Source organism: Macaca nemestrina, chromosome 2, assembly GCF_043159975.1.
Source record: "Macaca nemestrina isolate mMacNem1 chromosome 2, mMacNem.hap1, whole genome shotgun sequence".
In the NCBI taxonomy this organism is placed as follows: Eukaryota; Metazoa; Chordata; class Mammalia; order Primates; family Cercopithecidae; genus Macaca; species Macaca nemestrina.
In genome coordinates, this window is record NC_092126.1 from 111,952,930 (window position 1) to 112,055,423 (window position 102,494).

Here is a 102,494-nt window from a genome sequence, read left to right on the forward strand (position 1 = left end):
ACGAGAGACTCTCCTGCCTTTGGGTAGGGGAACCACCCCCACATCCGCTCTCTGCTGAAAGCAGTTTCCTCACTCAATAAAACTCCCCGCCTTGCTCACTCTTCGACTGCCAGTGCATCCTCATTCTTCTTGGGCGCAGGATAAGAACTCAGGAACATGTGCACAGGGAACCAGTGCACAGAAAACCCGTGTGTAAGCCAGACTCGGTCTGGGGGTGCCGAGTGGGTGGGCTGTCTCCTGCAGCAGGTTGTGTGGCTGAGCCAGGCCTGAACGGGATGTCACTGGCAGAGGTCCCTGGCTTGCAAAGTGACCAGGAAGAAAATCCTGCGTCAGGAGTCCCCTCTATTTTAACCCTTATAAGAAAGTAACCTGAAGTAAACTGATGTTAATCAGCCATCTTTTCCCGTATTGTTTCCTTGTTCCCACCTTACAAAACCCACCATTCTGCTACTGCCCAGTGGGAAGTCTCATGTAGAATGGAGATTGCCCTATTCATGAATTGTGAACAAAAGCCAATTATTTCTATAACTAAATTCATTGTAATTTTCTCTTTTAACAAGCCAAATGAAGGTATGCACAGGGTAAGGTATGAGGGGAGGGGGCACAGAGCTTCCATGTCATCTCCGAGCACACCAATCTTCCCTGCACCTCAATGTGTTTGCCAACACAGAAGCTCTCAAACCCCACTATTTAATAGTTTTTATGGAGGTTTCATTACAAAGGCATGACTGATTAAATCATTGGCTATTGGTGATTGAACTCAATCTCTAGCCTCCCTCCCTTCCCCAGAGTTTGGGAGATGTGACTGAAAGTTCCAAAACTCTTATCCTTATTTGGTCTTTCTTTCCTTTCTTTTTTTTTTTTTTTTTTTGAGACAGAGTTTCACTCTTGTTGCCCAGGCTGGAGTGCAATGGTGCGATCTCGGCTCACCACAACCTCCGCCTCCCGGGTTCAGGCGATTCTCTTGCCTCAGCCTCCCGCGTAGCTGGGATTATAGGCACGTACCTCCACACCCAGCTAATTTTTTGTATTTTTTGTAGAGACAGGATTTCTCCATGTTGGTCAGGCTTGTCTCGAACTCCCAACCTCAGGTGATCCACCCGCCTCTGCCTCCCAAAGTACTGAGATTACAGACGTGAGCCACTGTGCCTGGAAACTTACTTGGTCTTTCAGGCCTATATCCTAAAGCTATCTAGTGGTGGTGCTCTGCTAGGAGTCATCTCATTTGCGTCAGAAGGACGGTAAATTCTAAGGAGTTAAAGCGCTCTGTGTGAGGAATGGAGAACTAAGACTAAATGTTTAGTTTTTTATCATGCAACGCCACCAGCAGTGACTTTACCGCCTCAGTCTCCTCTGCCTGCCACAAGTTGCCAGAGCCCTTTCCTTTCTCAGGGTTGGACTTCCACTGCTTTTAGCTCCAACCAGGCAGATGACCAGTTGGACACCCCCATTTCCCTGGGCATCTGCTACCATTCCTGGTGAGGACTAATTTTTAAAAACAATTATTAATTTTTTATTTCTCTCTCTCTCCTTTTTTTTTTTTTTTTTTTTTTTGACAGTCTTGCCCTGTTACACAGGCTGGTGTGCAGTGGCATGATCTTGGCTCACTGCAACCTCCGCCTCCCAGGTTCAGGCAATTCTCTTGACTCAGCCTCCCCAGTTGCTGGGATTACAGGCGCACACCACACCCAGCTAATTTTTGTGTTTTTAGTAGAGACGGGGTTTTGCCATGTTGGTCAGGATGGTCTGGAACTCCTGACCTCAAGTGATCTGTCCGTCTCAGCCTCCCAAAGTGCTGGGATTACAAGGGTGAGCCACAACGCCCAGCCTAGTTTTCTCTCTTTTTTTTTTTTTCTTTTGAGACACAGTCTCAAAGACCCCATGGGGTCCGTGCTAACTCCAGGAATTGGTATGTGAATTGAATTGCTGGACATCAGCTGGTGTCAGAATGAGCAAATGATTGTTGGTGTGGAAAACCCCACACAGTTTGGTATCAGAAAAAAAGACACCAAAGGAGTCCAGTCAGATGATGAGCTCACAGAAGACAAGGCCTTTTCGAATAGCATGAATGGCCTGAGAAATTCACTAAGGTGTCAGGTGGTTGCTTCTTTTTTTTTTTTTTTTTTTTTTTTTTTTGAGACGGAGTCTCGCTCTGTCACCCGGGCTGGAGTGCAGTGGCCGGATCTCAGCTCACTACAAGCTCCGCCTCCCGGGTTCACGCCATTCTCCGGCCTCAGCCTCCCAAGTAGCTGGGACTACAGGCGCCCGCCAACTCACCCGGCTAGTTTTTTGTATTTTTTAGTAGAGATGGGGTTTCACTGTGTTAGCCAGGATGGTCTCGATCTCCTGACCTCGTGATCCACCCGTCTCGGCCTCCCAAAGTGCTGGGATTACAGGCTTGAGAAGTGGTTGCTTCTAATGGCACCAAACAGCTTAAAGAAAGAGAACGGCAGGATGAGGTCAAGTTGTTAGCTACCTGTGTCAAGGCACAAACTGAAAACTTTTTCAACTCTGCTAAAATGAGCCTCTTGCAGCCATGGGGCTGAGATGGCCCAATATCAAACCCAAGGGCTGATTCTGTGTATTCCAGATTAAAATACTGGCTGAATCACAGCCTCACTCAGTCTTTTTCTTTCTTTCTTTCTTTGTTTTTTTTTTGAGATGGAGTCTCACTCCGTTGCCAGGCTGGAGTATAGTGGCGCAATCTCTGCTCACTGCAACCTCCGCCTCCTGGGTTCAAGCGATTCTTCTGCCTCAGCCTCCTGAGTAGCTGGGATTACAGGTGCGCACCACCACACCCGGCTAATTTTTGTATTTTTAGTAGAGATGGGGTTTCACCATGTTGGTCAGGCTGGTCTCGAACTCCTGACCTTGCGATCCGCCTGCCTCGGCCTCCCAAAGTGCTGGGAGTACAGGTGTGAGCCACCACATCCGGTCGTTATTTTCCTTTCATTGTTGACCAGGCTCACTCAGTCTTTCCTGTGAAAGTTAGGCACTGATCAAGACAAAGCATGCCCCTGGGAAACTAGAGTCCACACACATGTCTACATCCAGTGGTCAGTTCTCTGACTACCTTCCCTGACCCTCCAGCTTCAGTGACAGGGCGGGACACTCCCTCTTCCATCACACACTCCTTACACTGCTGCTTCTCAAGCCACACTTTTTTTTTTTTTTTTTTTTAAGACGGAGTCTCACTCTGCCGCCCAGGCTGGAGTGCAGTGGCGTGATCTGGGCTCACTGCAACCTCTGCCCCCTGGGTTCAACTGATTCTCCTGCCTCAGCCTCCCAAGTAGCTGGGGCTACAGGCACAGGCCATCATGCTCAATTAATTTTTGTATTTTTAGTAGTGATGGGGTTTCACCATGTTGATCAGGCTGGTCTCAAACTCCTGACCTCAGGTGATCCACCCGCCTCAGCCTCCCAAAATGCTGGGATTACAGACCTGAACCACTGTGCCGGGCTGGGCATTACATCTTGAACCCACCTTCAACTGCCAACCCCAATCCTCAGCTTGCTTCCCCCACGGGCTTCCACATGTCCATAAGTGGCAGCTCCAGACCTTGGGATTATCTCTCTCTCACATGCCTTCATCCAAATCATCAGCCAAACTTGGCTGTACCTGAAAAGTATATGTAGAATCCAACCACTTCTCCGCAGCTCCATCAGGAGCTCATTGTCTCACATTGCAGCAGCCTCCAGATAAGTGACCTGGCTTCCACTTAGCCCCATTTCAGATCAAGTCTTGATTCTGTAGCAGCCAGAGGAGTTCTTTTTTTTTTTTTTTTTTTGAGACAGAGTATGGCTCAGTTGCCCAGGCTGGGGTGTGCAGTGGTGTGATTTCCGCTCACTGCAAGCTCTGCCTCCAGGGTTCACGCCATTCTCCTGCCTTAGCCGCCCGAGTAGCTGGGACTACAGGCGCCCGCCACCACGCCCGGCTAATTTTTTTTTTTTGTATTTTTAGTAGAGACAGGGTTTCACCGTGTTAGTCAGGATGGTCTCGATCTCCTGACCTCGTGATCCACCCATCTTGACCTCCCAAAGTGCTGAGATTACAGGAGTGAGCCACCACGACCGGCCGAGGAGTTCTTTTTTTTTTTTTTTTTTGAGACAGAGTCTCGCTCTGTCGCCCAGGCTAGAGTGCAGTGGCGCGATCTCGGCTCACTGCAAGCTCCGCCTCCCGGGTTCACGCCATTCTCCTGCCTCAGCCTCCCGAGTAGCTGGGACTACAGGCGCCCACAACCGCGCCCGGCTAATTTTTTGTATTTTTTTTTTTTAGTAGAGACGGGGTTTCACCGTGGTCTCGATCTCCTGACCTTGTGATCCGCCCGCCTCGGCCTCCCAAAGTGCTGGGATTACAGGCTTGAGCCACCGCGCCCGGCCGAGGAGTTCTTTTTAAATGCTTATCAGATCAAGTCACTCTGCTCAAAACTCTTTCCCGGGCTCCCCATTTCCAAGGCCCCACATATTCTGTACCCCATGACCTCTCTGACCTGGTCTTCCTCCTCCTCCTCTCTCTTCTCCAGCTCCACCAGCCTCTTCTGTGTTTTTTGACTGGGCATAGCCACCCTCAGAGCCTTTGTATTGGCTATGGAATGCTCCATGGCCTCCTGTAGCCTTTAGTCACCTTCTCAGTGAGGCCTGCTTGCAATCCCCTCCCATGCCCGTTCCCTCCATTCCAGCACCCTCATATACTCTGTGTTTTACTTATTTGCCTACTGTATCTCCTACCAATAGAATATCATCTCTGTGACAGCAGGGTAGTGCTTACTCCTGTATCCCCACTGCCTGGCACATGGTGGGCACTTGATAAATGTGCTGAATTGGCTAGGCATTGTGGCTTATGCCTATATTCTGAGTACTTTGTGAGGCCAAGGTGGGAGGATCTCTTGAGGCCATGGGTTTGAGGCCAGCCTGGGCAACAAAGCGAGACCTCCATCGCAACAAAAAAAAATTTAAATAATAAAAAAACCAAAAACAGACAGGGTGCAGTGGTTTGCAACTGTAATCCCCACACTTCGGGAGGCTGAGGTGGGCAGATTGCTTCCATCCAGGAGTTTGAGACCAGCCTGGGCAACATGGCAAAACCCTATCTCTGCAAAAAGAAAAAACAATTAGCCGGTTGTGGTGGTGTGCACCTGTAGTTCAGCTACCAGGGAGGCTGAGGTGGGAGGATCACCTGAACCCAGGAGGTTGAGGCTACAGTAAGCTGAGATCACGTCACTGTACTCTGGCCTGGGGAAGAGAGTGAAACTCTCTCAAAAACAAACACAAAAACAGAAACAAAAAACACAAAAAACCCCCACAAGTATGAAATTAATGAATGAAGTGGAATGAAGATACATGAAAGAATTCAGAGGAGTAAGATCCCCACCAACCCTCAGCCTCTTCTGCACCTCCCTTGCTTGCTGAGGCAAGGTGTCCTCCACTGAAAGACACCATGGATATCATGAAGGAGTTACCTTGCAAGAGGAAGCCAACTCTTCTCATGGCCCCTCCCCCCAATTCCTTATGATTTCCAGAGCTTTTAACTGGAGACAGATCTCAGCATGTCTGGAGACCCTTTCACAAAGTCAAGCCCAGAGTGGGAGGCTCACATATCAAAAGAATTGCAAGACTGTTATTTTATGTTGCCAAAATATGGAGAATATGTGTGGGAAGAGACTGAAGTTCTAGACCAAGAATATAAGAACATAAGTGTATACTGGGCTGAATTTATCAATATGGGTGCACTTAGCAAGGATTTGGATCCCATGCACCAGCTCAAGCTGTCGGGGGTTGTTCCATACATCTATTTGGTTGGCTGAATAAAAACTGGATCCCACTCAATGCAGTTAAGGTGCCAAAAGCTCCCTGGTATAACACAGAGGAAAGAATCCAAAGCCTTAAGAAGATGTATTCAGGCCAGGCGCGGTGGCTCAAGTCTGTAATCCCAGCACTTTGAGAGGCCGAGACGGGCGGATCACGAGGTCAGGAGATCGAGACCATCCTGGCTAACACGGTGAAACCCCGTCTCTACTAAAAAATACAAAAAACTAGCCGGGCAAGGTGGTGGACACCTGTAGTCCCAGCTACTCGGGAGGCTGAGGCAGGAGAATGGCGTAAACCCGGGAGGCGGAGCTTGCAGTGAGCTGAGATCCAGCCACTGCACTCCAGCCTGGGCGACAGAGCGAGACTCCGTCTCAAAAAAAAAGAAAAAAAAAAAAAGAAGATGTATTTATTTTTATTCATTCAAAATAAATGTTGAGGCTGGGCGCGGTGGCCCACACCTGTAATCCCAGTATTTTGGGAGGCCAAGGCAGGCGGATCACCTGAGGTCAGGAGTTCAAGATCAGATTGGCCAACATGGTGAAACCCCACCCCTACAAAAATACAAAAAGTAGCTGGACATGATGGCAGGTGCCTGTAATCCCAGCTACTCAGGGGAGCAAGACTCCATCTCAAAAAATAAATACATACAGGCCGGGTGCAGTGGCTCATGCCTGTAATCCCAACACTTTGGGAGGCTGAAGCGGGTGGATCACCTGAGGTCAGGAGTTCAAGACCAGCCTGACCAATATGATGAAACCCCGTCTCTACTAAAAATGCAAAAATTAGCCAGGCATGGTGGCACCCGCCTGTAATCCCAGCTACTCAGAAGCCTGAGAGAGGAGAATAGCTTGAATCCAGGAGGCGGAGGTTGTGGTGAGCCAAGGGGAAACAAGAGTGAAACTCCGTCTCAAAAAATAATAATAATAATAAATACATACATAAATATATAAATGAATAAATATTGGACTGAATTTATCATGGACAACTCATCTTTTCCCTAACCAATCCCCTGGATTGAAGGGATTGGATTGAAGATTCAGAAGATATTCCTTTCTCAGCAATGAAAAGGGAAATTCATTGCTGAGGGGTGCATCTTTGAAAAGCTTTAGTTTTAGTTTGCTATGGCTACCATGACAAAGTCCCACAAATTGAGTGTCTAAAACAACAGAAAATGTATTGTCTCACAGTTCTAGGGGCTAGAAGTCAGATCAGGGTGTTCGCAGGGCCATGTTCTCTCCGAAGACACTAGGTTATATTAGATTAGGGGCCATCCTACCGCAGTCTAACTTGGTCTTAACTTATTACATCTGCAATGACCTTATTTCCACATAAGGTCACATTCTGAAATACTAGGGGTTAGAACTTCAACATATAAATTGGTGGGGGGTGCATAATAAGCACCATAGTCACTCTTCTCCATAGGTTAGGGATTCTAGTGGGAGACACTAGAGTTGAAATGGCTCCTTGATTGCTTTTTTTTTTGAGACGGAGTCTCGCTCTGTCGCCCAGGCTGCAGTGTGGCGCAATCTTGGCTCACTGCAACCTCCAGCTTCCGGGTTCAAGCAATTCTCCTGCCTCAGCCTCCACTAGTAGCTGGGATTATAGGCATGTGCCACCAGGCCCAGCTAATTTTTTTTGTATTTTTAGTAGAGACAGGGTTTCACCATGTTGGCCAGGCTGGTCTCAAACTCCTGACCTCAAATGATCCACCCACCTCGGCCTCCCGAAGTGCTGGGATTACAGGCGTGAGCCACCGCACCAAGCTGGCTCCTTGATTTCAATGCAGATACGAGGAGTCTGGGGTGCCAAGGGTCAAGCAGCAGTGTTGAGCTGCCAGAGGAGAGAGAGGAGCCGAGACTGGGAATGCAGGATTTACAGGTTATCGGAAAGGTCAGACCTGGAGGGATCTTTAGCAACCTGCAGGAATCTTTAGCAATAGGGGCCTGATCACCAGACCCCTAGCACCAAAATAGAGGGAGAGGCCAGAAAAGTCCCACTTATATAACAAGTCCAACTGACAGAGACTCGTCTGCAACAGAGAGGAGACCCTCACCAATTTTCTTTTTTTTTTTTTTTTTTTTTTTTTTTTTTTTTTTTTGAGACGGAGTCTCGCTTTGTCGCCCAGGCTGGAGTGCAGTGGCCGGATCTCAGCTCACTGCAAGCTCCGCCTCCCGAGTTTACGCCATTCTCCTGCCTCAGCCTCCCGAGTAGCTGGGACGACAGGCGCCCACCACCTCGCCCGGCTAGTTTTTTGTATTTTTAGTAGAGACGGGGTTTCACCATATTAGCCAGGATGGTCTCGATCTCCTGACCTTGTGATCCGCCCGTCTCGGCCTCCCAAAGTGCTGGGATTACAGGCTTGAGCCACCGCGCCCGGCCGACCCTCACCAATTTTCTAGATAAAAGTCAGTTTACAAACCCAGGGGCCCCTGAAGGAGGTGGGGCATGCACTCTTAAGGAGGGCCCTATAAAAACAGCACAGATTCATCCTGGCATTTTCCTCACAATCTCCCCAAAGAGACCTGTGGCCACAAGCCAGGTGTGGCAGATACTACTTGTGGTCTACGACAAAGCCATTTTTCACTTTTCTGGTTTTTGAGACAGAATCTCGCTCTGTCACTCACACTGGAGTGCAGTGGCACACTCATAGCTCACTGGAGCCTCAACTTACTGGGCTCAAGCAGTCCTCCCACCTCAGACTCCCGAGTAGCTGGGATTACAGGCACGAACCACCATGCCCAGCTAAGTTTTTGATTTTGTGTAGAGACAAGGTCTCATTACGCTGCCCAGGCTAATCTCAAATGATTACAGCTATGGGCCACTACACCCCACCTCATTTTTCACTTTTAATAAAATAGTTTTGCCGACACAGTGGTGCATGCTTGTAATCCCAGCTACTCAGGAGGCTGAGGCAACAGGATCACTTGAAGTCATGAGTTCATAACCAGCCAGGGCTACAGAGCAAAATCCTGTTTTTATTTTTGCTTTTGAGAGAGGGTCTTATTTTGTCGCCCAGGTTGCAGTGGCGTGACCCTGGCTCACTGCAACCTCTAACTTCTGGGCTTAAGCAATTCTCTCGTCTCAGCCTCCCAAGTAGCTAGGACTGTAGATATGTGCCACCACACTTAGTCATTCGAAAATTTTTTTTGTAGAGATAGGATCTCATTATGTTCCCCAGGCTGGTCTCAAACTTCTGGGCTCACTCAACTCTCCCACCTCGGCCTCTTAAAGCACTGGGATTACAGGTGTGAACTATTGTGTTCGGTGCAAGACCCTGTTTTTACAAAAATAAAATAAAATAGTTTTGTTTAAACAATAGCATCCCAGAAATGATCAGTCTAAATCAAATATGGCAACACTCTTCTCTGCAAGTAAAAAATATTATATATATTTATAGATATAAATCCAATATTGCTGAAACGTACCTATGTCTTTGCAACAATATTTGATTCTATCCAAATATTATCTGATCCTTTCAAGTTCATTCCTGTTGGTGTAAGAAAAAATGAAAACAGTAAGGCACAGTGGCTCATACCTATAATCACAGCATTTTGGGAGGCCGAGACAGGCAGATCACCTGAGGTTGGGAGTTCGAGTCAAGCCTGACCAACATGGAGAATCCCCGTCTCTACTAAAAATACAAAATTAGCCAGGCGTGGTGGCGCACACCTGTAATCCCAGCTACTTGGGAGGCTGAGGCAGGAGAATTGCTTGAACCCGGGATGGGGAGGTTGCAGTGAGCGGAGATGACGCCATTGCACTCCAGCCTCGGCAACAAGAGTGAAACTCTGTCTCAAAAAAATAAAATAAAATACAAAACAAATATCCTGTGACCTTATATGATGGCTATTATTTCCCGGTAACCCAAAATGCTACTCAACACAATAATATAATTGCCCTTTCTAGGTTATAGTACAACACTGGACCTGAAGAAAAACTCCGATATTGTTATATTTCATTCCTTTTGTTGTTTTCTACTAATATCTTCAAAACCTTCTTCCAAAAGTGCTGAGAAGCCTCAAAGAGAGTCAGGTGTCCACCCTAGGAACTCAGTGCCAAGACACAGGTGAGGACCCCGAAGCTGTCCTCCAAGCTCTCGTCAGGTGGAGCTTAGTCACCACCTGAATCCTGCAAAGCTGCCTCTCCCTCAGACCCCTTGGCATAGTTGGAGAAGGCAGAAACATAGCTGCTGGCCACCCAAACCACCCAGAAGCAGGCCAGCCACAGCCATCCTCTGCCCTGACACACTGGGAGGAGCACAGGTGGGCACCTGGCGATGCCCTGCCCCATCTTGTCCACAGAGGAGCCCCCTACAACCCACTTCCCGGAAAGCCAGCTGCAGGGCAGGAAGTATGGACAGCCCCATGACGTTCTGAGGTATGGGAAAAAGAACACCCTGCCCCTTGTCTCCACCTTCCCCACCCCAGACGCAGATGACAAAGAAAATACCAGAACAGGCTGGGCACAGTGGTTCACGCCTGTAATCCCAGCACTTTGGGAGGCGGAGGCGGGTGGATCACCTGAGGTCGGGAGTTCGAGACAAGCCTGACCAACATGGAAAAACCCTGTCTCCACTAAAAATGTAAAAATTAGCTGGGTGTGATGGCGCATGCCTGTAATCCCAGCTGCTCAGGGAGGCCGAGGCAGGAGAATCGCTCGAACCCGGGGCGGAGGTTGCAGTGAGGCGAGATTGTGCCATTGCACTCCAGCCTGGGCAACAAGAGAGAAACTCCGTCTCCAAAAATAAAAATAAAAATAAAAAAGAAGAAGAAAATACCAAAACAGTGGTCAGCATGCCCTCACCCACAGCCTCATGTAGCCACTACATCCTCGACCCAGCCCCCAGGGACCCTTCCCCAAGAATGCCGCATTTGGAGCCCACATTCCTAGGGACCTCAGAATCCTTCCCTTAACAGTGCTCCACTCCAGCTTCACCACCCCCTCCACATTTGCCTCTTGTTCAGGGACAACGGCCCCATACCCCAGGTCAGCCCAGGGAAGACTCAGGCCCCTGCCCATGTGTGCCAGGCCAGGGCTCACTCCAGGGCAGCACCATTCCTCTTCAGTGAGAGTGAACATGGGGGTGGAAGCGGAACCAAGGATCCCAACACAGACCTTCGAGGAAGACCACAGCACCAGGCATCGACAAAGCAGGCCAGAAAAAAAAACACTTCACAAATGGAGAACTGGCTATCAAATACAACCTGAGATTATATTTTAAAAAGTATTTATTGCAAAGAATGCTGGACACAGTGTTGCATGTGGCTGAGATTCGATACCATCCATTCTGGGGAACTCGGGAAAATACCTGCAACATGGGCACACCAGCCCACATGGCCGAAATGTGGCAGCCAATCAGCCATGCCACAGCCCATGTGGAGACCATGCCAGGGCAGAGGCCGGGGGGCTGCCCCCACTCATGCCCTGATCCCTGGATGTCCCTCTGCCGTGTCCCCAGTCCTTGTAATGCATCCAGTCCAGCAGCTCCTAACTCCCCTCTGTACACAGAGAGAAAAGGCCTCGGTGGTCTCACCTCAGGTGACATCCAGAGGTACATGCACTGTTGCTGACCAAGGGGACCCACTATGGCTAACAAGTGAGTGTGTCCAGGTGACAAAAGTCACCGAAACTCCAAAAGACACAGAAGCAAAGGCTGCAGTCCCCATGCCCCAAAGGGAGTGGCATGGTCCTTGGGCTGTGGGTCTAAAGGGTTTGGGGCTCTGACAAGATGAGTGTGGAAGGAGGATCCTGCCCCTGCTCCGCCTTGGACATCTCTTAGGAGAGCAGCACACAAGGATGAGAGACCACCAGCCAGGGCCAGGGATGCTAACTTCTCTCAGGGGCAGGTGGCATCTGCAGGCTGCAAAGCCCTGGGAGGCTGGAAAGATGTGCTACGTTCCAGGCACAGGCCAGGTAAGGCTCCAGACACAAAGGACTTGGGATCCAGGGGCCTGGCTTCCCCAGAGTCCACCTGTGGACAGCAGGGCACCCGATTACCAGTCCAGACACTTTCTGACCCAGCACCACAACTTGCCAGCCAGTGTTTGCCAGCTGTAAACAGACTGCTCAGGCTGCCTCTCTGGGACCACAAGAACTCAGGGGCATGACAGACACTGGACTACACAAGGCCATTTTCACCAGACTCACATGCACATGAATGGAAAGCTGTGCTGCAGCTGGGAAAATCCTCCCTTGCCCAGGGACTGCCTATGGGTCTGCCTTCTCCCTTCCTCAGGCCCACAGGCAGAAGTCAAAAAACACCAGAAAAGTTTTACAGGACCATACAAGTGTTTCTGAATCATTTATGGCAAATGCATGTCTCTGCCACCAGTGTACATTCCTGTGTGGACACGGGCAGCAACAGGTGAGAGGCCACCTCCCCATCGGCTGCCAGTGTTCACAGCCAGGGAAGGGGAGAGGGGGCGGCAGCCTCTCCCTCGAGCACTTCGGTGTGTGCACCAGGAAGGGAACTCGTATGCCTACCCTGTCTTGAGGTGGTTTTACTGTGAGAGCAGGCCTGAAGGGGCATCCCTGGCCACCAGCTCCCCTAAGCATACCTAAGTAGCCGGGTACATGCACAACAGGGGAGGGGCGACCACAACTGCCCCCCTGCCTGCACATTTCTGTGCATTGCAATGTGCCGAAGCAAGCGTATTGCTTCCATGAATGCCTGCAAATAAGGGTGACATGGATACAAGGGCCTGGCCAGTGGCTGCCTGGGAAGCATCTGCTGTGGTTGGGGCTCTAGTTCCTGGTGGGTAAGGATGGGAAGGGCTCTCCCTCTTACCAGAGGCAGCAGAAGCTCAGGGCCCCATGAACACCTGGCCTCTGGCTCAGGCAGTGGCCACAGAGAGGATGGTAGAGGCCCTGCGGAGAGTCACCAGGTCCACGCTGAGCAGCTGGGCCACAGTAGGAACATCACAGCAAGCACTTTCCTTTCACATTGTAGGGTTTCACACTTCACAAAGCCAACTGAGCTGGCGAGAGTGAACACCTAAGAGCTGCGCCGGAAGAACCCGGGGCTGGGCAACCTCCGCACAGCCCATGCAGATGCAGTCTGGTCAAGTGACTCTCAGCAGCAGGTCAGGAGCCATGCGCAACCTTGTTGCCGACGGTCAACAAAGAGCCAGGTGCGCTGGGGCGGGGGTTCTGGGTTCCGCCAGCCATGTGTGGCTTCAAGAATATCCCTGCATGGCATGGTGACTGTCACACACACTGGAGGGCCTGGAATGACCCCCTCTGCAGAGACCAGTGCCTGCCTAGTGGTCACAGTGGATGAACGTGGTCACTGGTGAGCAGGCACCGTGACAAGGGCTTCCTCTGGAGGTCTTGAGATGTCCACGTTCTGTACAATAAAAACACAGAGCGTTCACTCCATAGCAGGAATAGATGAGAGGCCTGCTGTCTACCTTCCTTATCACTGTGGCTCGTCAGGCTTCACATTCTCACTGTAGCAGCCTTGGCCGCAAGACTCTAGAACGCAAGCTTCCCTGAGAATGCATGGCCAAGAGCTTCGTGCCACACAGTGGGTGGACGGACAATAGAACAAAGGTGCGGTGGAGGATGCCACCACGTTTTCTGCTCCACTGCAGCCAGGTCAGGCAATACCCAAAGCAAGGCTGCTACCTCCTCCTATCTTAGGGCTGGGTCAATTGAGGAGGAATGCCTGGCTTGGGGATTTTATCCTCATTTTTGGGGCAGGGATGGGGTTCAGCTCCTGGGGGTGCCTCCATCCTGGTTTAAAGGGTGGGCACACAGGTGTCAGAGGTGCCCCAGAAGCCTAAGGGCATTTCCTGGTCTGCAGCCTGGTCTGTCCCCTCAGAACTGGGGCACAGGGCCTCCTGAAGCCCTCAGCTATAGACAGCCCCCACCAACTTGCAGAGCTCAGTCCCATCCTTGGCCTGTCGGGCTCAGGGTGTCTCAGGCCTGAGGAACAGGGAATCTGAAACTTCCCTTAGCTCTCTGAGGCTGTCTTATGTTCCCCCGAGCCTGGTGGCCCTCCTCCCAGCTGTGGGCCCTGGAACCATCACCTGCAGGAGCAGGTCACTGATGACCTGAGCTGCTGCCTTATGCAACATGACATGCCCAGATCTGCAGGGAGAGAGACATGGCCCCCATGGCCCATAGCCTGGGCTCATAGGACCGGCCCCTGGAATTATAGGGGCAGGTATAATTCTTATTGCTGGGCAGGCTTCCTGAGGCACCCCTTTTCCACCACAGCCTGCCCCAACGGATGGGCTGGAAGGGAGCCATCAAGGAACCTGGGGTTAGTAGCAGTTTGCCTCTGAGAAGCACCCACCCATAGTGGGCAGAGTGACCGTCAGTCACACTATGGTGATGGACTGGCAGGGTCAGCTCCCAAGGGCTGCCAGGCCCAGGGGCCTCTCTTACCATCACTCTGTCAGCACTGGGGGCCCAGTGCCATCTGGGCCTTCCTTGGCCCAAAGGATGCCAGTTGGGAGGTGCCTTCCCCTGTGACTTGTGGGTACTAAATTGGGCCTGGGCTGAACTTGGCCAAGACATGCACGGACTCTCAGAGCAATGGGAAGAGAGGCCTGCAGGGTAACTGGTCCTGCTTGGGGGCAGTGGTGTTGGGAAGGGACAGGACACATCTACACAGCTATGCTATGAGGTCCAAGGCCAGATGTCCTGGTCCAGTTCAAGGCCTGCACCCTCAGCAGGGACCCAGAGCCGAAGCAGGCCCCATCATGGATGGCAATAGGCATCACTGAGGCCCAGGAGCCTTCTCCGTGCAATGGACTCCAGGAACTGGGACCAGGGCTCCCAGAAGCGTAGGTCCGACCCTTGGCCCCAATGGGAGAGGGAGCCACCATTGTAGAGGGACCCCACATGGGACCAAGAGTGGTTCTGAGCTACACTCTGAGGAGCTTCTACTTTCCACAAGGCACTTGGGGAGCACAGGTGGTGACTGCTCTTCTGGACCAAGGTCTCCACCCCATGCGGAGGCCCCTTCAGCATCTGCACGGCCCTTTCCCCAAAAGGGCATGATCCCATTTTAATTTTTAAAGGTGCTGTGGTTAGAAAAGGGGCTCATGAGGCCTCGGCTGCAGGGATGGGGAGTGGGAAGAGTAAGCCTCATTCTTAGCCTCCAGCCTCTTTCTCACTGAGCCCAAGGGCCCCCTTGACTTAGACCTCCAAGGAGCTGCTGGGGAGCCCTGTGGCTCCTCAGGTCCTGGGGGTCCAACCACACCCAAGCTCAGGCACTCCTGAGCCTGGTGGCTCAGCATCAGGGATTTCCCCATCGCCAGGGCAGGTGCCTTGGGAAGGGCTGATGCAGGCCCCACCCTGCTGATAGGACAACAGTCTTGGCAGAAGATTCAAGCTCCCTCTGGCAGGTGCCCCAGCTGGGCCTGGCCCTGGAGGATGTGCAGTCTGGACACCCCCACATCAGGAACACCCCACTACCCCAGCAGTGACCCCATTGCTACCTGAGGCCTGTCCCGGTGCGTGTTCACAGCGGCCACATTCAGGAATATGGACTCCACTTTACAACCTGCCAAAGGGAAGATGCAAATCCATCCCCACTCCTGAAAGGCAGCTGAGCCGCAGAAGCTAGAAACTTCTCTTGGAGGGGGGTCTGGGTGTGTGGAATGGAGCAGCCATCTCAGCCTCACTCTAGTTCTTCCACTTTAGGCAGCTCTGGGGAGCCCCGGGAGGAAGGACGAGACACCCTGCCAGACCCATACTTATCCATATGTGGCGGCCCAGACAGGGCCACACAGAGGCCCCAGGCTCCCCAACCCCAGGGCAGAGAGGGATCGGGGGAGCAGCAGGCCTAAGGTGAGGTCACTGGCTCTCAAAGTCTTCAGGGCCCCCAAACCACCCACATCCCAACTCTACCATGCAAGTCCCAGTCAACCACGTGCCAGGTGCACAGTGCAATGGGTGATGAGGCCATTATCACACAGTGGAGGGACATCAGCTGCCACTGGGCTTCACAGCCATTCCCCCAAGAGCACCTGTGTTAAAGGTGAGGAGCTAAGACCTGAGAGATGAAGTTGCCTGAGGTCTCTGCTGGTATAGCAAGAGGCAGGGGTGGGACTCACACTGCCCTGCACCCAGAATAAAGTCCAGGCCCTGGGGACCATGGGGCCTTGTGGGGGTTTGGAAAAATCAGTAGAAAAGCCCCTCATGCAGGTAGGCAATGGGTAAGCAAAGTCACTGGGGAGGCCTTCTGTGTGGCCACATAAACTTTTTCACAACAAAGTTTTTTTTTTTTTGAGACGGAGCCTCACTCTGTCGACCAGGCTGGAGTGTAGTGGCGCGATATAGGCTCACTGCAAGCTCCGCCTCCCAGGTTCTTTTTTTTTTTTTTTTTTTTGAGACGGAGTCTTGCTCTGTCGCCCAGGCTGGAGTGCAGTGGCCGGATCTCAGCTCACTGCAAGCCCCGCCTCCCGGGTTCATGCCATTCTCCTGCCTCAGCCTCCCGAGTAGCTGGGACTACAGGCGCCCGCCACCTCGCCCGGCTAGTTTTTTGTATTTTTTAGTAGAGACGGGGTTTCACCGTGTTAGCCAGGATGGTCTCGATCTTCTGACCTCGTGATCCACCCGTCTCGGCCTCCCAAAGTGCTGGGATTACAGGCTTGAGCCACCGCGCCCGGCCAACCGCCTCCCAGGTTCACGCCATTCTCCTGTCTCAGCCTCCTGAGTAGCTGTGACTACAGGCACCCACCACCATGCCCGGCTAATTTTTTTGTATTTTTAGTAGAGACGGGGTTTTACCATGTTAGCCAGGATGGTCTCGATCTCCTGACCTTGTGATCCGCCCGCCTCGGCCTCCCAAAATGCTGGGATTACAGGCGTGAGCCACTGCGCCCGGCCCCACAACAAACTTTTTTTTTTTTTTTTTGAGACGGAGTCTCGCTCTGTCGCCCAGGCTGGAGTGCAGTGGCCGGATCTCAGCTCACTGCAAGCTCCGCCTCCCGGGTTCACGCCATTCTCCTGCCTCAGCCTCCTGAGTAGCTGGGACTACAGGCGCCCACCACCTCACCCGGCTAGTTTTTTTTTTTGTATTTTTTTAGTAGAGACGGGGTTTCACCGTGTTAGCCAGGATGGTCTCGATCTCCCGACCTCGTGATCCGCCCGTCTCGGCCTCCCAAAGTGCTGGGATTACAGGCTTGAGCCACCGCGCCCGGCCACAACAAACTTTTTAAAGGCAAATTAGGGCTGGGGATGGTAGCTCACGACGGTAGCTCATGCCTGTAATCCCAGCACTTTGGGAGGCCAAGGTAGGTAGATTACCTAAGGTCAGAAGTTCGAGACCAGCCTGACAACATGGTGAAACCCTGTCTCTATTAAAAATACAAAAATTAGCTGGGTATGGCGGCAGGCGCCTGTAATCCCAGCTACTCGGGAGGCTGAGGCAAGAGAATCACTTGAACCCAGGAGGTGGAGGTTGCAGTGAGCCGAGATCACGCCATTGCACTGCAGCCTGGGTGACAGAGCAAGACTCCGTCTGAAAGAAGAAAAACATATTGGGAAAGGTAGTGGGGTAGTGGGTGAAGGAATGGGTTCCTAACACAATTTTCCAGGAATTTGGAGAAAATCATGGAACTGTGCAGAGATCCAAGGTCATGGCTACCCATGGTCAATGCTCAGGAAGCTTCCTTACCGTATGCCACAGGGGTCAGCTTCAGGACTGTGTGCAGTGGACACTTGAGGTAGGGCAGCTGTTCTGTAGACACAGAGGGGGATGGCTAGCACACCAGAAATGCCTGGTGACAGTGCCTACCTTCTAACACAACCCTCCCACCTCCCCCAGGGCATGGCCCGCACCTGCTGCCTTGTCGAGGAAGTAGGCCAGCAGGCAGCGCATCACAGCCTGGTGGCAGATGACCAGCACATTCTCTTGCCTCTCCAGCTCCATGATGACAGGCTCTAGTCTCTGGACCAGGTCCTCGTAGGACTGCAAGGGCAAGCAGAGAGGTGTCCCTCAGGCCCAGCTCCGGGGGAGGGACAGACACATGCCGGACACTGGGCCACCTACCACTCCTGCAGCTGCTCACCATTCTGGGAAGCTGTGACTGGGTCTCCTCCAGCCTAGCCTTCTGAGGGCATGGGGGTGGGCAGCTGAGGAAAGGGGCCACCTTTCCCATCTCAGGGCCAGGTTCTGGTAGGATTGAGAGTGCAGAGCTAGGCCTCAGGCTCCATCCCAGGGTCCACCTCAGTGCTCACCCATGGAGCTCTGCACTGAATCCTCAGCTATGGAATTAATGTGACTGGAGAAGACTCTGCCTGCTTCCAGCCCACAGCAAAGAGAGTGTACCAACAAAAGTGCAGGGGAAGAGAGCAAAGACCAGGAACTTTCTGGAGTGTGACTCATCAGAAACAGTTGGGGTCCCCAGGAACTATCCTCAGTCTACCTGCCCAGTATCTTCCCCCTATGCCTGCCACGATGTACGGTTTGGGCCCCTGCTGGGCCTCTCGACCTCGCAGGTTTAGATTTTCATCAGTTTCATCCTTCTGCACACAATGAGTGGTCCTTCAAAAATGGCCTCCAGCAGTCGGAATTGAATGTACCCCGAGCTTTGATTAGGAAGCAAGAATGACACACTGATTTGTGCTAGCTCCTGGTAGTTCTGAGAAAATCCTAGATCAGTTCTTTTGGTAACATGAATTTCTCAACCAATTCTCCTCCCTGTATTCTCAAGTTTGAGCAGCCAGCTGCTTTGTTTCTCCTGACCGTTATCTGGGTTAGTTCTAAATCTGAACTTGGCCTCACAACATGATGTGGGGAATAATTAATGTTTCCAAGAGCTATACTATCCTGAGGATGGTACAGTATAGGGGCCTGTGAGTCTAGTTTCTGGGTGGAGGTGCTTCTACATGTGTACATATACGTGTACATATGTGTGTTGATGGGGGGTATTTTTATTTGGCCCCTGCCCCAGGCCACCTCCTGGAATTGGAAGGAAATGCCTCAGTCAAGGTGACCCTCAGTTTCTGACCTGGGGCTGGGGCTGACCTCTGTCAGAGAAGGTGACAAGTGCAGTGGCTTGTGGTAGCCAACTCATGTGTGGAAGGTCTCCCCGGGTCTGGTGCCAGGGCTGGGGGTGGTGCCTGGAGCCACAGGGAGGATGGGCTCAGCCTGTGACAAAAGGAAGCATCCAAAGGAAGGGTGAAGCCCGAGACAGGGACGCGAATGAGCTGAGACCCAAGTCCCAGGTCTGCCATGGTCTCCCCAACTCCCCAGCCATTTGAGCACCCTGGAAAGGGCCGACAACTCCCTGGGAAAGGAGCTGGCCTGGGAATTCCAGGGGACAGCTCACTGTCTATAGGGGTCCCAGGAAAGCCTAACCCCACAGACCCCCCACCTCAGGCCCTGCCCTTCCGAATTCTCCACCCCTGGGAAGGGGAAAGACAAGAATGGAGAGCAGGGAGCCAAAGGTCTCCGGGTTGAAGGTCTGCCCTACACGGTACTGCCCACCCCACACCTGAGGAAGGGACTAAGGCCTGGGCCGCACAGCTGGCAAGGGGTGGAAATGAACCACACACCCAGGCTGGCCTGCCTCTGAGACTAGGCCCCTTCTGCTACCCCCGCAGCCCCTGTAGAGCCCCACAGGCCCTCAGCCACAGGTGGTACTCCCAGGCGGGCGGTAGGTGGCTGGGACTAAGCCCCAAATCCCACGTACCTCCCCTTTAGGGTACCGGTACCGGTACTTGTCCTGGTCCCGCAGGGCGAACTCCAGTGGATAATTATCCTGAATTTCCTCATAGGTCATTTCCTCACAGACGCCCTAGGGAGATACCACAGTCATCACACCTCCTACAATGGCTAGAAGACAAGCCTTGGGGGTGTTTGGGGTGAGGCAGCATCAAGCAGAGGAGACCAAATTCATGGGCATTTCCTGGGCAAAGGGAACAGAAACCTGTCCAGGGAAGGGAGGCCCTCTAGGAACACTGATCATTGGTGGTTCCTTGTTTGTAAAAAGCTACCAGGACAGCCTTGTCCACCTATCCATCACCCATCCAATACATACAGAGATGCTATGTGTTTTTTCTTTTCTGTGCTGTGAAAATACTTCTCGTGAGTATAGGTTGTTATGCAAACTATGAAGGAAAACTTCACTTGTGTTATTTGGGATACACACACACACACACACATACACACACACAGAGCATAGATCATCTTCTACAAATGCCATTAAAAAAAAAAAACAAAAAAAAGCTGACCGGGCATGATGGCTCATGCCTGTAATCCCAGCACTTTGGGAGGCTGAGGAGGTCAGGAGTTCAAGATCAGCCTGGCCAACATGGTGGAGGAGGCAGTGGTTGCAGTGAGTTGAGATTGGGCCACTGCACTCCAGCCTGGGCAACAGAGAGACTCCCTCTCAAAAAAAAAAAAGAAAAGTTGGTTGGGCATGTAATCCCAGCACTTTGGGAGGCCGAAGCAGGTGGATCACCTGAGATCAGGAGTTCAAGGCCAGCATGGTCAACATGATGAATCCCCATCTCTACTAAAAATACAAAAACTAGTCAGGTGTGGTGGCGCACGCCTATAGGCAGGAGAATCACACGTACCCAGGAGGTGGAGATTGCAGTGAGCCGAGATCGCACCACTGCACTCCAGCCTGGGGCAGAGAGTGAGACTCTGTCTCAAAAAAAAAAAAAAGATGGGGATATATTGTATTAGAGTGGGTCCTAAATTCAATCATTGGTGTCCTTTTAAGAACGCCATGTAGGCCAGGTGCGGTGGCTCATGCCTGCAACCCCAGCACTCTGGGAGGCTGAGGCGGGTGGATCATAAGGTCAGGAGTCTGAGACCAGCCTGGCCAATATGATGAAACCCCGTCTCCACTAAAAAAATTCAAAAATTAGCTGGGTGTGGTGGCACACATCTATAGTCCCAGCTAGTTGGGAGGCTGAGACAGAAGAATCTCTTGAACCTGGGAGGCAGAGGTTGCAGTGAGCTGAGATCGTGCCACTGCACTCCAGCCTGGGCAACAGAGTGAGACTCCGTCTCAAAAAAAAAAAAAAAAAAAAAAAAAAAGAATGCCATGTGAAGGCACGGACAGACACACATAGGGAAGAAAGCCATGTGACGACAGCCAGCGGACAGAGGTGGGATTGGAATGATGAGGCTATGAGCCAAGAAATACCAAGGATTGCTGGCAACAACTGGAAACTAGGAAGAGGTGAGGAAGGTTCTTTATTAGCACCTTCAGAGGGAGCACAGCCCTGCTGAGGCCTTCATTTCAGACTTCCAGCCTCCAGAATTGTGAGAGAATCAATTCATGTCATTTTAAGCCACTCATCTGTAGTGCTTTGTTACAGCAGCCCTAGTAAACTAATACATACTTTTTATTATATTTAGTGGTTCTTTTGTTTTGTTTCATTTTGTTTTTTGAGACAGTCTTACTCCGTCACCCAGACTGGAGTCCAGTGGTGTGATCTTGGCTCACTGCAGCCTCAAACTTCCCAGGCTCAGGTGATCCTCTCACCTCAGCCTCCCAAGTAGCTGGGACTACAGGCGTGCACCACCACACTTGAATACTAACACGTATTTTGGTACCAGGAAGTGAAGTGCTGCTGGCTGCTGTAATAAAGAACTAAAAATATGGAAGTGGTTATGAAATTGGATAGTGGGTAGAGGCTGGAAGAATTTTGTGGTGCATGATAAAAAGCTTAGACTGTCTTAAAGAGACTGTTAGTAGAAATTTAGACATGAAAGATTATTCTGGTGAAGGCACAGAAGGAAGTGAAGAGGAAGACAGAGAAAGCTTCCATCTTATTTTTTTTTTTTGAGACAGGGTCTCGCTCTGTTGCCCAGGTTGGAGTGCAGTGGTGCAATCTCAGCTCACTGCAACCTCCGCCTCCTGGGTTCAAACAATTCTCCTGCCTCAGCCTCCTGAGTGCTGGGATTACAGGCAGAGGCCACCATGGCTGGCTAATTTTTTGTATTTTTAGAAGAGACGGGGTTTTGTCATGTTGACCAGGCTGGTCTCGAACTCCTGGCCTCAAGTGATCTGCCCGCCTCAGCCTCCCAAAGTGCTGGAATTGCAGGCATGAGCCACTGCGCCTGGCCTATGCTCTTTATTCTAAAGAAAATGATACAAAAATGTTAAAAATAAAAGGGAAAAAAATATAATAAAAAAATATGGACAGGTTGGGCATGGTGGTTCATGCCTGTAATCTCAGCACTTTGGGAGGCCAAGGAAGGAGGATCGCTTGAGCCCAGGAGTTCAAGACCACCCTGGGCAACATAGCAAGACAACATCTCTAAAAATTTTTTAAATTTAGGACAGGTGCAGTGGCTCACGCCTGTAATACTAGCAATTTGAGAGGCCAAGGTGGGATCACCTGAGGTCAGGAGTTTGAGACCAGCCTGACCAACATGGAGAAACCTCATCTCTGCTAAAAATATAAAATTAGCCAGGCTTGGTGGCTCATTCCTGTAATCCCAGCTACTCAGGAGGCTGAGGCAGGAGAATCACTTGAAACTGGGAGGCAGAAATTTTTTTTTTTTTTAATTTTGAGAGGGAGTTTTGCTCTTGTTGCCCAGGCTGGAGTGCAGTGGCAGGATCTTGGCTCACCACAACCTCCACCTCCTGGGTCTCGAACTCCCGAGCTCAGGTGATCTGCCCACCGTGGCCTCCCAAAGTGCTGGGATTACAGGCATAAGCCACCACACCTGGCCAAAAAAATTTTTTTTTCTTAATTTAGCTGGGCACAGTGATGTGCGCCTGTAGTCCTAGCTACTTGGGAGGCTGAGGTAGGAGGATTACTTGAACTTGGGAGGTCAAGGCTGCAGTGAACTGTGATGGTGCCATAGAGCTCCAGCCAGGACAACAGAGCAAGACTCTGTCGCTAAAAAAAAAAAAAAAGAAAAAGAAAAAATTATATGGACAGAAAGCAGGAATAACAAATCAAAACCACAATGCAATACCACACCCATTAGGATGGCTACTATTTAAAAAGAAAAGAAAAGAAAACAACAAGTGTTGACGAGGATGTGGAGAAATTGGAACCCGTGTGCACTTCTGGTAGAAATGTAAAATGATGCAGCTGCTATGGGAAACAGTACAGCAGTTCCTCAAAAAAATAAAAGCAGATGCCGGGCACGGTGGCTCATGCCTGTAATCCCAGCACTTTGGAAGGCTGAGGCAGGTGGATCGCCTGAGGTCAGGAATTCGAGACCAGTCTGACCAACATGTGAAACCCTGTTGCTACTAAAAATACAAAAAAATTAGCTAGGCGTGGTGGTGTGCGCCTACAATCCCAGCTACTCGGGAGGCTGAGGCAGGGGAATTGCCTGAACCAGGGAGGTGGAGGTTGCAGTGAGCTGAGATCGCGCCTTGCCCTCCAGCCTGGGCGACACAGCAAGACTCCGTTTCAAAAATAAATAAATAAATAAAATAAAAATAAAAACAGAATTACCATAGGATCTGGCAATTTTACTTCTAGGTCTATACCAAAAACAACTGAATTGAGAGCAGGGTCTCAAAGAGACATTTGTATCCATGTTCATAGCTGCATTATCCACAATAGCTAAAAAGTGGAAGCTGTCCAAGTGTCCATTGGCAGATGAATGGATACAGGAAATGTGGTATACAATAGAATCTTATTCTGCCTTAAAAAGGAAGAAAATTCTTCAGGTTGGGTGTGGTGATTCACACTTGTAATCTGAGCACTTTGGGAGGCCAAGGTGGTAGAATCGCTTGAGGCTAGGAGTTTGGGACCAGCCTGGGCAACATAGCGAGCCTCCCTTCTCTACAAAAAATAAAAGAATTAGCTAGGCATGGTGGTGTACACTTGCTAGTCCCAGCTACAAAGGAGGCTAAGACAAGAGAATCATTGAGTCTAGGAGTTTGAGGCTGCAGTGATTGCTGCATTGCACTGTAGCCTGGGTGACAGAGTGAGATGCTGTCTTGAAAAAAAAAGGGGGAAGGAAACTCTTGTGCAAGCTGCAACCTGGATGAACCTTGAGGATGTTACGCTAACTGAAGTAACCAGTTACAAAAAGACAAATACTATATGATTTCACTTACATGAGGTGTATAAAGTAGTCAAAGTCATAAAGACAAAGTGGTTGCCAGGGGCTGGGAGTAGCAAATAGAGTTATTGTTTTTCTTTTTTAAATTTTTTTAGAGATGGGGTCTCATATGTTGCCCAGGCTGGAGTGCAAGGGCCATTGGTGAATGCAATCATAGCACACTACAGCCTCAAACTCATGGGCTCAAGCAATCCTCCCACCTGAGCCTCCCAAGTACCTGGGACTACAGGTATGAACCAACACATCTGGCTTGAGTTATTGTTCAATGGGTACAGAGTTTCTGTTTTACAAGATTAAAAGAGTTCTGCAGATGCATGGTGGTGATGGTTGCATAACATTGTAAATATACTTCATAGCCCTGAAATGTACACTTCAAAACAGCTATGATGATAAATTTTATGTTATGTGTATTTTACTACAGTAAAAAAAAAAAAAAAAAAAATGGAAAAACAAAAGCAGGGGTGGTAATATTCAGATTAGTCAAAGTATATATCCACAGCAAAACTTTTCATATTGAAATGGGAACCACCCATAATACAGACCAAGCCACGATGGAGCAACTGGTACCAGATTTGCTCTGGCCCCAACAAAAACAACTATTATTTAAAAAAGGACAAAATGGCAGGGTGCCGTGGCTCACACCTGTAATCCCAGCACTTTGGGAGGTCGAGGCGGGTGGATCGCCTGAGGTCGGGAGTTCAAGACCAGCCTGGCCAATGTGGTGAAACCTTGTCTCTACTAAAAATACAAAATTTAGCTGGTGTGGTGGCGGGTGCCTGTAATCCCAGCTACTCTGGAGGCGGAGGCACGAGAATCACTTGAACCCGGGAGGCGAAGGTGGCAGTGAGCCGAGATCGTGCCATTGCACTCCAGCCTGGACAACAAGAGCAAACCTCCGTCTCAAATAAATAAATAAAAGGACAAATCAAACAACTGTTTTTAGACACAAGACTAGGCAGGGCTGTGATCCTTGAGAAAAGGGAAGCAAGTGGAGGGGAAGAGGCAGCAGCTTACTGCCCAGAGGCACTTCCTGGACTTCAGAGCCAAGCACCATGAAGAAATAATGAAAGATTCGAGGCCGGGCGCGGTGGCTCAAGCCTGTAATCCCAGCACTTTGGGAGGCCGAGACGGGCGGATCACGAGGTCAGGAGATCGAGACCATCCTGGCTAACACGGCGAAACCCCGTCTCTACTAAAAAATACAAAAAACTAGCCGGGCGAGGTGGCGGGTGCCTGTAGTCCCAGCTACTCGGGAGGCTGAGGCAGGAGAATGGCGTGAACCCGGGAGGCGGAGCTTGCAGTGAGCTGAGATCTGGCCACCGCACTCCAGCCTGGGTGACAGAGCGAGAGTCCGTCTCAAAAAAAAAAAAAAAAAAAAAAAAAAGAAATAATGAAAGATTCAAGAAAGGAAAAAAGTGGAATTCCCGGAGCTTTGAAACACCACATCTGATATGAAAAGTTCACTGGATGGGTTTAATAAAAATGCAGAAGTAGCCGGGCGCGGTGGCTCACGCCTGTAATCCCAGCACTTTGGGAGGCTGAGGAGGGCAGATCACAAGGTCAGGAGATCGAGACCACGGTGAAACCCCGTCTCTACTAAAAAATACAAAAAATTAGCCAGGCGCGGTTGTGGGTGCCTGTAGTCCCAGCTACTCAGGAGGCTGAGCCAGGAGAATGGTGGGAACCCGGGAGGCGGAGCTTGCAGTGAGCTGAGATCCGGCCACTGCACTCCAGCCTGGGCGACAGAGCGAGACTCCGTCTCAAAAAAAAAAAAAAATAAAATAAATAAATAAATAAATAAAAATGCAGAAGTAAAGATAAGTGAACTAAAGCTCGGAAGGAAAAAAAGACTGAGAAAAAATGAACAGAAGAAAGAAAAAAACCAGAAGTTCAGTGACCTATGGGATGATACTGGACAGTTGGCCAGGTTGGAGTCAAACTCCTGACTTCAGGTGATGAGCCCACCTCAGCTTCCCAAAGTGCTAGGATTGCAGGCGTGAGCCACCGCTCCGGGCCAGAACAGCATCTTTAAAGAGACAAAGGCCGTGCTGGTTCACCTCATTTGTGTCTCCAGATCCCTGGCAGGTTGGCTATGGCTGACTGCAGCTACCAAGCTCCCCTGGCCGCTGATTTCTTGTTGAGCTAGACCATGAGGAACCCTAGCAGGAGGCCACAGGGAGGGAGGAGAGTAAGGTTGAGGTGTCAATTCCCAGGCTCACTCCTGAGAATGGTCTAGGGCTCACCCAAGGTCCCATCCTGTTAGGCTGCCCTTTCCTCTCTGCTCCCAGCCCCTAGGTTCCTGTATCCTTTCTCTCTCCTCTCCTTTGCCCAAGGGGAGCAATGGTCACTGTTGTTACAATGCGATGCATCGGCCCTGCGGTGTCTGGGAAGCAGACAGGGAGGGAGGGACGGTAACTACCGCGTCAATCTCGTTGAGGACCTTCCACTGTTCATAGGGCACACCTAGCGCCTCAGCCGTCTGGATTGTCCTCTTCATCTGGCTTGTCCAGACCTTCAGATCCTTGATATTCTGGTCACTGATGAACTGGGCCAGACTCTTGGCAAACTGAAATACATCATAAGCAAACTCAGACCCACAGGTCCTGGGATGCCCTTAAAGCATCCCACAGCCGCAGGGTTCATGAGATCATCCTCACCTTGAACACTCACTACAGGTTTGGTAAAAAGCATGAACTAACTTGTCAATGACACACATGCTGACACACAAGAACACAGTGCTGTTCTTGTCCACCCTCCCAGACCCTGAGCACAGTAGCGCAGTTCCAGCTGTGACTCATCAGGGCCACTGCCTCCCCACAACCAGGTGCCCTGTGCTTCGTGACCACTGAGGTCTCACTATCTCCCCTGGACTGCGACACAGCCATCTGCTACACTGTATGGACTCAGGTCGCTCCAAGGGTGGCATGCCTCTGACAAAAGGGGCTCAGCGAGTGACAGTTCACACGGACACCAGAGATTTGCCTGTTGCTTGGTGACCTTCCTTACATGATGGGAAGATTCTAGGCTGAATGAAGGTCATTCACCTCGACTGCACATTAAAAGAATGGAAGCCCCACCCCCAAAAAATACAAATAAAAAATAAAGAAAAAAAAAAAGAATGGGAGCCCAGCCCCAGCACACACACACATGCATAAACCTAGCCATGCAGAGGTACAAATGCAGGCCCATGTGCACACGCAGGCACACATGCACTGACCTCCCTGCCCCGGGGGGACAGTCCTGGGTCCCCGCCAATCCGGCCCTTGAGGTTGAGCTCACTCTCCCCGTGCCGGCAGAGGTAGATGGAGCGGGGGGTCACATGGATGTTCATGAGGTAATATACGATGCGGCTCTGGATGTGGTCAGCTACACGGTTCACCACGTAGCTCTGACCCACATCCATGATCTTGATATAGGACAGGTCCCTGTCCACAGAGAAGGTAGAAAGAAGCCTGTGAGTGTGGCCAGGGTCCTCACAGAGCACGTCTGGCCAGCCACAGAGTCGCTGCGAGGCCTTGCACCTCTGACCACCAGAGATTACAACCCTCAGGACCGTCAGCTGGTGTGCAAGTGATGGGGGTGAGGCGGGAGCAACACAGTGAGTGTGACGCACAGGCAAACCCTGTGGGAGACAGGAGATGGGAGGTGCTCGTCACTCATCATGCTTCCCAAAGGTGACATCCAAAGTTGGGGGTCCACCATACTACATCATGACTTTCTCCGCTGCTCATGTGTCCCTGGGGCCCCTCTGGCCTACCTCCGAGTTCTCAACACACTGTCTGTAAGTTGAACCAAGAGACAGGTTTCCCCAGGGTTGTTGACTTGAGAGTAGCTGGCAAACGCTCCACGCCCCCACTCTTCCTGGCCAGCCATCCAAGGACCTGGCCTTTCCTTCCCGTGACCTCCTCCCACTACAGCCCAGTCCAGGTCATCCAAGTGTGCTGAGCAGCTGCCACACCCCACCCTGGGCAGCTGGTGGACGAGACAAGAAGCACAGGAGGATGGTGCCGGTGGTGGCAGCCGATAAGTCCAGCTCAGCCACTTTCCGTGCTCTGGATCCGTATGGCACTGCAGCTTGGACAGCACACTGATCAGTCTCTGTGGGGGTGCAGGGTGTGGGGGTGCATGGTGGGCTCTGGTTCAGGCCGAGAGTCCTCTGGATATTCTCAGTTGAGCTCTCACTGTCTGGACCTTGGGACCTTGGTTTGGGGGTGTCGTGATGACACCACCATAAAAGCAAGAGCAATGCTTACTGACAAACCACCACTCCAGACAAATGGATCACACCACAGAACCATGAAAAGAAATGTTGTGTGGGGGAACCATGAAAGCCACAGAGAGACCCAGGCGGCAGAGGCCATTCAGCTCAGGCCCGGCCTGGGCTGGCTCCAGAACCCAGCTGAGGACACTGCTCTATACACACCCCAGAAGCATTCATCTCAGAGTTGCTTATGTTTCTTGGTTTACGTGCATCCTTTTTTTGTTTTTGAGACAGGGTCTCACTCTGTCACCTAGGCTGGAGTGCAGTGGTGCAATCACAACTCACTGCAGCCTTGACCTCCCTGGGGTTAGGTGATTCTCCCACCTCAGCCTCCTGAGTAGCTGGGACAACAGGGGTGCGCCACCACGCCAGGCTAATTTTTTTTTTTTTAGACAGAGTCTCGCTCTGTCGCCCAGGCTGGAGTGCAGTGGCGTGATCTCGGCTCACTGCAAGCTCCACCTCCCGGGTTCACGCCATTCTTCTGCCTCAGCCTCCCGAGTAGCTGGGACTACAGGTGCCCGCCACCACGCCCAGCTAATTTGTTTGTATTTTTAGTAGAGACGGGGTTTCACTGTGTTAGCCAGGATGGTCTCAACCTCCTGACCTTGTGATCCACCCACCTCGGCCTCCCAAAGTGCTGGGATTACAGGCGTGAGCCACCGCGCCCGGCCGCCAGGCTAATTTTTGTATTTTTTGTAGAGATAGGGTTTCACCATGTTGCCCAGGCTGGTATCAAAATCCTGGGATTAAGGAATCCTCCCGCCTCATCCTCCCAAAGTGCTAGGATTATAGGCATGAGCCACTCTGCCCGGCCTGTATTACAGATGCTTATAGAATTATAGAACCCAAGCACAAGTTTGTATTCCAGCCTTTTCACTGAATGCAGTGTTATATTTTCCCATGTCTCTCCACAATGACGAGTTATAATGATGACTGTAATACTTCACCAAGTATTACATTCTGTGATGTAATACTTCACATTATTATTTACCCAGCCCACTGCCCCATGTGTTCTGTAAGACAGGATTTGGTAAACTATGGCCAGACAGTCAAATTCAGCTGCGGGCTGTTTTTATCAAGTTTTACTGGTACACAGCTATACCCATTGATTTACATATCATCTATGTTTCATTTGTACTGTGACAGCAGAGCAAGTGCCTGCAACAGAGGCTGTACATCCTCCAAGGTCTAAATACAATATTTACTTTCTGATCTTTGACAGAAAATATTTGCCAACCCCTGCTTTAAGACCCCCTGCATAGAAATTCGGCTTGATTTCATGATGGAATAGTATAAAATCCTGACTCGCAGAGTTTCGGATGAGGTAGCAGGTGTTCTGCAAGTCACCTCTGGCCAAAAATTTCTGCCCCAAGGAAATAAACAAGAAAATCAGACCATCTCTGCTTTTTGGTCCCCCAGCCACCACCATGGGGAGCCACAGGAGGCAACCAAGTATGACCCCTGCTGCCCGCCATGGCAGCTGCAGGGCCCGGCACTGCCCTGACTCACCTATCCAGGTCCTCATCTAGCGACTCGTAGGAGTTCTCATAGCACTCAATGCGCCTCATGAAGTCCTCGGTAGCCTCGTCACTGTCGCGGTTAACATAGTCAGGGCTGCCCAGTTTCACTTGCTGCCGGAGCCAGGCACAGAGCAAGGACATACCAGGGTCAGAAGCCAGGCGGGGCCAGAGACCAAGGAGACTGCGGTGCAGGGGGCTGGAGGAGGTTGGGCCAGAGACCAGGGCGGGGACCTGAGGCTGGAAGCTGAGGTTGGGGGCTGGTCCAGCAGCTCCCTGGTCTGAGTTCTCATATGAGTGCAGAGAGGATATCACTAAGGGTCCAGGGATTGAAGTCCCTCATCCTTGTGGGTACGGGGGAGGCCTAGAGGCCTTTCCCCACCCTGAACTCTCATTTCCCCAGACCCAGATGGCCATTCCTGAGATAAACTGGGGGAGGAGAAGGGAAGAATGAGTCTTTCTTTCTCTGAAATATAAAACCTGCCCCTCACCCACCCTCCCACCCCTGCTGAAGGTGCTCTCCTAGTGTCCAGGTGGTTACGATGGGGAGGAGGGGTGAGTGAATGTCCACCAGCCACCCAGCCTTCCACACAGTGGTCCACAGAGTGCAAGGCTCACCTGACCCAGCATTTGATGTTACACTGCCTCCCTACCCCCCGCAAGGTTCAAGATCAAATTAAGATTAGCCAAAACCTGAAAAGGGATGTCCCTGTCACACACGACCTTCTGACAAGGTCAGATGCACCACTCACCACGATGTTGGCAGCTATGACCTCAGGATCCACACAGATGGACTCGACAAAAAAGGTCTGCGGCAGGACCAGAAGCGCCGGGATGGTGGGAGGGAGGAACACGGACATGTTCAGGGCCTCCTGCCTTGCTCGGAGCTCTCCATCCCCCGAGGCCCATGCTGACCAGCAGCCAGGCCCTGAAACCCTGCTTCAGGGGGCTGGAGGCAGGGTCAAGGAGTCCGGAGCTAAAGCAGGTGCTGCCCTATCCTAGACTCTCCCACCAAAACCCCCTTCCCTCTGGAAAGCAAACCCCAGGTGGAGACAGCCCTTCTCATCCCAAATTACACTCAGGAGCCATGCCAGCCCCATGCCCCTTATGCACCAGCAGGCGGTGAAAGGAGCCCTGGAGGGCAGGGGGCATGCCACAGTTCCACCAAGGAGAGGAGCCAAGGAGGCCTCACCTTGTAGCCATTCTGTTCTCCAAAATTAAAGATGGTCGCTCTCCGTTCTCGGGTGGTGTTTGTGGCATCAAAAACCTAGGACCAAACTAGGGTTAACTCAGCCTCTGGCCCTGGGGAAGGTAGGAGTCACCTGAGGGCCGCAGCACAGGCTCTCTGGGGACTGGTTTTTTACAAGGACCAGCTGCTGCCAGGGCCACCTGCCTGGCCGGTCTCCTTCAGACTTGCAAGGGCTGGGCTGGCCCTCCCCTTCCTTGGAGAGAATGACCCAAGGAAGATGGAAGGAGAGGATGCCTATGCTCCCAGCAGGGGAGCAGATCTTTAGCACAGAAGAACCTACTCAGTGCTGCTCTGCACACAATGGGCACTCAGTTTGTGTTTGACCAACAGGAATTTCAGTGAAACCAGTTAAACCTGGTGAACTGAACCTACTTTTATTTCTACTCCATCTTGACACCCCAGTAAAATGGGGACGGAAAGATAAAGAGAAAAAGAGAGGACAGGAGATGGAGGCATCTACAACATTCTGTCAGATAGATCCATGGTGACGGACTCAAAGTCATGGAGGAAACCAAACACAGGTGCTCGCCAACCAGTTCACACCACCTGCGCAGGACCAGAGAACTCAGGAGGGTGTGCTGGCATTGCTAGGAAAAGGGACAAAGGTGGGGAGGAAATGGGAAGACTGGCTGGCTGATAAAGAAGAGCTGGAGGCCCAGGCCCCCTTCCCAACCCCATCCAGCTGGGCACTGACCCATCTGGAGCTCTTTGAGAAGCATCCTTTGATGCGGCCCACCCACCAGCATGTCTAAGCCGTTTTTTTGTTTTTTTTTTTTTTTTGAGACGGAGTCTCGCTCTGTCGCCCAGGCTGGAGTGCAGTGGCTGGATCTTGGCTCACTGCAAGCTCCGCCTCCCGGGTTTACGCCATTCTCCTGCCTCAGCCTCCCGTGTAGCTGGGACTACAGGCGCCCGCTACCTCGCCCGGCTAGTTTTTTTTTGTATTTTTTAGTAGAGACGGGGTTTCACTGTGTTAGCCAGGATGGTCTTGATCTCCTGACCTCGTGATCCGCCCGTCTCGGCCTCCCAAAGTGCTGGGATTACAGGCTTGAGCCACCGCGCCCGGCCTAAGCTGTTTTTTTAACAGCATCATTTTTTTATTTTTTAAGTTTTTGTTTTCTTTTCAGAGATGGAGTCTCGTTGTGTTGCCTGGGCTGGAGTGCAATGGCTATTCACAGGCAAGATCATATGCACTGCAGCCTCAAGCCTCTGGGCTCAAGAGATCCCCTAAACTTAGCCTCCTGAGTAGCTGGGACTACAATTGTGCACCACCACACCTGGGTTACAGCATCATTTTTTGTTTTTGTTTAAAAAAAATTTTTTTTGAGACAGGGTCTCCCTTTGTCGCCCAGGCTGGAATATAGTGGAGCAATCATAGCTCACTGCAGCCTCAACCTCCTGGGCTTAAGTGATTCTTTCACCTCAGCTTCCCAAGTAGCTGGGATTACAGGCATGTACCACCATACCTGGCTAATTTTTTTTTTTTTTTTTTTTTTTTTTGAGACAGAGTCTTGCTCTGTCGTCCAGGCTGGAGTGCAGTGGCGTGATCTCGGCTTACTGCAAGAATTTGGAGGTGGAGGTGGAGAATTGCTCCACCTCCCTGGTTCAAGCAATTCTCCTGCCTCAGCCTCCTGAGTAGCTGGGACTACAGGCATGTGCTACCACACCTGGTTAATTTTTGTATTTTTAGTAGAGATGAGGTTTCACCATGTTGGCCAGGCTGGTCTGGAACTCCTGACCTCATGATCTGCCCACCTTGGCCTCCCAAAGTGCTGGGATTACAGGAGTGAGCCACTGCGCCCAGCCACACCTGGCTAATTTTTTTTTTTTTTTTTTTTTTTTTTGAGATGGAGTCTTGCTCTGTTACACAGGCTGAAGTGCAGTGGCATGATTTCAGCTCACTGCAAGCTCCGCCTCCCAGGTTCACGCCATTCTCCTGCCTCAGCCTACTGAGTAGCTGGGACTACAGGCACCCGCCACCATGCCTGGATAATTTTTTGTATTTTTTTAGTAGAGACGAAGTTTCACTGTGTTAGCCAGGATAGTCTCAATCTTCTGACCTCATAATCTGCCTGCCTCGGCCTCCCAAAGTGCTGGGATTACAGGCGTGAGCCTCCGTGCCTGGCCCACAGCTGGCTAATTTAAAAAATTTTCTGTAGACACAGAGTCTCGCTATGTTGCCCAGGCTGGTCTCAAACTCTTGGGCTCAAGCAATCCTCCTGCCTTGGCCTCCCGAAGTGCTGCGATTACAGGCACGAGCTACCATGTCAGCCCAGCATCATTTTTTTAAAAAGGGCATCCAGCCAGGGCTCACTGGACACTCCAGCAAAACCTTTAACAAGAAAAACAGAGGCCGGGCGCGGTGGCTCAAGCCTGTAATCCCAGCACTTTGGGAGGCCGAGACGGGCGGATCACGAGGTCAGGAGATCGAGACCATCCTGGCTAACACAATGAAACCCCGTCTCCACTAAAAATACAAAAAAAATTAGCCGGGCGTGGTGGCGGCGCCTGTAGTCCCAGCTACTCGGGAGGCTGAGGCAGGAGAATGGCGGGAACCCAGGAGGCGGAGCTTGCAGTGAGCCGAGATCGCGCCACTGCACTCCAGCCTGGGCGACAAAGCGAGACTCCGCCTCAAAAAAAAAAAAAAAAAAAAAAGAAAAACAGAAAGTAAATCAAACAAACAAACAAAAAAAAGGAATTTGGGCCAGGTGCAGTGGCTCATGCCTATAATCCCAGCACATTCAGAGGCTGGGGCAGGCAAATTGTTGAGACCAGGAACTTGAGACCAGCCTGGGCAACAAGGTGAAACCCTGTCTCTATGAAAAATACAAAATTAGCCAAGCATGGTGGCACATGCCTGTAGTCCCAGCTACTCGGAGGCTGAGGCAGGAGAATGGCGTAAACCCGGGAGGTGGAGCTTGCAGTGAGCTGAGATCCGGCCACTGCACCCCAGCCTGGGCGACAGAGCGAGACTCCGTCTCAAAAAAAAAAAAAAAAAAAAAAAAAAAAGAATCAAGCTAGCATGCAGCCACCAGTTCTAGAAAAAGCAGCTCAGAAAATGAGAGTAGGGATGGAGTGAGTTGCCAGAAAGAGGCAGAGGTGATTTGTCACAGAAATAATACATGACAATTTCCATAACCTGGACAACAAGAGTGTTATGATGAAAAGGGGCCCCCTAGGACCATGTGTGGTGGAGGAGAGAAGACCCACCACAAACCACATCACCTTGAAGACCCTAAAGGCCTCCCAAGAGGAAGGGGCATGAGAAATTCTCAGCTCCCTCTCAGAGATGAAGCTTTTAGGAAGATCAGCAAATCAGAATGACGTGAGACTTCTCCACAGCCACACTAGAAGCCGTAAGACATCAGAGTGATGTTGTAGAAGTTCTAAGGGAAAAGCACTTTCCACCTAGAATTCTATACCCAACCATCAAATGTGAGGATTAAAAAAAGACACTTCAGACATGCAAGGTCTCACACAATTTACCTCCCCAAACACCTTTCTCAGGAAGTTACTGGTGAATGTGCTTCAACGAAACAAATCAGTAAGTCTAGGAGAAGATGATGTGGGATCCATAGGCAGAACATTCAACCCAGGAGAGAGAAGGGCAATGGCTGTGCTACAGGCACAGATTGTAGCTGGGGACAGAGAACTCCGGAAGGCATGACTCCAAGAAGGAAAAGGAAGGGAAAGAACAGACCCTGTGTTTGACTATATAAGGTTGGGGTAGAGCCCTTTCCCACAGACACCCCAGCTCAACCCTGTTCCGCCCTTCCATCTGACTAGGGGGGCCAACACACAGGTGGAATCCCCTTAACCCAGGATTTGGTGGGTTCCTGCAACAACCAGTAATGCTGGGCAGGACTCTCTCCACACCAGGAAAAATCACATTTACTAAAGACTTAGGCAACCTGATGCCTGTAACTTCTGGGGTGGCCAACAATACAAGTATCCAGAGGGAAGTCCTGCAGGGTCAAGTGCGGCCACCACATGCCCAGAGGGAAACTCCTGGCCCACATCCAGTCTCTCGCTTCCTCCTGCATAGCTGTTGTAGACTTCCTCCCAAGGGCTGGCACCCAGGGCATCTGGGGCACACACACCCTGCCTTCCCCTCCAGATGCCTGATGAGCAAAGGCACAGATGTGGGTGGGCTCCCATGTGTCACTCCCAGCTGTCACCAGAGTGTCACACTCACCGCCACATGTCCCCCCTCCTCACTAAGGAATCGCCGGACGTCACGGAGAGCTGCCAGGGCACACTGCCTTCAGGAGAGAAAACACAGGGTCAGCTCAGCACCCGACCCTGGCTGCAGGAGGGTGGCCAGGGACACACGACAGGAGGAGACATGACAGGAGAAGGAACAGTCCCAAGATCTCTTGCTCTCTTTTCAAAATTTCTCTTGTCTTTCCTCCGCATAATGTTCAGTGTTTGGCTAACTCTGCTCCTGTGAGGTGGAAGGCTATATATTCTTGGCCATTAGCAACATTTTTTAAGCACTACGTTTCTGTATTTTCCCTCATCTTCTCATTGTATGCAAATCCATGTTGTCATTGTGCCATATTCATGATTTCTAATTGTCATATATTTTCCCTGATTATCAAAATAGGCCTCCTTTTTTTTTTGAGACTGAGTCTCGCTCTGTCACCCAGGCTGGAGGGCAGTGGCGCGATCTTGGCTCAGTGCAACTTCTGCCCAGTTTCAAGCCCTTTTCGTGCCTCAGTCTACTGAGTAGCTGGGATTACAGGCATGCACCACTACACCCAGCTAATTTTTGTATTTCAAAATAACCATTTTTAAAAGCAGCCGTTTTCTTGTGTGCATGTCAGGAGTTGGTGGTGGGGATGGGAGGAACGCTAGTGCTGGCCCTCAGCTTAATGCTCAACTTTCTTTCCTGAAAGAGAATTCCCCAAACCACCCCTTCTGGGGGAGGGTTCTGCATCTCTGCTTCTATCATATGCATACCCTCCAGAATGGGAATCCCCCACCTATGACGAACACTGACTATACAGTTTTCAGATCTTTTTTTTTTTTGAGATAAGGTCTCGCCCTGCCACCTAGGCTGGAGTGCAGTAGTGGGATCATGTCTCACTGCAACCCAAACTCCTGGGCTCAAGCAGTCTTCCTGCCTCAGCCTCCAGAGTAGCTGAAACTACAGGGGTATGCCACCACACCTGGCTAATCTTTAAATTTATTTTAGAGATGGGGTCTTGCTATGTTGCCCAGGTTTACACAATCTTTATAAGTTCTCAGCTTTTTCATTTATTGCTGCAAAATGGATTGACACATAAGGATTTTTTTTTTTTTTTTTTTTTTTTTAGACAGAGTATTACTCTCTGTTGCCCAGGTTGGAGTGCAGTGGTACAATCTCAGCTCACTGTAACCTCTGCCTCCCAGGTTCAAGCAATTCTTGTGCCTCAGCCATCCAAGTACCAGGGATTATGGGTGCTTGCCACCACATCTGGCTAACTGTTGTATTTTCAGTAGAGATAGGGTTTCGTCATGTTAGCCAGGCTGGTCTCAAACTCCTGACTTCAACTGATCTGCCCACTTTGGTCTCCCAAAGTGCTGGGATTACAGGCGCGAGCCACTGCGCCCAGCCAGGATTGTTCTCATCTTTTCTTTTTGAGACAGAGTCTCACTCTCTCTCCCAGTCTGGAGTGCAGTGGCGCGATCTCGGCTCACTGCAAGCTCCACCTCCCGGGTTCACACCATTCTCCTGCCTCAGCCTCCCGAGTAGCTAGGACTACAAGCGCCTGCCACCACGCCTGGCTAATTTTTTGTATTTTTAGTAGAGACGGGGTTTCACTGTGTTAGCCAGGATGGTCTTGATCTCCTGACCTCATGATCCACCTGCCTTAGCCTCCCAAAGCCCTGGGATTACAGGCATGAGCCACCGCGCCCGGCCTGTTCTTATCGTATCAATTTCTCCTATGAGGTCTGGAGACAGCTAAATTACCTTTTGATCTATTTTCTTTCTTTTTTTTTTTTTTTTTTTTGAGACGGAGTCTCGCTCTGCTGCCCAGGCTGGAGTGCAGTGGCCGGATCTCAGCTCACTGCAAGCTCCGCCTCCCGGGTTCATGCCATTCTCCTGCCTCAGCCTCCCGAGTAGTTGGGACTACAGGCACCCGCCACCATGCCCGGCTAGTTTTTTGTATTTTTTAGTAGAGACAGGGTTTCACCGTGTTAGCCAGGATGGTCTCGATCTCCTGACCTCGTGATCCGCCCGTCTCGGCCTCCCAAAGTGCTGGGATTACAGGCTTGAGCCACCGCACCCGGCCTTGATCTATTTTCTTTCCTTCTTCTATGTAAGGGTAAAGCTAGATCTCCTAGCCTTGTGTTTTCTGGTTTTGATTTTTGTTTTTTTGAGACAGAGTCTCACTTTGTTGCCCAGACTGGAGTACAGCGGCATGATCTCAGCTCACTACAACTTCCACCTCCTGGGTTCAAGCAATTATCCTGCCTCAGCCTCCTGAGTAGCTGGGATTACAGGCATGTGCCACCACACCCAGGTAATTTTTTGTATTTTTAGTAGAGATGGGATTTCACCATGTTCCCCATGTGGGTCTTAAACTCCTGACCTCAAGTGATCCACCCTCCTCAGCCTCCCAAGTCCTGGCATTACAAGCATGAGCCACAGTGCCCAGTCTTCCTGACTTTGTTGATCTTTGGATTTTGTGTTTAAACTCCCAGCATGTCAAAGTCAAAGAGCTCTCATCAGGACGATATGCCTGAAATACAGAGGCAGAAGCTGATCTGGAAACCACAGAGAAATCAGTGGTAGAGCTGAGTCCAGGGCACTGAAAGAAGCTCTCCTCTTATGGCTCCTTGTGACCTTTCTTTTCTTTCTTTCTTTCTTTCTTTTTTTTTAAGAGACAGGGTCTCACTATGCTCCCCAGGCTGGTCTTTAACTCCTGGCTTCCAGTGATCCTCCTGCCACAGCCTCCCCAAATATTGGGATTACACACGTGAGCTACTACGTCCAGCCCTTGTAACCATTTCTTTGCCCCAACGGTTCTTTCAGTTAGAGCCTCAAGGTGCTTTCTTCCTCATGCCAAAAACATCTGAATTCTGAGAGTCCAGGTAACTGGCATTTGTGGGGACATTTCTCACCACCTGCACTTAGAGCCCCATGTTCTGGGCTAAGATCTCTTTTGTGGGCTGCTCTGGCCATGACACCACCATGCAGAAGACACCTCAGGGCCCCGGTGGAGATGCTGAGGGAAGAGCCTGGGAGCCTGTGTGTGCGTGTGTGTGTGTGACAAAGTGCGAATAGGGTGAAGAGATGCATATGTGCATGAATCCACATGTGTGGGTGGATATGTATGAGTGTGTTGTGCCCAAATATGTACATGTAAATCTGTGAGTGTACCTGTGTGAGCATTCCCTGGGCCCATGTGTGAGCACAGATGCATACACACATAAGCGTGCACTATCCCTGTGTGCAGTGTGTGACTAAATGGGCATAGGTGTGAATGAGTGTGCCCGCATGTGTGCACATAGGATGTGTGTGCATGCACCCATGTGTATAAGTTTGTGTGTGTGTGTCCAAGCATATACAGAGTATGCATGTGGGGGTGCCCATGTGTGTACACATGGTGTGTGTATACATCTCTTCATGTGCTATGTGACTGAGCACAAATGTGATCATGCTTGGTGTGTACGTGTGCACAGATCCACATGTGCATACAGGTGAGCACAAGTGTGTATGTGCCCACACACATGCCTCTGAGGTATGCATGTGTGTGCACCACCTTCATGTGTAGTGGGTGACTGCACGTGTGTGGAAGAGTTAACACAGCAGGTGTGAGAATGGTCCCCTTCAAAAGGCCTGCTTGTGAGGTTGGCTGTTGGCCAGGATTGGGGAAATTTTTTTTCTTTTTTCTTTTTTTTTTTTTTTTTTTGAGACGGAGTCTCGCTATGTCTCCCAGGCTGGAGTGCAGTGGCGTGATCTCGGCTCACTGCAAGCTCCGCCTCCCGGGCTCACGCCATTCTCCTGCCTCAGCCTCCCAAGTAGCTGGGACTACAGGCGCCCGCCACCACGCCTGGCTAGTTTTTTGTATTTTTAGTAGAGATGGGGTTTCACCATGTTAGCCAGGATAGTCTCGATCTCCTGACCTCGTGATCCACCCGCCTCGGCCTCCCAAAGTGCTGGGATTACAGGCTTGAGCCACCGCGCCCGGCCAAGGATCGGGGAAATTGATGGTAAATGGTTCCCTCTAGTGATATAAAACTTTCCCTGAATTGGCCGGGCGCAGTGGCTCATGCCTGTAATCCCAGCACTTTGGGAGGCTGAGGCAGGTGGATCACGAGGTCAGGAGATCGAGGCCATCCTGGCTAACACTGTGAAACCCCATCTCTACTAAAAATACAAAACAAAATTAGCTGGGTGTGGTGGCGGGTGCCTGTAGTCCCAGCTACTTGGGAGGCTGAGGCAGGAGAATGGCATGAACCTGCGAGGCGGAGCTTGCAGTGAGCCGAGATCGCGCCACTGCACTCCAGCTTGGGCGACAGAGCAAGACTCCGTCTCAAAAAAAAAAAAAACAAAACCTTTCCCTGAATTATAAGAGGAGCTCACTGTGCATAGACTGTTTATACAAACAACATGGTTTATGTTGGATACCTGCTTTCCTTCTGGAGTCTGGAATTTTGGTACATGCTAGGCACAGGGTGCTTATGTGACCAGCCTCCAATAAAAACCTTGGTCATTGAGTCTCTGATGAAATTCCCTGGCAGACAACATTTCACACGTGTTGTCACAGTTCAATGCAGGAGGAATTAAGTGCATCCTGTGTGACTCCATGGGGACAGAATCTTGATGCTCAGTCCTGGTTTCCTCTGGACTTCACCCCAGGCCCCTTTTCTCTTTCTGATTTTGCTTTGTGTCATTTTGCCATACTAAGTCTTAGCTATGAGTCCAGCTATATGCCCAGTCCTGGGAGTCACCCTAGCAAATCACTGAACCTGAGGGCAGTCTTGGGGAATGCCAACACATCATGTATGAGCCTGCTCAGGTGTGTATGTATATACAGGGTGAGAACATGTGCGCCTGCATGTGTGTAATGGCCCTTGAATCATGTGTGGCTCACGTGAGCCCAAGTATTTATATGTGTAGGTGCCCACACATGTACATATACCCTGATGTATAATGTGACTGTGTACACAGGGGGTGTGCATGTGTATATACCCTGTACATATGGTATATGCATGTCCAGATGTGTGCCTATGAGGTATGCACATGTATGCACGTGCCCACGTGTGTGTGTGCATGGGGGCTTGTGTGTGGTATATGACTGTGTGCAGGAGTATGAGTGTGCCTGTTTAGAATATGTGTACTCATGCCCTTGCATACATTTTTTTTTTTGAGACACAGTCTTGCTCTATCAATCACCCAGGCCGGAGCACAGAGACGCGATCTTGGCTCGTTGCAACCTCCACCTCTCAGATTCAAGCAATTCTCATGCCTCAGCCTCCTGATGTAGCTGGGATTACAGGTGTGAACCACCACATGTGGCTAATTTTTGTGATTTTAGTAGAGACGGGGTTTTGCCATGTTGGTCAGGCTGGTCTCAAACTCCTGGTCTCAAGTGATCCACCCACCTCAGCCTCCCAAAGTGCTAGGATTACAGGCGTGAATCACTGCACCCGGCCTTGCATGCACTTTTCTTTTTTTTTTTTTTTTTTTGAGACAGAGTCTTGCTCTGTCGCCCAGGCTGGGGTGCAGTGGCCGGATCTCAGCTCACTGCAAGCTCCGCCTCCCGGGTTTAGACCATTCTCCTGCCTCAGCCTCCTGAGTAGCTGGGACTATAGGCGCCCGCCACCTCGCCTGGCTAGTTTTTTGTATTTTTTAGTAGAGACGGGGTTTCACCGTGTTAGCCAGGATGGTCTCGATCTCCTGACCTTGTGATCCGCCCGTCTCGGCCTCCCAAAGTGCTGGGATTACAGGCTTGAGCCACCGCGCCCGGCCATTGCATGCACTTTTCTAGATCTTCTGCTGTGTCCAGTGTCAGAGAAGGACTTCAACATTGTGTGAGTAACTGGGCCTCTGGGAAACACAGCTGTCTCTTCCCAGGTTTTCCACTTTAAAAACTCCGGTTCTTGGCCGGGCGCGGTGGCTCAAGCCTGTAATCCCAGCACTTTGGGAGGCCGAGACGGGCAGATCACGAGGTCAGGAGATCGAGACCATCCTGGCTGACACAGTGAAACCCCGTCTCTACTAAAAAAAAATACAAAAAAACTAGCCGGGCGAGGTGGCGGGCGCCTGTAGTCCCAGCTACTCGGGAGGCTGAGGCAGGAGAATGGCGGGAACCCGGGAGGCGGAGCTTGCAGTGAGCCAAAGATCACGCCACTGCACTCCAGCCTGGGCGGCAGAGCGAGACTCTGTCTCAAAAAAAAAAAAAAAAAACTCCGGTTCTTTTATTTTGCTAATTGGGAAATTTTGGGCTGATTAATAGGAAATGGCCCTGTGGCCCAGCCAGAGCCAGGATTCGGATACAGGAGAGAGGGTTTCTAGGGCAGCCACAGGGTGTGCCTGCAGAAAGGCAGCAATGAGCCTGTCCCCAGCTTCTGTCGCAGGGTGACACTGGATTAGCTTCCCAACCTCTATTGAGTCTAGGTCTCTTCATTTGAATTAATCCGAAATATCCCCACCTTAGGGGGACAGCCAGAGTGGAACAGCTGGCAGACTCTCCCCACTAACACTATGGATTCAGACAGGACAGACTTCAAATTCAAACCCTGAGTGACCCAAGGCACCCCCCTCACTTTCTGGCCTTGGTCTCAGCATCTGGAAAAGTGAGGCACCACCCACCACAGAAGCTGCTGGGAAGATGAGACAGGCTAGGCTATCAGCATCCACAGCTTGGGTTGTTTAAAATTTGCATCTGGTGGGGGTATTAAAAAATAAAATAGCCGGGCGCGGTGGCTCAAGCCTGTAATCCCAGCACTTTGGGAGGCCGAGACGGGTGGATCACGAGGTCAGGAGATCGAGACCATCCTGGCTAACACGGTGAAACCCCATCTCTACTAAAAAATACAAAAAACTAGCCGGGCGAGGTGGCGGGCGCCTGTAGTCCCAGCTACTCAGGAGGCTAAGGCAGGAGAATGGCGTAAACCCAGGAGGTGGAGCTTGCAGTGAGCTGAGATCCGGCCACTGCACCCCAGCCTGGGCGACAGAGCAAGACTCCGTCTCCAAAAAAAAATAAATAAATAAATAAATAAATAAAATAAAATAAAATAGGCCAGGCACGGTGGCTCACGCCTATAATCCCAGCACTTTGAGAGGCCAAGGTGGGAGGATCATTTGAGGTCAGGAGTTCAAGACCAGCCTGACCAACAAGGTGAAACTCCGTCTCTATTAAAAATACAAAAAAATTAGCCAGGCATGGTGGCATGTACCTGTAGTACCAGCTACTTGGGAGGCTGAGGCAGGAGAATTGCTTGAACCCAGGAGGTTGCAGTGAGCTAAGATTGCACCACTGCACTCCAGCCTGGGCAACAGAGTGAGACTCCATCATGAAAAAAATAATAATAATTTAAAAAATAAATAAAATTTGCATTTTATATGTTCCTTGACCTACCTATTGAGGAATATTGGAATGATGGACACTTTTTAGCAGTAGATGGGCTTAGATTCAAGTCTGGGTGCTGACGTAAACTTGCTATTTTGTGTGAGACTCCTGGCCTGTCCGAGCCTCAGTTTCCTCATCTGTAAAAGGGGGGGTGACAACAGGCATCAAGAACCCAGCACATGGTAGGTTCAGACATTAGTCCCCTACTTTTTTTTTTTGAGACGGAGTCTCACGCTGTTGCCCAGGCTGGAGTGCAGTGGCGCGATCTCGGCTCACTGCAAGCTCCGCCTCCTGGGTTCACGCCATTCTCCTGCCTCAGCCTCCTGAGTAGCTAGGACTACAGGCGCCCGCCACCGCGCCCGGCTAATTTTTTGTATTTTTAGTAGAGACGGGGTTTCACTGTGGTCTCGATCTCCTGACCTTGTGATCCGCCCACCTCGGCCTCCCAAAGTGCTGGGATTACAGGCTTGAGCCACCGCGCCCGGCCTTAGTCCCCTACTTTTTATCTGACTCAATATAACCAGAGGGTCCAGCCTTGATTTTTATCCACAATTTAGCCACAGAAACCTGAATGTCAGGCTCCCCTTCCCTTCTTGGTGCCACAGCCTTGCCAGGCCACACCGATGGAAGAACAAAGGCAGTCTCTGGTCTGAAGGTCCAAGACCCACAGCAGGGAGTTCCTGCCCCCTGGTGGCCAGAGAAAGAACAGGCAGCCTAGTGTGGACCCCAGTGGCAGCCTGGTAGCCTCTGGCCTGGGGCTAGGCTTAATTTGGGGAAGTCACTAGAGCTGGGTCAACCTCTGCTCACTGCCCTATCCTGATGGCTGGGCCAAGAGCAAGTCTCTGTCACCCTAAGTTGATAAGGTGCTTCTCAAGCCCCCAGCTAACACCTCCCGAGAAAAGCACAGCATGGCTGCTCAGACCACCAGCTGGTACTCAGTTCCTTGAAGAAAGGACTCAGTTCAAGTCTGAAAGTTGTTCGGGGTGGGGGTAGCATATACACATTTCTATCTCAGGAATAACAGCAGAAGTGTGAACGACTCACCCAGCAGCACCTAGGAGATGTCAATGCAAAGTCAATCACACCAGCAATCACACACCAAGAACATAGCAAGCACAGGGCAAACATGCTCCAAATACACAGGAGAGAGCTTATCCTGGGGCAAGGGAGGAAGTCCCCCGCCCCCTGCTCCATCCCTAAGGCCTGTATGCTTGTACTCACTCAGGTTCTCTTACCCAGCAGCAGGCATCCCCACGGGGGCGCTGGGGTGAGCGAGGATGACCTCCAGGCAGCAGCTCCTATGACCTGTGTGGGCTGAGCCCCTCTCACCTCCCTGAAGCTCTGTCCTCCCCTCCCACAGGCTGTTCTTCCCAAGGGCTCCTTAACCCCAGGGCAGGAATGGCCCAGCCACCAGGAGGCCACACAACACACCCTCTCTTCTCATCCCCAAACCCATTACCTCCCACCCCCACCACATCCTGAGAGATCCAGAGACCAGCCTTGTCACACGGCCCTGTCACACAGCCGTCAGGGCCGGGCAAGGCCAGGGCTCAGGAGTAGCTCAGTCATTCACCAGCAGCTCCACTCCAGGGGCTTCTCAGTAAATGGTCAGTAATGTGTTAGCTATCTCCACACTGGGTCCCCCAGCAACCTCTCCCCCAAAACCCAACACATATACTTACTTCCTGATTTTCAGGCCCTCTTCATTGTCGGGGAGAAAAAATTCAAAAGATTTGTAGGTCTTGACCATGTTCCGGCGATACTGGCCAACATTGAACTCTGGCGGAAAGGAGAGGCTCAGCTTTCACAGCAACAGCAACCCCTACCAACCCTGACCTTGATCCACCCCCAGGCCAAAGAATAGAGGACAGGCCTTCTCTCTTCTCTTCGCCATGCCCCACAAAGCTTCCCTCGGATAGCTGGGGCCAAGCCTCACCCCGAGTAGGCACACCAATCCAGTTCAGGTATCGAGTGAGCTTCTTGGAGATGTAGGTCTTGCCCCTGGCGGGCAGGCCCACCATGACAATGAGCGTTGGGCAGTTGGTCATGCACACTAAAAGGCAAGCAGCACAGTGTCAGATGAGGGCCGGGACCCTCCCAGCAAACCCCTCCCTCTCGGCCTGTGTTCTCTCAGCCTCAGGGCATGGGAATGGCACCAGATGTATCTTCTTGGCTTCCTAGCATCACACAGTTCCTGGAGTGGCCCCAGATGCCGGTTTCAAGCCACCATTGGCATGTCCCCCTTCCCCAGGCCCGCCTGGGCTCTGGCACACACAGTGGGATCTCTCCAGCCCTTTTCATCCTGATGTGCACCACTAGGTATAAAGTCAACCGACCTTGCTACTGGCTAAACACAGCTAGGAGGGTCCCCACATCATGAAGGACAGGACCAAAACCCAGCAGGGTAATCAACATCCTGCCTCTGTCATCCAGGAATCCATACCCTAACATTTTTATATCTCTCCCACCCCAGCCATCACTCAGTGCTCCCAGAACACACAGCCCCACTGCGTGCCCTCCCCGTGGTGAACTTCTTTTCATCACACAAAGCCCACCTCAAAAGTCACTTCCTCAACGAGTCCTTTCCCCAAGGCATCTCCATGGTCACCAGGAACACCCTCACCCTCAATCCTGGTCACCTCACTAATGACACTCTTCTCTCTAGACTGATCACTTACAGCAGAAGAAGCCCTGTGGTATCTGAGCCCTTCAGGGTCCTGGGGCCTGGCACAGCGCTGGTGCTCGGGAACTGTGGGCAGGATCAGGGAGGGAGGCATCTAGAAGTCTCTCAGGGTAAGGACAAGGGGTTGAGACCAGAGACCCAGACAGATGCCCACAAGAACAGTCCCTCTGATAGCCCACCCACCACCATCCATGTGCCACAGGTCAGTGTGCCAGCCAGAGAAGATGCCAGGCTAAAGGAATGAAGGGTCTGAATGCAGCCCCTATATCCCCAGCTAGCTAGAACAGATGCCAAGGCAGCAGAACTGCCAGCTCCATCTCGTGGCACCCAGCTCAGTTTTCTTTTTTTTTGGGACGGAGTCTCGCTCTGTCTCCCAGGCTGGAGGGCAGTGGTGTGATCTTGGCTCACTGCAACCTCCACCTCCCAGGTTCAAGAGATTCTCCTGCCTCAGCCTCCCAAGTGGCTGGGATTACAGGCACCCACCACCACGCCTGGCTAATTTTTGCATTTTTAGTAGAGACAGGGTTTTACCATGTTGGTCAGGCTGATCTCAAACTCCTGACCTCAGGTGATCCACCCGCCTGGGCCTCCCAAAGTGCTGGGATTACAGGTGTGAGCCATCACCCCCGGCCTTCTTTTTTTCTTTGAGACAGAGTCTCGCTCTGTTGCCCTTGCCCAGGCTGGAGTGCTGGAGTGCAGTGGCGCCCAGCTCACTGCAACCTCTGCCTCCCAGGTTCAAGCTATTCTTGTGCCTCAGCCTCTAAAGTAGCTGGGATTACAGGTGCACACCTGGCTAATTTTTGTATTTTCAGTAGACACAGGATTTCATTATGTTGGTCAGACTGGTCTTGAATTCCTGACCTCAGGTGATCTGCCCACCTTGTCCTCCCAAAGTGCTAGGATTACAGGCATGAGCCCAGCCCCCAGCTCAGTTTCCAGTGCCATCAAATGCGGTCTCACGTCAGAAGCCTCAGGAAGCTTCCTTTTCCTCATCCTTAGGACCTGGGTCAGGTAAAACCATAGCAGACAGGCAGATGGACAGATGTGGGGACCTGTCACTGCCCCTCTTCTGCCCACTTGGTTCTGCAAGTGCCTTCACCTGGTTGCCTAGACAGACTGTCCCCACCAACAAGTTGTCTCCCTCAGAGCACAGAGGCCCCAGGAGCACTTCCGCGGGGTTTCAGGAGTCAGGCCTGGGTTGCCATCTCGAGTCTGACACTCATTGGGAACTCTGAGCCTCGGCGTCCCCAGCTGTAAAACGGGGCAATCATCCCTCAGAGAAGCCTAGTGCTATCCCCATGGAAGAGCCTGGGCACTTCTGGGAAGCTGTGCCCTCTGTCCTATCCTGGCAGATACTGAGCTAAAGCCATAGGTATACCTCAGCACCGACTGCCCTTGGGACTCAGGGCGTGGAGGCGGTGGCCTGGCCCCAGGCAGGCCCTGCAGAGAAACAAAGGGCCTTGCTGGCCAGTGGGGGCTCCATCACTCCTGTGCATGCCCCTTGTTTAAAGGTGACCCAAACAGTGAGCCTCAGGGGCAGGAAGGAGGAGACCCCATGAAACAGGCTGACTGAGTGAGAGTGAAGAAACTTGCAGAGAAATATCAGCATTGGCTAAGGTGAGAGGAAAACAAGTCAGGCAAGGCCTTGCCTCCTCAGGGCCGGTGGACAGCTGAGGTCTGCATTGTTTGCATAGCTCCTGGCCAGGTGGCCGGGCTCTCAAGCAACCGAGGGTAGTGTGACAGCTGCTAAGCAGGAGGAAATCCTGCATCCACCCTGCTCCCGCTGACGGGGCCACCTCCCGACCGCTCCTTCAGGGGCTCCCACAACCTCAGGACTGGGGATCTGCACCCCCTCTCCACATCTCCTATTTTCCCAGAGACAGCTCCAGCCTCCTCCCTTGGCATTTGGTGACATTTCCCTTCCCCCCTCCCACCCACATGCGCAGCACAAGGTGCGCAGGCAGGGCAGCAAATCAGGCCTGGGTGCAAAACAAGGCAATAAATTACCTATCTCCTCTGCTCCCCAAGATAAGATCCCAAGGAAATGACCCAAAAGAAAACCAAAGTTCAAGTGTATCACAACAGCTCCGCTTACCATAGCAAAACACTGGGGAATTCCAGCCATGAGAAATTGCCAACTGAGGCACAACAAGGAGGGAACACATTGCATCCCTTGAAACAGAGCGCGTGAACTAAGCGGGCTGGGTGTGCAGCTGCACCTGCGGCTGTGAGCCCACAGGACCGTGACACTGAGCAAACAGGACAGCAGAACACACTGTTTATAGCTGGGCGTGATGGCCCATGCCTGTAATCCCAGCACTTTGGGAGGCTGAGGCAGGCGGATCACCTGAGGTCAGGAGTTCGAGACCAGCCTGGCCAATATGGCAAAACCCTGTCTCTACTAAAAATACAAAAATTAGCCGGGTGTGGTGGTACACGCCAGTAATCCCAGCTACTCAGGAGGCTGAGACAAGAGAATTGCTTTAACACAGGAGGCAGAGGTTACAGTGAGCCAAAATAGTGCCACTGCACTCCAGCCTGGGGGTACAAAGTGAGACTGTCTCCAAACAAAAAGAACACACTGTTTATAACATTGAGCATGTGCGGAAGGAAATGTGAAGACATGTCAGCCCAACTTCCCTCACGGGTTCCTTTCCTGTAAATTTGCTGCAGGCCCCATGAGCTCTAGGAGCCAAGCAGCCTGAGACATGCCTGGCAAGGGGCAGTGTTTATGTTCCGGCACTTCCACCCAAGGAGCAGCCACAAGTCCCTGGAGGGGGTGCCAGAATTGACTCCTGAACTGCAGCTGCTCTCACCTCCTTAGGCCAGGCTGGGGAAGGAAGAGCTCTTTAAAATAAAGCAATGTGCCATGGAGGCCCTGTTCAGAGGGGACAGAAAGTCATCTCTCCTGCTGCCCTGTGCACACACCAGTCATGTCCTTACCCAGGAATAGTCTTGCCACCTTTCAGCTGAGAAAAGCCATCAAACACCGTCCTTTCTGCAGTCCTTCCTGAGTTGGCTCTTGACCCACCTGCCCCCAGAGTTTCTCCAGGTCTGAGCTCAGAGGCCAATGATGGGAAAGGTAAAAGCCTCCCAGCCCTCAGGTGTGGCTTTAGGTTTTATCAAGTGGGGGTGTGTCTGTGGGAGTGGAGGAGGTGCAGTACATCCCTCAGTCCACTAGCCCCTAGTGCCCTGAGGAGCTGGGGACTAGACTCCAGAGAAAACCCAGTACAAAGCACAGACCAGCAGTGGGTCCTAGTTCCTCCTCCCCACAAAGCCCTGGGACCAAATCCGCTTCCAGCCCCACCCACGCCCTCTGGGTTCGGACTGTCCTTGCAGTCACTCAACATACAAGTCTACCGTGCAAAGGGTAAAATGTTGCCCAAATGCAGGCACTGGGAGCTGGAGGTGCTGCATAGGCAGGTTTCATTCATTCACTACCCACTCCCTGCTGTGAACCCTGGGACCTTGGCTGAGGCCCAAGTCCCCACACAACCTGCAGGTCTCATCTTTGGCCTCTCGGGTGCTACTTCCTCCTCCAGGAAAAAGTGTGGACCTAGAACCCAGTCTACCCCAACACCCTGAGACACTGTGATGGCATGAGCCCCTCAGCTCAGGCCAGAGCCACATTTCAGTCCCCCACTTAGAGCTTGGAGAAACAGAGGCCCTACCTCAGGAGCTATGAGACCTACCCATTGGGCCTCAGCTTCCTCTCACCTGTAAAGGGGGTTGGCTTGGAGCTGATGCATCAATCCCTGACTCAGACGTAGTGAGAAGCAAACAAAGAATGGTAGTGATGACAGAATACTCTGCCTCCACTTATTGAGGACCTACTCCTTAAAGGCTCACAGACTTGGCTGGGCACGGCAGCTTGTGCCTGTAATCCCAACACTTTGGGAGGCCGAGGGGGGGCAGATCATTAGAGGTAAGGAATTCAAGACCAGCCTGGCCAACATGGTGAAACTCCATCTCTACTAAAAATACAAAATTAGCCGGGCGTGGTGGTGCATGCCTGTAATCCCAGCAACTTGGAGGCTGAGGCAGGAGAATTGCTTGAACCCAGGAGGCAGAGGTTGCCAGTGAGCTGAGACAGGACCACTGCACTACAACCTGGGCAACAAGAGTAAAACTCCATCTCAAAAAAAAAAAAAAAAAAGGCCAGGTCCTCACTCCTTTCCTCTGTGTAGTAATAGCAGCCACCCCTCTAAGTCAGGACCACATAACACTAATAACACAGACTGGCTCTGCCTCCATGCCTCCAGAAGAGTCTCAAAGGAGGGCTGGCCATAGCCGTCAGGACTGAATGTGCATTGTAGACAGCCACAGACCCCAGGACCTACATCACAATCAGAGCCATGAGTTACCACGACTTGGTCTGGTCAGAAACATGGACTTCCCCTACCAGGACTCACAGTGGGGCCAGAAATACACACACCCTTCCCCCAGGATTCATATCATGATCAAAGCCGTGGCCCCAGGCTGCTGCAGCAGGATGAGCACAAAGAACTCTCCCCTTGCTTATCATACATAAGCAGAGGCAGGATCACAGGGAGACCCAGGCATGTCACACAATCTCCTGATCTCCATTTCACTGTGAGTTAAACTAGATGTTCTCTGAGGTCCTGGACAAGTTGCAAATTCATTACAATGTTTCAGTTACTCCTAAAACAAATCTTTCTTTTTCCTGGTAATAAAAAAGTTGCAGGCCAGGACCCATGCCTGTAATCCCAACACTTTGCAAGGCAGAGGCCAAAGGATCCACTTGAAGCTATGAGTTGGAGACCAGCCCAGACAATATAGCAAGACCCTGTTTCTACAAAAAAAAAAAAAAAAAAAAAAAAAAAAAAGTTGGGTGTGGTGGTGCACCTGTAGTCCCAGCTAATCGGGAGGTTGAGGTGGGAGGACTGCTTGAGCCCAGTAGGTTGTGACTGCAGTGAACTATGATCGAGCCACTGCACTTGCTCCAGCTTGGGCCACTGAGCGAAAAAAAAAAAAACAAAACTGCCAGCTCATTTAAGGACAGGCAGAAACTCAAGGAAGCGGTTTAAACACCTGGGACCCTAGGAGAGGTGAGCCCCTGAACAATTCCATGAATTTCAGCATTCTCCTAGCTGTTTCACCCTCCAGTTTTACTGTACACCCATGACCCCAGGTGGATACTTACATGTCCAGGGACACAGACACAGGCCCACATGGCATACTTTTCTGTCTCTATCCTGAGCACATCTGCGCTGAAGTTCCTACCCAAGCTCAGCTTTAAGGCCAAGAGGCACCCTTCCTCCTGTTGGAAAACTAGCCCACCTTTGAAAGTTCTGGGCTCGGCCGGGCGCGGTGGCTCAAGCCTGTAATCCCAGCACTTTGGGAGGCCGAGACGGGTGGATCACGAGGTCAGGAGATCGAGACCATCCTGGCTAACACGGTGAAACCCCGTCTCTACTAAAAAAATACAAAAAAATAGCCGGGCGAGGTGGTGGGCGCCTGTAGTCCCAGCTACTCGGGAGGCTGAGGCAGGAGAATGGCGTGAACCCGGGAGGCGGAGCTTGCAGTGAGCTGAGATCCGGCCACTGCACTCCAGCCTGGGCGACAGAGCGAGACTCCGTCTCAAAAAAAAAAAAAAAAAAAAAAAAAAAAGAAAAAAGAAAGTTCTGGGCTCAGAGAGGTCAAGTAATTCACCTAGGGCCACACAGCTCAGTTCCAGTCCAACAATCCGGCCCACGCTCCTTCGCCAGGAGAGAGGGAAGGGCCTGGGGTGCCCACAGGGTCCTCCCCAGGCTGGGGGCGATGGGGATTGGGGCGGGAAGCGAGGGGGCCAGCGCCCTCCCCGAGGTGATGGTAGCCAGACCTAGTCACCGCCAAGCCGATATGCCCCCACATACCTGTCCCCGACCCCTGCTCTGCCACACCTGTCTCTGGCCCACCACTGTCACGACCGCCTCACCTGTCCCCAGCAGCCTCCCCAAGTCACGGCGGCCTCACCTGTCCCCGGTTCCCCACCTGTCTACAGCCCCTTCTCCATGCGAGACCCCCGCCCAGGCCGCCCTACCCACCCATCCCGGTGCACCTCCCATCCCCTCCCGGAGGACCCCGCCTCACCACCGCGCTGGCAAGCGTGCAGAGCGGGCCGCCCATTGCTGTATGGCATCCAGATCTTCTTCAGGGGGTTCTGGGTCAATTCCCGTGGGGACGCCATCCCGGGGCCGGGATGAGTCGGATTACGCCGCTTCCAACCCAGCAGCCGGGCCACCTCGGGCCACCCGAGGTCCCGCCCCTTGGGCCACGCCCCTCCTCAAGCCGCGACAGCCCATGTCTATCTTCCCGCAGGCCCCGCCCCAGAGTGAGTAGGCTCCGCCCCAGCTGAGAGGGCCCGGCCTCCGACCACGCATGCCCAACTCACGTACCCGCCCGTTTTGGAACAAGCGGGCCCAGTTCTTCAGGCCAGGATCGAGAATGCGCATGCTCAACTCCGGATCGTGCTGGCCCCGCCCCAGTTCAAGACCCGGATTATGTAGGCCCGCCCCGGATGCGCAAACTCAGCGCTCCCAATCTGCCCGCGCTGATTTGCATAGGCCCCACCTACGGGCCCCGCCCCGGCGCTGCATACCTGAGCAGCGGCACGCGTGAATTCTGCTCCCTCCTTGCCGGGGAGCCCGGGGCCCCCAGGAGGGAGGGGTTTTCATGCAGTGGGACGAGGCCTACGTGACCCGCATGGCCAGGTTGGTCAGAGCCGACAGGGGCCACTAGGCCTGTTGTGCCAGCCGTCAGCTCCGCTTCGCCCTCCTGCCCCTGCTCGGGGTCCCCCTTGACTGCTCCGAGCCCCGGGACTCTCCACCGTCCATAGGAGTGCTTCCCACGCTGGAAAAGCTCCTTTATATCATGGATAGAGACGCAAAACACATTTCAATATTGTTCCTCTTTCTCTTTGCTTTGGCTGCTGGGAGTAAATGCGTGGGACCTTTTTTTTTTTTTTTTTGAGACGGAGTTTCGCTCCTGTTGCCCAGGCTGGAGTGCAATGGCGCTATCTCGGCTCACTGCAAACTCCGCCTCCCGGGTTCAAGGGATTCTCCTGCCTCAGTTTCCCAAGTAGCTGGGGTTACAAGCGCCTACCACCACGCCCTGCTAATTTTTGTATTTTTAGTTTCACCACTTTGGCCAGGCTGGTCTTGAACTCCTGACCTCTGGTGATCCGCCCTCCTCAGCTTCCCAAAGTACTGGGATTACAGGCGTGAGCCACCGCGCCCGGCCGTGCGTGGGACTTAGTAACCAAGTACTTTGGGTACTCACTAAGCCCGGCAGTATCTTGTCTTTCCAGAATTTCAGTTTTTCCAATTAACTTTTTTTGTTTGTTTTTTAGTATTTTGGTTTTTTTTCCAACTAAATTTTTACATATTTTTTGAAAATAATATGTTAATAACATTTTCTCTTCATCAGGAAAATGGGATGTGCACATCGTCAATCTTGCAGTATTATAGTATGAATTAAATATGTCAATCTCTAAGAAATTCATTTTAAACTACGTTAAGGTTGCCTTTTACTCTATTTGTATCTCCCTCTTGTCTTTGAAAATGCACTGGGGACAAGGAACAGGGGAGAGATCCAGAAGTTGGTAAACCGCTGGCTCACTCTCTTGTTTTGCCCCCACCGGACTCTTTCAGGCTCCCGCCGCCTCAGGATCCCCAGCCCCGCCTCTCCAAGCTTTGTACACTCTCCGCCCCAGCCCCCACCAACACGGCTTCGACCTGAGCCACACTGCCCTCTAGCGACGTCATCCACAACACCCCTGTCCGGTGCCCTGCATCCTCAAGTTCTCTCTGCCCAGTGTGTAGCCAGCCAGGAGCCAGGTGTTGAGGGCATGGGACTGGCAACAAGACTGGCCTCGTGGGCTATAGGTGTAGCACCCCTTCCCATGCCATCCCTGCCAGAGCCCTGCCTTGGATCAGTCCAAGTCCACCCAGCTCTTTAAAGCTTGGCAAGGACCCTTAAGATGACTGACACAGATGTCTTGCCCACTTCATAGGAAATGAAGATTCCGAAGGTCCACATTCTGGAAGCCCATCTGGACCCTCCCCCAAACCAGCTCTAGCTGCTTGCCCTGGGAACACCCTGCCCCAGGCAGGGTCAACGACTTCTTCCTTCCTCATCCTCCTTTTGCAGTATCCACCCACTCATTCCTCCACCCCAGTCCCAGCAGATCTGAGCACATCCATGGGCGGCTCCTGATGAACTGGGTGCCCCTTGTGTCCTGCTCCCTACTTCTCCAAAGCCACTCATTCTGTTTGTGACACAGTCAACCCTCTTTTCTTCTGGCCACTGCCAAGGCCATCGTGGTGCCACTGTGGCCTCTGAGACCTCATTACCACACACCCACACCCTGTCTAACCCACAGGACTCATTGCAAAACCTATCTCCTCTGACATCTACAGACACCCAGCACCTCCTCCGGCCTGTCCATTCTTCTCTTCCCAGACCTCCTGGCACACTAATCAAGGGCTGGGGGTAGAGGACAGCCGGCCTGGGCAGGGGGCCACGGCTATCTCTGGGAAGGCATCCTCACACCCAGACAGGATGAGCCTGGTTCCCAGGAAATGCAGCAGCTCTGCACCTCCCTCTCTTCCCCAGAAAGTCTACCCGTGGCTGACCCAGGCACCCTCCTTCAAGCCCCTATGTCCAGCTGGAAGGTCACAGTTCAACATCAGGAGATGCCTGGGGTTCCTCCCCAAGGCCACAGTCCACATCTGCTCTGAGGATATTCTCCATCTCCCCTCCCATGGCCCTGTTTGTCAGGTGGGAACCTGAGGGTCGGGAAGAGGGAGAAGGGCCCAAGATCACAGAGTGAGTCCGCAGTGCAGCATGGACTCAGTTCAACTCCCAGCCTTCCGGACCTTGCCTCCCACACTCCACTGGAATTGCACAGTCCACCTCCACACGTGTGCTCCCACTCCCCCGTGTCCTCTCCATGGAGATGCTGTCCCGGCGTCTGCTCTCTCAGCATCAGCGGATGCCTGGTAGAATCCCTGGCCCTCATGGCTTTTTCCTCCTCAGCATATCCCAAAGCGAGCCAGCTGTCCTGTCCCAGGTGTGAGAAGTACGCTGGGATGTTTGTACACACATGTGTGAACATGTTCTGCTCAGCCTCTGCCCACCATGAACCTGGCTGGCCTGACCCTGGTTGGCTCCCAGGGTGCCCTCTGCACTGACAATGGACTTCCTCCCAGTGTCCCAGCCTAGAAGCCATGTGGTGGCCAGTCCTCAAAGTTCACTCTTCCCAGTCCCTGTGTCTACTGGCCAGTCGTGACAGACCTGCCAAACCATCCCACCACACACACACGCAGATACACACACACACACACACACACACACACACAATTTTCTTTTTTTTTGAGACAGAGTCTCGCACTCGTCACCCAGCCTGGAGCACAGTGGTGCAATCATGGCTCACTGCAGCCTTGAACTCCTGGCCTCAAGCGATCCTCCCATCTCGACCTCCCAAAGCCCTGGGTTTATAGCCGTGAGCTACCACATCTGGCCCACAAACCACCCTTTGCAGCATAAAGACCCAGGGGTGTCAGTGCGTGCCACACAGGCCCTCACACTGATGCACAGAGACACTGGCACAGCTGCACATGCACACACAGATGCACACGCACTCACAAGCCCTGTACCCAGGCATGTGCAGAGACAGGCAGGCTGCAATGGGGCCTGCTGCTCTCTGCTGCCTCCCTTCCCATATATATCTCTCCACCCCCACCCCTGCTGTCCACTGGGAGGTTCAGGAGTTTCCAGGAATTCCAGCTTCCTCTGGCCATTTCCAGCAAAGGATTGTCCCCTGTGTTTCCCTGGGCCCAGGGCTCACAGGGAGTGTGAGGTTTTGACTTTGGGGTATAGAGCCATGTCACCAAGCAGCCTGGGAACCCTGATCTGCACTTCCTTCTTCCAGCCTGCCACAGGGCGTACAGTAGGTGCTTAGGGATTCAGGACCAGCAAGGGCACACAGAAAGAGTTCAGAGAGGTTCATGACCAAACTGTGTACATAGCAGGTGTTCAGAGAAGCTCAGGACTGGCACAGGGCACACAGCAGACACCCTAGAAGTGCTGGTTTAAGGGCTAAAGCCATATCATGTGAAACCCTTCCTAAATGAGCCTCTAGACCTCCCCAAACTGGTGTGACCCCTAAGAGGAGACCTGGACAAACATGATCCCTTGGAGGCCAGCAAAGAGCAGAGCAGGAGGGCCTGGGCAGCTCCAGCTGGCAGTCCCTCCCCCTGGGCTCGAGGAAGACACTATTTATAGTTCCCCATTGGCCCAGCCCCCTCTCCTTTGCAAGGCGACAATCTTCCCCCTCCTTCAGGCCACTGACGGATGAATGCCCCTCAGAGCACCCCTAAACCAGGAGAGACCCCCCAGCATTCTCACACCCCTCCAGCACAACTCTGACTTCATCCAGGTCTTTCCCTAACCCCCCACCCTCCCCACGCTGTCCCGTGCCTACCCCGCCTGCTGCTCCCTGGCCCCAGGTCCGTCAGGGAGCTGCCTCCTAACGAGCATCTGTCCATCCTGCAACCAAACTGGCCAGGGCCACTGCCCCCTGCAGCTCCAGAGTGGGGTCACCCCGCCCAGCACTCTGAAGAGTGTGGTTCCTGCAGCCCCGCCTCCCCAGCCCGCCCTAGGCCCGCCCCTACGGGGCTGCTTACAACTGCGAGGGCAGCGCCAGTGCCCCCACTCCAGTCAGCCGGCCACGCTCGGTTAATATGGCCTCCCTCTCCCGCCAGAGCTGCCCATGCCACCCAGCGTCTGCCTTCATGTCCACCTAGAGTTGTCTGCACGGCCCAGAGTGCCTGTCCCCTCTGCAGGCAAGCCTATCCACGATGCCCAGAAAGTCAGTTCCGTCTCTGGCCCAACAATGGAGTTGGGCTGTGAAATCAGGCAAAACTTAATCCTTCCAAGCCAAGGGACCGGGTCAGTTAAGGGGGGAGCTAGGGAGGAAGGCAGAGAAGCCAGGTGTGACTCACCCCTCATGTGTCACAGCCTGGGTGCACATGACTGGGATTCTTGCACATCCCATCCTTCAATTGCTTTGCATTTATTGAGCACCTCCTGCTGCAGGACTTCCATGTCTGCTACACACACAATGCTCACAGGCTTGCTGGTGTCGCTCTGCTTTACAGATAAGGAAATCAAGGCTTGGAAAGGTGAACACCTTTGCCCAGGGCAATCTGTGCATGAAGTGGGGCAGAGTTTGGTCAGAGCTCCAGCAGCCTGAGCCCTGTCTCCTGTGAGCCATGCGTGTCCCTGGGTTGAGGCTGGGGATGCAGGGGTACATGGGGAGGACAGTGCCTGGCTAGGAGTTGTGCTTGCTTCATGCAGGTTTGGGGGACAAGCACCCACTCCTCTCAGACCCCTCACGTACCTTTACCCTGCTCACACACACTCATAGCTGTCAGAGGACCAGCCACACACGCACACATGCGTGCCATGGTCATAGGCTTCCTGTGTTCAGGCTTTGTGCCTGGAGATACCCCTCACAGCCCCGTCCATCTGGGGCAGGTGCTGCCTCATGGGGCACAGAGCAAGCAAGTGACCCTCAGCCAGCATCTCCCTGTGTGGTGGCCTGTGGCAGGACAGACCTATGGGCCTCAGAGGGTTGTCTCAGAGGCAGTGTTGAGCTCTCGTGTTGAGGCTCCTGAAAGTAACATGATGATGACTGCATGTGGCAGTGTCCAGGTGCTCTGTGACTATGGGGCACCCAGACACAGCAAGACTCGCCACAGCAGTGACCTTACGTGGTAGCATCCAAGCTGTTCAGACATATATTAGGTCTGTGGGGCACACAGGCATGGCAAGGCTCCATGTGGCAGTGACCCAGCTTAGCAATGTCCAATATCCAAGCTGTCCAGACACACTGTGACTCTGTGGGGCACTCAGATGTGAAATGACCTGCATGACAGTGGCTTCATGTGGCAGTGTCCAGACACTCTATGCCCAGATGTGGCAGCATCTGTCCAGCTGTGTGGCTAACCTCCAGGTCTTCCCATCCAGGGCAGCCCTATCACTGTGACCCTCTCCCTCAGGCTCAGCGGCGGCCGACACGGGCCAGGATGCGGGCGTTGGTGGTGGCCTGCTCCCTGGCAGCCCTGGCCCGGGCTTGCTCCAGTAAGATCTGCAAGAGGCCGATGGAGACATCCAGCGATAGGACAATGCGCGAGCCAGAGTGGCGGGTGGGGCTGCGGTGGCTCTGGGCAGCCCAGGGCCATGTGGGAGCAGCTGAGGGGCTCTCTGAGGCTGCAGGTGCAGGTCCGGGAGCGGTCTGGGGAGAATTCTGAGGGCGGAGCTGGAAGGTTGGGATAGGGGTCACTGGGACAACCAGGACTCTGCCAAACATCAGGACCATCAGCACCAGCAGAGCACACCTGGTCATCGTGAGGTCAGGCTGCAAGGAGAAAATGGGCTCAGGGCAGGGGCCCTGGTCAACAGGGGTCCATGGACAGAGACAGATGGCAAGGGCAGAGTGACAGAGAGGGGGATGGAGAGAGAGGAAGACACCGAGAAAGGGGTTAGAGAGGCCAGGCCGGAGACAGAGAAGGGGAAACAAGAGGAGAGGCAGAAAGCAAGACAGAAAAAAAGAGACAAAGAAATTCAGAGACAGAGAGACAGCAAGAGGGGGAGATGAAGGAGATGGAGGCAGAGCAAAATGGAGACTGGAAGAAAAAGACAGAGACAGAAACCATCCCAGAGACAGGGAGCACGATGGAAAGAAAGATTCAGACAGAGAGAAACACAGAGTCCACAGGAGGGCAGGCAGTTCTCAGCAGGAGAGCTTGCAGCTGATCCAGGAAAGAGAAGGGCAGGAATGGGGTCTCAGAGGCAGAAAAGCAGCTAGAGATCCCAGAGCCCTCTGGGTCCAAGCCCTCCATAAAGCCAAAGCCCAGATCCACTCAACCCCCAAGATCCTTCCCATCCCTACCCAACCCAGTCCTACCGCCACCAGCTTCTTCTGGGGTAAGTCAGGCTGCCGTGGCTGCCTGGGGCTGGGGCCAGGCAATGCTGTCCTGTGGTCTGACCCTCTACCCCGCTTCAGGGCCCATTTATCTCCCTCACCCCCTGGGGTGGGAGCTGGGACATGCTTCCTGGCATGAGGCAGCCCCCCAGCTATGACTCATCCCTCCCAGGGGGCAGTGGAGACATGTCCTTAGCTCCCACCCTATCTACTCCTTTCTGGGGACAAGTTAGAGACTGCGAATCACAAGACAGTGACCAGGACTGGGCAGAGGGACTGTGTACCCATGCAGAATAATACCAACCCCCCCAGGGAAAACCTTCCCCCTTGACACCCCCATTTTCCCAAACAGTCACAACAGGAGCCTTTTAAAACAGCAGCTTTAATGCCCCCCAGAATCAGCACCATGTCATCACAGGCTTGGGTCAAGGGGCGGGTCAGACGCCAGTCACATCCGCTCACTGCCCACAGCCACCCCCCACAGTGAGTCATCTGCCAGGGTGGCAGGAGCCACAATGGGGGTTTGTCCACAGGGGGGAAGGCCAGACCCACGGGACCAAGTCACTGAAATAACAGACATGCACACGCACGCTCATGTGCACACAAGCCTCTAGCACCAAGGGGAGGGACAGCGGGTTCTGCTGAGACCCTGACTCCTCTAGGGGATGCTGAATCTCAGCTCATCATCTGGGCCTCAGTCCTGGGTAGCACCTGGTGAGGACAGGTTGGAAACGGTCATCAGCCATCTGACCTTACCCAGAGAAGCTCAGGCAGAGGCACCCATGGGGAGGGAGTTGAGGCTACAACAGGAAGTGGGGGCTCTGACCTCAGAAGGGACCATACTTAGGTCTTTAAAGAAGGGAACATGGAAGGGGACCCTACTGGGGGCTCCACAGCTGGTGCTCAATATTCAGCTCTTTGGTCTGGGTGTCTGCCCCAGGTCCCCTAGTGTGAAGGAGCGTCTCCTCCAGGACCCTGACCTGGGACCCTGGCCCAAGGACTCCTCCCCCAGACCCTGATCCAGGCAGGTTCAGTGCCCAGTCCCCCCACTGTGGGGGCTCAGCTCATACCTATCCCCTGGCTCTGGGCCACTCGGGGTGGGCAGCGGCGCTCACAGGCCTCACGGGTCCCAAAACGGTTGGCATTCCCTCCACAGCCGCCATAGACAAAAGGGTGACAGGCCTCTGTGCTGCCTGGCACAGCCCGATGGTACCAGCGCAGGGTGTAGGCAGTACAGGAGCCCTCATCCAGCGGCAGGGAACAGGGGTCTGGGCCAATGGGGTCAAGTCAATAGGGGTTGTGGGAATCAGAGAGGGTTAAAAGGTCAGGGGAAGGTCAGCAAGGGTCAGCTCTGCCTGCCCCTCCCCAAGCCCCGTTGGGCGCAGCCCCCCATTCTCACCATCGCTATCCCAAGGGGCTTCAGGGTCCTGGTACTCCTCCACGGAATACTCGGAGTATTCGGAGTACTCATCATCCTCAGGGGGCACCCGCTCTGCAGGTAGGGCAGGGTGTGCTGGGAACAGTGGCTGCTGGCCCCGGGGCAAGGTGGGCAGCACTGATCTCCATTGTGTGCACACAGTGCCCATTGTGTGCACACGTGTGCCCTGCATGCAGACCCTATGTGCTTGGCATGTGCCCTGCATGCATGAACACCCATGTGCATGTCTGGGCCCCACCCATAGCTGCCCCACGGGTTCAGCTGTCCTCACCTTCCTCCTCTGCATGAGAGACACGGAGCACAGGCACAGCATGGAGCTGGGAGCCAGCAGTGTCTGCAGCATAACTAGGTAGGGGTCCTGGAGCCAAGAGCAGGGGCCTCAGGGCCCTGAGGTCACCATGGGCAGCCATCCCAGCCAACCCCGCTGAAAGGACCCAGGTGATAGGCAAGGCAGGGCCTGGGGTGAAGAAAGTTCTGCGAGTAGAAAACTACTCACGTGATCCGGATGCGATGAACTGGCCCTGGCAGGCTAGAGGGGGCAGAGAGGGATAGAGAGAAAATGACAGAGAGAAGGATGGGAAGATGGAGAGACAGACAGAGACACACACGCAGAGGGGTAGAGATACACAAAGAGACATCAGGAGAGGGTAACAGACAGGAGAGAGAGGAAGAGAGAGGGTGGGAGGTAGATAGAAAGATGGAAAAAGGGAAGAAGGCAGAGGAGAGGGAAGTTGGGAACAGGCCAACAAAAGGCAAGAAACAGAAGCAGGCCAGACACAGAAACACGCAGGCGGTGCAGACAGAGATGGGAAGAGACAGCTTCGCTCTGATGCCCCTCAGGGTCGTCATAGTCCCATCGGGTCCAGGTCAGGCCCAAGGGGACCAGCTCTGGCTCCCACCATCATCCTGCTCCCCATACAGCCAAGCTGGACATCCAAGAACACTGCATGGCAATCCTCATCTGACTGTGTGTCTCCCTTCACTGGGGACACGTGTCATGTGTCAGTACTGAAGCACACGTGTCCTGTGTATCCATCCATCCCCCCATTTTCTTAACTGCTTGCCCTGTAAGTTCTAGGGGCCTGCCTGCCCTTGCCTAGGGTGCTGGCACGGAGTGGGAGACTGCAGGCTGGGCACCACTCACCGCAGTGCTGACTCATCTCCTGGCGCACAAAGCCCCGGATGTCATCCTCCTGGGAGCAGAAGGCCAAGGGAACCATGAAGAACCCATGGCTCACAGGAAGGACATAGGGCACATAATGCAGGGACCATAGAGAGACTGCATGGAGCCAGGGCCCAGGGGTCAGGGTACTGGGTGAGGGAGGGAGGGCCCCAGCCTACCCAGGCCCACCCAGGCCCACCCAGGCCCATCCAGGCCCATCCAGGCCCACCCAGGCCCATCCAGGCCCATCCAGGCCCATCCAGGCCCACACTCACCGTCAGTGCAGCTTCTCCCTTCTCGCCTCGGGGGCCAGCAGGCCCTGGCCGCCCCTATGTATAACAGATGGGACCAGGCTGTGACCTCTGATCTCAGGGACAACAGAGGTCACCCCGATCTCTGACCCAAGCCTGGGAATCCCAACTCACCTGCTCCCCTCTCTCGCCAGGGGCTCCAGGGGCCCCAGGAGCCCCCACCACTCTCTCTCCAGGGGGACCTCGCTCACCCTGTCAGACACAGGGACCAAATGAGCAGGGTCAGAGACAGCAGGGATCAGGAGTCAGGCAGGTTGGGGGTCACAGCTTCAAAGGTTGGGGCAGGCAGGCTGGAGGATGATTATGAGGTTGGAAGGGTAGGGAAGGGGTCAGGAGTCAGAGCTGGGGCCCCTTACCTTCTGGCCCTGAAGTCCTTCAGGGCCTCTGGGACCAACACCGCCAGGTGGCCCCGGGGAACCAGCAGAGCCATCACTGCCCCTGGGGCCTGGGAAGCCCCCAATTCCTGGGGTTCCCTGGGGAGATATAAGACAGAGTCAGTAATTAGAGGCCCCAAAGATGGACCCTCTCCCAAAGGGCACGCTTCCCTCAATTCACCATGACCATGGCCTCAACTCACCCGTTCCCCTTTCTCGCCCTGGTCACCCTTGGGGCCTGGCTGCCCATCAAAGCCTCGGTCACCCTGGGAACAGAAGAAGCATGAGAGACCTTCTGCCCTGATCTCCCTCAGCTCTGGACCCTCCCTGAACTGCCATGCACTCCCTGGCCTAATGCCCAAACTTTCTGTAACCCGAGTACCTGTGAGCCAACCAGATGTGATCCCCATGACTCCAACTCCACTATAGCCCCCTGTCCTGATACACATGCCCCCTCTACCTCCCATGCTTTCATCCTAACTCCACTGTGACCCCAACCCACCTTGACACCTCAAGACTAGCCCCACTTCAGTCCCAACCCTCCACAGCCTTCCTTGTCCCTACACCCCCATGACCCGACTGTGAGCTTCCCTGCCCCATCCTGACTCCCTGTCATGTCCACTGTCCACAGACCCTGTACCTTGGGACCGATCAGGCCCTCCTTGCCAGGGGCCCCCGACTGGCCCGGCACACCAGGCTCCCCCTGGAGAAAAAAAGACATGAGCTTGGCCCCAGTCCGCCCATGGCCCCCTCATTCTGAGCGTGCCCACACTCACCATCTCTCCTTTGTGTCCTGCCAGCCCAGGGCGGCCTGGGGGACCAGCTTCTCCCTGCAGGCATCAGGCAGTGGGGTCAGCCTTAGGCCCCAGGCCCCATAGCCCCCCATCCCCCATCCCCTCTGCACCTTGTCTCCCTTCTCTCCATCAAGGCCACAGGCTCCCTTCACTCCCCGTTCACCCTGAGGGAGAAAAGCAGGTGAAGAAGTGATTCCCAGACGCCTCACTCTGTGATCCCCTTCGCCCTGAAACCAACTCTCCAAACAGGCCTCAGGTACTCCAACCTCTGACCCAGCACCCTAACATCTGACCCCAGGCCACTCGCCCTTCAACATTAGGCCTTTCTGACCAGAAAAAAATACAATCTTGTTTCTTTCCTACCTTGAGGCCCCGGGGACCCATGAAGCCAACATCTCCTTTTCCTCCTCGAATGCCAGGCACTCCATCCTTTCCTGGGGAGCCCTAGCAGGGAGAGGGTCCATGCGAGGTCAGAGGAGGTCAGTGAGGGACCAAAGAGAATTGCCCTGGATAGTGGGTAGGGAACTCCATGGGATGGGAGTCACCTCTGGAGGTCGGAGCCACTGAGGCTTGCCATGGGGACAAGGGTCACCACAGGCAGGGGATAAGGGTCACCATCAGCAGGGGATACCATCATAGGTGGCTACTGTGGAAGTGGGGGACCCTGGACAACATGAGGACACCATGAGAGCACTGGGTCACTGTAAGGTCAAAAGCTACCACATTGGTGGGACCACCACGGTGACGGGGGCCCTCTGGGAACAGGGGGCCCCTGTGGGAGCAGGGGCATCTTACCGGGTCACCAGGGATCCCTGCTGCACCAGGTTGACCCTGTGAGAAACACAGATGGGGGAGCCCTTCAGTGGGACTGTCCCCAATGCTGGCCCATCCGCTGCATGTGTGGCCACTCAGATGCTCAGTGGCCGGGGCCCAGCCCACACACAGATCCCAGGTGAACACACATGGGGCCAGCAGCGAGGGAACCAGAACCCCCAGCACTCAGAGGACCCCCAGGATATGTGTGTGTGTGATGCTGGCTCTGGACCTGGGCCTGGGCCTGGGGCAGGACTTGCCTGGGGTCCTGGGAGTCCACGCAGTCCTGGCGACCCAGCTGAGCCCTTGTCACCAGGCTCTCCCTTGCTGCCCTGTGGGATAGGGAGAGGGATACAATCAGGACCAGACCAGGCTGGCAGCTTAGAATACAATGAGCCCGCCAGCTGGGGCAGAGCTTGAGTCACTCACGACCGGACCCAGCGGCACGCCCCTCCCAGCCCATGCCATAGCAGGGTGGAGCTGGGGGCTGTAGTCCACAGACTGGCTCATTTCTCACCCCAAGGACTCCAGACTCTTGCCCCTCCCTCTTATCACTGGGTTCCTCATCCCATCTGAAGCACCTTCAGATGGGGACACCCAAGGAGCCCCCTTCCTGTCCCTATAGGGCCCCTCATAGGGCCAGTGCACAGAGCTCTCCTAACCTCACACCAAAGCCTTGAGCTCTCCCTGGAGCCCCTCCTCTCAGTCACTCCACAGTCAGCCACAGAACCCCTTCCCCCTGAACCCCAGAAAGTCCCCTCCTATCCTCCCCTCCTGCCCTCACAGACGCTGTGGAACTCCCATAGCCACAGGACCCCACAGACAGTACACCACCCCCTTCCCCATACCTTGTCACCAGGGTCCCCACTATCTCCCCGAGGTCCTTTGTCACCATCCAAGCCCCGAGGCCCTCGTTCGCCCTGGGTTGGGTAAGAAGTCATGGTAAGGGGCTGAAGGTCCCTCACCCTCTGGGGGTTTGAGCTCTCAGATGCCCTGGGCCAGCCCCATGGGGTCCCTCTCGCACCCGGGGAAGACCCAGTCTGCATGTGGGCTCACTCACCATGTCCCCCTTGGCACCCCGTGGCCCTGGAGGCCCCAGGATCACAGCGGAGTCTCCCTGAGGGGGCAGGGAGGAGTCAGAGGAGTTGGGAGCACCCTGGCCCCTGCCCTGCCCTCCCCATGCCCACACTCACCTTGTCACCCTTTAGTCCTGCAGTCCCAACATCACCCTATTGTGCGAAAGAGTGTGAGTCCCACCCAAACTGGGGAGGCCCCAGGCCTGAATTCTAATATCATGCAAGATCCACTCACCCGTCCCACTCATGCCAGGACCTTCCCCACATTCCTACCTTCTCCCCACGCTCTCCCCTGCTGCCAGGGGGCCCCTGTGTGAGAGAAGGCGACTGTGAGCTACAGGAACTAGGGCAGTGGAGGAAAGAGGAGGATCGGGGGGAGGAGGGAAACACTGGGGACCAAAGGGGACAGGGGTAGACCAGGAGGGCCAGAGGGCTAGGGAGGATGGCAGAGAGTCCTGGGGCACAAAGGGCACAGGCAGGGGACTGAAGTCACAGCACTGTCACTTCCTCCAGCGGGACCCACCGTGAGTCCTCGGGGTCCCTCCTGGCCAGGGCGGCCATCTTCACCCTGGATGGTGACATTAAGTTCATTGACTCAGAGGTTGGAAATCTGAGGCAAGAGCTGGGATGAAGGGAGCTCGGCTGTGGAGTAGGACGTACATACCCGGACGCCTGGCTCCCCACGCTCGCCTCGGGGCCCGGGCAGCCCTGCTCCAGGGTCTCCCTGGAGACCAACAGGACACGGGGGATCAGTGAGGGGAATCAGTGGGGGACGCAGGATCATGGGAGGTCAGTGGAGGCTGGAGGGGGTGACGAGGGCACAAGAGACAGCCGGTAGCATTTGTCCAACCTACCTTGTCTCCTTTGAGTCCAGAGGCCCCAGGTGGTCCCTATAGGTCAGAGTGAGGTGAGGGTCCTGTGGGTCTCAAAGTGCCTCCCCCAACACCCCACAGTATGGCCCGGCCTCCATCTTAAGTCCTCACGAGGACAGGCAATCAAACACGTGGGGCTTTAGGGCACCTCTACTCACCACTGACCCCGGTGGTCCAGGTGGCCCCAAGGGGCCTGGAACTCCTTCTCTCCCTGGGGGGCCTGCCAGACCCTACCAGAAAAATGGAGCAAGAGAGGCAGAGAGTGACTTGGAAACCCTCCTACCCTCTGCCCCCTCAAGACTGGGAACCCCCAAAGCAGGGCCCTCTCCTCCCACCACAGATTCACCAAGCCCCTACATGCTGTTTCCAGTCCCTCACCCGCTCTCCGCTAGGGCCTGGCTGACCCATCTCTCCTCGAGGGCCTGTCTGACCCGGGAACCCAACAACACCAGGAGCACCAGGGGGGCCAGGGAGGCCCAGATCTCCCTGAAATCAACACAGCAAAGGGAGGAAATGGTCAATGCAGGACCTCTCCCGGGACTCTCATCAGAACTCCCTCTTCCTCCTACCTCCAGCAGCCGCCTGGCCCGCTGCCCCCACAACCGGTGATGGGGTATGACTTACCTTCACACCTGGAGGGCCAGGCAGCCCAGGGGAGCCTGGGACCCCAACTCCTGGGTCACCCTTTGAGGAAAAGAGGCATCAGATCAAGCTCATGGAGTCTCAGTACCAGGACCCCAGCAGGGACCCTTCTGGGTACACATACCTTGAAACCTTTGGGTCCTGGAGCCCCTTTCTGACCCTAAAAAACCCAGCAAACAGCATGTGAGAGGGTAGGAACATGAGCACAGAGTTCAGACATGGCCCAAAATATTCCCAGGGGAGCTCAGATGTGACCATGAACACCTGGGAACTCAGACATGTGACCAAGAATTGGCTCACAGGAGCTCAGACATGACCATGGCCTGTCTCAGGATGGCACAGACAGAGGGACACTCAGATACGACCATAGACAGGTGGGAGTTCCGGCATGGCCACAGGCACACGGAGCCCACACACGAGTGCAGACATCTGGCTCCACAGACGTGAGTGCAGACACACGGGAGCTCAGAGGGGAACCCCAACACGTCCACTCCCGGGTAGAGCAGGCGTGGCCACAGGCTGAACGCTGGCAGTCAGGGGCAGGGGAAAGGAGGACTGTAAACACAGGACCAAGGAGAGGTTCACAAGAACTCAGGTGTGTTCTGGGATCTGGGAGATCAGACCAGAGCACACATGTGTGTCCAGATGCGGTGAGGAACAGACCAAGGACAGGCACACAGAAGCCAAGACACGGCCCCCCAGAGCTCAGTGTGTGGAAGCCAACAGCCTGTGGCTCCCTGTTCTCCAGGGAGCAGGCTCCTGGATGTTGGGACATGCAGCCTGACTCAGGGGCTCAGACATGTGCCCAGGCCCAAGAGTGGCCCCTTGTGCCCACCATCACCCGCCTCAGGCCAGGCTCACCCTTGCCCGGGCCCCAGACTCACATCTTCCCCAGGGTCTCCGGGCTCCCCTGCACGGCCAGCTTCACCCTGCAAAGAATGGCTGGAGAGGGGTGTCTGGACTGAGCCTTCTCTTCTCAGTACTCAGGTCCTGGGGCCAGCCCACCTCACCTTCTCGCCTCGCGGCCCTGGCAGTCCTCGGTCACCTTTGGCTCCCTGTTGACAGAGGTCAGGAGGCAACACAGTCACAGATGAGACTCCAGAGGGAGGCATGAGGCCAGGGCTCAAATATGGGGTCTACTGTGAAAGCTGAGGGTCATGAGGGTGGGTAAACTATGGGTCAAAGGTCAGATGTTGGGCCACTGGAGAGACAGGAACCCCAGAACTTCTGCTGTCAGAAGTTCCCTACTCACCGGCTCACCCACCAGGTCTCCAGCAAGGCCTCCAGGGGCTCCCTGGTAAGGGGGAGGGGTCAGTGGGATTCCTCGGCCCCCACCAGTTGACCCCTCCTCACTGGCAGCCCCTACACACTCACCTTCTCTCCCTTTGCTCCAGGGAGCCCGACCACAGCCTGTGGGGAATGCTAGTGAGTTTCCTTCTCCTCCCCGCCCCCACCCTGCCACCCCCATGCGTTTGGAAACAGGGTTGTGGGTGAAACAGAGGAGTTACTGCAGGGGGTGGAAGTCAGGGTCAAAGATCACCTGTCCAGGGGCCCCCGTGGGGCCAGGCTCTCCTTTAGGTCCAACAGGGCCGGGCAGACCTGGTGATCCCTATGGCACAGCAGCGGGAGGAACTCAGTGTCTCCACTACCACCCCTGCTGCCCCACTCCTCATATTTCAAGCTCACAGCGGGGCACCACACCCCACAGCAGGCCCACAGCGAGCTGCCCCCAGAACACATACTGGCACACCAGGGCTCCCTCTGTCTCCATCTTTTCCACCGGCACCATCTCGACCTGGGGCTCCCGGCTTCCCTGTCTCCCCCTGAGAGGGAGGAGCTCTGTCAGGGCTGCCTGCTGACCCCTGACCCCTGGAGCCCAACCCTTGACCCCCAGAACTCACCACTTGTCCAGGCAAACCTGGAGACCCCTGTGGACCCTGAGGGAGAACAAGTAGGATGTCAGGGTAACAAGGGACACACAAGGACATGAGAGAACATGGGCCCCAAGGAGTGAAAACACAGTGTCCCTGCAGGGGCCACAGGGCTCACTCACCACAAGGCCCGAAGGCCCGGGGGGACCAGGAAGTCCCACAGCTCCAGTAGGTCCAGGCAGGCCCTGGAGGAAGAGAAAGTTCAGGGCAGTGCCAACCCCACCCATCTCCCTATGACCCTAACATGTGAGCTAGGCCACTCACCCGTCCAGGGGGTCCTGTCTCTCCAGGCTCCCCCTGCAAACAACCCAGAGACTGCATGAGCAGAGCCCACGCAGCCAGGGCTCCTGGAGCTCAGCCTCACTGCAGGAGATGACAGCCCAGGAGGTTGGCACACACTACCCCAGGCATGGACATGGCTCAAAGGAGCCTCCTCCTCCCATCCACACACCTAGACTCACCTTCAGGCCAGAGGGTCCCTGGGGTCCTGCAGGGCCAGCAAGACCCTAGAGAAAAGGGTCAAGGGCAGGGAACAGGGCTCAGGGATTAACACAGAGAAGGTGTGGCTTATCAGTTGTGGCCAATGCCTATCCCATCCCTTCCAGACCCTCACTCCCTGGTCACTCACCGGGGCACCAGGTGGTCCAGGGTCTCCATGACCACCCTGTTGGGGAGAAAAAGAATCTGATTAGGGGGAATTAGCCTCGCCCCACCAGGGAAACTAAGGCAGTACTGCTCATTGGGGCAGGGCACAGGATGGAGGCAGATAGGTGAAGGTTCTTGGGTACTCACCGCTGGGCCAGGGGGTCCTCTTGGACCCTGCAGACCCTACGTAGAGAGGGCACTGATGAGCCTCAATCTGGGCCTCACTTGGGCCTGTTCCCAACCTCTGGGGCTTTTACCTTGGGGCAATTTCCATACCTCACCCTTTCCAGTCACAGATAACACCTACCTATGGGCTGCCTCTCACAGATAGCACACATGGGCCTGCACACACACATCCACATACAACCACACACACAGACACAGGCACACACAGACAGGCACACACAAGCAGGCACACACAAACACACACACACAGACATGCACACACACAGCAGCAGCAGCACCTAGCGGAGGGTCCAGAGCCTGGGCCGGGTGCTTCAGCCATCACTCACCGGCTTCCCTTCAGGCCCAGCCACACCACGCTCTCCCGGTAGACCCTGCAGAGAACAGGTTTCAGGCCTTAGTTTCCCAGTTCCAACTTCCCCTCCACCCACCATCCCCCTTGACAGAGTCAGGACTCAGACAGTCCCAGGCAGTGCAGACCCCAGCCCTGCACATAGAACAACATATATGAGAGCCACCTTCTTGCACATGTGTGGCTGTTGGGCAAGGACTTACCAGGTTGCCATCCTGGCCCCTCGGTCCAGGCTCTCCCCGGTCTCCTTTGATGCCTGGCACACCCTGAAGGCAGAGTGTTGTGCCCTGAGCCCCCAGTCACTGCCACACACCCAGGTACTTAAGCACATCACCTCTCACGTGCCCCTAGAAAGGAGGGGGACTCTATGGAAGTGTGGGGAGAGGTCTCACCCTGTCTCCTTTGGGACCTCGGTCACCATCGCTGCCTGGCTCCCCCTGTGGGGATGAGATGTCAAGTCAGTCCCTAGTGCCACGGTAGAGGGTGGCCCCGAGCTGAACCCACACACTGACCTTAGCACCCTTGAGTCCAGGGGGTCCCTGTTCTCCAGAGAGTGCAGGACCTGGCCCATCCACAGACACCTAAAAACACAAGGTCACAGGGGAGAGATGTCTCTGTCATAGAGGCATGGGCGGGTCATCACAGATCTTAGCATCACAGAGGGTTACAGGGTAAGAAATTCCAGGGTCATGGCACACACTACCATATTTCTGGGGACCAAGCTAAGGGTGGCTTCCTGGTCACCAGTCACAGGCTTAGGGCAGGGATGGGGTGATCACCTTGGGGCCAGGGGGTCCAGGGAGCCCAGGGGATCCAGGGAGGCCAGGAGGGCCATCTCTGCCCTGCAGGAAACAAGAAAATGGGGTGGCAGCCCCAGCACAGCCTCCAGGCAGCCTGCCCCACAGAGCCCATCGCAGCCCACCTGTTCTCCACGTTCTCCTTTCTCTCCCCGTTCTCCCTGAAATGCAAATAGCGGGTGAGGGCCAAGCCCATGGGGGTCCCACCCCTCCCAACCGCTCTTCCCTTACTCTCCCGGCCAGCCCCCAGCCTCACCCTCTCTCCTGGCCTTCCTGCCTCTCCCACACCCCCAGCCCTGCCTGGGAGCCCGGGAATACCAGGCTTTCCAGGCTCCCCGGCAAGGCCGGGAGGTCCAGGGGGGCCCCTCTCCCCAAGGGCCAGGCCAGGTGGCCCCTGAGGGCCAGGGTCTCCACGGTCTCCCTTCAGCCCGCGTTCTCCAGGAAAGCCAATGGGGCCCTGCAGGAGTTGAAGAGAGAATGCTGGTTGCTGTACAGCTACACCCCCACAGGGTACACCCCACTGAGCCACCTCTGCTCACCTCCTTGCCTGGGGAGCCCCGCTCGCCTGGGTCCCCCTTGGGGCCTCGACGCCGTTCGGGCACAGGCAGGAAGCTACCAGAGCTCTCATCCCAGGTCTCCACGATCTCCCGCAGGGCAGACACCTGAGGGACAGCAAGAGGTCAGAGGAGCGGGGTGCATCGCTGCAGCTCCCGTGCCTGTGGGCCCTGCTAGGCCCACTTGCCCCTATCCCCAGCCCCTAAACAACCCACCTTGATGCCTGCAGTTTCCAGCAACCGATCCACGTTCTAGGGACAAAGGCTGGGTGAAGGGCTGCCCATGACAGAGAAGCTCCTGCCTTCTGCTCCACGCAGCCTCAGGAAAGCACCTCCACGCCCTTTTCCCCAGGCCTCTTGCCCAGAGCACCCTTTAGCACTTGGCTGAGGCATGGCTGGAGACCCCTGAGAGCCCCTTTCTGGCATGTCCCCACTGCCCAAGTTCCCTTGAGTGTGGGCTACAAGAACCCCAATGGGGCAGGGCACTGAACACACAGCACAGAACCTATGGAGCCTCGTGGCAAGGGGAAGGGGATGGTGAGGTGGCCCCCATGGGCATGCAAAACAGAATCAAGGGGACTTCCCAAGGCTGGCTCACCGGCACACTTCCAGGCTCTCCTCGCAGGCCACGCTCTCCAGGGAGGCCCTGGAAAAATGAAGACAAACTGCTAGGAACCAGCCTATGGGCGTGCATGTGCGCATGTGGGTGCTGTGGCTACCTGGGCGTGTGGAAAAGGTGGGGGCCTCACCTGCTCCCCTTTGGATCCAGTCTCCCCACGGTCACCCTGAAAACAAGAATGACCAGGTGAGGAAATGACCCCCAGCCTGGTCAGCCCCTCATCACGCCCCCTACCCAACATCCACACACTTACCTTGGGGCCCGTGCCTCCTGGAACACCAGGAAAACCCTGAGATATGGCAGAACACAAAGGGGTCACACAGGCCTATGGCTTCCTGGGAGGGTTATCCATGAAAACATAATGGCTTCTAATGCTCTCAAGTCCCAGAATGACCCAGGACACTCACCTGGCCAGGAGGGCCCACTGGCCCTGGGAGGCCTGGAGGGCCCTGGGGTCCAAGGATGCCAGGAACGCCACGCTCACCCTTGGGGCCATCACGACCCTGTGAGGGATGCAGTCAGCATCAGGACCCTGAGACCTCAGAAAAGAGTGGAGTCATATCCCCCAGGGTCAGGGTCAGGGTCAGGGTCAGGGGTCAGAGGTTGCAGAAAACTCCAACACTCACTTCTCTCCCAGGGGCACCTGAATCTCCTTTCTCTCCCTAAGGAAAACAAGGATGCTTCAGACATGGCTCCAAGCAGAGACCAGGGAGACCCCAGGTGGGGGACTTTACCTTCCTCCCGTCTTCTCCAGGGTCCCCAGGTTCTCCCTGTGGGCAGAGGACTCACATCAGCCCAAACATTCACTTGTGTCTGACTGCAAGACACTATCTTGGCAGATTTCAGATGACTATGACTGTATTTCTGGGCCTGTAGCTCCATGGCTGTGTATGTCTTGGAGCATGGCCTGTGGCCGTCCGAGTGAGCTGCTGCATGTCTAAGGGTGTGCCTGTGCAGCCCTGCTCACCCCAACAGGCAACTGCACACATGTCCTCTGTCTCTGGCTCTCTAGAGGTAGCTCCACATTCATGCATCTCTGGGTTGGTGATTGTCCACATGTCCTGGGTGTGTGCATATCCATGTGTGTCTTAGTACATGTACCCATGGGTCTGGGTGTCCTAGTCTGTTTGCACATCTTGGCCCATGTCTGCATATGGGCATGGGCTTATACATGTCTCCAAAGGCCCCCAGTGCCTTGGGTCTTGAGGCCTATGTCTTGGCATCTGTCTGCAACTCGTGTGTAGCTCAATGTGTACGACCATAAGCGTGTGGGTGACGATATAAAGTCATGTGCCAGCATGTCGTAGCACATGTCACAGGTCAGAGCCATCCATGTGTGTCTCACCATGTCTCAACACAGGTCCACATGCAGTCTTGGGTCCATGTCTGAGCACATGAGTCTGGGTGGAAGTGTCTGGGTGTCAACATGTCTCTAAGTGCCTCAAATGTGGCTTCACACTAGTGTGCTTGTGCCTGTTGACCTGTCTGTGGCTCTTCACTTGTGCCTATGGCTGTGGGTTATCTGGGCATGTGTCAACCCATCCTGGCACAAATTGGCCCATTCACCAAACCCCTATGTTTCTGTGAGGCTGCATGTGTGTGCATATAGAACTATTTTTCCAGGCCTGATGCGGTGGCTCACGCCTGTAAACTCGGCACTTTGGAAGGCCGAGGCGGGCGGATCACCTGAGGTCGGTTCGAGACCAGCCTGACCAACATGGAGAAACCCTGTCTCTATTAAAAATACAAAATGCAGCCGGGCGCAGTGGCTTAAGCCTGTAATCCCAGCACTTTGGGAGGCCAAGACGGATGGATCACGAGGTCAGGAGATCGAGACCATCCTGGCTAACACGGTGAAACCTCGTCTCTACTAAAAAATACAAAAAAATAGCCGGGCGAGGTGGCGGGCGCCTGTAGTCCCAGCTACTCGGGAGGCTGAGGCAGGAGAATGGCGTAAACCCGGGAGGCAGAGCTTGCAGTGAGCTGAGATCCGGCCACTGCACTCCAGCCTGGGCGACAGAGCGAGACTCCCTCTCAAAAACAAAAAAACCCAAAATGCCAGGCGTGGTGGTGCATGCCTGTAATCCCAGCTACTCAGGAGGCTGAGGCAGGAGACTCACTTGAACCCAGGAGGCAGAGGTTGCGGTGAGCCGAGATCGTGCCATTGCATTCCAACCTGAGCAACAAGAGCGAAACTCCGTCTCAAAAAAAAAAAAAAAAAAAAAAAAAAAAAAGAACTATGTTTCTGGATGCATCTGTATGTCTGGGCCAGGATGCATGTGTCTGCACGTGTGCCTCATGTGTTGCTAGAGATCTTGGCTATGTAGGTGTGCTGGCGTTTCTTGGCAGGTTTCGCCGCAGTTGCCCTGGACACACTCACGTTTTTTCCATTCAGGCCAGGTTTGCCATCCTCGCCTGGCTTTCCCTGTGGGAACAGATCACTGGTCAGATGTCAGGGATCAGGTGAGGGTAGTAAGGGGGAAAATAGGGTAACATGAAAGTCTGGACTCACCGGTAATCCAGGGGAACCAGAGGGGCCAGGGGGGCCCTGTTCTCCACGGAGGCCTGGAAGCCCCTGGAAAAAGTATTTGTTAAGATTTATAGGGCCTCTGAGATATTCCTTGGGGCATACCCCATGGACTAAGAGGACCCCAATAAGATCTCCCTCCAGGGTACAGACCCCCAAGACTGGGAGGTCCCATTGAGATCCCTCAGGCACAGACCCCATGGATGGGGGGCCCCCTGCTGATACTCCCAAGGGAAGAACTCCCAGAACTTGGAGGGCCTATGAAGACTCCCAAGGCAAAGAAGGTCAGAAAGGGGGATTCTACTAAAACCTGTCTGCCAGGGACTGAGACCCCTCCCGAGGACTGAGACCCCTCCCAAAGGCAAGGGTGAACCAACGCCCCCCACTCTCCTGATGCTGTGACTATGATGATCTGGTCGGAGCTTATGCAAACCCCTGAGTTCCCTCTGTCCCAGCATCTCCCCTCACTTACGTCTCTCCCTGGGTCCCCAGCTTTGCCTGCAGCACCCTGAGGAGAGACTCAAAGTCAGTTCATCATGGTCATGGGGTCAGGGGCTCTAGTCCCTGTAAGCCTAAGGCCTGCATGGCAACAATGCACCCCACCCAGGCAGGGCTCTGGGAGAAGACAGAGACAACATGTCTGGCCCCAGAGCTCGTCAAGGCCAAGACCAACCAACGAGGCTGGGGTCTAGGGCCCTCATGTGAAGGGATAAGGGAAGGGGACAACCAGGCAGGACTACCTAGACTCACATTCAGCCCAGGGGGCCCGGAGGCTCCTGGTTTCCCATCCAGTCCGCTCCGGCCATCCAGCCCAGGGGGACCCCGGTCACCCTGTGGAAAACAGAGTGGTAAGAGGCCACCAAGGCCGAGGTGGATCTGATAACCCAGGCTCATGTCCTGAGAAACCTCCACACCCTCTCACCTTTTCTCCTGCTGGGCCTCGGACACCTGGGTCCCCCTGGAGGGAACAGGGTCAGATAAGAGGTGAGGGCAAGATGGGGACTCGGCAGACAGGGCAAAGTGCATCACTCACCTGTGGGCCTGGGGGCCCGCGAAGCCCATCTATGCCCTGAAGATAGGGGAGGAAGAAATCAGAGTGGGCCCTCCCACACCTGCACCCCCAGGACCAGCCATACTCACCCTATCCCCAGGGGCTCCAGGGAGGCCAGGGTCGCCCTTGGGCCCTCGAGGACCCTCTTGTCCGCGGTCCCCAGGCTCTCCCTGTGGCAGAGATAAGCTTGCTGAGGAACAGCCTGGAAGCTAAGCCATGCCCAAGGTAGAACCTGCCGGGAAGGGCACTGGGGTCTTTCTTACCCTCCACCCACAGACCCTAATACCTTCTCTCTTGCTCCAGGTCCTATGTCTACCTGTGGGGGGAATGGCCAGTGAGAAGAATGGCTCAACAAGGGGAAGAGTGGTTGGCGAGGGGATACAGGGTCTGTGAGGGGCTCCAGGGATCTGTGGAGGTTTCAGAGGGGCAGCTGGGGGAAGTGGGAATTAGTGGAAGGAACGAGGGGACATGACGTGGAGCCAAAGGGGCAAGTGAAGGCAATGACAGAGGACCAGACCCAGTGCAGCCCTTACCAGCCGTCCCGGGAGTCCTGGGGGACCCTGGGAAAGGAAATGATTATAGTCAACAGGAAGCCTCAGGTCCCAGGCCATGGCTCTGGTTTGCTCCAGGCTCAACTCTGCCCCCAAGTTCCCCGAAGTACCCCAATGCCAGCCCCCAGCAGGCATGGGTGGCCATCCATGCTTCCCACCTTGACCTCCAGACCCCTCGTGTGAAGGCACACTGGCAGCAGTGCCAGGGGACCCTCAATCCTTTCTGAGCCCAGGACACCAGCCCTACTCACCGGCTCCCCACGGTCACCCTTGGATCCAGATGGTCCAGGGCTGCCCTGCAGAAAGGCAGGGGTCAGGACCACTCAAGGTGGGCAGCAGTTTGGGGGAGCTTTGGAAGCACCATGGGGACTCACGGGAATGTTGGTAGGCTTCAGGTGGGCGTGATGCAGGGGTCACAGGAAGTAAAGATTGGGAGGGTTTAGCATTACGGGGTTGGGGATAGGATCAGGTGTTGGGAATTGACTGGTTGGAGGGTTAAGGTTGGGGTGAGGAGTCATAGATTGGGACTCACATTTTGTCCATCCGCTCCAGGATCTCCCTGGTTTCCCTTCTCACCCACAGGCCCCCGAACTCCAGGTGCCCCCTAAGAAGAGCAGCTGGCCTGAGACAGACCCTCCCAGTATTTTGCAGGTACCCCTGTGACCCCCTACACTGCCTCAGGCTCCCTATCACTCCAAAATCCACATCAGAGGTTCCCATCACCCCATGCCTCCCTGCAGGGCCTCCCATCACCCCTTAGCCCCCCTCAGCCTTTCCTATCACCTTCATGCCCACCTCCCATCACCCCGTTACTTCTCTCTGCCAAGACTCACCCGAAGGCCACGCTCGCCTGCTTTTCCAGGCAAACCTGGGTCACCCTGGTGATAGAAAGAAAAGTCATACTGCACAGGGGAGTTAGGATCTAACTCACTCAGGGAGAGGGGACAAAGAAGGGCCTGAGCAGCAGCTGGACAGGAGGCAAGGAGTGGATGGATGGTCTGGTGGAGCCCCAGCCCACTGGGATCCTAGTTCAAGGGTAAAGGATCAGAAACCACAGTGGGAAGAAGTCTCACCGGAGGACCCTCGTCACCTTTCTCTCCAACTTCACCCTGTGAAACATGAGTGTCAGCCCTGGTTTCAAGAACCCCATGATGCTGGCAACAGCCCTACTCCCTTACCCGCCGTGACTCCCCCGGCTCCAGCCTCTTACATCTCGTCCTCGGGGGCCAACAGGTCCTGGGGGGCCAGGCCGCCCAGGGTCTCCCTTCTCTCCAGGAGGCCCTGAGTCACCCTGTGGAGGAGGCAAGAGGGAGGTGATGCAGGATGCTCAAAGCAGGCAGTCCTCAAGGGGAGGGGATCCCGGAAGCCTTGAGGTTGCCCAGGGTCATGGGTACTCACTGGGGGTCCTGCTCTGCCAGTAAGGCCAATGGGACCCTGAAGGGAATAGAAGGGGGACAGGATTTAGTCAGGGTCCTACCACCTCATCTCCCTCTGTCACACTCCCCATTCCGACATTGATTCACCCGGTCTCCAGGGTCTCCCTTGGGGCCAGGGTCTCCAGGAAGAACCAAGCCAGGTGCGCCCTGTGGATGGAAGGATAAGAAGTCAGGAAGACAACCTCTACCAACCGCCCCCTAAACACTTCCCTTCACGGGCCAGGCGCAGTGGCTCACGCCTATAATCCCAGCACTTTGGGAGGCCGAGATGGGTGGATCACGAGGTCAGGAGATTGAGACCACGGTGAAACCCTGTCTCTACAAAAAATACAAAAAATTAGCCGGCCATGCTGGTGGGCGCCTGTACTCCCAGCTACTTGGGAGGCTGAGGCAGGAGAATCATTTGAACCCGGGAGGCGGAGCTTGCAGTGAGCCGAGATCCCGCCACTGCACTCCAGCCTGGGCAACAGAGCGAGACTCTGTCTCAAAAAAACAAAAACAAAAACAAAAAACCACTTCCCTTCACTTACCCGTTCCCCTTGGACTCCAGTAGCTCCTCTGGGCCCAGCAGGCCCCACATCTCCCTGGAGGTGACAAAGACCATCAGTGCTAGTCCCAGGCTCCAGTTAACCCCCTGACCTAGCAAGTCCTATGACCCTCAAGTCCCATACATAGGCCCTATGACCTAGACCTCAACTCTGTAGAAACCTCCCCTTGCCCCATACCAGGCTTACCTTTTCTCCTTTGGGTCCAGCAACAGCAGGTCCCTGAAAACAAACAGGACAGATACAGCTTGGCCCTGCCTTGGGGTTGTATGACCAGTCTTCATTGGAATGGAGGTCACACGGAATTCGAAGTCATACAGCTCAGTCTCCACCCAGAAGTCACAGGGTCACCGCCGATAGCAGGGAAGGGGTTATACGAAATGGACTGACACAAAGAGCTCATGACCTGCATGGCAGTATGGGGTCACAGGATCACAGCCAGGAGTCTGGAGGCAGGTTCTAGCAGGTGAGCCACAGAGCTCTGAGACTGCTCACGGGCCCAGCACTGTGGAATCACAGCCCAGATAGTGTTCTATAGGAGGATCACTGCTCAAGGGCTGTGCTGTGCTCAGAGCCCCATCCTCTCATCACTCACCACCACTGCAGGGTCCCCAGGACGACCAGGCTCCCCCTGTGGAGAGAGGATAGGAGCAGGGACAGGTCAGGGAGTCACCTTGGAGCCCCAAATCCCAGTGTCCCACCTGCCACACCCCTAGTACCAGATAGTACCACCCCCAGTCGAGGACCCACCTTCTCTCCTTGGCGGCCGGTGGGTCCTGGTGGCCCCTGAATGTAGAGAAAGTGGGAGTCCAGGAGGGGAAAGGAAAGGGGAGGGACACACAAAAGTCCCACTCGTGGTCCCACCACAGTCACAGACTCACTTCAGGACCCTCTGCTCCAGGACGTCCAGCAACCCCTGGCAGCCCCTGGAGGAAAGAAAGGGAAGAGCTGTGCAGGTGGGTGGGGATGGGGGATATGGGCAGGGCTAGAGGCTGGGGTGGGGGCTGGAGAGGGGTCAGGGAAGATTGGGATTTAGGTTGGCAGGGGTAGACTTGGCAGGAGGACAGAGACCAGGTCAGTGAAAGTCAAGGTCAGTTCAGCAGGGTCAGAGATTTAAAGCCAGGTCCCTGGGGCTGATGGTTAGAGCCTGTATCAGCAGGGATAAGGGGTCATTGAGGAGGGGTGAGGAGCAGGGGCAGCGGGGGTCAAGGGCAAAAAGCCAAAACCAGAAAGGGCACAGCCAGGTCAGCTGGTATGAGCATTGCAGCCAGTGGGCTTACCCGGGATCCCGCTGGGCCTGGGGGTCCACGTTCGCCCTGATGGAACAGAAGAGGTCAGAGCTGAGTTGGGCCAGATCCTCCAGGGCCCTTGGAGCCCCCCAGGTTGCACTTACCTTCTCTCCAGCCTCACCCAGGGGCCCTGGAAAGCCCCGGTCACCCTGAAGACAGAGGATGAGAGAACGACAGAGAGAGAGGGTTGGTGGCGGGCTTGAATGTCAAACCCCAGACAAGGGGTCTCAAACTCCAACCACCCCCTCCAAAACCACAACCTCTGACCTGGAGGGAACTGTTATCGCCTGATCTTCCAGCCTCCCCTAACACCACGGGGAGCCCGGAGTAGCACCCCTCAGACCTCAGTCCCCCAACTGGTACTCACTTTGGGGCCAATAGCTCCAGGAGGTCCCCGTGGGCCCTGGAAGGGATGAATTTGGGGGTTCAGAGATTTGCGTTTGGGCATGAGGATGGAGCAGTGGTTGATGATTGAGGTGGGGGCTGGAGCTGTGCCCACCACATTCAGAACCCCTGGCCCCTCCACTCACTTGCTCACCCGGAGACCCAGGTTGTCCTGGGAGGCCTGGAGCTCCATCCTCAGAGTCACCCTGAAGGAGAAACGCGCGGGTGGGAAGACCGAAGGGAGGCCCTGCCCCTAGCACCCAGCCTCCCACCCCAGAACTGGGATATCATCAAGTCAGGCTCCCTACTTTTTCTCCTTTCTCTCCAGGGGGGCCAACGGGGCCTTGGGGTCCAGGGCTTCCGGGAAGACCCTAGGAGGAAGTGAGTAAAAATGTGAGCAAAGAACTATGAAGCCCAGCACCCAACCACTGCCCCAGGAGAGACCCACAGCCCTGAGCAGGGCCCCCAGCAGAGCCTCAAGGCCCACTCACCGGCAGCCCAGGCTCCCCGGGAGCAATGCCACCTTCACCTGGTCCAGGGGGACCCTGGAAGAGAACAGCAGGTCACAGAATGAACAGGGGAATCAGACTCCAAGCCACCCCCAGCACAACCTGTCCCTCACTTACCCGCTCCCCACGATCACCTTTGTCACCCTAGAAAACAGATGATGACCCCATGACCCTGGGCCACACCTCACTCCCAAAGATACTAGGAGGGATGAGGGTCATGGGGTCCAATTGGATTACAAGGATCTTGGGAGAACTGAGGCATCATGGTGAGGATGGGGGTGATCAGAGGGTCACAAGAGCCAGAGGAACTGGTAGGGGTTATGTGGGTTCAAATGGGGTCACCAGGTCTCTGCATCACATGGCACTCATGAGGTTGTCACCTTCATGGCTGTTCCAGGAAGCCCTGGGGGGCCACGGGGTCCTGGGTCCCCCAGTGGTCCACGAGGTCCAGGGGGGCCCTGATGGAGGAGACAAAGTATAAGGTGCAACCCCATAGACCCTCCTCTCACCCCCTCTTGTCAGTCCCCCCACTACCCATCACTCGCCACCACATACTCTGGACTTACCGATGGTCCAGGGTCCCCTTTCCGCCCAGGAAGCCCAGGTCCTTCGCCTCCAGTGATTTGTCCGGGAGCCCCCTGTAGGGACAGAGAGCAGTGGGCAGGATTCAGGATATGGGGGCCTTGAGCTGGAATAAGCCCCTAGACACGTCCAGCTATTCCTATTCGCGCCTTAGGCCCTGCACAGGGTCTGGCGTGGAGCAGTCCTGCTCCTCCCTGGGACATCCCGGCCGCCTCCCTTCCCCCTTCACCTACCGGCTCCCCCTTTGGGCCTCGAGGTCCTTGCTCTCCCTGAGGACCAAACAGAGCAGAGGGTGGTGCTTGGGCTCAGGCGAGTGTCAGCGTGGGCACTGACCCACCACCCCAGGCTCCCGCCCTGTGGAAGAGCCCTGGGAAGACACTTGGAGAGCAAAGAAGGGAGGGCGCCTTACCGGTTCCCCACGAGGGCCAGGCAACCCTGGAGAGCCCTGCAAATGGAGGCCAGAGGCAGAACAGTCGGAGCCACCCACCCACTCAGGCAGCGCCCACCCTGACCCGCAGGGCAAGGCTTGCTCACCTTTAGGCCAGGGGCTCCAGGGGTCCCAGGAGTCCCGGGGCGGCCAGGGCTGCCTGGACGCCCATCTGCTCCAGGGAAGCCCTGAGGAGGTGAAGAGGTCAGGGCAGGAAGGGACCCTGCCCCAAGGCCCCTGGTTTGCTGGAGGGGCCTCACCCCATCAACAAGGGGTCCCCTACCTCACTGGCCCCCAGGTATTATTGGGGGTGGAACAGTGAGGCAGAGAAGTGGCCCCTCAGAGCTGCACGGAGTCCAATTCCAGGCACAAGGGCAGTGACAAGGCAGAGGGCTTCCCTGCCTCTGGGACTTAGAGCTGCTGCTCAGGCTCTGCAGAGGGGCTAGAAGCCCCACTGGCCCTTCTACTTCAGAGTGTCCCCTAAAGTCTCTGCGGTGGTTTATAACCTCCAGCTGGGCTTCTAGGAATTTCCGATGATTCTAACTCTGCTTATTCCTTCCCTCTTGTAAAAACCCTGAGAAAGCTTTGAGGAGTGCCTCAGAGAAACCTCGATGGTCCCCACACTCACCCTTTCGCCCTTAGCAATGGCACTTCCAGGGGGCCCCTGGGGGCCAGGAGCACCAGTCCTGCCCTGAGAGAAGAGAGCAGGTTAGGTGGTGATAAGCCAGTCAGGGTGCAGGGACAGATGTGGGGGGCACTCACCGGGAGGCCAGGGTCGCCAGGAGGCCCAACTTGTCCTCTCAGGCCCTAGGAAGGGTGATCACTGAGACCTGTGCTGCCAACCTCCCCTGCCCCACTGACACCCAACCCACTCTCTATTCCCCGCCCTACAGGGGCACTCACCATTTCTCCAGGTTCCCCCTTCTGGCCCTGGGGAAAGACATGTCAGATGTGGGTCAGAGTGGCTAGCCCCAGGTGCAGCTTCTGCCCACCTCTCGTCACAGGACTCTTACCTTCGGACAATATACTGGGCAGGGTTCTGGCCGGGGCTGTGGACATAGGGTCTCTTTGAGGTTGAACATTTCTACCAAGAACCCCCAGATCCCTTATTTTCTACCACCCAGTCCCCCAGAGGCCTCTTCCAAACCTGAGTGGTGAAGGATGCCTGACACAGGGCTGCGGCCAGACCACTGACTGCCCGGTCCAGGCTTGGCCCATCATCCACGGCGAAAAAGGTCTGGACAGAGTCCATGCCTGGCACCAAGCGACGCAGCTGCTCTGGGTCCGCTCCAGCCATTCCCAACATCACCACTTTAAGCCCTAAGGTGGGGTCCAGTGGCTGCTTGATAGCCCTGTCAGGGCCACCCCTATTCCCAGACCCCTTCCCCATCAGCCTACTCCTTACCAGCAGCCTGGGCCTCACGGATGGGGCTGAATATGTCACCTCTCAAGGGTTCATCCACTAGCAGAACCATCACCCCTGGCACGTGCTGGCGGCGCCCAGGAGCATCTGGTGCCAACACATATCTGTGAGCTGTGACCACGGCTGTGCCTGGAAGGAAGGACATGTCAGAACCCTGGGGCACCAAGTTCCCAGTGGATAGCCCCAAGAGTCCATGCCTGCTGCAGTCCTCACCCAGGTTGTTCCCACTGGGGTCCATGTAGGGCATGTCACGGATCCTTTGCAAGATAATGCCAAGGTCATAGGAGCCATTCAGGGGGAACAGTGGGGAGGGCCGGTGACTGTAAGACAGCAGGCCAACCTGGGGTGGAGGGAGACACAGAGCCTAAGGAGGATGATAGAGCAGGGATGGGGGTGCACAGAGCCTGGAGAAACACATCAGGCTGTATGTGACCAAAGCCTGACTATCTATTAGGGAGTCAGCAGTGACGGCAGGATAGGAAGCCAGGCAGCAGGTGAGATCTGGAGCCTGTGGGAGAGCTGGGAGAATGACTGAACCTGTTGGGTGGTCAGGAGATGGTAACTGGCATGGAGCCTGGGTGGGGGGCCACAGGGAGAGGTAAGAATCTGGTTGCCCCAGGACCAAACCTGAACCGCCTGTGGCCCAAGAGGCCCAAGTGCCAACACCAGACGCTCCAGGACCCGCCTCGTAGCCTCCGCACGGTGAGCATTGTCTTGAGTGGCGTGTGGTAGGAACACCACATCCGCCAGGCCACGGGGACACACTGCAGGAAGGGGAACAAGTTACTGAAGCGAGCAGCCCACCCAGACACACCTTTCTGCCCTTCCCACTATGCCCGCCATACCTGGCGCCTGTGTGATGGATGCCTCAGGACCCTGCACGCCATCCAGGACAGGCGTCAGGGAGAATATGTAAGAGACACCAGGCTCTAGCCCTGTCACCCGCTGGGAGCTTGAGATCCCTGGAAGTGTCTGCGGGGCCCCAGGCACTTATGCAGGAGAGAGAACTTGATTAAAAATCAGTCTCCACAGAACCCCAACTGCCAGCCCACCCCAACCCTGGCCTCCCCCTCACCCTGGCCAGGGCCTCTGAGTGGCCGCCAGGATAGGATGTAGCTGGATGCCCTGGACACTGGGGTCCAGGCCAAAGTCACCGAGTCGATCGAGGTGTCCACCACACGTAGTTCAGTGCTTGGAACACGAGGTGACTCTGAAGGAGGAATGAAAGATCGAGGATCAGAGGTTGAGTCCTGAGAACCCAGAGGAGAGAGAGATCTGAGATCCTGGGTCGGGTTTGTCTTATTGAAGCGTCATGAGAGGTCATGCTGGGGTCACCCAGGGTCAGAGAGTGAGGGGTGGGGGTACAGGAGGAGTCACTCAGAATCGGGGTGCAGGAAGCCAGGGTGGGTCATCAGTAGGGGAGGAGCACGCCAAGGTGAGGCAGGCTTACCAGTGCGCACAGTCACGTCTGCAGAGGGCCCTTCTCCAGCCGGCCCTAGGACACTCAGCCTCACGCGGTACTGTGTGGCTGGCTCCAGCCCGTCCAGGTGATAGCTGTTGAGCTCGGGCCCCAGGACCCGGGACTGTTCTTGGCCACCTGGGGCAGGCGTGAGGGTGGGGGCCAAGAGCATGTGGGAGAGTGACACCTGGAGGCATTAAAGGGCCCGCCCACCTCACTGGCTCTGTTAACTGGGTCCACCCTCCTGACTTCCTCATCCTCACTGACTCTGCCCACTTTATGGACCTTGCCAGACTGACCCTCCATGAACTCATTGATCCTGCCCACTTCATTGACTGATCTTACCTACTGTCACTGATCTCGCAGACCCCCAATGACAGACCCCACTCACTGTCACTGTCCTCACCTACCTTGCAGCATCTGCCACAGCTTTGCCCCCATTGGTTCCTAACCCCCTCCCAGGGACACCCCTCACCCTCTGGTTGCCAGCGCAGAAGGAAGCCCTGCACTCCGGGCACCGGCTCCCAGCGCAGCCTCAGCGAGTGCTCCCCGCGCTGTACCACGTGAAGCGTCCCCAGGGCTGGTGGAGCCTCAGGCGCTGGAGAGAAAGCTCAGGAATCAGGGAGGCTCTGCCCCAATGGCCCCTGTGCCAATCCCAGGCCCACCCTGGCACACGCACCCCACCCAGCCAGCCCCTCTGCCTATCCCGGGCTTCACCTTCCCTCCTCTCAGACCCCGCCCCCAAAGGCTCACTACCAATCCTGGTCCTTTCTCCAATCTGGAGCACAAGCCCCGATCCCCAAACCATCCACACCACCCATCCCGAGGCTCTCCAGCTCATGCTCTGCCTACGCGTGGTGACGACAATGGAGACAGGTGTGCCCTCGCGGTCCCCGACAAGTGCAGTCACTCGCACTGAGTAGCTGACTCCACCTTCGAGACCCCGGATCTCTGCAGAGTCTGTGTTTCCTGGGAGTATCTGGTGTCTCATGGGGCCACCTGGCCAGGTGGGCATAGAGCAATGGTTAGGGGTGGGCAGTCCCAGCCAGGAAGGATAGGGGTGGCATCAGGGAGCCATACCTTCACTCCGGCCCCAGGCCAGTCTGTAAGCTGTGGCCCCAGTGACCCCTACCCAGGTGATCCGCAGAACGTCGCTGGAAGCATTGAGGATTTGCAGCCTTGACACACGGCCCACAGGCTCAGGGGCTGGGGACAGAGGCAAGGTAAAGGGGTCTGGCAGAGAACAGAGTGGTAGTGCAGGCATGGTTGACACGGGGGTAATCTGAAAGTCAGTGTGAGGTTAGTATGGACAGGTCACTGTAGGCAGCCCTGAGAAGGAGGAGGTCAGTGCCTTGGGGTGGGCAGTGTGGGGCCACCAGGAAGTCACCGTGGGTGGACACTTAATCAGTGCGGGGTGGGTCAGTGTGGACAGGACAGTCACTAAGCAGGGGCGTGGAGGCAGCTGGGCAATCAGGAATACACAGCAGGGCAGGGTAGCTATTTCGGTGTGGCTAGCAGCTGGTCAGGGTCCACTCACCAGTCCTGACAACCACAGAGGCAGGGGGCCCATCCACACCAGCCACATGGGCCCTTACATGCACCGTATACTCAGTATCTGGCTCCAGCCCGTCCAGCTCAGCCACCGTGGCCTCCCCAGAAACCAACTGGGATTTCTCTGGGCCTAGGAGCAGGGATGGAGGCAACTCCAGGGCTAGTCAAACTCTGTCCCCCAGAGCCCCACCTGGACCCCCAATAAACCCCCAGCCCCCATTCCACCCTGACCTGCCCCCTCCCAAACCCCAGTCCCCACCGTGGGCTGAGTGCCAGGAAACCCTGTATCCTGTGGCGCCAGGAACCCTGGTCCAGGTAATGGTGACAGATGAGCTGCTGGCCTGAGTCACATGGACGGTCCTCACTGGGCCCAGTGGGTCTAGTGGGGAGAGGCAATGGGGAGTCTGTTGGAGCAGGCAGGAAGGAGTGGGGCTATCTGATACTGATAGTGGAAGGCGATGAGAGTCTAACAGAAGACAGGGATCTGATAGAGGAGATGGTGAATAGGTCCAGTGGAGAAGTGGGGAGATGGAGGTTTTAGGAGGCAGTGAGGGGGTCTGATGGAGGAGAAAGTGTAAATCTCAGAGGAGATTTGGGTCCAGCAAAAAAGGGGTGGGGGTCTGAGGGCTGAGGTGGTGGAAATTTGAGGGCAAAGATTGTGGGAGTCTTAGGGGAGAAGCGGGGGAATCTGAAGATGGGAAGGGCTTAAGGGGAGACAGCTGAAACTGAAGGGGAAGCAGAGTCTCTGAAGGAGGAGGGAGTAGGAATCTGAAGGGGGAGGCAGGAGTTCTGGGGAGTAGCAAGGATCTGCAAGGGAAGGCATGGGGGTCTGAAAGAGCAATGGAGGCAGAGAGTCAAGGGACAGGGGTAGGCCCTGACCTGTTCGAGCCACGATGACCGCAGCGGGGCCCTCCTCTCTCCCTCGAAGTACAGACACAGCCACCTGGTAGGCGGTTCCAGGCTGCAGCCCTGTGATGTCTGTGACCGTAGAGTCTGGGGGCAGTGTCTGGCTGGACTCTGGACCTGAGGTCAGAGGGAAATGCTGGCATGGCTCCTGCCTGTCCCCTCCGGCCCCCATACCCTCATTGGTCCCTTCAGCAGTCCCCCCACACACCCCACACTGACCACTGCCTGTGCTCCAGCTAATCCGAAATCCACTGGCTCGAGGGACGGGTCCCCAGGCCACCCTCACTCTCGTAGCATCTGACACCACAACTCGCAGCCCTGGAACAGCAAGTGGGGTTTCCGGCTCTAGGGGTTAAACACAGAGGTCAGAGGTCAGAACCAGGACCAGAGTGAGGCAGACAGCTGTCCTCCACAAGCTTCCTGTAGTGCTCACCCCGGCGGACAGTGAGGACACTGGCACTGCCCTCACGGGAACCCACTCGAGCAGACACCCGCACAGTGTAGCTAAGCCCAGCCTGAACGTCATCCAAGTCGAACGCTGTCTGACTCCCGGGAAGCATCAGGATCCGCTCAACCCCTAAGAGAGAAGTCAGCGTAGGTGGGCAGGGGTCAAAAGGAGACAGGGACGTGGGACGATGGCAGTGATGGACAGGGACACACAGCGAGAAGGGCCATGGAGGTGGGGATGTGGGGTGGTGGGGACCAGAGAGATGGGATATGGTTGAAAAAAGTGAATGCAAGACAAGGACATAGGATGAAAGGGGCCAGTGATGGTCAGGGACACTGGAGGACAGGGGTCCGTGGGATGCTGGCATGTAGGATGACAGGAGCCAGTGGACTGCAGTGAGAACTGATGAGCTGTTGATAGACACTGACGTGGGATGGCAGAAGTCGGTGCTGGATGGGGACGTGCAATGAGAGGTTGGTGTACAGTGGTCACCACTAGGGTCACAGAAAGGCAGGTGACTGAGTTTGTGGCTGTGCAGAGTCGCAAGCCATGGACAGGGGTGTGGGGCAGGGAGGAGATCGGCTGGGGCAGGGTAGGGGCAGACACACCCTGTGACACTTCAGGGCTCAGTGTCATCCTGGGAAGCAGATGGATAAGGAGACAGGGAGGAGACTATAGGGACCCAGGTGTGGAAGGAGAGGCTGGAACTTCAGTGTGTGTGGTGGGGGTGCTGGTTGTGTCCACCTTACCCTGGGTGCTGCGCACAATGATGCGGTACTGGGTGGCACCAGGGACTGGGCTCCAGGACACTCGCACCCGCTGCCCGGGCAGCTCGGTGGCTTGCAGGTCCATCACAGGGCCCACAGGCAGCTCTGGTCCTGTTGGAGAGCACAGCATAGAGGCAGCCTGGGGCTCCGACACCTCCCCCACTCACTGGCCCAGCCCACAGAGCCCTCACCAGTGGGAACCACGGTTGCAGGGGTGGCCACCTCGCGGCCCTCCAGCAGAGTGTAGAGTGTGAGGCGGTACTCTGTGCCCGGCTGCAGCCCATCCAACTGGTAGCGGGTCACATCAGAGGGCAGCACCACCTTCTGTGGTGGCTCCAAGCCTGCAAGATGACAGGGTCAGGCCAGCTGACGCCATGCCCTGACCCTTGCCTGTCCGTCCCTTCCCCCACACTGACCAGTCTCACGCCGCCATTCCAACCGGTAGCCACGGGCCTCAGGCACCAAGTTCCAGGAAAGGAGGATGGATGTGGGGCCCAGGATGACCGGGCGTAGGGTCTGCTCAACAGAAGTGTCTGCCCAGGGCACATGGGATGTCAGTGGCCTCCGGTCCTTGCCCTGCCTGCCCGTCCCAGCCTGACGAAAGTGCCCAGCCTTCTCACCAGTGCGAGCCGTCAGAGAAGCGGTGGGCCCCACACTATGGCCAAACAGGGTGCTTATGGTCACCTCATAGTCTGTGCCAGGCTCCAAGTCGTGCAGCAACACTGAACCTTGCCCAGGGCCCAGCTCCTGCTGCTGTGTGGGCCCACCTGCATGGGGGGCACCAAAAGGCCAGTGAGCCTTGCAGACACAGGACTCTACAGTTTTGTCTGAGGTGCAGGGACTCCCCTCAGCCCACATCTCTCACTCACCACTGAGGACCCGCCATGTCACACGGTAGCCAGTGGCACCTGACACACTCCGCCAGGCCACCAGGAGGCTGTGGGCTGTGGTATTCTGGATGGTCAGTTCCGGCCCCTCCAGGGCAGCTGGGGGAGAGTCCCACCAGGGATTCATGGAGTCAGGAGTGGGAGGGGGTACTGGGGTGGGGAGTTAGGTGAATGGGGTCAGAGGCTGGCAGAATTGCTCACTGGTCCGAGCTGTCCCGCTCACTGCCTCCCCGATGCTGTTGGCGTAGAGGGCAACCACAGTCACTTGGTACTCAGTCAGTGGCCGGAGACCCTGCAGCCACACGCTGGTCTCACCAGCTGGGACGTTCACCTGCCCAGGGCCAGAGGTCACTTTATCTTGCCCAGCCAAGTCCCCAGCCACCACTTATCACTCCTGACATCCTACCTCCTGCCGCTCGCTCGGCAGTGGCTGTCCCAGCCCCGTCAGAGGAGTATACTGGACCTTGTAGCCAGTCACAGGGCCACTGGCCGCTGTCCACTGTACTCTCAAGGATTGGCTGCTTGGCTCAGACAGCACCAGGTCTCGTGGAGCAGAGGTTGAGTCATCCACTGGGAATGGGGGATCCGGGGATCAGGCAGAAGGATTGGGGTGGGCGTGTGTGGTGCAGAGTTGGGGTTAGGGTCAGGAGCACATAGGATGGAATCAGCACTCCCAAGTGGGGGTTGGGGTCCAGGGTCTAGGTCGGGGCACACCATGTAGGCAGGAACTCACGAGGCCGGGTCACAGGCATGCCACCAGCAGTTGTGCACACTCTCCGGGAAACGAGGGGGAGTAGTGTCCTCAAGATGCTGAAGTCATTGACGAAGAAGAAGAACTCACTGGTGGGCTGTGAGGCAACTCGCTTCAGCTCCTCAGGGTCGGCATTCTTGATCCCTGAAGTGACAACCAGTCAGGACTCAGTCACCCACATGCTCTCTGACCGCTCCCACTCCCCAGCTGACCTGTCATCCCTGCTCGGTCCTTACCCACAGCAAACAGCTTGACCCCCTGCCCCTTCAGCTTTTGGGCAGCTGTGTCCACCAGGTCCTGGGACTTCCCATCTGTGATCAGGATGCAGACCTGGGACAGGTGCAGGGGTCAAATCACGGCTCCTCTGAACACTTTATTTGGGGTCATCTTGGGAGGCATGGAAGGGGTAAGGATCACCTTGGGGACACCAGGTCGGGCCAGCTGGGGCAGGAAGACACGGTCAGCCACATGGAGAATTGCAGCCCCTGTGCGAGTGTTGCCCCCTTTGTAGCTGAGCTCACGGATGGCGCGGATCACATCACCCCCAGAGCCAAGTGCATCCAGGCTGAACTCTGTCCTGTTGGAGGGTAGGGGTGGCAACAGGCTAGGACTCAGGATCTCTTCTGGCCCTGGCCTTGAGGAGGCCTCTAGGGTGAGGGTTATGGGTATCAGGCTCTCTTGAGAGGTCCCTTCATTCTGTGATTCTCCACATCCACTTTCCTCTGGAACCCCCAGGTTAACAAACTCCCCAGGGGCTCCTTTGTGCACCATCTGCAGCTGGGCCTGGGCAGGCCTGAAGGAGCCCTTAGGGGCTCTCAGTCTGTGGGAAACAAGATGCTGCTTAATTAAATAATTGCAGGAGGAGGGGTCCAGATGTAGGAAAGTGGATGCTGGCCAGATGGAGCACCTCTGGTGAACGGCTGCAGGGGTTAAGGGGCTAGAACATGAAGAGTCCAACAGGCATGGGGGGCCCCTCCTGGGCTCCCCATCTCCAGCTCAGAAAACACAGCCTGTCTTGCACCTTCCTGTCTTGCAATAGCCTGGAGGTGCTTCAGGGCATGAAGGTTCTACCTAGGGAATCCTTATCTCTGTCTCCAGAGGAGGTCCTGGCTAGGGGGTCTCTAGGTTCCCCAAAACTTGTTTCCGGAAAGACCCGGTCTGAGGTTTCCGGGGTCTCCTCCCTTCCTGGGGAAGGGGTCTTGGTGGGATCCCGGGGTCCCCAGCCCCCAGGGCCGCTACTCACCGTGGGTCATCACTGTACTGCACTGTGGCAAAGCGCACACCCTGTGCACTGGCTGCTCCAGAGAAAGGCAGCACCAGCCCTTCGAGAAAGCTGCGGACCTCGCGGAAATTGCTGCGGCCAATGGATGAGGAGCCATCCAGTAAGAACACAATGTCAGCGGCGTAAAGGCGCGTGCAGGTCACTGGGGCGGGCAGAAGAGATCAGGGCCTCTTCTGGGAGGCCAACCACCCGCCTCCCCGCACGGTGGCCTCGCTGGGACTTCGGATGGTGGGGAGAGTAGGCCTCATCTTATGCAAACCAGGGCCGAGTCGGCCTGAGCCTGGGGGCCTTGGAGGGAGTCGAGCTGGGTGGGTCCCAGAGCAGACTCCCGCGGGGGGTTGGGGTGTGCAGGGGAGGGAGAGTCGCCAGCACGGGTGTGGACTTGGGACTGAGGTCAGCCTCTAGGGGCCGGCGCGGATTGACATAAGGCAGGGGACCCCGCGTGCATCCAGGGAGCCAGAATTTGAGTCGGAACAGGATAGGAGGCAGTTTAGGGAACCCAGCACCGACCGCGGAGGGTTCGGGGAGTCCCAGAATTAGGAGGAATCCTCGGGGAGTCGCGGAGTTGGCTGGGTTGTGGGCGGGGGGGTGTCGGGGATGAAGGCCGAGTGGAGCGGAGGGTGACACGGTGCAGTGCCCCGGGCCAGGTCCTCCTTTGCGGTGCCCCGGGCCGGGTCCTCCCTTGCGGTGCCCACCTCTCTCCCTGTGCTGGGCTCGCACTCGGGGCGCCCCTGCCAGGATCCCGGCGCAGAGCGCGGCCACCAGAAGCCGCAGCCTCATCCTAGTCGGTAGAAGCAGTCAGCTAGGACCCCCGCCTCTGCCCCTTGCTCCCCTGCGGCCTTGGCGGGTCCGAGCCCAGCGCCCCTCCAGCCCGAGTCCTGGTCTTGCCTGCGCGTCCGCCGGCTCCCGCCGCCGCCGCTGCAGTCCCGCGGGCAGAGCAGAGAAAAGTCCCTGATCTCGGGGGGCGGAGCGGCAGGCGGGGACCCAGGCACCCGCCCTCACCCACATCCCTGAGAGGTCGCCGCCCCCACCACCCCTCCCCCAGACAAAAGATATGACGCACTTAACTATAAACCCACCGACCCCCCTTGGCTTCTGGGAATTTCCCAGAAGGTTCTCCATGGACAGATGCTGAGGGAGTACCCCTAACTCCATCTAAGGTCACAGGTCTTGGCTGCTTTAGGTCAATCACAGTGACCAGGCTGAGGAGTGGACAGGTTCCTGCAGAGCCACAAGGCAGCAGCGCCGTGGGGGGTGGGGGCTGCAGCTGAGGATGACTCACCCCCAATCCGGTGGGGGTGCCCAGACAAGCCCTCAGGCCATGGGTCCCGCCGGCCACTCCTGTGATTCAGCCATCTGTCTGGTGGGCCTCCTGAGCCCCACCCCAATCTCCTTGACAGGAGAGAAGCCCTGGCAAATGAGTGACTCTGGGCCTGTCTTAGGGAAACCAAGGTCCCCTTGGCCTAGATCCAAGTAACTCACCCTGTCTTTGTAGGGGATAAGCCAGAAGGAGGAGAGAACCTGTGTCATGCTTATGCATATGTCCCAGTGTCCCACACCCTCTACCATGTCCCAGGCAGATGCAATCCAGCTGTGCCTGAAGGGAGGGGGCCGCCCATCTGTGGAGAGCGGGACCACCCACAGTGACAGCTCATCTCCCAGGAATCCAGCCCTCCATGCCTCAGGCCGGGTCCCCCTACCTACATGTCCTCACCCATAGGCATCCCCTCATTCCATCTACTTTTCTTGCAGGTCCCTGCCACCCATCTCCCCCACCAGGCCGAGGTCTCCTTGGGCCCCTTCCTCCTTTCCTCATTGCCCTCATGGTACCTGTAGCTTCTGGCTTCATAACTGCCCGCTACCTTACTCCTCTCCCCTTACCCAGGCTGACTTCCCACCCTCCTCCAGCTTGGCTTCTGAGGCTGTGGACAGTCCCCCAACACACCAGACCAGGGCCACTGTCCCAAGGAGGTGGGACTTTGTATATGCGTATCTCTTCATTAGATGGGTGACACTAAGGCAGACAGGCACCCCTAAGAAGGGCAGGCCTCCATCTGGGTCCTGCTCCCCCTTTTTTTCCTGCTAATCCTGAATAACTCTGGGCAGCCCAGAAAGCACATCTATACTCACCAAGGCTGCTGGGCCCCTTCTAATATGCCCAGCCCCACAGCCTGAGGACTCCGGTGTGGCCAGAGCTGGAGGCAGTGAAGACCATCCATGCTGCCTGCTTTCCTATTGCCCAAGGAAGGCTGGGGCTATTCCTTATTACTGACCCCCGAAACTATCCTGGGTCACAGTGCTGTGACCCCATGGGGCCTAGAACCTTATTCCAAGGTCAGAGTCTCCTCAACCATGTCCCAGGACCCCCCATCCCTGCAAGGTGTGCTCCAGGTGAGGGCTGCAGAGAACCACATATGTTCTCATCACACAAGCAGCCCCTTCCCACTAAGACTGTCACTTCCTCCTGCACAGCCAGGGCGGGCGAGAGCAGGCCAGTGGCACAGACAGTACAGTACAGACATGTGCACACGTGGGCCAGCCTTAGGGGAGACAGGAGGCCCAGCTGGGAGGGTGGGTGCTCAGGCAAACCTCATCAGAATTGAGGTGCCCCCAAAAGAAAGGACAGGTTGCTGTGAGAGGGTCTCTCAAAGGGTGCTGGGAGAGGCTGTTGGGAAGGTAGGAGTAAGGTTGGAATGACTACATGTCTGGAGCTCCTATGAGGCTTATGAGCAGGAGTGTGGCCCTCTGAGGCCCCGGCTCTGGCCTCCTGGGAGGCACACAGCCTAGGGCACAGCCCCAGAGGCCAGTACCTATCTGCAATCCCATCAGGGCAGTGGAGCCCCCAGAGCACATCTTTCTCCCTCCCAAGCTTCCCTGAACATTTCCTTCCCTGGCCTCAGTCACTACCTCTCCCCATCTGTTTCCAACCAGGGCCTCTTTATCAGGTGCCAGCCCCACACATCCCACTGTGCCCTAGACACCACCAAACTCCTCACTGGACTATGGAAGATTATCCTCCTCCAATCCACTCCTGCCCCTGCGTCTCCCAGCCCTGCTGGGAATGTAGTCCTCTTTGTGTCCCCTGCAGCTGGCTCCAGCTCTTGTGTGGCCATGACCTCTGCTCTGCCACAGCACAGCTCACCAGGACTGATACAGAAATGTGGCCCGAGAGTCCCCATGCTGAATCTCAACGCTGACCAAGTCACTTCTCTTCATGGTAACCTCCACACACCTCCCCAGCATGGCTCCAGGGTAAAGACCAGAGTCCCTGGCTTGGTATGCAAGGTCCCTTAGAACCAGACCACTCCCAGCAGCTCAAGCTCTCGTGACCAGCACACCTGTAGTCTCTAAGGGCCAGGCTGGGCTTACAGATGAAGCCCCATCCTCCAGGAGCTCAAACTTGGCAACAGACTTGGCACTTGTTCCCCTGCCTGGGTGTTGCATCTCCACGAGCACCCAGGGTTGGGCCTGTCAGGGTTCTGCGCTGCCCAGCATCTTCTCTCCAGCGGTTCACAAAGTAGAATGATCTGTGCAATGCCCTGGTCCCGGACCATAGAAGGTGCTTAACAAATGTCTCCGAATTGACAACTTATGGCACCCAATGGTGAAGGAAAGGCACTGGGGCAGGGTGAGAACGGTACAAGGGTTCCTTGGGCTACTTCCAAGCTAGGATGCCGGGGAGACTTCTCAACAGCCCTCTTCTAAACGACCTTGTCCCAGCACCCTGCTTGTGACTGCCAGGCAATGACTTCCTCAAAGGAAAACTGGGCCCCTCACTTTCAACTTCCCCCTGGGATCCCAGAGAACCTGATTGTGGAAGCACTGGGGGGTGAAGGAGGAATGGCCTACCTGCCCACCCACCATGGGGACCAGAATCCAAAGAGATAACAGAGGGACTAGGTAGCTAAGAGCTGTACCGGGTCCTGGCAGCCTCAGGAAAATGGGGAGGGGATTGTCAGGGCAGCAGCTCTGGACTTGCCTGGGACAGATGTAGTTGAAGGAGGGGGCTTGGGCCCCACTGAGCTCAGGGCTATTCTTGGAGCCTGAGTCAGCGGAGGCAAAGGATTCTTGCCCTGCTTGTCCAGGCAGCAGTTAGAAACCAAATGGGAACACTATGCCCCAGGCTACCCTCCTCCCAGAATCCAGAGTAAACACACGCAAGAGGCATCCTTGGAGATACCCCTTGGCCCCTCTGGTCCACCCCAGCAAACTAGAGACCACCAGGGGGTGACCTGGCACAAGGTCCACAGTGAGGGGTTTCCCACCTGAGCCCCCAGGGATTCCAGGCTGACTCCTACAGGGGCAAAGGCTGGGTTTACACTTCCTATGGACTCCCATAGCCCACTCTTGGGACCGGCTGGCTGAGGAACATCCCCTAAGTGGCTGAGTGGAAACATCTGGGCTCAGCTCCCTGCAGGCATCAAAGACTTCCGGCCTCTGCTGCAGCCCCCATGCTTGCCCCTGGCTGAGGACACATCAGCCTGTGGGAAGGCAGGAGGATCCAGGAGCTGCAGAACTAGAGGGAAGTCCTTGCTCCCCATCTACTGCCCCATGGACTCCATGTCAATGCCAAAAGAGGGACGACACATTTCTCAGCAGAAGATTTTATTGGTGGTCACCTGCGGCACAGGTAGAGGAGCCGGAGTGCTGTGTTTGTGGTGGGGGGACCACGAGCCCCAGCCCAGCTCTCTTGTTTACACAGGCTTCCCGCCTAGAAGCGCAGCCAGAACATGCCGCTACGGATCCGGTTGTAGTCTGGGAGCTGCTCAATGGGGCCTGTGGGGATAGGGTGGAGCGTCAGGGTGGGGTACCTGGCCTGCACAGGGACACCTGGCCCTGCGCCGCACCCAGTTCGGAGCTGCTGCCTAGAGCAGCACAAGACAGGCTTTGAGTGGAAAGAGGGAAGAGAACATTCCCCCAGGGGTGCTGAGCCTGTCCCTTCATGTTCTGGCCCTTGAAGCCCCACCCCACATGGAGGTGCCCGTTACCTGACGGGTGCAGGGTATTGATGGAGGCACCCTGGCAGGCAGTCAAGGAACTGCCGGGACAGGTTTTCTGAGCAAGAACTCCCTGGCAGCCAGGGGACTTGGGAGAGCTGCTTGGGGCCTTAACTGGCTGCTCTGTAAGCTGAGCAGCAGTGGGGGAGCAGAGGTGGAAGGCGAGGCCAAGAGAATGGCCTGAGGAAATAAACAAAGAGCAGATCCCCTAGGCCACTTACCATATCCAGCCACCGCTGGGCACTGGTCATAGATGTACTTGGAGCAGATCTCACGCACCACACTGGCATCCACCTCCTGCAGGGTGAGGCAGAGGACATACTAGCTAACAGGCACCTGGCCACCACCTCAGCCAGTCAGCATCATCCAACTAGCCGAGATCTCCCACAGGCAGCATGCAGCTGTCCCCAACCCAAAAGGGGAAAGGCGGAAGGGATCCCTGCTATAGACTTCCATAGGCCGCACCCATCTCCACAGCCATCAGCACCTCTGCCCTGCCCTCCCACTATGCTATCCCTGTAGGTGACAGCTGCCTAGTACACCAGGGATATAGGAGCAGGCTCTGCTGTGCCAGGCCCCAACGCTGCACCTCCAGGTGTCTGTCAGGTCAAGATTCCAGAACCTCTCCCAGGGGCCCATGTTACCGCAATCCGGCTTTCCCATTCAGCCAGGGGGATGCGGCGGCCATAGGTCAGGAGGCTGCGACCAATGTCCTCACACACAGGAGTAGTGCCTTTAAGGATGGGGGAGGGCTCAGAAGTCCACCCAGCCCAATCCTGGACCCACAGGTACACAAACAACTTCCAGCCTAAGGTTGACAAGGACCTCCCTGACCTCATGCTGACCCAGATCACAGCCCTCTCTTCTGTGGTCACCTATTATGGTAGCGATGGGCTGTGGACCTGTCCCACACCTGCCTGCATCTCCAAGGGTGGGGTGATGGGGCACAGTGTGGTCTTCAAAGTTTTCCTTTCTAACTTTGGTTAGTTAGGAGTGGTGGCCACCTTGGGGCTGTCGCTGGCAAGATGCACTCTATCCCTCCCCACTGAGCTGCAGGACTCACCATCTAGATGAGATACCAGGGCATTTCTGAGGATGTTTTTGCCCCGGGCCACCTCACTCTCCGTGGCACTGGTACACAGGCGCATCCTAAAGTCGGAGGGGGCGGGGGTGGGTGGGTGGTGTTCACTTTGAGCCAATGTGTCCTCTCTCAGCCTCCCACTGCACTGGTTAAAGCCGCCATCCCACCTAGGAGTACCAGGCTGCCACTTACCACTGCCCTTGCAGGACGAACATCATGTCATCGATTTTCATTCGGTCACAGACAAAGTGTGCACCCAGCAAACCCGTGTCTGCATAGCAGATGCTGAAGGTCTGGAAACTCTGGCATAGCTTGTTGGCCACGGCACCTGAAGCCAGTGGGCTGGACAGGTGCTGCCAGGGGGATAGGTGGTCAGCACCCACCCTCTTGTCTTCAACCCATACTGTGACCCCCACGCACAGAAGCACACAGCCCCAGCACCCTCTCTTCCCTGAAGGTGAGGTACCATGCTCACTCTGGCACTCACCACGCCACCACCGTAAGTGCAATCATAGTGGCCGATGATGGCATTGGCCACTTGCAAGGCCACATTGTCCGGGCTGGCCCAGCCAGGACCCTCTACTGCAATGGCCACATGAGCAAAAGGTAGAGCATCGTCACGGTGGCGGATCTGAAACAGTATATGACAAGGTTGAGGGACAGCCAGACTGCCGGGGGAACAGAAAAGGTGGGTAGAGGGTGTACGTGTGTGTGACCATGTGTGCCTGTGATGCAGAAGCCAGAGAACCCCTTCCCAACTGCTGAGGTATCTCTGGAGTCACCAGGATAACCATGCACATGGGGGTCCTCCCACAGGTCCCCAGCTGAGCACTACCCCGGCCCAACAGGCAGCACACCTCACTGCCAGTGAAGCGGCACGGAGTAAGAGCGGGCACAGTGTCCTCTGCGTATGTCCAAGGGATGTCACCAAGGTGCTTCTGGGCAAGGTCTAACAGTTGCTGGTGCTCCACTCCTGCTGAGACAGACAGTGGCATTACTGACCAGCCAGGGCCCAAAGCACAGGGTGCAGGGGAGTTCACAGACAGGCGGAGGACCCCCATGTCCTGTCTTAGTGGGAGAAACCAGGAGTATGTGACATTAGAACAGGGTGAGGAAAGAAGGTCCTCCTCAGACAGACCCTGCCTTGTGGACAGGACAGACACCTCAGGGCCAGATAGCTCCCACGGCCTCAGTCCTAGAAGAGCAGCAGCGCTCAGAACTTCAACACGGGCTGCCATGTGATGTAAGTGTGGGTTCTCACTTGAGAAGGTGCATTCCACCTATATCAAGGACAAGACTGGTACTCCTGGGTACAAAGCCACCTGGCCTGCCTTTTCCCTCTAGCTCTCCCTCAAGTATTTCTGGCTGCTGGCCCGGCAGGGGGTGGCAAGTGAGGGGGCAGAAAGAGGTGCTATTACAGGGCTGTGATAAGGTCTGGGGTCCCCTGAGAGCTGGGGACATTTGCAAATAATGTTACAAACGTATACCCTAGGACTCCTTGGATCTGGCCTCCTCACCTCCACAAGAGGACTCTGTGGTGCCACCAGTTACGCTGGCCTTTTTTTTCCCCCCCAAGACGGAGTCTCGCTCTGTTGCCCAGGCTGGAGCACAGTGACACGATCTCAGCTCACTGCAAGCTCCGCCTCCCGGGTTCACGCTATTCTCCTGCCTCAGCCTCCCAAGTAACTGGGACTATAGGTGCCCGACACCATGCCTGTCTAATTTTTTTGTATTTTCAGTAGAGGCAGGGTTTCACTGTGTTAGCCAGGATGGTCTCGATCTCCTGACCTCGTGATCCGCCCACCTCAGCCTCCCAAAGTGCTGGGATTACAGGCGTGAGCCACTCCACCCGGCCTGTGTTGGCCTATTTTTTTTTTGTTTTTGTTTTTTGTTTTTTTGAGACGGAGTCTCGCTCTGTCGCCCAGACTGGAGTGCAGTGGCACGATCTCGGCTCCCTGCAAGCTCCACCTCCCAGGTTCATGCCATTCTCCTGCCTCAGCCTCCCAAGTAGCTGGGACTACAGGCGCCCGCTACCACGCCCGGCTAATTTTTTTGTATTTTTAGTAGAGATGGGGTTTCACCGTGTTAGCCAGGATGGTCTCAATCTCTTGACCTCGTGATCCGCCTGCCTCGGCCTCCCAAAAAGTGCTGGGATTACAGGCGTGAGCCCCCGCATCCTGCCCTGTGTTGGCCTTTTATTCCTTCCGTGAGCTCAAGCCCTGCTAGTCTGACAGATATGTCAGACTGCTGTTACCCCCAGGTTCCTCAGCTCCAAAGCCCCGGTCATGTTCATCCTATTGGTCTTTTATGCATACTCAGCTGCCAAAGTCAGCTCAGCTGGGAACTTTTTTTTTTTTTTTTTTTGGAGATGGAGTCTCATTCTGTTGCCCAGGCCAGAGTGCAGTGGCACAATCTCAGCTCACTGCAACCTCCGCCCCCCGGGTTCAAGCGATTCTCCTGCCTCAGCCTTCCGAGTAGCTGGGATTATAGGTGCCTGCCACCACGCCTGGCTAATTTTTGTACTTTTACTAGAGACAGGGTTTTGCCATGTTGGCTAGGCTGGTCTCGAACTCCTGACCTCAAGTGATTAACCTACCTCGGCCTCCCAAAGTGCTAGGATTACAGGCGTGAGCCACCACGCCCAGCCAAGATGGGAAGCATCTTAACCTCAGTTCCTTACCCATGTCCAGACCCCAACCAGGTTCCATCTATAAAACCACCTGGAGTACATTTACTGCTCCCCCTTGCTCCTGCCATCTCCTGCCCAGTCCCTACCACAGCCCCTCTCTAGCTAGCCTGCCTGCACTGTGACCCCACACAGCAGCAGAGCAAACCTCAGACCATGACATGCTCTTCCCCTGTGCTCAGTTCCCCATACCACCTAAGTAACACTCACCACCTTTCAGGCTTCTGTTCAAACTACAGGTGCTTTAAAAAGCCCCTCCCCCAACCTACAACTCTGAGGCCCCAGTGAAATCTCCCCGACCCCTCTGTGCCTTCCTTTCTTTTTTTTTTTTTGAGACGGAGTCTCGCTCTGTCGCCCAGGCTGGAGTGCAGTGGCGCGATCTCGGCTCACTGCAAGCTCCGCCTCCCGGGTTCACGCCATTCTCCTGCCTCAGCCTCCCGAGTAGCTGGGACTACAGGCGCCCATGACTGCGCCTGGCTAATTTTTTGTATTTTTAGTAGAGACGGGGTTTCACCGTGGTCTCGATCTCCTGACCTTGTGATCCGCCCGCCTCGGCCTCCCAAAGTGCTGGGATTACAGGCGTGAGCCACCGCGCCCGGCCTGTGCCTTCCTTTCAAGGCACTTCTTGGTCTGTTATCAGGCATGCATCAATACACAACTAATGGCTGGCTCTCCCAAGGGCAAGGCCACAAGGAACAAGGCCAGGGGCTTACATCCCCTACCAGCCCATAAACTCAGTATCCTAGGACCAGGTGGGGCTAAGACAGACCTGTACCAGAGGGACAGCATCCTGTTTAACCAGTCCCAGTGGTGGCAGCAGGGTAGACTCCTATCCCACCTCAGACAGCACAGGCGGAAGGTCATTCCCCTCAAGGTTAGGGTGGGAGCAGGGTCCCCTGGGGTGGAATGTCCCTTATGGTGGGAACCAGGACCTTGGCTTTGATAACCAAGGCTAGGACCCCACTTCAGTGAGTCCATCACTCACCTCCAGCTGCTGCCAGCACCATTCGAGGGGCCTTGTAATGAGTGCTGAGGTACTCGGTCAAGTCTGCACGAGACAGCTTCCTACAAGACATATGGCCAGTGTGTCAGCACCTCTACCACACTGGAGTGAGTTGGGGTGTGTGCGTGAATGGGACTGAGGAGGCAGACTAGGAGAGGCATAGTTTCTCCGAAGCGTGGGCCCTAGCACACCCCCGACCCCCTTTCCCCATCTCTGCCACCCACCCCTCCAAGGCCCAGAGGGCAACCCTTGTCTGCCCTTGCCTCATGCCTGACCTCAGGACAGGCTCATAGTCTTCTCTGAGAATGTGTGAGCCAACACTGTGGGACTCTCAAAGGGCAGTATCAAAGCTCCCAGAGCCATCACCAAAGGAGACAAGAGACCACATGGAGGGGACACCCAGACACCCCGCCCTTGGACTGTCAGGACATGCACCAAAACATACCTTAAAACAAAGCCCAAAACTCAAGTGAAGCCCACAAAGCCATTAAAAAAGACTCACTGGACCACATGGATATAGAAACTGTCTCCAATCGCATGACTCAGGAAAATAACCCCGACAGACAGTTAGCCAACTGAAAATGTGACCTGGAAAGGGTCTGGCCAGGCGAGAATGGGGCAAGCATCCCACCACAAGCCCAGCCAACTCTCACCTGACATTCTCACTGGGCCCCTCCACAGCCTGGGCTAGAGGTGTGCCCTGGAATGCTGTGGCATGCAGGTAGTCAAAGACCACGTCTCGCATAGATGCGTCATTCTCCTGCATCTCCCGCAGGATCACATCACGTTCCTTCTCGATCTGTGAGTCTTCCAGACTACAGTTCTGCACAATGTCACCCAAGAGCTCCACAACTAGATGCAAGGAGGACATGTTTAGGTGCCAGGTGGACCACTGGAGACCAATGACAGCACAAAATCCCCAGGCCTGGCATCTCCTGCTGCCCACCCCTAGTTGCCCAGCTGCAAAGCCATACGCTAAGGGTAATAGGATTCTGTGGTCAGCCAGGGACTCCTGGGTAGCTGTCCTCTGCCCCCCTGCCCTCTGCCCCACCTCTTCCTCCAGGTGTTACCTTTTGGCAGATCCTTGGACAGCGCCTTGATGTAGTAAGCTGTGTGTTCCCGGGTGCTGTAGGCATTAAGATGGGCCCCCATGCTCTCTACCTCCTTCTCCAGGGCACTGCCAGGCCGATTCTTTGTTCCCTGGAATCAGATATCAACCAGACCAATCAGAAGCCACACAGGAGCCCAAGAACCCTGTCCTCAGAGGCTAAAGATCCAGCAGGACCACTGGTCCACAGGTACCTCCCTCAGCATAGACTCTGGGGACACAGATCCCAGAGTCTGTGTTTACCAAGTACTAAGCAGGCCTTGTGGTGACCAAGGCCATGGCATCATGGGCCAACAGAATAGAGATAACCAGGGTGAGGACAGAAGGGCATGGCCAGACCAAGTGTTTCCTAAAGCTCCTGTAACACCTTACCAACGAGCAGTGGGGTCATTACCAGTACACCTCCCCCTTCTTATTGACAGCCATGGTCAGGTAAGCCCACACCTGTGTTCAAGTGATACAACCCACTCCTCCCATGCCATTCCCATGACTGTATGTGTCTGTTTATACATGCTAGTGGCCACCTCTGTGGGACCCAATCCTAGTCCTATGTGTGGAGAACAGTGGTGCTATCTCTTGGTTAATACTGCACACATACCCATGACATTGCAGCTGGCTGGGTTGCCCATTAGAGCTCCATGGCCCTGCCCACCCCAACCAAGGGATGCCCAGGTATTCCACCACAGCAGAACATTTCATAAGCAAGCATGTACGTCCATGTCTGTGGGTTTGTTACAATGCACGTGCATATCTATGTGTGTTCCACAGGTCTCCTGTATGCATGCACATAACACAGGCCTGGCTTCTCTGATGAAAAGTGGGGTTCCTGTGGTTCCTTGGGTCTTCTTGGCTCTGAGGGCCTCATGCAGGGGCTCATCAGATACGTGCCTACTCAGGAGACGTTAAGCTCATGTGGTTCCTTTTAGGAAGGCTGGCCAGACATCCGCCCCGCCACTGAGGCCCATAATCAGGCTATTTTTTCTGACCTTCATCCTCAGGAGGGACAACAGGCAGCCCTAAGTCCAGAGGAGACAGACTTCAAGAGCCTCACCTTGAAAGCCAGATGCTCCAAAAAGTAGCCTGCCCCATTGTTCTTCTCAGTCTCAAAACGGCTGCCAACATCAATCCACACTCCCACCTGGACAAGAAGCCACCAACAAAGGTTACAAACAAACCACTCCCCAGCCCCCTACTCACACCCCACCTGAGTGACTCAGTACAAGCCCCAGGCAGGGACTCATGAATCCTGGAGTCAGGGAGAACTGCCCCAGCAGGACCCCTGTGCTTGGAGATACAGTCACGCCTGGCAAACAGAGGGCCAGCTGAATGACTAGTCACACTGCATCATTGCTCTCCTGATTGGCTATCAAGGACCCCCAGGGACACTTCTAACTGTGCACATTTACCTGGTCTCACCAGCATACAAAATCCTTAAATTCACTCTCACTTTTCAGTTAATTATTTGTTTTTGTCTAGGCATACAACACATCATTTGCAAACAACTACTTATTTTTTCCTTTCTAAAAATTACACACTGCCTTTGTTCTGGCAATGATTTGATCCTTTCATCATTAAGGAAGGGACTATTGGTTTAGACTGTATATTTTATCACACTAAATATTGTTCCTATAACACCATTTTGTTGTCGTTTTTAATCAGATCTGGACACCAAACACTGCCCAGTGTTGCCCTGGCACCCAATAAGATAATATTAATTTTCTTTTTTTTTTTTTTTTTTTGAGACGAAGTCTCGCTGTGTCTCCCAGGCTGGAGTGCAGTGGCGTGATCTCGGCTCACTGCAAGCTCCGCCTCCCGGGTTCACGCCATTCTCCCGCCTCAGCCTCCCAAGTAGCTGAGACTACAGGCGCCCGCCACCACGCCCGGCTAGTTTTTTGTATTTTTAGTAGAGACGGGGTTTCACCATGTTAGCCAGGATAGTCTCGATTTCCTGACCTCGTGATCCACCCGCCTCGGCCTCCCAAAGTGCTGGGATTACAGGCTTGAGCCACTGCGCTCGGCCACTTTTTTTGTTTTGACATGGAGTCTCACTCGGTCACGAGGCTGGAGTGCGGTGGCCTGATGTCAGCTCACTCAACCTCTGCTTCCTGGGTTCAAGCGATTCTCCTGCTTCAGCCTTACGAGTAGCTGGGACTATAGGTGTGTGCCACCACGCCCAGCTAATTTTTGTATTTTTA

General features: G+C 54.9%; 4 protein-coding genes and 2 long non-coding RNA genes across 12 annotated transcripts in view; 2 read left to right on the top strand and 4 right to left on the bottom strand.

The window, feature by feature from the left end:
• Positions 1–11,018: 11,018 nt before the first annotated feature.
• LOC105480409 (6-phosphofructo-2-kinase/fructose-2,6-biphosphatase 4) lies at positions 11,019–55,664 on the bottom strand. 6 transcript variants are annotated; one of them, XM_011739231.3, is made up of 15 exons: positions 51,189–51,322; positions 45,091–45,161; positions 44,349–44,465; positions 44,095–44,191; positions 35,041–35,107; positions 30,792–30,866; positions 30,352–30,408; positions 29,592–29,713; positions 27,039–27,246; positions 26,241–26,387; positions 19,461–19,565; positions 17,605–17,734; positions 17,441–17,503; positions 15,258–15,322; positions 11,019–13,153 (listed from the first exon to the last, which is right to left on the bottom strand). In XM_011739231.3, the coding sequence occupies exons 3-15, from the start codon at positions 44,458–44,460 to the stop codon at positions 13,094–13,096; spliced, it is 1,308 nt and encodes a 435-aa protein (XP_011737533.1). In that variant the 5' UTR covers positions 44,461–44,465; positions 45,091–45,161; positions 51,189–51,322; the 3' UTR covers positions 11,019–13,093. The 6 variants fall into 6 exon arrangements, with proteins under 6 accessions (XP_011737533.1, XP_011737532.1, XP_011737531.1 ...); XM_011739230.3 differs by lacking the exons at positions 45,091–45,161; positions 51,189–51,322 and adding an exon at positions 55,582–55,664; XM_011739229.3 differs by lacking the exon at positions 45,091–45,161 and having other exon boundaries at positions 51,189–51,404.
• An 851-nt stretch (positions 55,665–56,515) lies between these two features.
• Positions 56,516–57,532, bottom strand: LOC105480410 (urocortin 2). Its single transcript, XM_024792541.2, has one exon. It carries the CDS (start codon positions 57,505–57,507, stop codon positions 57,163–57,165), a length of 345 nt encoding a protein of 114 aa, XP_024648309.1. The 5' UTR covers positions 57,508–57,532; the 3' UTR covers positions 56,516–57,162.
• A 1,146-nt stretch (positions 57,533–58,678) lies between these two features.
• Positions 58,679–90,286, bottom strand: LOC105480412 (collagen type VII alpha 1 chain). 2 transcript variants are annotated; one of them, XM_011739238.3, is made up of 118 exons: positions 90,120–90,284; positions 89,386–89,566; positions 88,560–88,719; positions 88,379–88,472; positions 88,125–88,286; positions 87,798–87,961; positions 87,593–87,722; positions 87,374–87,490; positions 87,125–87,271; positions 86,921–87,037; positions 86,696–86,845; positions 86,487–86,615; positions 85,723–85,866; positions 85,509–85,634; positions 85,263–85,406; positions 84,643–84,762; positions 84,370–84,513; positions 83,913–84,038; positions 83,685–83,831; positions 83,308–83,430; positions 82,824–82,970; positions 82,449–82,583; positions 82,219–82,362; positions 82,001–82,137; positions 81,587–81,713; positions 81,356–81,502; positions 81,098–81,270; positions 80,964–80,999; positions 80,854–80,880; positions 80,713–80,757; positions 80,579–80,641; positions 80,058–80,138; positions 79,933–79,968; positions 79,757–79,792; positions 79,508–79,579; positions 79,322–79,399; positions 79,059–79,085; positions 78,924–78,977; positions 78,741–78,803; positions 78,579–78,638; positions 78,416–78,451; positions 78,153–78,197; positions 78,040–78,075; positions 77,641–77,685; positions 77,510–77,545; positions 77,355–77,390; positions 76,949–76,981; positions 76,745–76,798; positions 76,302–76,361; positions 76,177–76,212; positions 75,989–76,069; positions 75,852–75,887; positions 75,612–75,656; positions 75,311–75,382; positions 75,030–75,074; positions 74,761–74,787; positions 74,514–74,543; positions 74,317–74,397; positions 74,210–74,245; positions 74,099–74,134; positions 73,927–74,007; positions 73,649–73,684; positions 73,162–73,224; positions 73,030–73,074; positions 71,384–71,419; positions 71,276–71,311; positions 71,057–71,152; positions 70,903–70,938; positions 70,780–70,815; positions 70,629–70,676; positions 70,247–70,282; positions 70,016–70,138; positions 69,733–69,933; positions 69,602–69,637; positions 69,459–69,521; positions 69,192–69,260; positions 69,072–69,116; positions 68,883–68,945; positions 68,657–68,701; positions 68,292–68,327; positions 68,128–68,163; positions 67,961–68,005; positions 67,764–67,796; positions 67,622–67,684; positions 67,470–67,505; positions 67,311–67,391; positions 67,109–67,177; positions 66,943–66,978; positions 66,821–66,862; positions 66,579–66,623; positions 66,453–66,497; positions 65,693–65,728; positions 65,551–65,610; positions 65,305–65,412; positions 65,085–65,156; positions 64,909–64,944; positions 64,719–64,778; positions 64,578–64,622; positions 64,328–64,363; positions 64,172–64,207; positions 64,039–64,095; positions 63,827–63,898; positions 63,239–63,310; positions 62,961–62,996; positions 62,529–62,609; positions 62,276–62,329; positions 62,148–62,201; positions 62,012–62,074; positions 61,575–61,637; positions 61,354–61,470; positions 61,112–61,189; positions 60,962–61,015; positions 60,669–60,717; positions 60,021–60,053; positions 59,796–59,882; positions 59,486–59,578; positions 59,157–59,354; positions 58,679–58,797 (listed from the first exon to the last, which is right to left on the bottom strand). In XM_011739238.3, exons 1-118 carry the CDS (start codon positions 90,202–90,204, stop codon positions 58,781–58,783), a joined length of 8,832 nt encoding a protein of 2,943 aa, XP_011737540.2. In that variant the 5' UTR covers positions 90,205–90,284; the 3' UTR covers positions 58,679–58,780. The 2 variants fall into 2 exon arrangements, with proteins under 2 accessions (XP_011737540.2, XP_011737541.2); XM_011739239.3 differs by lacking the exon at positions 59,157–59,354 and having other exon boundaries at positions 90,120–90,286.
• Positions 70,698–72,922, top strand: LOC139361961 (uncharacterized). Its single transcript, XR_011620044.1, has 3 exons — positions 70,698–70,835; positions 71,287–71,369; positions 72,273–72,922. It is a non-coding gene; the product is annotated as an uncharacterized lncRNA (long non-coding RNA).
• LOC139361962 (uncharacterized) lies at positions 74,527–77,084 on the top strand. Its single transcript, XR_011620045.1, has 3 exons — positions 74,527–74,612; positions 75,361–75,429; positions 76,969–77,084. It is a non-coding gene; the product is annotated as an uncharacterized lncRNA (long non-coding RNA).
• Positions 90,287–94,012: 3,726 nt separating the features above from the next.
• Positions 94,013–102,494, bottom strand: part of LOC105480413 (ubiquinol-cytochrome c reductase core protein 1) — a 10,844-nt gene continuing 2,362 nt past the window's right edge. Inside the window, exons 3-13 of the mRNA XM_011739240.2 lie at positions 101,351–101,437; positions 100,262–100,391; positions 99,845–100,043; positions 99,174–99,253; positions 96,360–96,475; positions 95,990–96,133; positions 95,695–95,855; positions 95,485–95,570; positions 95,066–95,154; positions 94,643–94,718; positions 94,013–94,200 (exon numbers count right to left, since the gene is read on the bottom strand). Of these exons, the coding sequence (XP_011737542.1) occupies positions 94,136–94,200; positions 94,643–94,718; positions 95,066–95,154; positions 95,485–95,570; positions 95,695–95,855; positions 95,990–96,133; positions 96,360–96,475; positions 99,174–99,253; positions 99,845–100,043; positions 100,262–100,391; positions 101,351–101,437 (1,233 nt within the window). The 3' untranslated portion in view covers positions 94,013–94,135. The remainder of the gene's footprint in view (positions 94,201–94,642; positions 94,719–95,065; positions 95,155–95,484; positions 95,571–95,694; positions 95,856–95,989; positions 96,134–96,359; positions 96,476–99,173; positions 99,254–99,844; positions 100,044–100,261; positions 100,392–101,350; positions 101,438–102,494) is intronic.

Bases quoted from the DNA above. Each gene is read 5' to 3' on its own strand.
- LOC105480410 (XM_024792541.2), bottom strand. From the start codon at position 57,507: ATGACCAGGTGTGCTCTGCTGGTGCTGATGGTCCTGATGTTTGGCAGA.
- LOC105480412 (XM_011739238.3), bottom strand. From the start codon at position 90,204: ATGAGGCTGCGGCTTCTGGTGGCCGCGCTCTGCGCCGGGATCCTGGCA. The intron at 85,635-85,722 runs GTGAGCACTACA...TTTAACCCCTAG, and splicing joins TGTCCTCACTGTCCGCCGGG to AGCCGGAAACCCCACTTGCT. The intron at 78,076-78,152 runs GTAAGTGCAACC...CTGTTCCATCAG, and splicing joins TGGGTGAGGCTGGAGAGAAG to GGCGAACGTGGACCCCCAGG.
- LOC105480409 (XM_011739229.3), bottom strand. From the start codon at position 51,285: ATGGCGTCCCCACGGGAATTGACCCAGAACCCCCTGAAGAAGATCTGG. The intron at 27,247-29,591 runs GTGAGTCAGGGC...CTCTGTGGACAG, and splicing joins CTAGATGAGGACCTGGATAG to GGACCTGTCCTATATCAAGA. The intron at 17,735-19,460 runs GTACGTGGGATT...TTGCCCTTGCAG, and splicing joins ACCGGTACCCTAAAGGGGAG to TCCTACGAGGACCTGGTCCA.